Below are 119,732 nucleotides of genomic sequence, written 5' to 3'. Positions count from 1 at the left end.
AATGCTTTTAAATAATGCTTAAATAATGCGTTATAAAAATGCATTTAAATAATGCTTTTAAATAAATGTTTCTTTTGAACTTTCAAGAACGATCATGGTTCTGCAAAAAATATTAAGCAGCGAAAGTGCTCAATGTTTTCAACATTGATAATAATAAGACATTTTCTTGAGCACAGCATATTAGTAGCCTATAACCTATAGCGTAATAATAATGACTTAGTAATAGTTTCTTAGTAGAAACTTTAGCCGAATACTTCAATATTCCACGTCCATGTTTATTTGTCTATTTGGTAAATAAGCGGAATTATGTGTTCAGGCGCTCAAAGTAGCCTAAATCATACACATTAGCCTATTATTTAATATAGCCTACATTATTTTCACGAAACTTTGATTAATATATTCAAATGTAGGCTACATGAACTACTGCTATTAATGTAATGTTCGTGACCTTTAAAGTTTGTTAATAAAAATTTACTATAACCCTTGTAAGTAAACTCCACCCCTCCTCCATCCGCTGCAATGGTTCTACGTGTAGTTTGTGTTCCCGCTTTTGCAGCTGCTGGGGCTGCGGGGGGAGGGAGAGCTTCTCATGGAACAGCCAGCCCGGGGAGTCAGTCACATTCTTGGCCAGGATTCAATGACTGAACCAGACACAAACAAACACTGAGGGAGCGAGAGAGAGAGAGAGGGAGAGAGAGAGAGAGAGAGAGAGAGAGAGAGAGAGGGAGAGAGACTCACACACTCTCATAGTAAAGCGGAGGCAACTGCGCCGACGAGCTTTACACAAGGCACACATTTTGCGCGTGAGTTGCACCGAGTCTGTTTTATAGTCGGATTGAGAATTACATTTCGATCAAAACTTTAGACTTTGGGGAGGATTTTCTCGTCGCTCGGAACTCTGGTTCCTTCTGGTACGACTTAAGATTTGAACATGAAACAGTTGAATGGATTACAAGGCGGTGTTTTACGCTTTCCGAACTGACATGGACTGTTGCGACTCTTTCCGTCCACATTCATTGAATCTGTTGTGATTAGACTGCCCAGGTTTAAACATGGAGGCTCCTTCCAGCTTTCAGCAGCATCCAGGACTTCAGCAAACTCTTAAGCAGTTTCACTTGAGTTCCAAGATCTCTCTCGGCGGTCCGGCAGCCTTCTCGGCTCGGTGGCAGCAGGACATGCTGTTCAAGAAGGACGGCAAGAGCACCGAGGTGATAGTGAACCTCCCGGCGCAGACGCCCCCGGTCATGCCGGGGCCCCTATTCATCCCGTCCGACCGCTCCACAGAGAGGTGCGAGACGGTCCTGGATCGGGAGACCATTTCGTGCTTCGTGGTGGGCGGCGAGAAGCGCCTCTGCCTGCCGCAGATCCTCAACAGCGTCCTGCGAGACTTTTCCCTCCAGCAGATCAACTCGGTGTGCGACGACCTCCACATCTACTGCTCCAGGTGCACGGCGGACCAGCTGGAGATCCTCAAAGTTATGGGCATCCTGCCCTTCTCGGCCCCCTCTTGCGGACTCATCACTCAGACGGACGCCGAGCGCCTTTGCAATGCCCTCATCTACGGCGGCACGTTCCCCCCGCACGCCGACAAAGAGTTGTCGTGCTCCATCGAGCTGGAGCGGACGGAGAAGAGCTTCAAAGTTTATCACGAATGCTTCGGGAAGTGCAAGGGCCTGTTCGTCCCAGAGCTCTACTCGAGCCCCAGCGCGGCGTGCATACAGTGCTTGGACTGCAGGCTCATGTTCCCGACCCATAAGTTCGTGGTGCACAGTCATAAAAGGCAGGAGAACAGAACCTGTCACTGGGGCTTCGACTCGTCCAACTGGAGGGCTTATATTCTTTTGGATCAAGACTATAGTGACAAAGAGGAGAGCACCACACTGCAGCAGCTCCTCAATGAGTTAAAGGGAAAATTTGACCTGGGCAACAAGCACAAGACTTCTTACAAGGTGAGCTCAAAATAGATGTTATTGTAGCCTAAATCCGAATCTGTTCTGTAGTACTCCAGAATTATGGATATTTTACTCCCAAATATTTATGATAAATATGATCAATGGAATGTGATCATTAAAGTATTATGTGCGCTTTACTTCATTGATTCTCATACACTTGTATTGATTTTTCTCTTTGTCTTGGGCGCTATTTGATCATACTATCACACCTGGTTACACCTCACTGTTTATTGTGTCAAAGTAAACAAAAATATGTCAAACATATTTTCCTTCAATTTCCCCACACTGTGGATAACGCAAACCATACTTCACGTTTCATCCCATTTTTATTGTATTCCGTGTCATTTTTAGTTTTGCCCTTTTGTTTTTGAATATCACAACCTGTCCATGTTGACATTTAGTTCTTTGGGATTTTTGATTGATGCTCAAACTTCATCATCCACCCTTTTTAAAGCCTATTTATGCTGCATTTAGCATCATTATTTCCCTACTTTTTGAGATCATAACAGACCGGTTGAGAATCACTGCATGTTTTTAATCCTGTAATGTCAACTTCTAATGCTATCTTTGAGCGTATTGAAATGAAGGTGGACAGCCCGCCAGTGTCCTGCCCCAAACCAACCTCCCCCCACCCCCCATTTGTCGTCTTCTTCTGGATGCACTCAGGGGCATCTGCATATGATAAATGGAGCCTCAATTATGTATTTTGTGGGAGCCAGAGATAGACAGGGAGGCTTGGGGAAGCCAGTAATGGGCTCCGAGGTGAAGGAGGAGGGTAAGAGTGCTGTGTAGGACATTGTTTTGTGTGTGTGTGTGTGTGTGTGTTTTTGGTGGGGTGAGGGGGAGGGCAGGTTGGGGTTGAGGTCACTCTCTAAAAAGCAGTTGGTGTTGGGTCAGCGCTGGCCTTGGGTCTCCCACTGTCTGATCGGGCTCCACTCCAGGGTCAGAGATACGGCGAGCGGACAAAAGCACGGGAGTCTCGGGTTGGCTGCTCTCTCCACGCAGCAGCTGTTGAGTGTGATCGTGCTAATGGGTCTACACACATATATGTATGTGTTACCATGGTGTCACTTCAGCTGGCCTGGGATGCATGGTGTGGCAAATGCAGTTTCATCACTGTGGGAAATGTGAGAGACATGGCACATTTCAGAAATGCAGCATCATGTATATTTAACGATCGCTTCTCTATGGGAAAAGTGTTGACTGATATTTGTCACATGGAGGCTGAAGGGCTAGTTAGCAGTTTGCAGTGCGATGCGTCTGGTTAGGCTAAAGAAAGTCTGGCTTTTCTGTGTAACTATTGTTAGATGATTAGATGGAACCTTCTTGTGTGCATCTCTTATATTTGTTTAAGTTGCACATTAAGCATATTTTATATGGGCTGTCCTAACAGTACAGTAGCTGAATGCATGGAAGGGTGGATTTTGTGCAGTTTCTGTGGTGTTCACTGTCAGAAGTGTCCCAGTTAGCAAGCTGGCGGGGTCCGTGGGGAGCCGTGTACCGGTGGACCTGTACATCACTGGACTAGGTTGCTTGCGGAGAAAAAACAAAAAAGATGAAAAAACAACAGCTTGCCACCTTACACTTAACCTCAGCTGAATTGAGACGTCTGTTTTATTACTTTTTCCCTCTTTAATTTTGTAATTAAACCTTTAGCTTTTAAAATCTTTTCCAGTCTTGCTGAGAATATTTGCTTCATGCTGTCTCTTGCAGAGTTATTGTTTCTAGTTACTAGAATTACTGTTTCCAAATATTACTTTGATGAGAGGCTGGTCGCCATGGTTATAAGGTTTTTGAGTCATTTATGTAATAAAATTGTTCACAGCAGTACAGAGTACACCGAGTTTGCTTAATTTTTTTTATCTGAGGGAAATCAGAGTGGAATATCTCAGAACTGAATTCATTTAAAACAGCATCCAGACTTTGTCTGGTCTGGCTGACATAATGGGGGATATAGCTGGGAGAGGGTGGCGAGTTCTCATTAAGAATCTGTCGCCCCCGTCCACCAGGGCCTTGACGTGCCGTCAAAGGACCGTGACATGTGACCTCTGTCCAAAGCAAGTCAACCAACAATCCCACCCCCTCTCCTTTCAGACAGTCCGGCCAATCGCGTGGCCCTTGGATCTCCAACTGGACAGATGGTTGTTTGATAAAAGACAGAAAAATACATTGCAAATAAATCGGTAGCAAAACATCACATCGAATTACCATTTGCGTTGGTGTTAATCCCCCCCACCCCCCAATTTTCATGGATTTACATAAAACTTCATCAATTTACCCATTGTTATCCTCTTGAAAAAAATTCTTAATTTTTTCAAATGTTTTTATTATAACTTTTTAGTTATTATTATTGTTTTTATTAAAAAAATTACATAATTTAGTTGTGAAATGGATTTTGTGCTTTTTTTTTTTTCTCATCAGTTTGCCAAATGTTATGCTATTTAATTTATTAATCTTAATAAAAAAAAAAGTATTATAGCTTATTTAAATGTATTATATTAATATTTGTATAATTCTCTTTATATTTTAGTATTATATTATTTTAATAGTCGTGAGACTGAATTGGTGTTTTGCTCCATTTTTAAACAGATCGATACAGCACATAATGGTTGTGTTGTGTTGTTTTATTTGGAGTTTCAACTTTCCCTTAAACCACATATTTCAAGTGCATGTGCATTGTCCTGCCAGAAATGAAGTAAGGCTCCAGTGAGAATAGTATTGTGCAATAAATTGGACGCAGAGGGGCCGCAGAGCTTTAAATGTGGGGGGGGATATCAAACTCTCTTTTGTTCTGCTCTCTCACTTTATCAAATTACAGATGACTCCCAACCTGAGACCAAACCAATCAACTGAGTGTCCGACCCAAGGTGGCCACGGCCGTAATAAATGCGCACGCCTGGGGGATAGAGGTCGACATGTGCGTGCGAGTTTGCATTTATAATGCCTGGATCAGCTGTGGGGAAAAGATTAAAATGAGCGCACGTCCTACTCATTTCCATTCCCATCTGTCTGCTGACCTCGCCGTCACGGCCCGCACTGCGTCCCACCAGCCGCGCTGCCCCTTGCTCTGCCTCCAGACTGCCAACAATTTCATCCGCTTGCCCAACCCCCCCTCCACCCAAACACTGCGAGTGCTACTTATTCATCCAGCGCAGTCAGGACACTCACGTAGTCTGTACCACATCACGGCGGCCCGCAAACAACCCCTGCTGCTCGGAATCAGATGCTCAAACAACACTGGGTGCCTGGGGTTTGACTTAGCTGAGTCAAAATCTACTTTCGGACGCCTGTTCTCTGAACGGCTGAATTTTAAAAGGGTCGCTTGATGGCTTAACAGTCCCCAAGAGATGCTGTCTCATCCCCTCCCTGGAGGGATTGAGGTGAGGGGGTGGTCAGGGGCTCTCAGAGGTTGTGCCCTCTATTCTCTGCCGGGTGACCTCTTGTTTAAAGGGCGTCAGCTGGAGCTCTCCACTGGCTGATGCTGGGGTGAAGACCTGCCGCCTCTTTTGTTCCCGACATCTTTGTTACTCAAGCTCATTGTGTCTCTGGCTTCGTTTTGGTGCCCGTTGCACTGAGTCTGTAGGCTTTTGTCTGTGTCTGCTGCCAACATGAAATTCATCCACTGTGGTGTAGTGTTAATTTGGTACCACTATAATATTGATCATTAATCGGGATGTAGTTAGCAGCAAATGTGACGAAATCAGGCATCTGTTTTGTGAGCAAGTCTGTATGATGTCTGATGACGGCATTGGTTGAGGTTTAGAGTTGCGCAGGCTGGCACTGCCACCAGTCTGTGGAAACAGATGGCAGAATGATGGTGGTGTTATTTTATGATCAGTTTCTCAGATCAGGCCCCTTAGTCGATAGCGATCATCAGCTTCATGATTATTAATATGGCAACCCATCTGCTCTGGAGATGGAAAATCCTGGAGTACACAGCTGCCACTGTGCAAGAAACCCAGTGCCTTAATTGAGGCCCTTGCAAGTCCGCTAATCTACAACTGTCCACTCGGATGAAGTTTCATTGCTATGGAAATGGATTAAATGTAGCTTTAATTTAGTGTTCTATCTCTCACTCTTCTTCATTAGATGCATGCCCTTGTACAGCTCTGTATTCCCTCCCTGATCCATCCTCATGAGCTGGAGGATGCGTTTTTACTTAATCTGGTTTGAATTTCAATTAGGCTATTTCTTGGCCACCCAGAACAAATTAGGAATATTGAAAAAGTCTATTCCTGATCTGAATGTGCTCGACTTACAGATACGCACCAGTTTTATTTCAGCCAAAAGAAACGCAGAGGAATCCAAACAACTCATTGCTTATTCTCGCATTGTGTCTTGCCTGCAGTGATTGTTTTAAATTATGTTTTGCTTGAAAACGCCAAACTAAACCGCTGCTGAAAGAATCTAGCGTTCTGGGGCATACTTGAGTGCCTTTACTTCCTAACAGCTGTCGACTTCTGTTAGAGCTGCTCGGAGAAGGGTAAGGACTGTGTGGTAAAGATGTTTCCTCAGGGTCTGTCTGTGGGATGATGCAGCTTCGGTCTGCGTGCGTGTGCCATATGACAAACTGGCATGTTGCTCTCGCCTACAAACCTCCCACTGACCACCCCCAATGCTATCATGAGGAGAAGCTCATGAATCTCAAATGAAGTTGATTTCTAAATGTTCAAATAGCATTGTTAAGTGCACGTTTTCCACTGTTGCCTGGTCATAGCCTTCCCACATCATGGATTGACGTTGGCTACTCTGTCCATCGGTGATGAGGAAGAATCAATGGAGCCAAGCATAATTAAAATGTGTTTAAGATAAATCATTTTATACTATTAATAATGGCAATTCATGTTGGAGCTGTCTAGTAAGTGAACATGACTTGTGCTGTGCTACACGTATGTGGGTGAAGTAAGTTCAAATTCATCCGTTTCCCAAACTTGCCCCCCCCCCCCCCATCGTTTCCTGTCCGATCTCTTCTTTTTCCTTATTTGCTTACCCTCATGTCTTTTCACTGTTTTTTTTATCCTGATGTTTTAAAGTGAATATCACTGTTTTCAGTATAACATGGGGCTACCAGAGCTCCATAATGACCAGAAAAGCACCACAAAAGTAACTTTGAAACTAGCTCATACAGCTCTTGCACTATACTTCATGTCTTCTGAAGTTGTTCAGATCCTTTGTGTGAAGAACAGAAAGAAATGTGAGTTGCAGTTCGCTAAAAATCGTGATATCCACCATTGACCCCCATGGCGTGTTCATGAGAGAAGTAGTGGTCAAATTTGTGAACAAATTGTACTTTTGAGTTCTTTCATGAATTAGACTGACCTGGTTCTCAAATTTAAGTGTGGTCTGATTTTGGTCTGTTCCAAAACTCTGTATGAATTCAGAAGACTGAAGTGCACAAGTAGAATGGACTATATTCATAATGCTTCACATCTTTTAGCGTTTATTTTATTTGCACATCATTGCGATTTTTGTGTTCCATGGAAGCATGAAAGTCCTATGGGTAAGTAAATAATGAATTTTCACTTTAGATGAATGGTTCCTTTAAAAATAAAAAGTGGCAGTTTAAATAAATCATAAGCAAACTGGGTTTTCTAAACCACACAATCGAAAGTTGGTTCTTTTCTAGGCTAAGGAAAAAAGCTTGTTTTTTAACGTGAGCTGTCTGGGCCTTTTAAAAAAGAGGGATTTTGTGTTTTTAAGCAGCCCGTGGCCTTTCGTTCACTCCTCAGAGGCACGCAGACGGCTCTCGCTCCACGCCCAGGCAGCATTATTCAGAAAACTTCTGTGATTGGAGAGTCAGTGTAGTTGCTAAGCAAAGCTGCTCTTCCTGTGCTAAATAAGAACTTGATGCTTCCTGGCTGGTGGGCTGAGGGGAGCGTGCCAGCTCTCTCATGCTCGCTCACTCACTGCTCACTCTGCCTGTCTCTCTCTCTCTCTCTCTCTCACTCACACACACACACACACACACACACACACACACACACACACACACACACTTTCTCTCTTTAACACATACACAAACAAGTCTCTGCAACACTTGTATCCAGGCCTTCTCATGGTGATTGTGTTACTAGGGAATACAAGGCTCTGTCCTAGCCTTGCAAAAAAAGCAGGAGAAATGATGATGTCAGGATGACCTGATCCATAACCTCCATTTCCCTATGCCTCTCGGGTTCGGATAAGTGTGAGCCTGTCTCTCTCTCTCTCTCTCCTGCTCTCTGGGTGGTGCAAGGATGGAGGTTTTCCTGCATTTGCCCTCCCTATGTTTTGAGGCTTTGGGTTATGAGGCACATTCAGATTTTTCCAGAAAGGCTGATTCACTCCTCCTGCCCTCAGACAGCTGGCAAGGCCTCCATTTTCCACTCGCTGCGATGGTCCACCACAACATGGTGTTTCAGAAATGCTTCTGGAACGCTCGGCAAGATGGCGTTCTCAATGAAAAGTTCTGTGGATGGAGAGGTTCCTCTGTTTTCATAGATAATATCAGATTGCTTGTCTGTACTGCTTCTTTCTTAGGCTAAGGCTGTGAAATGTCATGTTTAGTCAGTAAAAAACGTCCATTTAAAAATGTATCTTTTCCACGCTTCAGCAAATTGTCTGCATAATACATGCAGTGGAACTGCAGGTACTTAAAGGGACAGTTCACTTCAAAAATAATAGATTCTCATGTGGTCTTCATTTTTCATGCAGTGGCAATGAATGTGTTCTGAAAGTTTTAATCTTCGGAAACTCATGCAGAGTTGCTATCAATGTGTAATGGCCCTTTTACATCAAGATTGATAACTATAAATATAACTGTATGAGCGCCCACATCAACGGGCAATGATGTTCTTTTTAATACCTTTAGTTATGACGTCTGCCACTTTAAATGCTTGAGCTTTTCAAAGTCGGGTGGATTCTGATTGGCTGTCAATGTTTTTATCATGGCTGGGAAAATTCATTCTGAAAGTTATTGCAATGATGTCGTTTCTCTGTGTCATTCACGTCATAGCTGTGGTGTGAACTTCACTATTCTCCTAGAATTAGATTGATTATTGAAACGGTATAGTTAGCGTCCTTGGTGTGAACGAGCCTTTGCTCCATATGTATGGATCCATATGACTCGTACTATTGGCTAATATTAGTCTTCTGAAGCCATAAAATTAGGTCTGTTTCTCACAAATGTATAAGTTGTTACTCGATAATAATTGTCCACACAATAGGCAGTTAACTGCAGCCACCAGTGAATTGAGCGTGAGAACTGGATCAGTCAAATTCGTGATTCACTGAGTTGCAACAACATGAGGGTGAGGGTAATTTTTAGAACTATCTTTAATGTCATTTCGTATTTTTAACAAAAAAGCCATTTTGCAGAGGACAGTGCACATGCTTACAACATGAAGACATAGCCGCGAATATGTTTTTCTTGTTACTCTACATTTCCCTGTAAGCAGATTAGTAAAAATGATACAGAAGAGAGAAGGAAACTGGGTTTTTTATGTTCTTGCAGTGGCACCAACAAGCAGACCTCTTGTAAGCCATCTCCCCTAGTGGCTTGAGTGTGTGCCAGATTTCTGCTTGGCACTGGAGATCAGGTATTAAATGCTAGCGAAGCACAATGAAATGTGGTGTGCTGTTAAACACGTACTAAATTTCTGCTATTGGAGCCTTTAGCAATGCGACGCCGAGGCCTGGAGCGAGAGCCCATATCAAACGCATTCAGCACGGCTGCCTCCTCACTCTGTACAGCACAGTGAGGTTTTGTGGGGCTATTTATCCAGGACCAAAACTGCTGCCACTTTCTTTTTTTGCAGATGACACCCCCTCACTGGCTACTCTAATTCCAAGCATCTGTTCCATCGCTTCTCTATTCTCTCCATTTCTCTTAGGAAGGAGCTTTATTCAAACAGCCTGATGTGTTGTTACAGACATGTCACCCTCAATTACTCAGTTGTGCTCTGCCTTGGCTTTTTTTTTCTCTCCTTTTAATCTGTCCATTTTCTTTCTCTCTCTCTCTCTCTCTGTCTCTACAGTGAGTGGGGCAGGCACAGGGGAGGGACAGTCAGCTCGGCATATTCTAGATATTAAAAATGCAGAAATTTTGGTACTGATGCCAATACTGTCTGTCTGTCGTTCTTTCTATCTATCTGTCTGTCTGTCTAAACCCATAACTTTATCTATATTGTTCTGTCTGACCGTCGGTCCTACTGTTTAAAGGTTTGGGGTCAGTATGCATTAAATTGATGAAAAGATTTCAAATAAATGCTGTTATTTTGAAGGTTATACATCAAAGAATCCTGAATATTTCCATAAATATTCCAAAGATATTAAGCAGCGCAACTGTTTTCAACACTGATAATAATAAAAAAAGTTGATCATATTAGAATGATCATGTGACACAGAAGACTAGAGTAATGACTTCTGAACATTTGAATGGTTAAACAAATAACAACATTTATGCCATATTCATTTTGTTTATTTACAATATAATTTGTCGTACTGCTTTTTGAGTTCACTCTACTTCCATATCACTAAATCTCTGCAGTGAAGACACTTATTTTCAGTCCTTTTTGAGTTTTCCTCCCTCTCTCTCTCTCTCTGGCTTGTAGGGCAATGTGATAGCGTGCCTGTACCCAGTGTCTGCTTTTATTTATAGTGCGCCAGTGACCACAGACATGGGCAGCCTGAGCCCGGGCAGGCCAGAGCAGAGTAACCTAAAATAGAGAGCTTCTGATCCCATAATGACCCAGCTATTATCAGGCCTATGTCTTAAAATGGGGACCAGCTATATCGTGGTCAAGGAAGACGGAAAGCTAGCTTCCCCCCCTTACAAAAATCCAAGCTGCTTTGCGGCTTATCATTATAAGCAGGGTAATCGCGGCTCCTTCGGGCAGCAACAGCTTAATTGGCCTCGCTTCTATATAGCGGTCTTGGTTTGCTCTGAGTCTGAGGCTGTCTACTGGTCATCGGCTCACCTGATCCATGGAACGATAGGGGGCTTTGATTGTTCAGGAGAAGGCAGCTCTGAGGAGTGCATGCAAACGCTGAGAAGGTTGAGTGTGAATGAAGTGAGGAATGTGAGATTGCGGTGTGACTGGACTGACGCACAGAGCTTTGATGTGCGGTAGACGTGAAGTCAGCTTGTAAAAGTTTCGCTCAGTATGCATATGGGAGGTGATAGATTCATGACCAGTTGCCATGTGAGGTATCCAGAGGCCTTTTCTCTGTACACTTTTTATTTATTTTTAATTAAAGTTGAAATTGATGCTCGTAATTTATATAATATAATATAGTAATCTGGTTCTATCATTTAATAAGCATTTAATACAGTCGAATAAAATGTATGTAAAACAGATAATATAGGTCATTAGCCGTTTTTTTGTTTTTTTTTCTCTGCAGGGCCTGTCTACGAACCCTCATTGGCAAAAACAAGTTTAGCTCTGTCTGGAGTCTTATGTAATTGCATACCGCAGGACATATAAAAACCTAGATGGGTATGATAGGAAAGGAATGTCTGGGTCAAACCATGCAAGTGCGAGTTACAACCGCAGTAAAATGGCCATCGAGGCATTTCTGCAGAACACTCACTCTGACAAATCTGCGGATACGCGTGCTGCTCAATTTGCACGTTTTAGCTGGTCCTAACTGTACTGGCCACTGATAGAATTAGTCTTTCCAAAAGGATTAGTCAGCCTATCATCAAGCCTTCCCCCTAATTTATCTCCTTTTGTTGTGGTGCAGGCGGCATTAAATGGGATCAGGGGCCTTGGCCAGAGACAGTGGGAGGAAGTGGCCCTTTGTGTGCCTGGCAGGTGCACAGGGGTGTGGAATGACACTGGCATTTGCTTGTAGGGGGGTTGGTGGGGGGCGTCTGCGTGTTTGAGGCTGAACCTGTTGGTCTTCTACCAAGCCTCCATGGCGTTCCTCTTTTTCCGCGCTCATTCTTTCTGGCTGTCGCTTTCTCTTTCTTTCCTTAACCAGCCCCTCCACTGGATAAGTGCTCCTGAGATATCCCAGAAACCCCTGCAACTCCACTTGAACCCTTAATCAAAGGACTCCTCTGGGGTTGGCAGTAAATTCTTCAGGCAAATGTTTTTTGCACTCTCTCTGTCTTTCTTCCTCGCACTCTCTCTTTCTTCTGCACTCCCTTTTGGCTGCCTCCTCTCCGTTTTCTCCGCTCACATCTGGTGAGCAGTCCTTGTCTGCTTTTACTGTGCTGAGGTCATTTTCATCCTATGAGGAAAGTGAAACCTTATGAGTGGAACTGCCAGGGACATGCACAGCTAGGAGGGGTTGTTACAGGCCACTTTAGTGGGACTCCATTTTTTTTATGCTGTTTTACCAATGTCTGTTAACAAGGCCGTTCTTGGCTGTTCAGAAATGTAAGTTGTCTTTGTCCAAAATCTCTGTCCAAAAATCACATATATGCGCCACAGAGAACAAAAAAAAACCCTCCTTGAGACATATGGAATGCTAATGAAATGCTTCATGAAAGAAACCCAGCAGTGCAGATTTTTTAAAACCAGATTAGCGCTTAAAGATATTCAAATGCACTGCAAAAACATTTTTCACACAAAAAAAAGATTATTGGTGGATGTTTTACAAGAAAATACTATTTCAGTCTCTTTACATAAAAATGTCATGTTTAATTCAATGTTACTTGCTGTTTCTTTGTATTTAATTGTGAAATTCACTGTGAAATGTGAATTTTTTCAGTGTAGATATTCGGATAAATAATATAAATAATAAATAAATAAACCAATGTCTGTTTACAAGGCTGTTCTTGGCTATTCCGAAATATAAGTTGTCTTCATCCATAATCTTTGTCAGAAAAATCACACGTGCCACAGAAAAAAAAACCCGGCTCTAGAGACATGTGAAATGAAAGAAACCCACCAGTGCGGATTTCGAGGTTGAAAGTAGGTTTTCATCGTGTGTTTTTTTTTTTTTTTTTTACCAGTTTTTCAAGGTCATTTATAACACTGTATTTTCATTGAAATTCCTGACAAGCCTTGGCCGCGTTTTGCTTGCAGAAGGCCTCACTGCAAAAACCTGAGACAGCTGTGGCCGCTGAAGTGTTCTGCATTCAGCAAGGAAACCAAGTGCTGCATATGCAGAAAGTGGGAGACATTTCCTGGAATGCAAACAACCTCCCTGTCTGATTTTTACTGAAAACGGGCCAAAGAGGTGTCTTTTGGAAGGATCACGTCTTTATTTAGATTCAGAGATTCAGACTGGTCTTTATGTATGATTTCCGCTCTTCTTGGCACCACCGGTCCAGTGTCTGTAATCTCTCTTTTCTTTCTTCCTCTCCTCCTTTTATCTCTCTCTCCTTCTCTTCCACCAGAGAATAGGAAGAAAATGTGCTGAAGCTGCATTTGTCCCTGCTGGCTGACACAAAAAGCAAATTTAGGACTCCCCTCCCTCCCTTCTTTCAATTAAAGCTTCTCATGAATATGGAGTTTTCTGTCCGTGGTGGAGAGAGAAGCCAAATGAGAGCTAGCCTGTAAAAATATGAAAGTGACTTAAGCTCAAACAGTTGAAGAATGTAGAAAGAAGATTAGGGATCAGCAGGCTGAGGGCACATGGTGTTGGTAATCATATTTATGCATATTAAAGCCCAAGGGGATTTTCAAGAATGCATGGAAATGCATGGATAATGAGTCTCTTTGGTTGCCTTTAGTCAGATGTTGCTGATTAAACTGGTCAAATGCTTGTGTAAAACACTGTTTGATCAGAAAGAATTTGGCCTTTCTGTTGTCGTGCTAAGAAATATTTATACTTATCCCATTTATTTTGCTCTTTGAACATCTGATTTGTCTTAAAGGTAGACGGGAGGTCACCTCAGGGTGTTTTAGCTAATACACATTGCTTCAAAACAGACCCAACTGATGCCATTTGATGTCGTTGGGACGGTGTGAAAAGGAGTGGTCCGGTCTTCTTTGTTTTACAGCGGCCCTGTCAGCTTAATGAGGAGAGTATTAACCTTTATCACGTCAAAAGCCCACAGTCCAAGCACCCCTAATGGCCCAGGAAGCCCCCGGCCGGGGTTGTAGGGAGGTCAGGTTGAATTACAGGACATAAACAACAACACAAGCAATTTCAGCTGAGGTAAGAGGGTGGGGCTGATGGCAGTTGTTGTTTTTTGAGGGGGTTGGGGGGGTAGCTAATCTCATGAATTGATAACTAGCAGAGGAAACTATTGATTGATTGATTGATTTTTTTCTTTTTTTTTCTTGCACTTGTAAACTCCCATTGACCTGGATATGTACAGTGAAAAAAGAATTAGAAGAAACTAGAGGATGGATGGATGGAAAGCCTATTGGAAATGGATGTGGGCAATGAAAATGGATTTTCAGAAATTCAGTTGAGTGGATATTCAAAAAGACACTCAGATAAATCCAATTAGTCAGATATTCAAATAGATATTGATAGACATAGATAGATATTCAGATAAATAGTCAGAAAGATATTTGAAGATAGCTAGATAGAGAGAGAGTGAATGTCAGTTCACCGGGGTCAACTGGTTTTACTGGAGTTGGAGACAAGTCCAGAGACAAGGGGTCCATGGGCACACAGACTCCCCCGCCATCTGGCAGCCATAAAAGTGTTGGAAGTTGGAGTTTTAGGGGGTTTATGGCCTTGCAGGGTGAGACATGGCAAGACACTCTGGATGCCCCCGAGCTCCTCTGCTTCCTTCACAGCCCTCTATTCGGGTCAGAAGTTCATTGCCTTTCTCCCCTTTAAAATACCTTGGAGCTTTAGATGGTGGGAAGTGGTTTTTATGCGGGCGTCTTTTGCATGCGTCTGGCCTCGGAGAAAATTTTACAAGGCAGGACAGCAGACGTGATTCACACAGATGGCGAGAAGTTGGACCCTGGTGAGTCAACGAATGAGTTTTGTGTCGATATGCGTCATCATGTGCCTCATCAAGTCACTCTGAAACTTCAAACAGCCCCACTGGCACGGAACAGAATAATAAGACAAGTAATTAAAAACTTTCTTGGTCGCAATTCAAAATAACATTCAGATTCATGTATATTATGTCTCTACCATCAATTAAACAGGTGAGGAAACAAAACAAACAATTGTGGAATTTTGTTCACACTATCTTATTTTCTACCGTCCTATAATCTTACTCTCAATGGGCTTTTCAGGTCTGATCAAGTCCAGATTCCTTTAGAAATTATATCCTCCACAGAGGCTGAACCAACTTTAACACCTTCTGCAGCTTGAGTAACAATGCGCTCTCATAAATATCAGTTAACAGAGAGAGACTAAATCAAACTGAGAGGGCGTAAAAACAAATGTGATCTTTCGGAATTCATTCGGAAGCACAATGACCTTCTTCCAACTTCTTGGCCTTGTTTTTGTTTCCTGTCTGAATTTCCATCTAGTGTATCTCAGCGTGGTTGAGTTTCTAGTCTCTTTATGGCCCCCACTCGTTTCAGCATCCTCTTTGGAGGATGAAAAATGCTGACAGTGGAAGAGTAAAAACTGTGTTTGGCAGGCACGCCCTTGAAGGTTTCTGTGTCACTCAAGCCCATTGAATTTTTAATTATTTCCTGGCTGTGGTATTCTGCTCTACTTCACTAGGGCGCCTGGCTCCATGCTGTCTCACATCTCAGATGGTAGACACTGTGTTAGACATTTGCGGTTAAATCTGCTCAAATCCTTGGACGCCTACTGCAAGCAGGTGAGACCTTGGTTCAGAGAGGCTTTTTTAAAAGGATACAGTCGTTTACTTGTCCCAAACCTGTATGACTTTCTTTCTTCTACAGAAGACAAAAGAATATATTTGTTAAAATAAATATGATATTTAATATATATCTTTTTTTGGGTGAACTATCCCTTTACTGTAAGCTACTGTATCTCAAACAGTCCTTGAAAATGTTGCGATACCTTAAGCATGTTAGTGCACATGCGAAACTAAATTGCCTGTATTTACAGCGCCAGCAGTCTGCAGGAGACAGACGGCACTTCCCACTTCACTACGAATCCCGCACGCAGCTTTTGTCTCTCAGACTGATGCATTTAGCATTCAAATCCATCATTATTCCCTGCCCGGCAGACAGCAGTAATGTAATCTCTGTTGATTTACAGGCAGAAGTATACATCCCAACTCCCAACAGCTGGATCTGCTCTGTACCAGCGCTGTCTGATCATGCCTATTGGATTTGCCTCTTATAATTATCATAATAATGACTTCAAATGCATTTGACGCGAGGACCTCTGATTGCACTTGACAAGAGCTTCTCCAGGCTGGTGAGTTGCACATCAAAGAAGCGTTCGGACTCGGAGGGTGGTGCAGTTTGAGCATTTGGCCCGAGATTTATTGAGAGGCTCTTAACATATTTCAGGGCGTCTCTCCCTCACTTTTCCGTGTCATGTCGAGGTCTCCCGGGTTCCAAGAGAGGAAAAGAGTAATAAGAAAGAGAGCGAGAGCGAGAGCGGGAGATTTTGAATAAACGGCTGGAAATAATGATCTCTGTTCTGAGTTAGTGGTTACATCAACAGCAGTGATTCAGGGAGGAAAAATGTGGTTTATGTCTCTTTAAGTCTCTAGGCTGTCTGCAAAATGCATTAGTCCTGTGGAGCAGACACAGGCCAGGGCAGAGGGAGGAGCCCAGAGCTGCGGAGGGGGGAGGGCTGGAGGATTGAACAGCCACAGTCTGGGCCTCTAGCCTCCTGGCTAGACTGCTGAAAGTTATTATTGAGTTCCTGAGCAGAGCCTCCCCTCCCTGCCATACTAGTGTCTGTTCACCCTGTGCTCTCGTTCTCTCAGACTCGCTGGGTGGGTATACGTGTGTGTGTGTTTACTGGCTGCCAGTTCACCATGGCCTTATACAGTAACGCAGCACACAATTTAGCATTTTAAACAGGAGTCTTCCAAACTTAAGAATGAACACTTTGCAATAAAGTTCAATTAGTTGAAGTTCATTTGGGATTATGCACTAATACCGTTATTGTTCATTTATAAATATACGAGTGTTTATGGTTAATTCATGTTTGATTATACAACTTAATGTTAAAAAATTATTAATTTGAATTATAAACTAAACATTAACCTGGATTAATAAAATGCTTTTTAAAAGTATTGTTCATAATGGCTAATGTTAACAAATTGAAACTTAGTGTAAAGTGTTACCAACTTAATTGAATGTGATCTTTATAATAATTATTACAATTACGTATTCATAAAATATTATGAAAAATGATTTACTAGGGCTGTCAATAAAAAAAAGCTAAAATTTAATAATGCTGAATAAAACGTTTATTTTTATTTTCATTTTTTATTTCACCTTTATTTATAACCAGGAGAAAATCTCTTGCTACGATAAGTATTTGCATTTACACATATACAACAAAAAACAATAATAAAACAAACATACAATCATGTTTGTTCATGATTTAAATAATGAAAGCTTCATTTTTGTGTCAAACTTTACAATAAGGTCTCATTACTTAACATTAATGCAATAACTAACATTTAAAGAACAGTGAGCAAAACGTTTGTTACTTATTATTCTTTGTTAATAATTGTTAGTTCATGTTATCATTAAATAATGCTAACAGATACAGCTTTTGATTTTAATAATGTAGTAGTACATATTGTAATTAGTAAATAATCAACATTAATTAAGATTAATAAATGCACTAGAAGTGTTTTTCATTATTATTTGATGTTAACTAATGTTAAAAAATGGAACCATAAAAGCTTATTTTTAATCTATTGTTTACAACACAGACTCAAACCATTGCTACCATTGCTACCATTATTATTTATCGTTATTGTTCGAAATTGGATATTCAATTGTGCATTCTCTTTCCCGTATTTTTACATTTAGATAACACTGTAAGGCCAATTTTTCATACTGTACATTGTAATTTTGTGATAACTAAATTCACTTTCACAATTATCCATTAAAATGACTAATTTTAATGTTTCTTAATTCAATTTATATATCGTTTCTATTGTATAGATTTGTAATACTACCTCATATTAATCTATTATCGGACATAATTTTACTATCAGTGCACACGTATCGTGAACGTTGTAGCATATGGTCTTATAAGGTATAGAATGCGGTGCAAACGTATGAGAGGACACAGACAGACAAATGTCCCTCAGCTGTTAGTGGAAAGGCCACATAGGTCAGTGTGGATTGGTGCTGGGAGATTACATGCTAACCCCAGGCCGTCTTTTGAGGCAGGGCTCAGAACAGGAGCACCGGGCCCTAATCCCGCTGATCAGATCAGACTGAACAAATTAACGCACAGAGCAGTGTCACATCGGGAACATACACACAGCAGACTCAGGAGACATTTATATAACACACTGGCCTTTATCTTCGTTGTCTCTCTTTTGTGTTAGATCTGAGCTGGCACTGACTCACTGGTAAGCTACTCAAACCGTCAGACATTTTGGCACAAGTTCAGAAAAGCCTGATTATCTGTAAAACAGCCACATCTCGGTTAAAAGGAAGCAACTTCACAGGATTTATGCGAGCGGAGCGCTAGCAAAAGTACATGTTTAATGGATGTCAGGTGTGTAGGTCCATTTAACAAGTGTCCAGAAGACTGGCAGACTAATGTTAGCCGCAGAAGCAGGGCTGGGAAAGGGTCTGGTCCGCGAACACCCTGGAGTGGAGATGGCGAATTCAGTATTTTGTTGTGTTCTGTTGGTTGAGTCAGAGCTGAGCTCAAGGTGTTATGCAGTTGCTATGGAGAAAAACATTGGCCCTTTCAGATTCAGAGGAGCGCTGTAAAATGAAAATGGTCCAGGAAAAAGAAGTTTCCAGAAATTTTCAAAGTTACAAAGCACATCAAGGGAGCAGAATAATGTAATGCCTGCTGGCAAAAAATAAATAAAAAATCTATTGAGGTTGGGTTTTAGATCCTGGTCCCCAGTTTAGGATGCTGATGTCCCCACCAGGTACATAATCTCAAAGCTAATATGCAATCCAAAACTGGTGTTTTCAGCAGGGATGCTTCTCATTCTGACCGGTTTGTAAAGTTAAAGTGGTAGCTCACCCAAAAATGAAAATTAATATTATTAGGGTCTCACCCTAATGTCATTCCAAACCTATATGACTTTCTTCTGGAAAGTTTAAGATTTTTTCAGAAATGTTTTCAGTGGTCACCAAAACGGCTTTGTTACCAACAATCTTCAAAATATTGTCTTTTGTGTTCCTCAGAAGAAAGTCATACAGGTTTGGAATGACATGGGGGTGAGTAAATATGAATTTACTTAATTTTTGGGTGAACTATTCCTTTAAACCTTATTTTTTTGTGTACCAGACATTCAAATCAAAAACTGACTATAACCAGACAAGTATCCCAGCTTTTATTTGAAGGATTTTTGTTTCCACCATTAGGTTTCTTGTCCTGAAAGAGTGCCCTTCTTTACTGCTTAATGGAAGAATGAGCCTCTCTGTTTCCCTATTAATCTCTTTATGTAATCATCTGCTTTATTAAGCTGTACTACTTCACGGAAAAATGGAAAAGGGATTTTTCCAAAATGCAGGGTTTCCATGTAGAGATGTGACAGCTCTTCACACGGTGCTGTAATAATAGCTAATTCTAACCTTGTATGTCTTGTACTTTGGAAAAACGCTCAATTACGGAGTTTTGGGCACTCGGCGGGTAGCTCTTTTTCGCCCCTAATTTTGTTTTGTTTTTCCTTCTACCACGCAATTCTCTGTTTTTCCTCTTCTGTTGTTTCTAATGCTTCCTGTCAATCCACGACATCCATTAGCACTCCCACCTCCAGTTTGCCGCACTTGTATTTGTTTTGACAAATGCTGGAGGAACATTGGGCTTTCAAAGTGACTGTAAAAAGCAGAACAAACTAAAATAATCCATTCCCAGCCTTGGCCGTATACACCTTAATTATAGGGCCCACTCCCCTCTCTGCCTCGCTCGCAAATGCACGGGCCCTAAGAGCGTTTCACAGAAACTGCCATGTTTTCCATTTACTGTAGGCCTACTTGCGGTGATTAGCCGTAGTCTCAAATGGACATGCTATGAAAGGTCAAGTGATGGTCTCCCTCCTGGATGGGTGCACATTATTGTGCTAGCTCTTGGAGTTGCATGGAAGATGTCTGCTCCATCTTTACAACACCTCTGTGTTGTCGATCGCCAGCGTTTAGATGGCGTCAGGGGTTGAGAATGCCGAAATGTGGTTGGAAGCAGTAAATTTCAGATGGATTTATAGCCTCTCTTGAGTCAATTGCCACCACGCTGCCCCTCCCCTGTCCCAGGGCAGACACAGTGAAGGTGCCGTGACATCATTGAGACCCTAAGCACTGACCGTAACTTCACCCTGCCAATTCTCAGCGGGAGCTTTTACAACTTCAGCAGCCTCTCCGTACCCTGAAACCTTCTGACCTCCCCTTGGCATTCACTCCCTCATCATCCTCCCAAATAAACCCACCACCGCACCTTATTTGGTGCAGGAGTCACAGTTATTGCCGTCAGTCCTCCATACACAACAAAGTATGAGCTTTCACGTGTTCTTCCAGCAGCAGCAGTATTCTGAAGTGCCTGGGTGTGTGAGGTTAGGTGTTGCTGTCGAAGGGAGTGATTGTATATTCAGTGTCTGACATACCGAAGCAGCTCCCTGACAAAATACATATCATGTGTGTCCTGTCCTATTTAACTGTCATGACTGATTGATCGCTGACTGGAAGCGTTACGTAAGTGAGCGCAAGCATTGGTTGCATTCCATGTATGTGGCGAATATTTCTCCGATGTAACATTTCTCAGACTTTTCTGGTCATTATTTAAAAAAAAAATTGTAGGACTTTTTTGCTTCATTAGACAGAGACTGTAGATCATGACAGGAAATTGGGAGAGACAGGGGAACATGAAACAGTTAACGTGTTGCAGGCTGGACTCAAACTTGTGTTGTCGGCATTAGCTCCAAGGCCTATTTGTTGATTTTATGCTTTATTGGAGTTTGTAGAGAATGACAAAAAATCGGCTTGGAGATATAGGGGAAAAGGGACAGGATGTTTTTTTTAATTTTTTTATCTCTTATCTGCATATATTTGATTAAAAATACAGTAAAAACAATAATATTGTGATAGATTATTGAGATTTAAATTATTTGAATGTTTTAAAATGTAATTTCTTCCTTTGATGGCAAAGCTGAAATTTCAGTATCATTACTCCAGTCTTTAGTGTCACATGATCCTTCAGAAATCATTATAATATGCTGATTTGGTGCTAAAGAAACATTTATTATTATCAAACATTTATTTTTTCAGGATTATTTGATGAATAGTTCAAAAGAACAGCATTTATTTGAAGTTGGATTTTTTTAAACGTACATGTTTTTTACTGTCACTTTTGATCAATTGAATGTCCCCTTGCTGAATAAAAGCATTAATTTCTTAAAAAATCGTACTGATCCCAAACTGTATTGTTTGTTGGCAGCATTAGCACCAGTACGTGCACCAGCTCTGACAGTCTCCTTATCTTAATTTACCCTCACTCTCAACGTTTTTGCTTCAGTTTCTGTGATTTCTTTGCATCAGGCAGGAGGTTTAGCTAGCTATTAGCGGAGATAGGAGGGGCTCTTCAGTGAGACACAGCTGCTAACAGAAGTCCACGCTCTAACTGGAGGAACTAAAGCCCCATCTGCTCAGTCAATCACACAGGCACGAGAGCCAAAGCCAGCCAGCCATTCCACCCTCTGCGCACAGGGACAACTAGAAACTGCAGATAGAAAGGGCGGGAATATCACCCTTTCACTTAGTGTTGGTTTAGGCAGGGCTTGTGGCCTTCTTCAAGCTCTTCTAATATCTGTGATATTATGGCTCTCCTTATTATTCAAGCCCCTTGTGTTGGTGTGGCAAAGAGGTGATTCAGTGAGACTATAGCCTAATTGTCTTTCTGCACTTAACCTCCTGCGCAATAGCATTAGAACTAAAGCACACAGATTAAAATTTAGGCACGACCAGCACTCTGAAAAATCTGTACAAAGCAGTCAGATGATCAATATGATATTTTTGTATTCTATATTGTATTCTGTACTATTTCTTGTTTGCTGTATTTTCCGGACTATAAGTGACTTTTTTTTATCATCTGAAACATGCTGCAAAATATTCCAAAGGGACTTGATATAATGCAATTAACGTCAAGCATGCAAAATATACGAAAAGTGCACACATTTGCATTTGTGCCAAATGAGAGAGTATGATTTTTGCACTTATCTGGTTGTTTGTTTTTCTCTCAACGATGCGATTTTGACATGTTGCAACTTGCAACTTGAGGTCAGGTGCGACTTATTTTCTGGAAAAAATACATAACATTTTTTTAAATCCAAACATTTCTGTTTATTTCCATAATTAAATGTACAAAATCCCTGGTTTTAAATGGTTTGTCAATCCCACAAACAAACTGAAAACGTACTGATTGACAGATTAGCAGCACTGAGTAATAATCTTTAGTGGTGACGAGTGTCTAGAGTTTCTACAGACGTTTATTTACTGACGTTTTTCTTTTTCCCATCATCCCCCCTTAGGCTTCCTGGTTTGCATGTTTCCTGCATTATAGTGTTCTAAATGTGAAGAGAAGCAGAAAGACATTGTGTGAATGTGTGTGTGCCTTGTGGGGTGTTTTGTCTCTACCTCAGTGTAAGCATTACTCTCCACAGCATGCAGTTTAATCCATTTAAGTACATAAATGCAATCCGTTTTATGAATATATCAAGAGAAATTTGGGTAGAATTGTATGTATGAGTTTTGTGAATGCATTTTATTTGCAGTCTGGAGGTGGACTACTTATTGGAGGACTTAAGAGTCCGATGAGACTATACCCTTATGTGCCTGCTGGAATACACCATATTGAAGCAGATGGATTCCTCCATCGCTCTCAGAGCAGGATTACGCGTTACACCCCGCCTCTGCCTCAAAAGTCTGTTCCCTCTTCTGCTCAGACAGCAGCAAGACTCCAGTTTAAAGGCTATTAACACAATCCAATCAAGATTGGTTTTCCCTAAGGCTCTGTATCTAACTTCTGGAAAGGCTTCTGAAAAAGAATGGACTTGAAGGGAAACGTGATGGCATGGTTTTTCCTGTCACTTGAAAGCGGAAGAGCTGGGGACATTTTCAAATGGCACCGATCTGCCAGCTGACACCTGGTGACAACTGAGCTTAATATAAATTGCGAGACCCTCCAAAGCACTCTCACTTGCGTTAGGACAGCTGGCATTGCCACCTTCTTTCTCTCTCACATACTCTTATGTACACTTTTATCCTATACAGTCTTCAAGAAGCCCCCTCTAATTAGGGCACCGGTCTCCAGCACGTCTCAATAAAGCTCCCACCCAAGTGCGCTTCACCAGTTTTGCCCTTGACTTTGGCAGAGCACGGTGAAGCACACACAGATCTGGGGATTACATGCAGGATTTCCGTGGGGGGAAAGAAAAGCTGTAATAGGAAACTTGTTGTGCCTGGTTGCTGTGCACCACCACCGCTACAGTTCTTTCAGGCAGCATGGCACATTATTGTGAGGATGTTATAGTTGCTCGAGCAAGTTCAATAGAGCAGACCTATTTTTGTTTCACGACGAATGCAACTCCACTTGTTTGGCTTCCAGTTCCAAGTAATGGCAACAGAGACTTAGACCATGCACCTTCTCCCCGAACAAGCTGGATGGTGTGACACGACGAATGCAAGTGGAGTAATATTTGCTTCATTAGTCATTCCGAAATCAGAAGCAAACGTGGTCAGATGTTATCCAATCCGTTTTATGACAACATGCACCCATGGCTCTTGGATGGAGCAATGCATTCCAAACTGTTATACTAAATATATTTGCTTGGGACGTTTGCGCATCTTGGACCATTTGCAAAAATGTAATTTTTCAAACCCTTTTAAAATCAGTATCAGCCCAGTAATTTCTCATTTTTTCCACACATTGAAAAAAAAAAAAAAAAACTAGGGGTGCATGATATATTGGTACCATATCAGCTACTGACAGATATATATTTTTTACATTTATCTGTATTGATGTTGGATAATGAAAGGGATAGTTCACCCAAAAATAAAAATTTTGTCATTACTTTATTTCATTGAGTTTTATGCCCACCCAGGATATCTGCCAGCCCACCCCTTTTGCTTCCAAGAACCAAACCTGTTTTTAGTCTTATTTTTAAATGTATTTAGACAAAGTAGTGTATGATTTTAATATCTGCCATTTATTGTTTATCCGCCATAACAAGAATAATGAATTTGATTAATGAATTGATTCCTGGAATACCAACGGTTATGTTGACGCAGATATGCACGTTTCGTCCATGTATGTTTGCCGTAAAGCGCTCCTTTATAACATGCCTTCAAAGAAATCCCACACAATAGGCAGTTGAAAGGGCATAGGATTGAATGGCCACTTTAAGAGTAAGCCGTACTTGGCCTTCAAGTATACATTCCTGCTGCTTTGTGTTTCCTCTGTGGTCCTGCTCCTCGAACCCGCCCACTCACATTCAGGAACCAGACGCTCCGAGTTCCCACAGGGCCATCAGCCAAAGCAAACTACAGAGAGGAAATGTGGCCCTCACTCACTCACTCTTTCAATCACTCACTCATGTGCTCCATCAGTAATGGAGCCTGTGTTAGCGCTTTTTTAATTTGCTCAACAAGAATATACAGTATGTTACATTTGACGTTACATAAATATTTTATCTGTGTTCACGCTGTAGTGTAATTCTTTTTAGAATTTAGAATTCTTCAAAATTTTATAATAAATCCAGATGGCTTCTTTTAAGGTTTATTAGACTGTTGGTTTGAGTCCAGATGTTGTACATGTCCTAATCTGCAGCCACACAAACACAATCTCCATTATGTGTTTGTGTGGTTTTGCCAAGCTGTTTGAGACCGTCTGCCCTGCATGTGTGTCACGAGGCCACGCTTTTGATGTGGTGGTGAGTGAGGGCCATGTCACGGCTGCCCTGCATTTCAGATCAGCGGACGTTGCATCAGCGGCTCCCTTGTGGTGTCTGGGAGGGTGCACAGTCAAAGACTATTATGTCTGGGACGCCCTGGTCTTCCTGGAACTCCAGACCTCAGGGAAGGAACAAACACAGACAGACGCTCTTTGTTGGGTCTGCAGTGGTTGTTCAACGCTTGAGTCATGTTTTGACTTTACCCATCCGCATTTTTTGAAGGGAAAAAAAAACAGTGCTTTCCTTTGCGCAAGGCAGGCAGGTCTCCAGACTTAGGAAGGAGGGAGGAACTGTTAATTATTGTTTGATTATGGTTATTTTCAGCATGTCACCCACCACAATTTACTTGCAAAAGTTTCCAAAATATTCAACATTATAATTGGATTATATGCTCAAAAATGACCAATCTTTTTTTTTTTTTTTTTTTTATATAATTAGAATACCTTTCATCACAGAAAAACTGATATAAATGTGTCTTTAATTGAAAAGGGATAGTTCACCCAAAAATGAACATTCTGTCATTAATTACCCTCATGTCGTTCCACTTTAGATCTTTTTGATGAAGTCTGAGAGCTTTCTGTCGGTCCATAGACAGCTTATGCAACTACCACTTTGCAGAATTTCGGCTTTTATTCACATGTAAACATTCATTAACTCACACATCACTTGTGGTAAACGGAAGTTTAAGCACGTTTGCTTGATGTGCGAGAACCAATGAGGTTCATTCTTGTGTGTTACGCAGCACGTTTGATCTTCGCAAGAACCAATTAGTTTTTTTTCTCATGCATCAAGCAGGTTTGGCTGAGATTGTGTTTATGTTCGCTGATCAGTGATTATAATATGTGAATAAAAGCCTAAATTAAAAGTTTATCATATAAAGCGATCGAGTCTGTTCAGAAAATTTGGACTAAACTGCTCAATTCATATGGATTAGTTTTGCGATCTCTTTATTAACTTTTTAAAGCATCAAAGTGGTAGTTGCTTAGCTGTCAATGGAGGGACAGAAAGCTCTCAGATTTCATCAAAAAGATCTTAATTTGTGTTCCGAAGATGAATGAAAGTCTTATGGATTTGGAACATAAGGGTGAGTAATTAATAACAGAATTTTCTTTTTTGGGTGAACTATCCCTTTAAATACCAGGTCATGTTTCAATTCGAATCAAATCAGACACAACTGAAAAACGATTTGCCGTTCGGTAGAAGTCAGTTGCGACGGCTTTAAACAATTTACTGACAGTAATTTCTTTTTTAAATTGCTAATTAGCAAGTTCGAGTGTTTTGTGAATTTATTTCCCCCTTTTGCTGTTGCTATTTAAAATATTGTAGCAATTTTTGTCCCATTTAAAACCATTTTAATCGGTCAAAGCCAAGCCCTGTCAGGTGGATTTCAAAGGGAGATGTGGTGGTAGGCCAGGCTACTATGCCGTGGTAGATGTTATAAGTGGAGAAAATAATATTCTTTACACTCGTAAAGGGTATATATTTTATACTAATTCTATATTAGAAGATTATACGTCCTCTATCGTTCTATGTCTATTTAAATATTTCAGAAAGTGTAGGCTACTGAATCGGTAAGAGACTGCTCTCAAAGCCGCTACACTCATCCTGAAGAGTCCTTGATCACCAATTGGTCCCCGCTATTCAACTCTGCGCTCTCAGAAAATACGTGTGTGCTTGGTGTATCCCTTGCGTGTGTGTGTTTCTCGGCTCCAAGGTACACGTTACCGACCGTAAAGTCATCGCTGAAGCTGGACGTTGAGGAAAGTGTGTATTAGCATGAGTCAGATCCGCATTGAAAGAACCCTCCAAACAGCCATGGTCACATAACGCGTGCTCCCACGCCTTTTGATAACAGGTTTGTTATTATAGTTCGGCACTTAAGATCGGCACAGTGAGCGTGTGAATACACAGTGATTATAATAGAACTACAAGATTCCTTTTTTTTTTTTTTACTACAAGATTCCTGTCAGCACCCTATGATGAGACAAATCCAGCGCTGCATCTCCCCCTTGTGTCCCATTATAGTCAACGACTCTTTAGTCCCTGACCTCGTTTATCCAGTCATAATTCCAACCCAGGTGGTGTTTTTCAGCCAAAAGCACCCTGCTTCTTACTCATTGTGAACCATTTTTCTATCAGCACCTCTTCATGACTTTATCTTCTGCTACCTTTCACACTGACTCTGGTTGTCAGGATGCTCAGGTTACGGGGGTGTTTTAAATTCCTAAACTTGAGTCAGAAAGACACAGGTTTGGGCAGGTCGTTGGCACGGCAAAGGTAAACCCATCCTGGATCTGACATGCTGAAACCTGAGGGCAAAGGGGAGGTCATACTCTCTTTTTTCAGGAAGCCTTTTTAGTTGTATGAATGCCTGTAGTGTTTGGTTTTTATTTGTACTGATGCTAAATTTACCCTGATTTCTCTCAGATATTTGCTGTGAGCTGTAAGTCGGTTTGACACCTACATGGTCAAAGCTCTACCTCAGCGCTGGAGTCTTGCTTTTTATCATCTCATAGAGTGTGTGTGTTTTTTTTGTTACAGGCGTACAGTCCCATTCCCTCCAAAAAGTCCAAACATGAACGCTCAAGATCCCCATCAATGGATAAAGAGAAGCAAGCTGATTGGCTACAGTCTCTGGCTGCATCTGCTAATAAGGTAGATTTGCATTGGCTTGTTTCCTTTATGAAAAACATTATCCGCATAAAGATAGATATATGTCGTGATTCATATTTTGTGGTTTCAAAGCTGTTATAAAACAATCAGTTTCATATATTTATTTTATTTTAGTTGGTTTGTTTGGTCAATTTTCACACTCTGAGTCTGAGCATAGTTGAACCAACTCATTGCTGCATAGACCTCTGGATTATGAATTAAATGAAAAGTTACTCTTCGAAATTATCAGCATTTATTATTTTGGCTATTTTATCTAGGCATCATAGATAGTGAAGTTAGGGATGCTAATATTAAAATTCTTTACTATTTTGTCTAAACAAATGAAAAACAAATGCGCAGAAAAAACGAAACAATTAAATAAATACTGATGAATCGTCTATATTGGTCAATAGCTGATAATATGATACTTCTTGCGTCCCTAATTAAACGGTCTTATTTTTCTCTGTTTAGGATCTTAAGCAGCTCCAGTTCAAGCAGAGACCTTCAGCCTTCAGGCCCTGGTCTCCCAGAGTTCCCTCTGCTGAGCGAGAGACACCTAGCCACAAGTATGAGAGGTGCGCACATGTAAACATTCTGTGATTATACCATGATAGCATTAATATAGCCATAAGTAGTTAATTCATCATCTCCAATGCATCAATACATTGCTTTGATTGAGACAATTAATTAATGTCTCCTTTTCCTGTGATATTCAGACCACTTGCTAAAGGACAAGACAGCCTGGCAGTTCCAAATGTATCGCTGCCCATTGCCACATTTAAAAATAATGAGCAGCCACCGCACTGTTTCTCTCACCCCACCGAGACCCACTTCACAAGCAAGACAGAGAGCTCCAGGCCAAAAAAGAGGTGGCCATCTGCAGAGAGACAATCACAGCCGGTGACCAAAGCCTCTCTGCCCACTCCAGCAGTCAGACAGCGACCTCTGGAGAACGAGGACTCAGACGCAGAAATCGAGGTTGACCACTGTGGTGAAGGTAGGATGTGGAAAAAGAGGATTATCAGTTAAATACATTTTGTGAAAACAATTGATACATCCATGTTTGGTAGATAGTACACTAATATGATACATGTAAACTGATTAAAGCTCAAAAGAGAGTATTTTTGCAAAATCTGGCAACACCATTTAGATTGAGAATGAAATAAATATTGCACTTTTATTTCACTGCTGTATTATTCTGTCATTCCAGGTACTGTCTCCTGTTCATTGATGTCCCCTCCATTTACAAATGGCATTGGAGCAATGAACCTCAGCGCTCCCAGTACTGCAGAGGTGCATGATGGGAGGGTGAGACTAGGGGCGAGCCCTTGCTCTGAGCTGGAAGTCCTCAAGCAGACGCTCTGCAGTGACCTGAGCTCTAAGGAGGCCAGAGAGAAGTTCCTCCAGGAGATCATCCGCATGAGAGTGAAGCAAGAGGACAAGCTAGCCGCCGCTCTGCAAGCCAAACGCAGCCTTCAGCAGGTACTTACTGTTTTTTCAAACCAAACATTAGACATTTAACGACATTAAATAAAGGACAAAATATTCAATTCAAATGTTTAAATACTAAAACTAAAAATTATATTTTTAGTATAGTTTTGAATATTCTGAATTTAGAACAATCACAGTGTAGTTGTCAACTAAAACTATTGAAAATAGTTCTTGGTAATTTAAATAATGCTACAATGAAATAAAATATAAATATTAGATGAAAAACAAACAAACTTTTTTTTTTTTTAATTAAAATACTATAAAATAGTTCATAAATACTACAATAATACTGCTCTGCACTATTTACAGGTCAATAAGCAAATTTGTATAGCGAAAACGTGTGTGCTATTCTTCAACAATATTGCCTGTCGTTCACAGGAGCTGGAGTTTGTCAGGGTGACTAAGAAGGGCAGGCTGAGGGAAGCCATCGAGGCCAAGCGGAACCTGAGGAAGGAGATTGAGCGCCTCCGTGTGGAGTGTGAGAAGAAGGTGCGAGACGCCAACGAGTCCTGCGGCAGGCTGAAGAGGGAGCTGGACAGAGAGAGACAGCTCCGGGTGTGCGATAAGGGCTGCGAGGCAGGACGTTTGAGGGCCAAGTATTCCTCACAGGTGAGATTCGGAACTTCCTGTTGGTATATTTTAGCACAGAAGATACATTTACACTGTGTGTTTTTACACGGTGGTTGCTTTTGATGTTTAGAGAGCAGGGTGAGTTCAAACGGAAGCATTTTCACACTTTTGGACGCCACTGTGAATAATAAAGTATAATGACAGGTGCACAAAATTTGCTCTGGAAAATGACTTCCAACATCTCTTTTTCTCTCCATCAGATTGAAGATCTGCAGATGAAGCTCCAGCAAGCAGAAGTGGACCGTGAGCAGTTAAGAGAGGACCTGCTGAAGGAGCGGGACGCCCGGCAGAACCTGGAGAGGGTCGTCAAAGAGCTTCAGGAACAGCTGGGCCACAAAGCAGAGACGGAGGGACACGCCATCGCAAACACACAGCCGACTGAGGGAGAGAAGAAAGAAATGAGAGCTGAAGATGTATCTTAAACATTTAGAGTAATGTGTTCGACGTATGGCTGAGGATGAAGACTTTGATTTGAGGACGAGTAGAGGACGCCTCTAAAGCTAACGTATTCATGAAAAAAAGTTCTGGATCACAGGAAAATGGTCATGATTAACAATCATATTACAGTGTGCGTTTACCAAAACCAATGGAAACTGTAACCATAAATCATGAACTCAAGTAACTGGAAAGAAGTTTGGTCGCTCCTCGATGGGAGGACGTTCGGAGACGGTGGCATCGCGTGTAACTGACTCGCCTTCGGTTAGCTTCTTTAAGCTAATCTAAGGAATTTATTTTGTTATAAGCTATTTAAATTTTTTGCAAAGATACTTGAAAAATATTTGGGAAACAAATGTGTTTTCTATTCACATTACATTGACAGTAGCAGGTGAACAACCTGTTAGTGCCGCTGATACTCTGTAAACTAGAAAGTGTTACAAGCCAGAATTATACTTGCTACACAGGTGTTGTCATTGCAAGGTTTTGCTCGCTTTTGTTTCACCTTTTTTTCGCTGTTGTATCGAAATAGTTTGCATGAGCGACAGTGCTATGGTGCAGCAAAGCTTTATTATAAACCTACATTCAGATGAGCTTTTTATCTTTGTATTTTTAATTACCATGTACTTAAAACCCTATAGTATTGGTAATGATCAATATGGGCTGAATCCTACCATCTGTCCTAAACTTCAATATCAAGTATTATACTTTAATTACCAGTTTTCGCTATTTTTAACAGTCCAGACGAGGGCACGACATTGATCACTCCATGCTCCGTTTGATGGTGAAATGAATGTTTTTTGTTCAGAATCAGAATTATACTCACGTGACAAATATCCGTTTTTAGTCACTGGTTTAAGGTAAAAATTAATAAATAATAATGCTGTTAATGAAAATAACATTTCTACTTATATAGAAAACAAGGATATATATTTTTTTACTTTCTACCAAAAAAAGAATTGCACTTTTAAGAAAAGATAGTTGTATTGTCTATTTGAAGCCCTCTGTTTTTTCAGATCTCAGACATCAAGTATTGAATAAAAAAGTTTTCATACATTTGTTACAGATGTGAATACCACTTAAACATAAAAAAACTATGTAAATATGATAGCTTGCTTTACACTTCACTTTAAATGCTTTTGCTCCAAACCAATAGACTGTATGTATGAAATAATGTAACACGAAAGTAAATTTCTCCTATCATATTTTCAACTAGAGGGCATTTACTGTATAAAATCCTTATGTAATAATATTAACAAAAATCTTAGATCATTATATTTCTGAATAATTTCAGTCCCTTTGGAAATCACTTTATATAATTACCAAAGCAAAGTTTCACATTCTGAGAATTCTGGTTGATAAATCAGAAATGTGACTGATGAACTGTAAAGAGTATTTGCTGAATTTATAAAAAAATCTTTTATCTCCATTACCCCTGTCTTGAATAAACCTGCAGTAATACATATTCTAACCTCTCCATCGCTCTATTTATTCTGGGTACATTTTTACTTCCCCTTCTATATAACGAGATCCGTATGCTTGCCTATGTCAGTTTTTAACCTCTTGATGTTTTTAATGCGTCACACTTGAGATATGCATTGTGTGCAGGGTCTTGTCATAGTTTTGGTTTTGATGTGGGTCATTTTTTTTTTACTTGTTTTAATGTTCCCCCACGAATAATAACATCATTAAACAGAATCAACCATTTGTCTCGTGTTTTCTGATATTCTTTGCTACATTCAGTAATTAGGATTATATCAATTTAAAGCAACTATAGAGCCCAGATTTGATAGATTTGAGGCATTTAAAAAAAAATTTTTTTTTTTGTCAGGAAAATTTTTGAAGATTTTACCCTGGTTCATAAGATAAGATCAAAGTATAAATTATTTTTTAAGAGCAGTTAGCCCTAATTCATAAGATAAGATTTAAAAAACATTTTTTTATGTTTTTATAAGAACAGTTAACAGTGGTTACGAGTGATAATATTACCAAATTATACATATAAATTATTTTAATATGAAGTTAACCATAGTAAGAAAAGATAAAATATTTTTAATATGTATTTTTTTATAAGAACAGTTAACCCTGGTGTGTATATGAAGAGTTCAGATGCAAAAGCATCTTAAGTGCCATCTGAAATTTTCTTCTAGAATGATCATTTATATCAAGCTCATATATTTAAGTTCAGTAATTTCACTTAAATGGCAATGAAAATTACCTATTAATTGTCATTTAAGTGAAATTACTGAACTTGAATATATAAGCTTTATAAAAATGATCATTCTAGAAGAAAATTTCAGATGGCACTTAGAGGCTTTTGCATCTGAACTCTTCATATATATATATATATATATATATATATATATATATATATATATAGCCTATATATATAAAGAACAGTTCATACCCTGGTTCATAAGACAGAATTTTTTTTTTTTACTCTTATCAGTTAACACTGGTTACAAATTATAAGATTAAAAACGATATAAACATCATTTTCATATTAACCATATAAACAGTTAACCATAGTATATGAGAAAAGATCAAATATATTTTTAATATGTATTTTTATAAGAACAGTTAACCCTACTTCATAAGTTAGTGCTGTCAAATCGATTGATCGCAAAACATTTTTGTGAACAAAATATTTTATGTAAGATACGATTAATCGATTTGACAGCACAAAAAAATCTATTATTTTTATAATTTGTATTTCTATAATTTTATTTTACAGTTTATATATATGTATATGTCACGGATTCAGCCAGCAGGGGGTGCCATCAGCACCAGGTCCTTCAGCTCCACCCACTCGTTCATAATCATCAGAGTTTTAACCTGCCACACCTGTCACATCACAATTAGGAGTCTTACAAATGCACAGAGTTTAACAGATTCTAGTTTATCTTTAAAAAGTAAATCTTAATGGAACCAGGAGCTCCTGATCTGTTTGCTGAACCGGTACAAACTCTCTGACAGTCACTACTTCCTCCAATCACCACTTCTTTGTCAGTCACATCAGCCAGTCCCATGACCCAACCAGCGCTCTTCTCTAGAGCGGCGGAAGATTGCAGTGGATTCCTGTTGCAATGTTCACTGCAATTCGAGATGCAAGCTCCCCGTTTTCTAACCGACAAAGCCAAGATCACCTATATTATATCACTCCTACCTATGCAAGCGAGTTGAACAAAGTTGCCTGAATTGAGGCCGCCTAAAGATAGGGTCTTTCTCCAGATATGGGAATTCAGATGGCAGTTTATGATGATTATATGGGGTTAAAATCTGATAAAACAATCCATTCATGTAGCCCAATGCATCTCAGCTTGCCAGCTAGAAACATTACTGCTGCAATCCTCACCCTTAATTCCATCAGCTACTACAACAGCACCTCCTAGTGAGCCTATGCAGGTAGACTCATTTCATCTATCCCAAACTTAGTGTCAACGCCAAATCCATAATTTATGCCTCTACTGCGGATCTAATGGTCACCTCATCCCTGACTGTCCAGTTCACCCAGCAGTGAGTGCTGTTCAAATTCCCTTGCTAACATCCACTTAAAATGCACCACAGTATCAGTGACTACCCATCGATGTTCTAATGCAGTTCAAGCTCTCATCAACTCAGGAACTTCATCTTCAGGGAACTTCTCAAACACCCTGTACCTTCTCAAGAAACTTCTCTGTTCACAAACCCTAGGCATCCACTCAATTCTGCATAAGCCGCTGGGTCGAGGAATAATTACTCATTGCACACCCATAATCACGCTTGGTATTGAAATCCTGCATAGAGGAAATCTCGCTTCTGGTGCTGGAAGGCTCAACTGCGGACATCATCCTGGGACGCCCCTGTCTACAGATACATTCATCTGGAGTTTCCTGGTCAAATGGAGAAATTACCAAGTGGAGTGAGTACTACTTCATTAATTGTCTCCAACATCCACTGAAGAAACCTTCATCTCAACATCCAAAGATATCAGTCAACCTCAATTCCACCACAATTGAAAGTCCTGAAGTGCAGTCTAATGTGAGCATTCCAGAGGAATATCAGGCATTCCAGGATGTGTTCAGACAAAACTTCCACCTCATCAGCCATGGGACTGTGCTACCAAGCTGGTACCTGGTGTCACATTGCCCAAAGGTGATCTATCCTCTGTCGATCCTGGAGCAGAAGGCGATGGATGAGTACATCGTGGAGGCACTCAAGCAAGGGTTCATTCAACCGTCTACATCACCTGCTGCTTTAAGCTTCTTCTTCGTGGCAAAGAAGAACGGCGGATTGTGGCCGTGCATCAACTAAAGGGTTCTCAGTGATCAAACCATTGTCGTTATCCTTTTGCCCTGGTCCCAGCAGCCCTGGAACATCTGAGAGGCACTCACATCTTCTCCAAAATGGACCTGCTCAGCTCCTACAATCTCATCCGAATACGGAATGGTGAAGAGTGGAAAACTGCTTTCATCATACCATCAGGGCACTATGAGAACCGGGTTATACCGTGCGGGCTGGCAAACTCACCTTCTGAGTTCTAAGGCTTCATGGATGAGGTGTTCCGGTGTTCATGCACCAGAGATTTGTCATCTACATCGTTGATATCCTTATTTATTCCTGGAACCTGGCTGAACATCGCCACCATGTTGTGCAGGTCCATCAGTGTCTCAGACATTTTCAACTCTACCTGAAGCTGGAGAAGTGCGAGTTTTGTCCCCCATCTGTCCACTTTCTGGGTTACATCATCGACGGATGCGGCATTTAGATGGACCAGGGAAAAGTACAATAGTACAATACAAGACTGGCCACAACCCTCTTCAATCAAAGAACTACAACTATTTATAGGCTTTGGCAATTTCTACCATAAATTTATTGTCAACTTCAGACTCTCCCATAACCTCATTACTTCGTAACCAGCCCAAGTCTCTGTCCTGGAGTCCAGCTGCCACGGAAGCTTTCCAACAACTGAGAGAAGCCTTTTGCACTGCTCCCATCCTTAAACACCCCAATCCAAACCTATCCTATTTATGTAAGTAGACGCATCAACCAGTGGTGTGAAGGCAGTGCTATCTCAGCGGCAGGGGGAATCAGCCCAGGACTACAACATTGGTAATCGTGAGCTCCTCCCTATCAAGCTACCCTTTGACGAATGGAGACATTGGCTGGAGGGAGCAAAACACATCTTTTTGCTAATCACAAATCACTGTAACCTGGAATATCTACAGAATGCACGTTGTTTGAACCCTCAGCAGCAGCAGCAGCCAAAGGAGATGAACCTGCTACGCTGGGAGGTCCTGAGGGACACACTTACGTTCCATCCATCCTGCACATCTCATGGACTCAGCTCAGACTGCCCTGTTGCAAACTGAGTCCCTGATTCATAGGCCCATTCACCATCCAACGGCAAATAAACGATGTGACAATTTTATCCACCATATAAAATTTTACCCACCTTTCATGTCTCTCTGCTCAAACCTCACCATGACTCTCTTCTCCTTTCCTCCACAGGACGGGTTGCTGCTGACATACCTCCTCCTCCAGTAGAAGCGGATAACAATTAGATCTACACCGTCCATTCTATCTTAGACTCCTGGCCAATGAGGTAATCACATTGAATACTTGGTGGACTGAGAGAATACCAACCCAGAGGAAAGATCATGGATCTCACACAGTGACATTCTGGATCCCACTCTCCTTACCAAGTTCCGAGTTCCCGGGGCAGATGTCATCTTCATCGCCACGCCTGGTCATCTGGAGCTGCCTGTGGAGGTGGGGTACTGTCACGGATTCAGCCAGTATTCCCTCAGCACCAGCTCCACCCACTCGTTCACAATCACCAGAGTTTTAACCTGTCACATCACAATTAGGAGTCCTATAAATGCACACAGTTCTACTCGCCTGTTCTCCACTCTCATTAGCCTCTACATGAGAGTGCACCTACCCAACTACCTACCTGTATACTACTCACCTTCTTAGTCCTTTAAATGCCATTGACCCATCTGTCTGTTTCACTTCAGAAAACTCCAGGATTGATTCTGCAAAGATGGATGTTCTTCAGTTAAGTGTGATTGTCAAATAGAACTGCTTATGCCATTCACTTACGTGATTGATGATCATTATCGTTCTATAAATAAAAATCCTGTTCAGTTGATCTACGTGCCTCATCTCCTGTTTTGTGACTATGTGTGTGTGTATATGTGTATGTGTGTGTATATACAGTGCTACGCATAAGTTTAGACACCCATGCTAAAGTTGACTAAAAAGAGGAATAAAAACTCATCTTTTGGAAATTGAACTTAATGCCTTAATTAAAAAAATGAGGAAAAATACAACCTTTAAGGACACCAATTTTCTTTGTGAATGAATAATGTATCGTAAATAAATAAATGTTCTCCCTTAAAATACAGGGTGCATAAGTCTGGACACCCCTATGTTAAATTCCCATAGAGGCAGGCAGATTTTTATTTTTAAAGGCCAGTTACTTCATGGATCCAGGATACTATGCATCCTGATAAAGTTCCCTTGGCCTTTGGAATTATAATAGCCCCACATCATCACATAGCCTTCACCATTCCTAGAGATTGGCATGGTTTTATTTCAGTTAGCCTAATAGCTGGTTTGATTTGCATTGAGAGATGATCTTATGGAAAGTACTCCATGCCAATCTCTAGGTATGGTGAAGGCTATGTGATGATGTGGGGCTATTTTAATTCCAAAGGCCAAGGGAACTTTATCAGGATGCATAGTATCCTGGATCCATGAAGTAACTGGCCTTTAAAAATAAAAATCTGCCTGCCTCTATGGGAATTTAACATGGGGTTGTCCAAACTTATGCACCCTGTATTTTAAGGAAGAACCTTTATTTATTTACGATACATTATTCATTCACAAAGAAAATTGGTGTCCTTAAAGGTTGGATTTTTCCTAATTTTTTAAATTAAGGCATTGAGTTCAATTTCCAAAAGATGATTTTTTATTCCTCTTTTTAGTCAACTTTAGCATGGGTGTCTAAACTTATGCATAGCACTGTATATATATATATATATATATATATATATATATATATATATATATGTATGTATGTGTGTGTGTGTGTGTGTGTGTGTGTGTGTGTGTGTATATACTTGCGTACATATACATATATATATACATATATATATATATAATATGTATATATATATATATATACTTGCGTACATATACATATATATATACATATATATATATAATATGTATATGTGTATGTATATATGTATATGTGTATATATATGTATGTGTATATATATGTATGTATATGTATGTTTTATAAGAACAGTTAATCAGGTGTTAGTTCATAAGACATTAAATATATTTAATAAATTTTTTGAAGAAAAGCTTATAAATGAATTTGATATACATGTAGTAATGGAACCCAGATTCATTTCATGCTTCCATTTTTAATTAACATTATTCCAACTATTGATATTTCATCCCCTATCCTTTTCCTCAAGTTGACAAGCAAGGCATGAAAATCCCCTAGTACGAGCAATGCCTTCTCCTCATCCTGGATTAGAGATTTACTGACTGCTGACACGTGTGACTCTTCTTCCCGTCCCAGTTCCTCCTAAACTAGCCTCCACAGCACATCCATTCACCATGGCAGTCTAATTGCCCTCACACTGGAATTTCTGAAGAAAACACAACATCAATGGACCAGAGGGAGGGTCAATTGCTAAGAGGATCAGTCAAGAAGAGGTGTCAACTGGAATTAAGTCATCTGTCCGCATGCACATTGCTACCCTTGAGAATTGTTGGCTCATCATTTCAGTAACACCTGTCTAACTGGATGCCGCTAGTGGAAGAGAGCTGACCTTATGAATTACAAAACTGATACGGTGGGCGAGGAACATGACCAGAGGTCTAGGTTATGACTACACAAGTGTCCAGCAGTGATGAACACATCTCCAGGAATGGCACCATCATCTCCAACCTTGTTTTCACCGTCTCTAACCCGGCGTCCCGTGAGTCCTGGGAGGAGGTCGCCTTCACCTTTCCGATCACCCTCTCCTTCTATAATGACTTCACCTAAACTATGGCAGAAAGCTGCGATATCACGTCTGGCTGAGGAGTTCTTCTGGATAGGAGGAAGCATTGTTGCATCGCCAAAATGGAGAATGGGCCAGATAGGTAAGAATTAAGACACTGATCCAATATTTTTATTACAAATATGAAATTATCTAATTGCTGGGTGTACTTCAGTAACTTTTCAGCAGTTCTAAAATGTTATAGTTTAAACGTAATTTAGTTTCAGAGTCATTTTGCATGTTATTTACCTTTTAAGTAAGTACTTTGAGTGCACTTAAAACAATAAAACAGTGTCCTAAATTATTGCCATCAGGAGAAATGCACCTCACGGCATATGGACACATACAATCCCCGGAGATTAGACTGACTAGCTGCGTCACATGACCCTCTGTCCTTGATCCGCTCCTCCAAAGCAACTTTTTGAAAGCAAAGCATACCCTGAGTTGACCATTAAAAGTAACCTTTGGTGACTCCTGGTCCATTAGAATGTAATTCTGGCATAAACAGAAAGTAGAAAAAAATTCATTTTAATAATATATGATATGATTCATCTGGTATTGGTATATTATGCCTTGAAATAAAGAGATATCCTTCCAATAATGATACAAACAAATTATTGCATGTTTATAAGATGCTGTCTCTGAGTTCGTCATGATTGTAGTACTGTTTCCATGATGCATGCCAGCGCACAGTAAACAGCCTTACGAACCTGTGCGTGTGTGACGCAGTTGTGTAATCTGATTGAAATGGAACTTGATGCAACTGCTTTAAACTCTGACATTAAAATTATGTTCTTAAAGGTGCACACACTAAAGAAATGAACAGTGCCAAAATATATTTAAAATAATGTACAGACGCAATCATAACAGTGGCCTGTTTACATGCCAATAACATATGTGCAGCCAAATATTAATCATTAAAATCCTCTTTTGCAGTGGAGAGATGCATGTGCAACATGCAGGCCGGATCTCAAATGATTAAACTGAGAGGAAAATCCAAGGCTCTGGTGCGCCTCTTCTACCTAGATGAGCACAAGTCCTGCATCCGCTGGAGGCCCTCCAGAAAACATGAGAGAGCTAAAAGTGAGTCAGATAGGAAACTGTTTGGGCTGCTGGGGTACATGATGTCAGCATGTGCTTGTTATTTTGAACACCTCAACAACAAGTGCAGTTTGCAGTTCATGTAGCCTACAGTACTTTTGAAATAGGAAATATTTAAAGAATCAACTCTTGGCATGCTAGGAATGTAATATACTGCTCACTCAATATTGCATAAATAATATGAATAAATAATAAAAAATAAATAATGTTTTTAAAGTGAAACAGTAGACAGTAAACAGTAGTGACCTCACTACATTTATCACATGATCTCTTCACATTGCATGTTTAATAGTGAGTGTAAAAACAACCAAACAATGAGTCAAGAAAGATGTTAAAAATCACATCTGGAATTACTGGTCCATTGGTCATACTGGAAATGAAAGGTCCAGCACATAGCATTGTGGTATACAGTATAACAGTACGTAAGCTCTTAACTGTTTATCCAGGTATTCTAGAAAATTATATTGAAAAAGCATGCAGGTAGTATGCTATCTGAATGGCTTTGATTTGCTACCAACTAACTTTTTGCTAAAAGTGAGTTTTGTCAACATGTATAGCGTCATGCTAAACAGATGTGTGCTACAACTTGTTTCCGATCAGGTAGCCTACAGGTATTTTTCTCTAAAGATTGTTTTGTCAGAAAGTCTGAACTACTGAAGAAATGATCAAACGCTCAGAGCACTGCACTGTTTTTTCTTTGTTCATGGTTTATTTAGTCACCATAGACTCTATCCATGAGGTCTGTGAGGGGATGAGAACTGAGGTTTTCAGGCGATTTGCCAGCAGTAACTTTGATCCAAACTGCTGCTTCAGTATTTACCACGGAGACCATGTGGAATCTCTTGACTTGGTTTCCACGAATGGAGAAGAGGCACGGACCTGGATCACTGGCCTTAAATACCTCCTGGCAGGCATCAGTGACGAGGACAGTCTGGCAAAAAGGCAACGGACACGAGATCAATATCCTTTTAATTGTGTCCTCTCTGAGGGGGAAGGTGATGGACTGAATCCTCCCATAGCGCCACCCATGTGACCCGTTTCAGTTTGTGTGAATTGTGATGTGTTGAGTGGATATTTCCTTACATCTTGTTGCAAATGGTTGAGACAGACCTTTTCAGAAGCTGACAAAAATGGAGATGGGAATCTGAGCATTGGAGAGGTTCTGCAGCTGCTCCACAAGCTCAATGTGAACCTTCCAAAGCAGAAAGTCAAAGAAATGTTCCAGGTACATTTTATATATATAACTACTACTAAATAAAACAATTCAGTACTAATAACAGCTGATTTAAAAATTGTGTAGCTTCATCCTTAATAAGCTTCACACTACAGTTCAAAAGTTTGGGGTAAGATTTTTTTTTTTCATCACGCTCTTTTGTTCACCATGGCTGTATTTGGGAAATATTATTACAATTTTAAATCACTTTTTTTAAATTTCAATATATTTTAAAATATTATTTATTCCTGTGATGTAAATCTGAATGTTCAGCAACCATTACTCTAGTCTTGAGTGTCACATGATCCTTCAGAAATTATTTTAATTTGGTGCTCAAGTTCTCACATTTCTTATTATTATCAATGTTGCGCTGCTTAATATTTTTGTGGAAACCGTGATAACATTTTTTAGGATTCTTTAATGAATAGAAAGTTCAAAAGAAAAGCATTATTTGAAATAGAAATCTTTTGTAACCTATAAATATATTTTCTGTCACTTTGGATCAATTGAATGCATCCCCGCTGAATTATTATTTTTTTTTTTAAATCTTATTGACCCCTAACAGTATTGTGTAAATGTAAATTCCGTTCCACAGTACACAGAGCTGCCGTTGAGTAGGCAAACAAGCAAGCTAGCTTGAATGAGCATATCAAACACATTCTCCTAGCTGGTATTTTTGACAAGTCTCATTCTACTATGTGCTATTTCTACATAGTTTTTCTCAAATATTATTACTGATGTCCTGTGCCAGGTTATATTGGTTTAAAACACCTCCACAGTGCTACTAGCAAAGATGCCGATGAGTACGCTCTGAGTATGTAACATATGGTTCATCTTGAACAGATGGTGTTGTCTAAAACTGGTTAAGGTCTTAACTCTAGTGCCTCTAATCCTTAATGGAGACATATATATTTCTACTGCAACCAATACCACAACACTACTTTCACTGAAAGTACAAAAAAAGAATTATTAGGTAACAAGGGAATCACTAACTAAAAACCTGAGAAAAAAGTGATTGTTTCACCTTCTAAATGTTCTTTTTTTTAAAACATTATCCAACAAATGCACATTATACTTCATGAAATATGTGTGAGATTATGTTTCTAAGTATCTCATTTGAAAGAAAACTCTGCATTCGCAGGAGGCTGACACTGACGATGACCAGGGATCATTGACGTTTGAGGAATTCTGCACCTTTTACAAGCTGATCTCCACACGCAGAGATCTTTACTTACTAATGATCACCTACAGTAACCACAAAGAGCACATGGACGTGAACGACCTCCACCGCTTCTTGGAAAATGAGCAAAAGGCTGGTGTGATTCATTTTGCGTATCGTCATGTATTTGTTAAATATATTACTCTTTTGATGGCGTTGAACTGTAATTAGGGCCCGAGCACCAATGCTACGAGGACCCTCTTGGAATTGCTCCGTTTTTGATGCATATTCTTTTTTTTCTAGATGGTAAATGTGACTAAAGACTACTGCAAGATGATCATTAACCAGTTTGAGCCATGTTCTGATAGCCAAACACATATGCTGCTGGGTATTGATGGTGAGAGACTCTTCATGTGCTTCATTTTTTTATGGTAATTATAACATTGAACCTTTACTACATTTTTCTTGCTTTCTAAGGTTTCACCAACTACATGCGTAGTCCTGCAGGAGACATCTTCAACCCAGAACACCATCAAGTAAATCAGGACATGACACAGCCACTGACAAACTACTACATCGCATCTTCTCACAACACCTACCTGACTGGAGATCAGCTGCTGTCTCAGTCTCGGGTTGATATGTATGCTTATGTGCTTCAGACGGGCTGTCGCTGTGTGGAAGGTAGAAATACTTTAAGGCTTGTCCTTGTTAACATACTGCGGAATCAAACTGAATGTATTTTAGATCAAGTGTTGATCAAAGCAACACATTTTAATAAGGTATTACTATCATTGAACTCTGCATTCACTATTATGACGTATAGCTGAGTAAAACGGCTTCTCGAACAAGAAAAAATGTAGGCGGGACTTGATTTTGTCCAACGGGGAATTGATTGGATCGTTGAAACGTTGTGATTTGCTGTGGTCTCATGTGACTGAGAGGTTGCTGGGCCAGTAAACACATCATCAGAGAAGAGAAGAGACGATGCTGCAAGAGGGAGGGGAGGTTATTTTGATTAAAGATTATGAGGGCACAAGAGTTAAAAAAAAATAATGATGTGCACGGATACATAATTTTAATAAACACTGCAATATTCCGTTAAAAAAGCAAGAGTTGATCATTTTGATTTCATTGTGACTTTAAACAAAACATGTTATCCTTCAACTAACACAGTCCCTGTCTCTGTCTCTCTAGTTGACTGCTGGGATGGTCCTGATGGGGAACCTATTGTGCATCATGGTTACACACTTACCTCAAAAATCCTCTTTAAAGATGTTGTTGAGACAATCAACAAATATGCATTTGCCAAAACTCAGTAAGTGATTTACATTGCCTGGCCAAAAAAAGAACAAAAGAAAGAAAGTTGCTGTTTGGATTTACCGTTGTGGTCAGAATTATTGGCACACTGGGGAAATCTGATCAAAGATGGCTGTAAAAAATAAATGCTTCATATATTTCATGAAATAAATGCTTTTCTCCAAAACACATTGGCCATAATTATTGGCACCCTTTTATTAGATACTTTTTACAACCTCCTTTTGCCAAGAGAACAGCTCTGAGTTTTCTCCTATAATGCCTGATGAGTTTGGAGAACACCTGACAAGAGATCAGAGACCATTCCTTCATACAGAATCTCTCCAGATCCTTCAGATTCCCAGATCCATGTTGGCGCTTCTTCTCTTCAGTTCAGCCCACTCATTTTCTATAGGGTTCAGGTCAGGGGACTGGGATGTCATGGCAGAAGCTTCATTTTGTGCTCAGTGACACATTTTTGTGTTGACTTAGATGTTTGTTTTGGATCATTGTCCTGAATGAAGATCCAACCACGGGCCATTATAAGATTTCTAGCAGAGGCAGTCAGGTTTTGATTTTTGTTTTATCTGTTGGTATTCGCCAGAATCTATGATACCATGTACCTGAACAAGATGTCCAGGACCCACGACCTTGGGCATGGGGTGCTTTTGATCCCTGTTTGCACCAAACACATCTGGTGGGTTTGCTGGCAAAAATAAGAATTTTTTTGTGTCATTTGAAAATAGAATCCGATCCCTTTTGAAGTTCCAGTCGTGTCTGACAATTGAATGTGCTGGAGTTTGTTTTTGGATGAACAAGGATTTTTCTTGAAACCCTCCCAAACAACATGTGGTGATTTTTTTTTTTCTTAGTCCTTCTGACCCCAAGACTCAGCTACTCTCTGCAATTCGCCATCTGTGATCCTTGGAGAGTCTTTGGCCACTCAAACTTTCCTCCTCACATTATGACAATATAAACACACGTCCTCTTCCAGGCAGATTCGTAACATCTTTAGTTGATTGGAACATCTTAATTATTGCCCTGATGGTGGAAATGGGAATTGCTTTAGCTATTTTCTTACAGCCACTTTCTATTTTGTGAAGCTTAACAATCTTCTGCTGCACATCAGAACTATATTCTTTGGTTTTACTCGTTGTGATGGATGATTAAGGGAATTTGGCCTTTGTGTTTCCTCATATTTATACTCCGGTGAAACAAGAATCCATAGCTAGACAATTTCATGTTCCTAGTCACGCTAGGTGTGCTAAAAAATTTAATATGAATGGGAATATACAGAGATATTTTACTCATTAAAAATTCTAGGGGTGCCAGTAATTGTGGCTAATGTGTTTTGGAGAAAACATTTATTTCATAATGTGATTTTTTCCCCCACTTTCAATTTGTTAACTGCAATGAAAGGTTCGATTTTAGCAATTTTTTAAAATGAAAGATCAAAAGGATAAACGATGCAGATTTATTTTTTACAGCCATCTTTGATCATATTTACCAATAATTCTGACCACAACTGTAAATAGGTAAATGCTGAAAAGGTCAATGATTGGATCATTTTTGCAGTGATTATTATGTTTCTAGCATGCTATAAGTCTGGCAACAGTTCTTCTAACCCTAATTGATGAAGTGTATAGCTTTTCATTTCTTAAAAAAACATGGAAAGACCTATCATGGCCATATTCCAGGATGACAATGTCACGATTCATCATGCTCAAATTGTGAAAGAATGGTTGGGAGGGAGCATGAAGAATCAGTTTCACACATGAATTGGCACCTCTGAGTCCAGACCTTAAATTAGTAGACTTTACAGAGTGATCAACTCTTGCATTGTCAATACAAGGTCTTGACCAAAAATGTATGCACCTCTTAATGGAAATAAAATCACAACATTCCATCAAGAGGTGCATACATTTTTGGTCAAGATTTTGTATTAACAATGCAAGAGTTGATCACTCTGTAAAGTCTACTCCAGCACATTCCAAAGACTTTCAATGAATTTCAATGGTCTGGACCCATATTCATGTGTTAAAATAATTCTTTAAGAAATGAAAAGCTACACACTCCATATATTTAGAAGTTAGAAGGGTTAGAAGAACTGCTGCCAAACGCATAACATTCTAGAAACAAAATATAGAAATAATCACTGCAATAATGATCCAATCATTAACTCTTACGCATTTGCCTATTTAAATCCAAACAGAAGCTTTTTTTCAGCCGGGCAGTGTATAGTAATTAAAAAAATATATTTTTAATTATACAAATTAATTTCATAAAATAATAAAGAAGTAATTAATTAATTAATTAATTAATTAAAAAAGAAACAAAAATTATAAAATGATAATATATATATATATATATATATATATATATATATATATATATATATATATATATATATCATTTTGTATCATATCATAATATATAAAACTAATTCTTCCACTGTCAGATACCCAGTGATCCTTTCTATAGAGAACCACTGCACTGTGCCTCAGCAGAAGAAAATGGCTCAATACCTCATGGAAGTGTTACAGGACAAGCTGGACCTATCAAATATAAATACCAATGAGTCCAGGCGTCTGCCATCTCCAGAGGTTTTGAAAGGGAAAGTACTTGTCAAGGTGAGGTAATATTTTACACTTGTCTTAGAAAACATTGCATACAATTTAAAGTAGAATATTTCTGTGACCAAATCATGGGGAAAAAATGAACACTGAGGTGCTTTCCAGGGAAAGAAGCTGCCAGCAAACATTGATGCTGATGCAGAGGAAGGGGATGTGTCTGATGAAGACAGCGGTGAAGAGGACGAGGAGGAAGAGGAGCAACTTAATGGAGATGTGAGATGCTTTTTCCTTTTGTCTACATTAGAATAATTGGGTTATTCCCCTTCTGGAGTGTCTGTGTTCTGGGTTACAGGCCACTAAAGGAACACCAGAGACGGGCGATGAATCAAAGAAACGCTCACGGAGGTCGTTCATGGGCAGCTTCAGGCGCAAGGTCTGCAAACACTTTCCACTTGTCACATTTCCAGTAAAATTGGGGAAAATATCTCGAAAGCAGCATTATACGATCTAGTGTGATGATGTTCCACAATCTGTGTTTTAGAAGAAAAAACGTGTGAAATTAAAAAAGAAGCCCAATGTGAGCGACTCTGATACTGATCAGGAAATCCCAAGCAGTAACGATAAACAGGCCATCAACTATGGCAAGTGAGTATTTCAGGAGATACAGTTTGTTGTTGAATTCTCTGTGCACTGTGTAAAAAAAAAACACATGCAATTTAATTTACAGGATGGCATTTTGGTGCCTGTATATTCATGACTGTATTTTTAATTATGCAATACATTTTATTTAAACAGCCCCAATGTACATAACTGATTATTAAAATAAGAGAGAAAAAATGACTATTTAAATGATATAAATCAAATGTGATGCATCATGTATGAAAACTTTTTTTTACGGGTTTAACAAAAAGTTTTTTTTATTACAAAAAATATTGAATATCAAAATAATATTTTTATATTTCAATATTTTTTCAATATTTTAATATTTTATTAATTTATTAATATATTATTTATTAATATATTTATTAATATATATATATATATACATACATACATTATTGTACAGTAAAAAATAAATCTCCTATAATATAGTGAGGTAACTTACAGTTAATCAATTGTCATAGTTTTATTGTTGCATTCTTACAAACATTTTTTACAGTATGTATCTAAATCTGTCCAGTCTAATGATAGTCCATGTTTTATGGACATTTTTGCAGACGAAGGAAAACAATGAGACTTTCTCGCGCCCTCTCTGATCTCGTTAAATACACCAAGTCAGTGCGTGTTCATGATATAGAAACTCAAGGTAAGACAGTTGCAACCTCTATGAGCACAAACTGTAAATGTATTCTTGATGTTTATGTCTAAATAAACTGTATTGGTGTTGCAGCATACATGTGCAGCTGGCAAGTCTCCTCCTTAAACGAGAGCATAGCTAACCAGATTCTGCATTTAAAACCTGCCCAGTTAGTTCGCTTCAATCAACGACAGCTCATAAGAGTCTACCCCTCCAACTACCGTGTTGATTCGAGCAACTTCAATCCTCAGACATTTTGGAATGCAGGATGTCATTTAGGTTTGATTTAGCTTTTTTTCTTTTATTTATTATGAATTATTTTCTTTCTAATTATCATCAAAGCCTTTTGTTTTTCATTAATGATGAAACAGCGACGACTTTTATTTGAACAGCAATGGATCACTGCTGGCAAATGGCTCTCTCTTTTTTCCCAGTTGCATTGTGCATTTGTTTGAAATGTTGTTTCATCTTTCCAGTCGCTCTCAACTATCAAACAGAAGGCCGTATGCTACAGCTGAACAGGGCGAAATTTGCAGCAAATGGAAACTGCGGCTATGTGCTGAAGCCAAAATGCATGTGTAAAGGTAAGATGGTGTCTCTAGAGTACAGGTAAAAAAGATACATTTGTTTGATGCATACTATTTAGTACTTTCTTTGAAAGGCAATCTTCACCACACATAATGATTGTCCTCAGGTGCCTTTAATCCTACACTGGAAGACCCTTTGCTAGGACACAGGAAATCTCAGCTAGTGCTCAAGATAATTAGTGGACAGCAGCTACCGAAGCCAAAAGACTCCATGTTAGGGGACAGAGGAGAGGTGAGTTCACTCATACTTAAAATGAAAGTAACATGCAATCTGAGTTTCACTGCTTTGTTGTCCAGATCATAGATCCCTTTGTGGAAGTGGAGATAATTGGATTGCCTATTGATTGCAATAAACAGCAGACAAGAGTAGTGGACGACAATGGTAAGTACAAATCTGGATTGTGCAAACCGAACTTTTTTAAAGCACTGTGCCAAGTTAAAAGTAGTTATTTTCCATGTGATGTCAGTTCTCAAACAAATGACTCTTAAGAACAATTCCTGTCAAAAAGAACCAGTCAGTCAAAAAAATACACGAGTCTTGAACTCAAATGAGATGCAATCTCGTGATTGTATTCGCAACTAACTCTCTGACTGAACCGCAAATCATTTTTCAGCTATCTCCGATTCAAAATGAACCATTAGTCGCAATTAAAGATTAGCAAATTAACAGCTGAGTTTTGTTTTAAATATATGGACTTTTCTCATATTTTAATGTCATACTAACAGGTTTTAACCCCATGTGGGAGGAAACGCTAGTGTTTACGATACACATGCCTCAGATTGCCTTGGTGCGCTTTATGGTTTGGGATCATGATCCAATTGGACGAGACTTCATTGGACAGAGAACCATAGCATTTAAAAGCATGATGCCAGGTAAATCGCATGCCAATAGGTGACTTTATTGCACAGACAATGTATACATTTACATTTTCATCAATAATTCAGTCAATCAGCCTTATATTATTTTCTTGTCCCACAGGATATCGGCATGTCTATTTAGAAGGTGTGGAAGAAGCATCTATCTTTGTGCATGTTGGCATTAATGACATCACAGGAAAGGTAACTTTGAATTAGATTTCTCTTTTACATAAATGTAGCTGTTGTAGGAAGTTATTCTTCCTTTTATTAATTGCCATTTTTCTGATATACTCATAACCAGGTCAAATCAAGCAACGCAGTAAAGCAGCTAATCCAGAAAAACCTTATGCAGACCTCTGAAGACGGCACAAGGAAGTCATTCGGTGCAAACTTCCTGCGTAAAAGTGGAGCTGGGAAGAACCAAACAAAAGTCGTGAGGGGTTTAGCCGACTGCTACACCAAAGAGGACTTTCTAAACCGACGTTACAGTGATGACGTGAGCTCGAAGGGCAGCAGGAGCACCTCACAGTCTGCGTCGTTGCTCAGAGGAGCTCAAAGTGAACCCCTGAGAAGGGCCCATAAGGTCTGTTTTCAGGAGCCAGAAGGATCTCATGAGGCACGGCGCCGCCTGTCCTCAATCACATGCTCTGGTGGAGCAGGAGTGGCTATGGACTATAACAACTTAGCATTTGATTCAGAATTGGACATTCAGACTTCTGTGGTTCAATCACACCTTGAGGATAACAAGGAGTTGACGGTTTCAAAACTAAATGAATTACCTCCAACATCTAAACAGGAGTGCGAGTCTACAGACTTACAGGTACCTAAGAAGAAGGATCCTGCTTCTACAATGAATGAGCAACTCTTGTTGAAGCAGATCTCAGGTGCTACATCTGTTATTGAGGATTCAGTGCAGGAACCTGAGCTGTGTGAACATCAAGAGAGCCATCTAAAAATTCAGTCGGAACCTACACAAAAGTGTGAACTCTTGAATTTCCATCCAATACCTGATGGTGTACTGGATCCTTCTAGTGGAACATTAAACACCAGAAATCCGGTACTCAATAATAAATTCGGAGCCTCTATAGATGGTAGGCTTAACCCCCTGTGGCAACCAATGTCAATCCCCGCAACACCTGCGCTGAGCAGACGCAGGAATGATCAAGGCACACCATCTTCCAAAGATTCACCATTTAAAGGATGCAGATCACAAAGCGTCCCAAGACGCCGTCCGCCCTCTCCGCCAAACACAACTGGTCTCATTAGGAAAGAATTCCTCAACCAATACCCTCTCCCACAGTGTAGTTACTCTGCACCAAAAAACTCTGCTGCTAATAATCACAACCTTGCTGAAAGTGAATCAAGCAGCCTAAGTAGTTTGGACAGCCTTGACCTGAGTTCTCTGCCATCTCGTTTCCCTGACAACCAGCAGCAGACAATGGGCACACTGCAGAGGGAAATGAATGCTCTGTTTGAGCAGAAAATGCGTGAGATTCGCTGCCATTCACCACTGTTTTTCAGAGGTAAGTCGTAACGCACAGAAAAGTGCCAAAGGCTCTTTCCTAAATTATAAATTGTGTTTTAAATGAATGCTCTTTTCATGTTGGTTAAAATGTCTATCAAAAATCACGCTATATTTCTACCTGAGTAGAGATTTGACTGTTTTTATATTTATTTATACATTTTTAGATTCCTCAACATTGTAGAAAAGCCATGCATGTGAAACCTAAAAAGAAACAGAGCCGAAAAGAAAATGCCACATCGCAGCTACTGTGACGGATATGGACAGATGCTACAGGAAGAAAAGCAAACTTGTATTTTGTACAAATATTATTTTGCTTAAATCTTAATCATCTGCATGTCATCTGGGCTCATGTGTTCATATTTTTTTCAAAAAGTAGCCTGGAATGTTACATTCTGTCTTTTGCATCTGGAAGCTGCCATTTTGATTTAGATATAATGAATTTAAAGACTCTGTGTTTAAAACTAAACATATGCTTCTACTGATTGTTTCTTAAATAATGCAATCACACTTTGGTGTAAGTCCAAGTTTATTAATTCATTAATATACATGGTGCCAGAACGAATACCTCTTTTGTGACAGTAAGAGGTGATTTTTGTTTTTTACACAACTGTATGTATGTTCCCCATGTTCGAATTACAAAACAACTGTAATATGTTACTTGTCATTTTTACTTCTATAAAATATTTTACTTTTTTTATAGACATTTTCAGATGTCTCCAATCTTTGTCATTCATTAGCAAAATAGATTTCACATTAACATTTTAGACTCATAATGATGGTCTAAATTATGGTTGCAAGTTGGAATGCATGATAATTATCTAAAATAAAACAGCTACATGAGATTTTGCTGCAATATTCAAATGAAAAGAAGGCACCTCACTGCACCATCTTCACTGAACAAACAAGTAGCTTGATTTAAATCTAAAACGTTTTAAAAAATGAAAATTATGTATTAACATGTACATAATTATGTATCTGTTAAAAAGCATAAAATATATTTTCTAGCATGAGAAATAGTAAAAATACCTAACACCAGAGAATGTACAGACCTACAGTATGAACAGTTAAGTAATTCTGCTATGTAAGACGTACATATTACATCACTGTTGTTTAACCTTTTATGCCTTGTTCTTGTCTGAGGGTTCTTGGTCTCCCTTTGTGTTGGTCATTCTCAAACGCTGGCTCAGCTCCTGAGTCAAAACTGTGCAGCAGGATTTCTGTATGGTTGAGAACAGATTTATTTTCACCGAACATTTTATAATGATCAAAAACGCTTATGAAAATGTGCTACTGTTCAGTTGAAATCTGTGCTGAAGCTTAAAGCCAATGAAAATGCTGTGTGTGTGTGATTGGCATTACTTGCCTTCTGCTCCCCTGCAGTGCTACGAGACTTTGAGGTGAGTTCAAACAAGGAGAGCAGCACTCCAATCCCAAGGCCTATAGCCAGAACCAGGAAGATGCCCTTCATGCCATGAGCCCTCAGAGACGAGGCTTTGGCACTATCCGGTATACAGCTGCTGGCCCACCACTTAGTGCGCATGTACGCCAGCTCCCCAGCCTCGCTCAGCTGCAGGATGGCCACGCTCAGGTTCTTCAGCATAGGAGATCCTGTTCCAAGAAAGAGACTGAGGAATTAAAACCATTCACTGCAGATTGAACTGCAGCAAGAAACATCAAGATGTCTTTTGCCTCCCTTTAAATAATCCACCTGAAAAGAATCTCTTGGGTAAACTTAGTATGTTAAAGTGCCTCCATTATCCTTTTTCAAATATTACTATTTCATGTAATGTCAAATAGCTGTTTGTGAATGTAAAAGGTCTGCAAAGTTTTAGGACCTGTTTACACAAAACCATTTTCAACTAAAAATAGAAAACTCTTTATGCGTTTTGGCTATTCATTTTTAGGACGACGACATTTTTGGGGACAGAAAACGCAAACCTTTGAAAACTGTTGTCATGCACATGCGTAGTACGTGTAGGTGCGTAGTTTTTAATCGTTTTTGCGGATCTGTGTGGAGATTCGCGGAGATCATTTTGACAATGTTGTCATCTGTATGCGATGTAAAAACAAAGGAATCTAATCTGATCTACATCTGACCAATCAGAGCAGAGTAGTCTCTCAGAAAGTTTGGGTTTAGAGAGACCAAATCCTTGATTGAACCGTTTCAGACACTGTAAGAAAAAAAGTGATGCTGATGTATATTATTAGAAAATGAATGTGTTTTTTGACTTTGGATGCATGTAAACCTGTTGTAGGAGACCTCCAAAACTAAGTCAGGAACCTTTAAAATAACATACTAGGGGCACTTTAAGTTTTTAAACTACGTCCATTAAAAAGAAGTGCACAAATATGTTTGTCTCACCAAGAGGAGTTACAATGCTGTAACCTCTCATCCCGATGACCTCATGTGCACGGACCAGTTCACAATGTCGTGCCACAGCCAAGTCCAGCGACACCGATTCTCCAATGAAAGCATAATTTCCTTCCTTTGCTCTCTGGACACCCTCATCCATAGAGGTCACGAAACTCTTCCTCCGCTCCATGTGCTCATAGATGCGACGGTAAGATGGGTTATTGGAGTTCTGCGCAAAAAGAATGTTAACATCTGGCAGGAAGGAGTTTTACAAATCAGAAAAATGTGCAGATATGATTCATGTGATCAGACCTTAAAGAAGGCGAGGGTGGAGGAGCCGGCAAGCGTTCCATATTCTATTACTTCCTGATTAGCCAAGTCCTCAAACCCTTTAATCATGAGCGGAGCAGAGTCAGACCCCTGAGAGGAATTAAGACTGGAAAAATAACAGGCCAGGAGCACGACGGCAAACAACCACCAGGTACAACTGATAACCCTTCCTGACACAGCTTTAGGGTGAGGGCCTGCACCTGCAGAAAGCAAAACAAATGAGAGGAAAAAACGTTATCTCTCCATTATCACAGACTGAAAAGTAATTCAGAAGGAAAAACAGCTGCAGGCAGCAATAAAAGGCCAAGTACACCTTGTAATGCTGAGTATTCTTGCATGTTATATGCATATTCCTGTTTTTAAAGACAGTTGGTTGAAAGGATAGAAGCAAGGATATTATTGTTCATTTCTTTTGATTTTCGTAAATCTTTGCATACTCTATAAGGGCACGGTGGCGATGACATTTTACAAGTTTTGCTTCTTCGACAGCAATTTTGTTAAAGGTGCACTATTGAAATAAAAGTTTAAATGAAATTAGTTTAAGTTGAAGCACTAAAATTACCAACTGAAAATGAATAAAAACTAAAACTGAACTAAAATAAATTGATTCATTAAATCTAAATAGTAATTAAATTTTTTTTAAAAAGTAGATATGTGTAAAATAGTAATATGTGTAAATAAATAAATAATAACAAAAGAACATACAATTACTAAAGTAAACTATAGCCTAATTAAAAAAAAAAAAAAAAAAAAAAAAAATGAATACAAAAAAATGAATATAAAATTATAATAAAATATTAATACAAATTATAATAGTATATAAATAATAGTAAAATAACACTGATGGACATGACGTAAACAAGAAATTTCCCACCACACCTGACCACTCAATAAATATAAATAATCCGTTATTATTGAAAAATATTCCATAAGGTTCTGCAGAAAAACATGAAAATTCCAATAAGTTATAATTGAGAGGTTTGGTCTGAATGTGATCTGAACAAATTTTGGTGAAAATTCCACAAATTTTGTCATAGGTTTCACGAGTTCACATGTTAATGAAATCTGATGTAATATTATAATGCGTATTTGGCTTGCTGTCCGGGGGGAGGGCTCCGAGCTCGGAATTCGGCCCGACCCCAGAGTACTCCCCCCTATGAATGTATAGATCATAGGTATCTATGAGCAGACCCAGCCTAGTGTGAGGTGATGGGGTGGTGGCGGGATGCTGAGAAATTTGCCATGAGACAGGAGGTAAGGGAAGGCTTTATTTATACTGGCTTCTTCTTGTGCTGATTGGATGATTACCTGAACATGCTCCTCCCGAACTTTGTTACATAAAACATCATGTAGTGAAAAAAAAGGGGATGTGAAGCATATTGAAAATAAAATATAGTATTTTGTATTCTGCATTCGAAGGATCAGGACTATGGGCTTTTCAGTGCATGACCATTAAAATTACATTAATTTTGATGATTACCTTGCAGGGTTAGGGCTCCTACGGCATACCATAAACTGTGGAGAAGTGTGAAGCGATTCGGCTCTGTCTCAGGCTCACTCCATTCACATGGACTCAACCTTGATATAAAGAGACAGAAAACAGTTCAGGAAAAAAATCCTATTCAGAAACCATCCTTGTTCTGAAAAACAGGGCAGCAGTTTTACTGATTGTACCGTTAAACGCTTTGTGTGTGTAGTAAATGAGTAAGTGCTCTTGTTCTATGCGTCTCTGGTGTTCTGCTCATTTCTCTGACCTTCCCACAATGCAGATGCAGACTGCAGTCACAAAGTATGCAATCAGGATGCCGAACCAGGTCTCCCCAGAGAAGGGGGAGAGGAAGTCAAAAAAGCCGGCCTCCTCAGAAACGATATCTTTGCGGAGGAGGATACTGATTCCGGTCTGCATGTAAGGTTTTGTCATTCCCACAGCCTTCTCACGGGCAGCAGTGAGAGTGAGGGGAGCCACGGCGAGATCAGCTTCCTGAGAACAAAATACATGGAAGGTTTCACACTACTTGGGAAGGATTAATGTCATGGATGATTTAATTGCCATGCTGATTTTAGATTTATATGTAGTAGTACAATATGTACTATTGTGTATTTTTCTGTAAAATGCATAACATACCCCTCTAACAACCTCCCCAATCATTCCGTTCCAGTTTCCACTTTCGTCCTGCCGGCCATACGATCCATCCTTCACCAGGTGAACTTTGTATTTGAAACCCAGTTTCTTAGCCAGCTCAGTGAGCAGATCCATACAGTAGCCTTCTAACTGCGAGCCCTTGCTCATTGTGTAGGGGTCTTGCTGAAAATAAAACATTTAAGTTGTTAGTATAATATTATTATTGTTTAGGCTATGTAAATAATATTAAAATACAAACATCACATTTCATAGTTAATTTTTACCTTTATGGTGGTAACTATCAGTTCTTGCCTTGCTGAAATGAAAAAATAAAAAAATATTAACAATATAATTAATTTATTATGAATTCAAATATACTGCCGTTTTTGAAAGGCATATGTTATCAAAACACAGTAAAAAACAGTAATACTGTGAAATATTATTTAAAAAATTTTTATATATATATTTTAAAATGTAATTCCTGTGATGGCAAAGCTGTATTTTCAGCATCATTACTCCAGTCTTCAGTGTCACATGATCCTTCAGAAATCATTCTAATATGCTGATTTGGTAAGACATTTCTTATTATTATCAATGTTGAAAACAGTTGTGCTGCTTAAGATTTTTGTAGAAACCGTGATACATGGTGAATAGAAAGTTCGAAAGAACAGCATTTGTTTCAAACAGAAATCTGTAATGCGTCTTTGCTGAATAAAAGTATTAATTTCTCTCAAAACAAACCTTACCGACCCCAAAATTTTGAACGGTAGCTCCTAAAATCTCATCACAGGACTCTGTCCATCACATAAATAAGCATGTCAGCTAAAACAAAAAGTTAAATGAAATTTGAAGGGATTGAAGTCCATAAACAAAACAGCGTCCTACTGAGTCAACACATTTGAAAAGCTTAGATCTGTTCAAGAGTGTGTTTGTTCAAAAATGACCTCAAGTTGACATAGAGAGACATGGCCAAGATTTCAGTGGCTCCTCTATTGATCTGCCAAATCAGTTCTCTGGCTGGGAGTCTTGATTTCCTGCTGCATTTGTGTCACAAATAGCTCCCTCTTAAATTAGCCAGAGTCATCAGAGAACCTTTTGTTCGGCAGCCATCTTTAGCAAAAAAAAAAACACACATCCTCGCTCAGTCTGCGAATCTCAGGGAGATAATGATGAGTGAATGGCACGGCTGCGTTTGATGCCCTCTTAGGCAGCTTCCGGGTTTCCGGAACCCGCAGCGTTTGGCTGTGTTTTTCTCCTTTCTCAAAAGTGCGAGACAACAATCTCATTGCAGGGCTGAACTGTGACTAATTGGAGTTGATGTTTTTGTCACTCGATCACGAAGTCCTGGTCAGGGCAGTCAAAGAGTATCTGAAGTTAAAGTTAAGCAAAGCCCTCAGGGCTCCATCAACACCATAGAGTGATGTTGACACTCATCAGCTCCTCTTATTGAATTTATGACAGACACAGAGGGTCCTCGACGTGCTGTCATAGCTTGGCATGTCTTAAACACTGTTCTGCTTGTTCAAGGCTTTGAATTGATTTATAACCGTTTTTGAGAAGGTTTCAGCTGGCTGGCTTCCTCTCTGTCAGAATGGGGTTTGAAGTGTGCCAAGCAGGATGTGGTCACTATCTTTGATGATGTGCCCAGCTGATTCTTCAGCCATTTATCATATGACAGGCCTGTGAAATTCAATAACTTCATGCGGCGAGGACATGGCAAGTTGGCACGGATTTCATAATAGCTGCTGTTTCTGAAATTACGCGAGATGCCGTACAAGTAACTAATGCCACTATAGTGTGTTCCTTTGAGAAAGAGAGGCGATTTTAAGATGGAATACAAGAAATAATTGTGCTGTGTGATGCCATTACATCATAACAATTTCACACGAGACAAAAAACATCACTGCTATTTAACTTTTACATTACATATCCATATATTAGAAATCAAACTTGTACCTGCTATGCAGAACTCTGACCCCAGCAAAAAGCATAAAGAGACAATTCCCAACATGTTGCTGATTCTGACCTGCAAGCCAAACAGACAATCTGACTTATTTAAAACATAAACAAAATAAATACAAATATTTCTGTATTAAATATGCTAAAGCATATGCAATTTTAAAATAAAAAAACATATGCTGACCTGTAACACATACATTGTAAATAACATTTATAACCATTTATCCCTTAATATTTGTTTAACCACATTTTATATTAGTTCTTGTTGCTTAATATTTTGTTGAGGTTAATGACAATAATACATGAGCAAAAACACTATTTTTTACAAGGACCACCAATGTATTCTCAGAGTTTCCAGCACACAAAAGCAGTGACTTTAAAAGGTTCAAATCAAACAGCGTCCCCCTAATCTTATACTTACCATGATGTCTGCAGTGAAATTCCACTGTGCTGGGACTGCTCTGACACTGATGCTGATCAAGACAGTGGTGTGGTTTACAATAATGAATAGAGGGTTCCCACTAAAGGCTTGGGAAAAGCCAATGAGTTTCAGGGGGTGGAGAAACTCATTCAGACACTTATAATGAAAAGTGGGTTGATAGAATATTCTAGCGCATGATGAATTATAGATCTGATATTCTCTATATATTAGATAGGCCTAGGCGATATTGAAAATTCATGCAATTTCAAATTTTGACATTTGTGTCAAATTTCAATGTCTTAGGTCAGTCTGACCTAATATTGAAAATAAAAAAATATTATAATAAATAGCACGCTCTTCAACACCAGTGTATCCTTGTAAGTATGCTTGGGATTACCAAGCATACCTTCAAAGAAAAACTAAAGAAAAACTGAAAGGATGAAATAATCTCAAATTGTTTAAACCTTCAGATTATTTCATTAAGAATAAACAAACAAAATAATACTAATATTAATAAAGTGGACAAAATCACTCATAAAATAAAAATACATTAAAAGAAAGGTAGTCTTTATGTTCAGAGGAAAACTGAAAGGATGAAGTAATCTCAAATTGTTTAAAACGTGAGATTATTTCATTAAAAAAATCAACAAACAAAATAATAATAATAATAGCCGGATACAAACGACATGGGCTATACGCTAAAATAAAAATATTGTATTTATATAGTCTATTAAGTCGGTATTTATTTAAAACGTATTAATAATGTAGGCTGTTATTATTATTGTTGTATTTTAGCTACTATGTCGACTGCTATCAAGGAATTATGTTCTTTTTCACAGTAAACCATACATTACACGGGCGTTTAATGTAGCTTGTGAACATGGAGTCTATGCGCGCAAACATTTCAGGGAAGTCTCTCGAGTTGTTTTTCTCACCGCTCGCAGCCTCTATTGGCTTTAGCGAGACTCCGTGGCCTCGCGATGACCATTTCCACCAATGACAGAGCAGTGCGCATGATGCGCGCGCCAAGTGCAAAGCCCAACGCCGAGAATTCGCCTTTTTTTCTAAAGGGGCGTATTTTTCTTGCCAATTTAATTACAAACCAACGTTCAATGCACACGAACACTCTGCAATAATGTCAGGCGCCTATTTGAAACACTCGGACTCCATGTCAAGGTGATAGTGTTGTGTAAACAGCCGGGATGTGTGTTTAGAAACGTTTTTGTGGGAAGTCTCATCAATGGAGGGTTGAGGAAGCCCGTCTTGCTACAGAAGAGGACGCTGTCGCCCCTGGATATGACCGGCATTCACTGTCGTTTCGAGCGATCGATAAAAGAGTAAGTTTGCTGATTTATTCTGCACTGCTTTCTGTAAACAGTAATGTCGCGGGGGCAGGTAGTAGCGCTGTGGTTGCTTTCTTTGACTCTCCAAATATGGCTCCAGCACTGGAAGGCGCTCATTTAGTACTAGCTCTGCCTTGGCTGACTGTACACGGCGCCTTATTACATACAATTGCTTTATTCTCTGCATATACACACGGCATTGCATGCAACGGAGCTATAGCGTCATATGCAATTATTTGTCGTTTGGTTGACAAAGTGAAAATAAGGCATAGTGCACCGTCAGGAGTTTGTTATCAGGAAAAACAATCGAGGTTGAGACTGTCCATCAGCCCTGCTAAAATGGCTGACTCGTCTGTCTCGCTTCAGGATTGGTATTTAGCGCTCTGCAACCGAACTACGTCAACTGGGTCGAGGAAAAATTGAAGATCTGCCCGGTGATTGGCTCGAATTATTCACGTGATATGAGCACGGCAACCTATTGGTTCACCTGAAATACATTTATTACCAACGTTACAAATGGAGCGACATGTACACTGTAGAAGATGTGTATCTGTTCATTTGAGAAACCCCTTATTTAGTAGTTATTAGATGTTTATTGATCTCAATGAACCGTTTATTTGTACTTTTTATATTACAGCAAACACATCATGAAGGAGTGGAGTCGCTGCTACATTTGATTGTGTTGTTTTTATTCAAATGTGCTGATTGACAGTCCTGTTGTTTGCTAAAAACAGTTAAAACCACCTCAAGATGGTTTGTTGGTCTAAGATGGTTTTTATGGTAAGGCAAGAGTAAGACAACAGGTGAATAGGGAAAAATGATTTAACTAATAGATATCACCTTATCCTCCCCATTGATTAATCACAAATGTTTTGTGTTGCCACTGAAATGATATGTTTTAATATGTACAAATTTGCATACATTTGTAGAACAGAAATCAAAATTTGATGATTAGATTTTTTCTCATTTGGACATGTTAAAAGGGTTTTTACAGAGGGGACTTTGGATACTTCTTTATAGTTTTACCTCTTCTTAGTCCATCAATCAAAAAATCTATGTTTTTAGGAATAAAGTGTTATATAATCCAGACCAATTATATATGAAGAAGCCCCTCTATAACAACCTTAAGAACATTCATTGGAATTTCATTGGAAATTTTGGTGCTACTGAATTGGAGATTTGTGGCTCGGTGCATAAGACAAAAGTCATTTTGAGAAAACGGCGTTTAAAGATGTGCAATTGTAATTGAAATCAACAGGCGTAAATAATAATAAAAGAAACACATAAATGTGTATTTTGGGATGTTTTCTCTCTACTAGTCTGAAAGAAGACCTGTTATGAAGCGAAATAGCCCAAAGTCTCAAAATTGACCAGTACATGAAAAAACAATGGATTTGCCTGTAGTGTCTTGCCTTGAGAAGTTTTTTCAACAATATCTGGTCAATATTGGTAATGCATATTTCTGTTCTTACAGGTACCTATGTCCATTCATATTTTAACATTTATATAGAGGATAACTTCAATGAGAAAGTTAAAGAAACAAGTTGGCCAATCCAGGGCTGGAGGCTTTGGCAGAGGAGAGGATCAGGGTCAAGTTGGTCCATCCAGCCATGGCGACATGGACGCTCTACTCTGTCCACCTTCTCCATGCAGACTGAACTTCTCTATGACCAGAGACACTCTTACGTACGCGCAGGCCCAGAAAATGGTGGAGATTGAGCTGGAGGGAAGGCTTCACCGGATCAACATTTACGACCAGCTATCCGTCGTAACCGAGGACGAAATGCTGGCTCAGGATCTGACGGAGTGCAACAGTAACAAAGAGAACAGCGAGCAAAGACTGGGAAACAAACAAACTGTGTGTAAAAGCAAGCGGAAAGATGGCAAACACGCAGCCAAAAAGAGATCTGGCTCTCAGAATGGCTTGCAAAGTCAGGTCGCCCATTCACAAATCCCCCTGCCAAAGCCTACATTTCGTACGGTGGACACTTTCATGGCCTCAGAAGCCCCTCCTCTTCCTGTGGCTTATTATCGCTACAAAGAGAAGTCAGGGGAGGAGTTGGACAACGAGGCCGAGTATGACATGGACGAGGAGGACATGGCTTGGCTAGAGATGGTGAATCAGAAGCGAGTGTCCGATGGCCACGCTTCCGTCCCCCCTGATACTTTTGAGTTACTGATTGACCGACTTGAGCGAGAGTCCATTTTGGAGTCCCGCAGCCAGGCGCTGTCCCAGAGCACCATAGACGAGGATGCCTACTGTTGCGTTTGCCTTGACGACGAGTGTCTCAACAGCAACGTCATCCTGTTCTGCGACATCTGCAATCTCGCAGTGCACCAGGAATGTTACGGGGTTCCTTACATTCCCGAGGGCCAGTGGCTGTGCAGGCGCTGTCTGCAATCCCCGTCGCGACCCGTCGATTGTGTCCTCTGCCCTAATCGGGGAGGCGCATTCAAACAAACCAGCGACGGAAGTTGGGCCCACGTCATCTGTGCCATATGGATCCCTGAATTGTGCTTTGCCAACACTGTGTTCCTAGAGCCCGTGGAGGGAGTGAAAAACATTCCTCCTGCACGATGGAAGCTCACCTGTTACCTGTGCAAACAGAAAGGCAGGGGGGCGTCTATTCAGTGCCACAAAGCAAACTGCTACAGGGCGTTTCACGTCACTTGTGCCCAGAGAGCTGGTCTCTATATGAAAATCGACCCTGTGCGGGAAACCGGTGTGCACGGCACCACTTTTACTGTGAAGAAAACTGCTTATTGCGAGAACCACTCGCCCCCTGGTACGGGCACTGAGGGGGACGAAGACAATGGGTTGGTCGGGGGCAGGGGTAACAGAGGTCAGAGGTCATACACATTAGGCCCTCCGCTGCAGCAGAACCAGAATGGACGGAAAAAAGGTTCGGCCGCACAACAGAAGAAAACGCAGAAGAATTCAGCCGGGACCTCGCGGAAGACAGGAGTGCCCCTCCTGCTGGTGCCGCAGATACCCTCCTTTAGGTAAATGTTTACGTCTGCTCTTTTGTCGGTTATGTCTGGTCTTTTGATCTTACCTCGTTGTAAGCATGCAGAAGTATTTCACCTCATCTTCAGTGAATGTTAGGTTTACCATTTAGGATACTGTTGTAGAAGTTTGGGGTCAGTAAGACTTTATAAAAATATATATACTTCTATTCATTGATCAAAAGTGACTGTGAAGATTTTGACATTGTAACATGATTTCTATTTCAAATAAATGCTGTTCTTTTAAAAGTTCTATTCATCAAAGAATACTTTAAAATGCATTATGCAAAACAACTGTTTTCAACATTGATTATTATTATGATTAGAAATGTTACTACCAAATCAGTATTTTGGAATGATTTCTGAAGGATCATGTGACTGAGACTGAAAATTCAGCTTTGCCATCACAGGAATAAAATTACATTTTAAATATATAGTAAAATAGAAAGCCATTATTTAAAATTGTAATAATTTTTCACAGCATTACTGTTTTTTACTGCATTCTTGATTAAAGTAACACTATGTAACTTTTCAACCTTCATAATATATTTCCAAAACGCTTGTGATGGTACATCGACTTAAAATAGGTTGAATGACGCGTCTGCCATAGCCTGATGGGGTTTGTATAGTTTTTAATCGTACTTTTAAACTTCGGGGTTCCGGTAGTAACACCCGCGCACAAAAAGAACTACAAAATTCGACTGCTTTACGGCATAGGCTACCTCACTTCCCACAACACGTCCTCGCATGCTGTTGGACTTGTTGTAAGTATATTGCTTATACTGTATATCACTCGGACAAGCTTTTTACTCGTTGGTGTGAGGCGAGCTAAAAAGCACCTGGCGTTCTTGTTGATGGATTAGTAGACATCTTCGGAGGCTAGCTGTGCTTGTTCGATGTCCGACGATTTGTAACGCGTTGTGTTTATTCCCCAATCGAACTCGTGTAACTGTCTGTCACACGTTTTACCGTCCACAGCATTACTTGATAGACAAAAATAGGACAAGAATGAGCATCAAACAGAAACAATCCGCTTACGGTGTTCGAGGCGCACATACAATACAGACTGCCGAAAGTTAAACAGGGCGCGCGCAGCTCTTAAAGGGGACACACCTTATTGCCACTCGTTACAGCTTCTATATCCGACTGAACAGGGACCGGTATACAGGGGCATCAGGCTCAGGATCAGTAGTCCACAGCGACTCTAGGGGTCGCTGTTTGACCAAAACGGAAATCCTACATAATGGGGCTTTAAATAAATGTAGCTTCTTTCAAAAATAAAAAAATCATTTGATCAGTAAGCAAGCAAATTTCATTTATATAGCACTTTCCCAAACAAATCAGTGCAGTTTAGTAGTAGTGTTATGGCAATAATAACAAACAAATATATACTTGAAATAATTACTGTTAGGATATATTGAGATGCTTCTGAGGGTGAATTTTCTCTTCAACCTCCTCATCCTGGTAAAAATAAAAATCCTCAAAACTGACGTGTTTTCCTCACGAGCGCCTTTAGATCTGACTCCATTCCAGTATTAAACACTTAAGTGTTTACAATCCTAATGGATAAAATCTAAATAGTTTATTAAATAGCCTGTTTCTCTCAGAAATGTGTCACTTTACAGAAGAAAAATGAGAATTGTGAATGTTTCATGTTGAATTTAACAGTTGGCCTTGTTTCATATTTTTTTGAATAGGCTCAATAAGATTTGCACAGGGGTCTCTGTTGAAAGGAAAAATCAGTTCATGCAGAGACTCCACAATTATTGGCTGCTGAAGCGTCACTTTCGTAATGGAGTGCCACTCATCCGCCGGCTCCATTCTCATCTACAGACTCAGAAATCTGAGCAGGTTAGTGTGCTGTAACACATTACGCTGTTGTTGACAGTAAAAAGTGTGATAACTTATACTACAACTCTTAATAACCAAGCTCACACAGAATCTACGACAGCAGAAAACTGCAGATTTCTACAAATTTTGGCACGCTTATCATTCACACTTTTCCCTGCCATATGTTTGTTCATTAGTTTATTAAACATTATGGCTAATTTGATCAGCTATGAGTAACACATTTAACCATGTTTGAATTCTGCACATTTGCTCCCAAAATCAGAGCAGAAAAATGACAAAATTATCACTTGTGGTGTTGTGTTAAATGACCAGAGATTGCTTATATGTGCATTGTATTTACAGATGTTTTTTTAATGACTTTTCAGAGAGAGCCAGACGCAAAGTTGCAGGCTGTCAGGGAAGAGCTGAAGTATTGGCAGAAGCTTCGACAGGACCTGGAAAAAGCTCGACTTCTTATCGAGCTCATACGAAAGAGGGAGAGACTTAAAAGAGAACAGGTGACAGATCCCCTCATCTCTAATGTTCTTTTGTTACTTTCTCTAGACCCTGTTCTCTGAAAAGCATCACTTATTGAGAACAGGCAAGCGGTAATTACTAATTCACAGAATCAGTTTAATTTGGCTCTCTTCTCTCACCAGATGAAACTTCAGCAGGCTACACTGGAGCTGCAGCTCACCCCTGCGCTGGTGTTTCTGCGCTCTACACTGGAACAGCTGCAGGAGAAAGACATAGATCATATTTTCACCACACCTGTCAATTTGAAGGAGGTAAAATCCCCTTTTTGCAAAAATAACTTGGTAACACTTTACAATAAGGTCTCATTTGTTAATATTAATTAATCCATTAACTAACAAACTAACAGTCTGTAAATATATTGTTAAGCAATTAATTTACCATCTTGAAATTTTTATAAATATTGATTAGAAAAATAAGTTATTATCATAAGTGCTAACTGGACTATGCTAACCATTCAAACCTTGGCGTAGTTCAGACTCGTTCATCAGGGTGGACCAGCTTACTAATTTTTAATGCCATTGATGTATACATGTGGCCAGTCATATTTTAATATGCTCATTTTTATGTCAATACCATGATGGTTTCTAAATGACCCATTTTTGCAGCTTAGTTTCCATAGTCTGTGTGGTTGCCGCTGAGAATATTAGTGTCTACTTAATAGATTGATCTTTTATTTTTAAAAGAGCAAGAAATGATTTTTTTTCCATATGTCGTCTTTATTGTTTTCCCAGGTTCCAGATTATCTGGAGTTTGTTTGTGAGCCGATGGACTTCTCTACAATGCATGACAAACTCGAGGCCCATAAATACTCTTCTGTGGCTGACTTGGAGAATGATTTCAATCTCATGATATCCAACTGTCTGAGGTACAACTCCAATGACACAATGTTCCATAAAGCTGCCATGCAACTCCGAGAGGTGGGCGGAGCTGTCCTGAGACACGCCCAACATCAGGCTCTCAGCATAGGCCTTGATCCCACCACAGGCATGCACCTGCCAGACAAGCCCAGCGCACACAATGCCACAGTCTCCTGGTGGGATGAAAGTGAGCAGCTTTCCAATGTTAACAGTCTCCAAAACAATGTACAGTCTTAAAGAGAGAGTTCACCCAAAAATGAAATTTCTGTCGTTAAATACTCACCCTCATGTTGTTCCAAACCCGTAAGATCTTCAAAATACAAATGTAGATATTTTTGATGAAATCCGAGAGCTTTCTGACCCTCCCATTGACTTCAACGTTATTACTACTTTCAAGGCCCAGAAAGGTAAAGACATGGTTAAAATAGTCCATGTGACTATAGTGATTCAACCTTAATGTAATAAAGCGACGATAATACTTTTTGTGCGCAAAAGAACTAAAAATAAAGACTATTCAACAGTTTCTTCTCTTCTGTGTCAGTCTCCGACACTGTTCACGTAAAAATGTCACGCAGTGTCAGAACGCTGGCTCAGTATTGGCCGGCTCCTGCGTCAGCTCCACACGCATGTATCGTGGTCCTCGTGAACAGCGTCAGAGACTGACACAGAAGAGAAGAAATTGTTGAATAAAGTCTTTATTTTTAGTTTTTTGCACACAAAAAGTTTATATTTATAATAAATATTTTAACGATGTCTTTACTACCTTTCTGGGACTTGAAAGTAGTAATAACATTGTAGTCTATGGGGGGTCTGAAAGAGCTCGGATTTCATCAAAAATATCTTCATTTGTGTTCCGAAGATGAACGAAGGTCTTACAGGTTTGGAACAACATGAGGGTGAGTAATTAATGACAGAAATTATATTTTTTGGGTGAACTAACCCTTTAAATTACGAGATTAATCTTTCTGATGTAATGTAAATGTAAATGTAAATGCTCTCATTATCAACTCCCCCCTCATGTCATTTTAAAGTTTCAAACTGGACAAAAAAACATGATAAAAGTAGCTCATGATTCTTCTGTTGCAATGCCTGATTTTAATCCAAAAAATCCCATCGAATGATTTACAGTTGACTTGCTTTTGGACCCTGAAAATCGTGTGCACATGTGTCCTGAGGACCAGCTGAAAACCCTGCTGGACAAACTGGATCTGGTGGCGTCTATGCGGACCAGCGGGGGTCGTACAAAACGCATGCGCCTGCTGCGCAGAGAAATCAACAGCCTCCGTCACAAGATCAGCCACCAGGACCGCAACCCACGACTGCTGAATGGGAAAATTAAAGAGAAGAAGAGCAAAGACGGAAAGAGTGAGGAGAAGATGGATTACATAACCTCCAATACAGGTAACTTCAACTTCAGTTAGTTGCTAAAAACATTTTAAGTAAAAAAATTTCTTTATTCATATATTTTGTTTTATTTCAGCTTTATTTCAATTAACAACAACAAAAAAAAAAATGTTAGTTAATAAAAATAATGGTTACTATTTGTTATTTTAAACTGTCCAAACATTTTTTTTTTTTACTGTGGCAAAATAGACCTTGGCAGAAGACTTAACACCCAGTCCATTAAGTGATGAATAATTAATTCGTTTTTAATTCAATCTTCTTTTATAAGTTATCTACAAGTTTAAGTTAACCATTAATTTCTTTCCATGGTTGAAGACCCAAAAAAATCAACATCGCAGAAAGTGCAAAAACCCACTTGTCCTGCCTCTTCACCTTTACCTGGAGATTCCCCACCAAACCCGCCCATGTTCTGCCTTGAGACGGGACGGACCACCATTCCAGCGCAGTCAAATAAAACTGGCAGCAGAAAACAGAGGGCGAAACCAAAAGAAAGAGGCCTGAGAGAAAATCACGATCAGACTTTAGAAGAAGATGAGAACTTCCACACAAAAGAGGAGGACACCAGCCCTCAGGAGGATGCTGTGAACAGGGTTTCCTCCGCTGAGAGCCCATCTGAATCACCCAAGATGGGCGTGGGTCGTCGGACATCAATCCTCTTCAAGAAAGCAAAAAACGGAGCCAGACCGACAAAGGACAAGCCTGTTTTATTGCAAAATGGAGTCAGCAAAGGCGAAAATGAAGCATCGCCACAGCAGACCGCACCAGCCAAATTATTGCCAGCACCACCAGCCCCAAAATCACCCTCTCCGTCCCCTCACCAGCTGAGATCCAGAGGACTGAGTACATGCTCAGACAACGAAGGCGAAAAGGCCCACTCTCGGCCAGAAGAGAATGGTACTGGAATATAAAAACGATTACTCAAGTTTATTGACCAGTGATTTAAGTAATGTCCATCGCAATGTGTTTAATATGCTTAAGCGCTCTAATGCTCTTTATTTAGGCTTCGCAAATGGACTCAAGAGACACAGCAGCCACTCATCCGATTCAGAAAGCTGCACTCCCACCTTCCCAACACACAGGTAATGGATGCTGTCAGCACTCTGAAATGAGTGCTTTAAATGCTAGGTTCCCTGTTTACACTTGGCTTGTGACATCAGTGGGCCTGTTTACACCTGGTCACCTCATGTGTTTTTACTGATCGGATAGCTATCTGATTTGTTAAAACCGTTCCATTTACACTTGGGTCACATAAATGTGTCTCCGCAAAACGAATATAAATCCGATCTTCAATTCCCGCGGTATATGCAAATTTAACGGAGTTCACGTCAACGAAAGCAACAGATATGAGCTGCATTTTATTTATCATCAGCTAATTTCAAGATCAAAGACTGCAACAGGAGAGAGAGCGGCATCAGCACTGGTAAGATCATTTAGTCTCACTACTTTTAATGAAGATGATTGTGTGTGTTGAGCGTCTGCGACTTACTTTCAGTTTTATTTGCAGCACTGCGCGTCGGCTTTCTGAAGAGATATTAGGCTACTCATCTGTGGCAATGTGTTGCAGTAGCGCTGTCATATCATATCAACCTGCTCTCACACACTTATTTTTTTAACATTTTGGGAGGAGTAAAATTAACATATGTGGCTTCAACAACCAGATGCATTTAGACTTGTCCAGTTTCGTTTGGAATGCGTCTCAAACCACCTCCTGAAGTGGTTTGAGTGATCGGATTTAAATCCAGCTTGAAAGCGTTTCGGAGGGCATTTACATCTGGTCTTTTCCCGATCGGATAGCCAATCCGATCAGAGAAAACGCATGAAGTGACCAGGTGTAAACAGGCCCGGTGTGTCACTGCATGATGAGAAAGTGCTAAAAAAAAGTTCACCCCAGAGCAAAATATACTTGTGCGATTTAATCTCATTACAAACATTTCAATTTCAATAATATTGTTTCCCCGGAAGTGTTTTTTGTGGTTTTTGCTAATCTTAAATTGCACACTATTTATTTTATGAGTTTAATTTGTAGTTTATAAATGCAATAAAAATGTATGTATTTGAGTTTGTGCATGTTGTCTCACTGATTAAAACATTTATTTGCCTCAAAAGAATTGACATTTTTGTTGTTTTATTTATATTTTGCATTCAATATCCCAAAAATTACCATAAGTATATGGATGGAAACCTGGTTACATGACCTGTTTTTACACCTGTATTTAGCACTGACCACTTGAGATTGCATCACCTGACACAGATGTTAATACCAGGTGTTCAAGGTTACTATTACACAGAAGTAATTTAAAACCATTTGTCTGCTAATGTTTTCTGCAGTTCCTCACCTCCAAAACGCAGTCGTGGTAAACCAGCTCTCAGTAAAGTTCCTGTTGGTGAGGAGGAGAATGAAGTTACTAATACAAGTGGGTCCAACAAAGACCTTAAAGGAACTATTCTGTTCTTTTTTTATTTGTTTTGTTCTATCGCTATTTTGTGTTTACTTTTGTAGGCAGAGACACTTCTCAAAATTATGACGAGATGGAACCTCTAACCTTGGTTTGGGCAAAATGTCGTGGGTACCCCTCATACCCTGCAATGGTAAGGATCACATGCGGTTGCGCTTATGCTTGTGCTTGTGTGTCTTCATGAGACACTTGAATCTATAAGTTAGCCTAGCCTAAACTAATAATGGTTTTCAACAGGTTGTCGATCCTAACATGCCCCGGGAAGGAATTCTTCACAACGGCATTCCCATCCCAGTGCCTCCTACAGATGTTTTGGATCTGGGTACACGCAGACAAGAGGAGACAGAGGAGAAGCTCTTTCTTGTGCTGTTTTTCGATACAAAAAGAACCTGGTAAGGTGAAACACATTTCATGGAATATATTTCAAACGTGCAAGGCAAGCTTGTTTTAAGCCTGTCCATGTCTTTGTTTTGCTATTAAGGCAGTGGCTACCATTGGACAAACTCCATCACATGGGCATTGACGACACTGTAGACAGACTGCGTCTGATGGAGGGCAAGAAACCAAATGTGCGGAAGTCAGTGCACATGGCGTACGACAGGGCGATGACACACCTGAGCCACGTGCAGGAAAACTCAACTTTTAACCCCTCAAATTTTATATAAAAGACTTCTGTCAAATGTATGTCTAAACTGACTGTAAGATACCAGTAAAGGTACGTTCATAACATTCAGATATTTATTGGTTTTTATACCAGTGGAAGGCAGATTTATAAGATCATTTTCTCTTCTGTCCGGTTTTCCTACCCTTCAAAACTCAAGGCACATCATAAATCAAAACCTGGTTTTATTCACTTTTAATGTTCTCAATCAACCAAGATTTCTAAGAATGTTTTAATTGCACTTATTTTTGTATGTTGAAAATGTTTTGCCACTCGTTCCATTTTCGGCAGTTTTATTGAATGTGAGGTGATGGTATCACTTATGTTGCCAATGCACCAGGGTATTCGGGCAGTACGACTCAGGAACTTTGTGCTAGAATGCATTTTGTAATAGTTTACTTGGATACATTTCTGGACTGAGGAAATGCATGTGCACAAAAAAAAAAAAGTCCTATTGCCCTTAGATTTGCTGGTTAATCATTCTAGCGTGATCATATATGCTTTTCGTCTTTATCAGATATGTTGTCTTTCTAAAACTTCTGGTGTTTGACTGCCATAGCTGTTTTACAAACTGTGAGATGCCACTTAATGCTATTCATTTCTTTGGCACTGACACCCAGATCCTATTTTGTGTCCTTTTTAAGTTAATATGTGCCAGTTTATTTTAAAGAAAGGATGTGTCTGTCAACAAGCTTGTAATTGTGGGTGGAGATCACTGTGTAAATATAAATGCATGTATGTAGAAAATATGCACAGATGTGTTTTTAAAATCTGAAATGTAAATTAATGACAAACTTTGTACGTCATTTTAATTTATTCTGAGTTGTTATGGAAAAGTTATTTAATAGTAATTGAGAAGGTTTAATTTAACAGCTCTACAGGGCTTTATATTGTTCAGGAAGCATTACTGCTTTAATGCAATTGTTCTTTAGTGGTCTAAAGTGAGAGAACATTATAGTATAAAATATTAAGTAGTCTCTTAGATCTTGTACGCAGAGTAAAAGAGAAATGTGTTTTTTTTTAAAGCCTGTGAAAAGCTAATAGTACCAAACAAAAAATGTCTGAAACAGTATTTTCTCAAACGAGAAATAAAAAGACTGTTGAGCTGATGTGTTTCTGTATCTTTCATCTGTTTACAAGTTGAACTCGAGCAATATGTCTTGATCTATTACCCGTTCTAAATTTAGCAATCATGTCAGTGAATAAGATTTCAAAATACAAGATGTACTTGAGCAACCTCAGATTTATTACAGCACCAATATATTATTCCTCTTGAATACAAATGTTTTTTTCCAGAAAAGCAAACTTGAGAAAATTGCAAGTATATTGTCATACACTGAGTATTTTTCCTATTATGTCCAGTGGTTTTAACCTACATTTTATGGTGATCTTGATCTTATGATTTGATGACGTCATAGTGCACATGCCAGAAAAGTAAATGTCACAATTCATGACTGGCAAATCCAACCGGAAACAAAAACTCATATACAACATTAAACTACACATGCTGTGCAGTAACCTAACTGAAAACAGAAATGAAAGAACATTAATCCCATAGAAAAGACAGAATTTTATGATCTTCTGATGAGTTTCAGCTCATGTTATATTCTTTAATTAAAATGGAGAAAGGTTTGGTCTGTTCGGTTTCAAATGCAAAACCATATAAGACAAAGTCAAAGTGAAACTCTAAAAGAATACATCACAAGAACAATGAACAACCAGAAAAGGTGCATTGTGACAATGCACAGCTCGAGCAGCCACGCTAAATTAGAGGTAAATTATTCTGATCCAGACACCGGAACACCACATTTGATCATTTCAGTATATCGCATTAACAGTTTCTAATCTATATGCAATTACATGACCAAATGTAAAGTAAAACAATCCAATTACAGCTTCAATAATCAGCCATTGCCACCAGTTCTGAAGAAAATAAATCCACAGTTTATTGGACCTTTTGCTGAGTAAAGTTGTTTCTGGTGTTTATAATTTTCACAAAATATGTTTTTTTTTTATATATTTCTTCTTTTTTTTTTTTACTTAAATGTATAAAATCAGATCCAGTCCAGGATGTCAAATGGACAAACAAACAGCAGCTTTACATTACTTATTTCCCCACGGTGGATTATTTATGATCATTTGGTTGAATCATCTCCATTGTATTACTAAACCGAGTTAAGAATGCAGAGATGCACGTCCGGTGTGATCAGTGTCCATCTGAAACCAAAATCAATGCAAATGGTCAGTTGATGGAGGGAATCTTGTAAAAGACCAAGAAATCATAATCCGATTCAGTTTGACTCTTACCTCCTTTAGAGCTCTTACTGGGGTTGGGGGTTGTGGAGTATTTCGAAGGGTATCGGATAAACAGACGGTCTTCCTCCTTCTTGATCCAGCGCAGCAGTTTGGTGATGGCGTTGATGGCACAGGTTTTCGTGACAAGGGGGCTGAAGCACGTGTACAACTCAAATTTACTCGTGACCTGAAATGAGAAATTGAATTCACTTGCTTTGGGCAACTCGTAATTAACCTGAGAATATTTTCAAGGACGCAGCCAAATAATCAATCACAACGCGACTCCATTTGGAGCAAGGTCAGGATCCTAATTTGCATAATCTGCATTTTGACTGCCACTCGGAGGCCTTAAAGGTAACTCGATCTTCAAGGTCTTGCCGGAGAGCGTGTGAAAGCACCAGGCGAGGTGGAAAGCACAACATCAACATGTTTTGCTCTCAGAGTACTGAGAACAGATGCGTGTGACAGCAGTTACTGTTGTTCACATACCCAGGCCAGCAGAGTCTCGCGTTCGGCCACGTGGTAGATGAGCTTGAGGGGGCGTGAGGTGCTGTGGATCCGGCTGTGCATGTCTCTGTACAGGTCCAGGAGTCTCATCTGCTCCTCCTCACTGCCGTAAGGCGCCTCCATCTCTGGGCTGCGCAGAGAAAAACAATGGTGTCTTTGTGCTTTAGATCTCATTTCTGTACGTCATTCATAAACATTTTCGGATATTATATTAGTGGTCCTACATTGTAAAGAACATCTCATGACAAACAGAGTGCTCTCAATAAAAGCCAATGGATTTGGCATCAAACAATAGGATAAATGCTTTCGATTTCTGTCCTTAGTGAAATGAATTTGGGAAATATGTGAGAGGTTTACAGTGAAAATATTAAGCTCAGAGATACTGTTAAAAAGTTATTTGTGGAGATGCTGAGGACAAATCTGATGTCAGCAGCATTAGGGAAAGGCTTTTTCTCGTTTGCAAAGTGTTTGACTAAATCCATTTGAAAAAGTTGCCAAGTAGTTATTATATATATTTTTAATATAATATAGCACTTCAGATTTTTAGTTGCATTTACTTTAATTTTTTCAGTTAAATTTTTTTTGTCATTTTATGTTTTTTTCATTTCAGTTTTAGTTTAAGTAATTTTAGTACTTCAACTTAGTTTATTTCAGGTAGTTACCAAGGCAGCATTTTTGAAATAAAAGCTATTATATCTTGCATGAAGAAAATTAAGACATTTTATGTAACATTACAATAATGCACTTTCAGTGTTATTTTTTTAATACATATTTTTTATATTTTTTATTCTGACAAAATAGAATAGAATTTTAATATATGCATTTATCAGCCACAACATAAAAATTATAATGAGACTTTTTGCATGAGGTTAATGAGAATTAGAGGAACAAATGTGGCAGACAAAAAAGCATGTGCAAAATATGAAAAGACAATACAGAAAAGCAGAGCGCATGTGGCGTCCAAGACAACACTTGTAGTCCATTATAACATCTATAAAGACAGCCTTCATGCTTTCAATGTGGAAATAAGCAAAGCTAGACAGACTTTCTTCGCTACTGTAGAGAGTCTAACAACCCCCCCCAAGCCAGACTCCCAGTGAAATGCTCTCAGACAGCAAATGCAATGAGTTTGCTTCCTTCTTCTCTGAGAAAATCAATAATATCAGAAAGGCGATCAGCATATCCTCGTGTGGCACTGACGTAAGACAGATCAGACCACATCCTCAGAAAGTTACTATGTCTGATTTCGAAGAAATTAATGGTTACATTTTGGAAGAAACAGTACAGCACCTTAAAACATCAACCTGCGCTCTTGACACAATCCCCACCTCCTTTTTCAAAAGTGTGTTAAACTGTTTAGAAGCAGATCTCCTAGAAGTGGTAAACCTCACTTATCTCTGGGACTTTTCCAAAGTCCCTTAAAACTGCAGCTGTCAAGCCCCTCCTGAAAAAAGAGCAATCTGGATAGCAACATATTGAGCAATTACAGACCAATCTCAAATCTTCCTTTCATAGGCAAGGTCATTGAAAAAGTTGTCTTCAATCAGCTGAACAACTTCCTAACCTCAAATGGATACAAATGGACAATTTTCAATCTGGTTTCCGACCACAGCACAGAGACAGGGCTCATAAAGATAATAAACGATATTCGGTTAAATAGTTATATAGGCAAAACATCAATTCTGGTACTACTCGGCCTCAGTGCTGCATTTGACACTGTCGATCATAACATACTTCTTGATAGGCTGGAAAACCGGGTCAGGCTTTCTGGGATAGTCCTAAAATGGTTCAGGTCATACTTAGGAGGGAGAGGTTATTATGTGAGTATAGGAGACCATAAGTCTGAATGGACATCCATGACAAGCAGAGTCCCTCAAGGCTCAATTCTTGCACCACTCCTGTTCAACCTCTAAATGCTCCCAATGAGCCAAATAATGAAGAAGAACCAAATTGATGAAACACAGATCTATTTAGCCCTATTGCCTAACGATTACAGCCCCACTGACTCTATGTGCCAATGCATTGATGAAGTCAACAGTTGGATGTCGCAAAACTTTCTTCATAAACAACGACAAAACCGAAGTCATTGCGTTTGGAAACAAAGATGAAGTTCTCAAGGTGAACGCATACCTTGACGCTAGGGGTCAAACAACAAAAAATCAAGGCAGGAATTCTGGAGTCAGACCTTAGTTTCAGTAGTCATGTCAAAGCAATAACTAAATCAGCATACTATCATCTCAAAAATATTTCAAGAATTAGATGCTTTGTTTCCAGACAAGACTTAGAGAAACTTGTTCATGCTTTCATCACCAGCAGGGTGGATTATTGTAATGGACTCCTCACTGGCCTTCCCAAAAAGACCATAAGACAGTTGCAGCTCATACAGAACGCTGCCGCCAGGATTCTGAGCAGAACCAGAAAATATGAACATATCACACCAGTCCTCAGGTCTTTACACTGACTCCCAGTCCCAGTTACATTTAGGATTAATTTTAAAGTATTATTACTGGTATATAAATCACTCAATGGCCTAGAACCTCAATACATAGCAGATATGCTCACTAAATATAAACCTAACAGATCACTCAGATCATTAGGATCACATCAGCTAGAAATACCAAGAGTTCACTCTAAGCATGGCGAGTCCGCTTTTAGCTACTATGCCAGGCGCAGCTGGAACCACCTTCCAGAAGAGATCAGATGTGCTCCTACTGTACTCGCATTCAAATCCAGACTCAAAACACTGTTTAGCTGTGCACTGATCATTACACTGTACTTTATTTTGCATCCTCCTTTTTATTCTAAACTGAACTCAAATGGCACTGAGAATTGGGTAAGAGAGATGAAACCATGATGATGGCCTGGGTCTGTGGTGGAGTAGTGAGTTTGACGTGATTAAACTCGAGGTTCTGTGGGGTGCGGACTGGATCGATTCCATTCCTAGAGCTTCCGAACAAATGGGTTTTTGAGGTGCGGACTGATGAGGCAGTGAACCTGAGGTTACCCCGTGAGTCAGTCCTAGAGCCCCTCCTGTCCGATTTTAGGGGAAAATCGGGTCTATTGGAGACGTCCAATAGATTTTTTGGCCGCGTCGAAAGAACACCACAGACACAGTACAATCCACATGGGAAAACTGTATCCAATGTATGTCCGACTGATTGCACTGTATTCCTCCTTTTGATTCTAAACTGAACTCAAATGGCACTGAGAATTGCCATTGGGTAAGAGACAAACATAAATTACTTAATTGGGGAACTTCAGAGATGAAACCATGCTGATGACCTGGGTCTGTAGGGTGGAGTAGTGAGTTTGACGTGATTAAACTCGAAGTTCTGTGGGGTGCGGACTGGATTGATTCCATTCCTAGAGCTTCCGAACAAATGGGTTTTTGGGGTGCGGACTGATGACAGTAAACCCGAGGTCAGTCCTAGAGATTCTCCTGTCCGATTTTAGGGGAAAATCGGGTCCATCGGAGACGTTCAATAGATTTCTTAGGCGCCAAAATAACACCACAGACACAGTTTAATCACCATGGGAAAATCTCAGAGTAAAACTGGGAGTTGTGAAAAATGTGATACACCGGTGTTTTGCCAGATGAGAAGTTTATCTATGTATCATCTTTTTACTCTTTTAATTCATTTTATAACTGTATCATATATCTCTTTTAATTTCTTTTATAACTGTTTTAATTTTCCTTGCTTTTATTTTGTGTACCTTTCTGTAAAGCACTTTGAATTGCCATAGTGTATGAAATGTGCTATATAAATAAACTTGCCTTGCCGAAACTCTCAGGAAAATGCAGATCTTAAAGGGATAGTTCACCCAAAAAATGTAATGTAACCCCATTGTTTGTAACCCAAACCCCATTGACTTCCATAGTATGGAAAAATAATGCAATGGAAGTCAATGGGGTGCATCAACTGTTTGGGTTATCGACATTCTTCAAAATATCCTCTTTTGTGTTCAGCAGATGAAAGAAATTCATACAGGTTTCGAAACAACTTGAGGGTGAGTAAATGATGACAGAATTTTCTTTTTTGGGTGAACTATCCCTTTAAGAAAATAAAGCCTTATTTTAGTACCATTTAAGTAAATATATAATTTCTTCTATGAAATGTGAGATGGACATGTTCTCAAAAGATTTCATGAGACTCTCAATCCTCAACGCAAACGACTCACCTGGTGAACTGCGTCAGCTGCCGATGGTTGTCTGGCACGTCGAAGGGCTTGTACATGAAATGCCTGAGGTCAGACACTCCCACCTGACTAACGCTGTACGAGTGAGCTTTCGATATGGCGTTCAGCGCATTTTGCGCTTGCATAGCCTCCTCGATCTTCCTCTTACACTCGGCTACCGAATAAAACGCCTCTTTATCGGTGGAGAGAAGAACCAGACAAACAGTACATTCAGGAGGGTCCAGATAGGAGATGTATGCATAAAAGTAACAGTCAGGGTTAAAACTGGGCAGGCAGATGGGCGTCCAGATCTCCCCGGCCTGGAAGGCGGACGACGCCCCGATGAGGTTCAGCAGAAGGTGGAGGTCGGCAGGTTCCAGTCGGGCGTCGTCGATGACCATCTTTTCTTGCACTATGGTGAGCAGCTGGTTCTTGGCTATGAGGATGGAGAAGACCAGGTTGGGCGTGATGGCCTTCTGGAGAATCTGACTGAGGGAGTCCCTGAGAGATGAGGCCAAGGGGAGACAGTGCACAGCGCAGAGTAAGAGGCTGGGGTCTGAGTCCACAAGGTTAAGGAGGCCGTCGAGAATCTTCTCCGAGCCGGCCAGCAGACGACGCAGGTCGTAGTTTTTCTTGTGCTCGAAGATGCGGGTGATGCTGGCCTGCGTGAGCATGCTGACGATTTGGTTGTAGACGTAGAGAAGCTCATTCCGGAGCTGCTGCTCTGACTGACGGCTGCTGGAGACGGACACCAGCACCAGAGGACCCCGCTGCATGAACACAACCGTGTGCTCGTCTATCAGGAGAGAAGAAACCAGATGAAGTTATTTAAGCCGTTATTTAAGTAGATGATTCATTGTTCTTTGGTCTAACAGACACCAGCTACGTTTTCACAAATGTGAACAATATACACTACCCATCAAAAGTGTGGGGTCAGTAAGATGTATTAACAGTTTTCACAAAAATATTAAGGAGCAAAACTCTTTTTAACATTGATAATGAAGAAGAATTGAGAAGAAATGTTTCTTGAGCACTAAATCAGCATGTTAGAACGATTTCTGAAGGGTCGTCTGACACTGAAGACTGGGGTAATGCCAAAAGGAATAAATCACATTTTAAAATGTGTTAAAATAGAAAACGGTTATTTTAAATTGTAATAATATTGTAAAATATTACTGTTTTTACTGTATTTTTTTATCAGATAAATGCAGCCTTGGTAAGCGTAAGGGAGTTCTTTCAAAAGCGTAATTTTTTTTTTAAAAAACCTTCCACGTTCCTGCCGCGGAACGTATTAATAGGCTCTGTAAGACGGGATTTGTCAAATAATATTAAAAACGTATTTCCTCTTCTATCCTAAAATATACCACAGACAGCTTTTTCCCTTTTAAACTACAGCTAAATAACTTGATAACTGTTGGTAAAACTGAGTCATATACATTTTTGTTCCTGAAAAATAAAAAAAGATTAATTGTTCATAAAAATTAATTCAACGGATTTTCAATAAAAGATAGACTGGTCTTGTCTAACAAACTTAGCACATTTTTACTCACTAAAAAAACAGTTCACGTTACAAACCTAACAATATTCAACTACATGAAAAATAAAATTTGTGAAATTAAATTGAACACTTAAAGATCCATGAATTCCTAGTCGGTGTCATGAGATAGATGGAGGAGCTTGCTCGTTATAGAGAGCACCTGATTGGACAAAGATTTGCATACGCCCCTGAGTGCAAGATGAGTCATCATTATTTCCGGTCTGTTTTTCCAGAAGAGAACGACTACGAGTAAATGAGCTGATAAAGCATGCCCTTTTCCATCAGTTCGACATCACAAAGAACTTACCGGAGTAGACTGAACGGATGATGTTGTCTCCACTTTGCACGAAGGACACCAGCGCCATCATCACTCCCATAGTGGAGGACAGAGCCTCCTCACTTCCATATCGGGAATAAATGGGCTTCCCAGCCTCGCTCAACACAAACACATGCTTCCTGTGCTGTCTCCAACTTTCCGCCGTCACATCCTCGTTCCTGTGCGAAGGGGGTCCCAGAGGTGTGCCGGTCTCGCATAGAGGGGACGAGGCTCCTTTCATTCCCATTCCCTGCTCTTCCATCTTCCCCCGGGCTAACACGGTTACAACAAACTCACTCGAGTCATTGTCAACTAATGCAGAGTCCTCGGATGCTTTCCCAGAATCAGTCTCCGAACCACCGGCACACAGAGACCTGTCATCATCGATGTGGAGCTTCTGCATATCTGTTGAAGGCTCTTGCGGTTGGTTGCTCTCCTCTGATGTAGGGTCTGCTGAGTCCATGAGCCCCTCTGGGTCTGAAGGCATCCTGTGATCTTCATTCACACAGTGGTTCTCTGATGGGACATCACTATCCGAATAAGCAAAATCTGGAGAGTAGAGTAGAATCAAGTCTGCATCAGCATGTTACCCACTGTAACACAAGTATAAACTGGTAATAAAACGGCACCACCCAAAACATTACCTATTTGATCAAGACATTGTGGAAGAATGGATGGATCAAATATCTTCACTTCCTCCATATTCCCACTCTGTTGACTGCTCGGATCCATGACAACATGCAAAACAGCTGAATTTAAATTGAGAAAGTGACTTAATGACACCCATCAAATGGCAAATATATCAGTAAGGCATTTAACTAATAAAGGTTCGTACTTCGTGTACACCAGTGAAGTCTAACACGTTTAATCTGATTAACGTTACTGCTGTTATCCCATCTCTGCACGGCTCGTGGAGTTTAACACCGTCACGCACGTCTTCTGCCGCAGATAGTTTAATAACAATGAATGACTTCGATAAATAACATTAACTGGTTGAAATCATAGAACTATTAACCAGATTAACGTACCAGACAGAAAGCTAATCTACGTTATTTATGGAAAAAGCTAATGATCTTCCCGATGAATGAGTCCTCGAGTGAACTATTTCACTACTCGTCATAATCACATTCATGTCTGGTGGAATAAATTATTAACGATCATTAAAAACCAAGATCATCTTTCGTTTTTCGCTCAGCGCAACTGACTCAGCCGCCGGTGCTCCAGGAAGCTTGACGTTAAAAACACTGCAAAACAAATATCCACAACCACTTCCGGTTGGCATATTTCAAAATAGAGGACCATAATGAAATACAATGCAAGCATATTTAAAAGTGCGAGACGACCAGTCAAAAATAATCCAGTCATTTACTATGTATAATTATATTTACATTTACACACACACATATATATATATGAGATTTTTCTTTTTTACTTTACTCAAAAATATATAAACTTTTCTTTTACCAATTATTGTAGCAGTTTGGTGATATGTGTTATAGTAGTATAAGGTATTAGTCAAGATATTCAATACAGAAAGGTTTCACTAAATGCTTTTGACAATGCACAAACATCAACATATGATTTTGAATTGTTTATTGATTCTCTTTATATATCCTGCAGCTTGCTGTGCTGCATTGGTCTATATAGCAAAAATTAGGGGGGAGGGGGGGAGGTCACAACATTTTTAACATTCATATACTAATTAGTATAATTTATTGTGCTCAAATAATGAAAACACCTGATAATAATAAACAGTTGAGATGATATTTTTAATATTAATTTTACAATGTTTTTTTTAAACATGCACCTAACTAGGTCCATGGAGTTTAATGAAATGAAGGAAAATGGGTTAGCAAAAAAAAAAAAAAAAAAACCCTGGGAAAGATCAGTATACAGTGGTATTTATAAAGAGGGGTGAGGATGAACCATTGCATGGTGTTGAAATAAAGAAATGCAGCTGTTCAATGGTTTGTGCTGCAAGTTATGCTGTCCAATATATCAACTGCAGTCTGGAGAAGATTCTCTGTGCATTGCGTTTTTCTTCAAGCTATCGAGGTATTCTTGTTGTGAAGCAGCCAGAACTGAAGCCAGAACGTCATCATCTTCCCAATCTGTTAAACCTAAAAAAAATTAACCACCTTATTAACAAAGACATGAATTCTAAGTTAACAAACATTTCTACTAAAGCCTACAATGCCGTACCAAAGGCAGCAGGTGACATATCCTGCATTAGTGTCCTGTACCCCAGGGTTGGGTAGAGAGACACCAGGGAAGAGTTGGCAGAAGACTGATGACTTGGACCTTGAGAAGAAATCAAGGAAGAACCGGTTAGTAAGCGAGAAGTGTTCATTAGCGCAAGTAAAGAAAACATTCATATACAGACCTGGGGCACATGGTGATGGGGGTTTGGGAAGAACCAGTGAAGCTCCTGCTGGGGAGGGGGGTTTGACGGGGGGTTCAGGGTGAGCCGGGCCTGGATGCTCTGGAGAGGGGGCGGAGCTGCGCTGGCGAGGGGACCTGCATCCCCACTCCTCAAAGCCACTGGATGTGGCGGCTGTGGCAGAGCTGCAGGTGGCACTAGCTTTACGAGGCTGAATGGAAAAGCACAGAGGGAAGTGTGTCAAAGTTGTTTGTTTTAAGTTGCTTTGATTTGGTCGTGGGATGGTTTCATACCTGTCTCGCTTGCTTCTCTTGGTCCTGAAGCCACTGCAAGTAGGACTCACGGGCCACCTGTTCCTCGATGGCCTCATTGGTGGCCTCCCAATCTGATGCTCTCTTCTTGTCCTCCAGCATCTGCTGCTCAATCCAAGACTCCTCAGACGTCTTAATAGCGTTTTTCATGAGACTCTGGTCAGCGTACTACATAGAGACAGTATAACAGACATTAGCAGAGAAAAATCCTCATATAAATAAATACTTGTATTTACGTGTCTTATTTACAACACCTACCCCCGGTTTAAAGGAGGGGAGGCCCAGCCCCACCCCAACACTGGCCTTGTGGGGATTGACCACAGAGTTATAATGGATGTTCTTGTGGTAACTGACACGTATCGGCTCATCGTTGTTCTCTTGGATGCCGTGGAACGTATTAATAGGCTCTGTAAGACGGGATTTGTCAAATAATATTAAAAACGTATTTCCTCTTCTATCCTAAAATATACCACAGACAGCCTATTAGATGGCAGGAATTCAACAGACATTAACTAACCTGCACCATTCTGGTAAACCTCCACCGGCCGGTTGTACATTTCAGCCATGGCCTGCATCTCAATGTGGTTCCCATGGCAGTTGTTCTTCCTTTTTCTGTTAATGTATGTGGTGAAATCCTCTGTGACATAACTCGAAAAGTAATCCGCATTTTTCGTCTGCAATTGAAGCATAAACAATGAATCAAAACGGCACATCAGTCCATAATTAAAAGAAGAGGTAAACTCACATTTCAAAGCCAATTATTTTTTAATTGCAAATCATTTATTCTTGAATATTTAACTGACTCACCAAGTAATCCATACACTGCTTCCGTACCACATCATGCATATCTTGGTCCCCATATACTTGATCAGCTTAAAAAAAAAAAAACAATGACACATACATATAGTTATTATTATTATTAACTAAAACTATTGAAATCGTTTTATATGATTGAAATAAAGCTAAATTAAATAAAACATAGATATTACATGAAAAACTTACACTTAAAAAACTCAAATTAAAATTTAAAATGCTGCCTTAGGAAATAACCGAAATGAAATAAGTTTAAGCTATATATAAATATTTTAATATATATATATAGTTTTTGTACAAATATATTTATAGTTTATATAATTGGCTTTGAAATATATATATTACCAACTGCTCTGAAAAGACATGCTCCATCTTCCTTCATTTTTTTTATTTCAAAGCCTTTCTTTTCTCTTAAGGCTTTCTCGAACCATTCTTCTTGCTGTAGGTCAAAAAAGAAAGAATTAAAGAAAAAGTGTATTATAATACAATGAATACATATGACATTTTTCCAATTTCCAAAACAGACAGTGTCCCAAAAATGTGTTTGGACAATTTAAGATTAATAGAAAATGGAAATTTCATTCTCATTACAAGCTCATATGACTTTCTAAAAAATCATTTGTTTTCCACAGAAGAATAAATGAAGACATCAGTCACCATTCACTTTCAGTTTTTGTGGGGGTTAATGTGGGGTTAATGTAGGGTTATGTTGATTTTGTGTCACAATTTCAACTTTTAAATCTCATTATTTTGGATTTTTGTCATAATTGTGACAAAAAGTTTACTTCTGTCAAAAACTAAGACTGTATGTCATAATTATGATTTTTATAATTAGATCACCTCAGTAGATATAGCATTTATATAGTAGATATAGGCTTCAATAGAGTAAAGATATAAACAATGAATCAAAACTGTAATAATTAAAGAGATAGGTTAGCTCATCCAAAAATGAAAATTCTGTCATTAATTAAACTCACCCTCATGTCATTCCAAACCCATAAGACTTTCGTTCATCTTCAGAACACAAACGAAGATTTTTTTTTTTATAAAATCTGAGAGATTTCTGTCCCTCCACTGACAGCTATGCAACTGACACTTTGTTTGACGTGACGTCTCAAAAAGTTCATAAAAAGATCGCACCACCAATCCATATGAATTGAGTGGTTTATTCAAATATAAAACCATTCATCAACCCAACACATCAGTTGCGATAAATGGAAGCACAAGCATATTTGCTTGATGTGCGAGAACCAATGAGGTTCATTCTCGTGTTACGCAGCACGTTTGAGCTTCTGCAAGAACCAATGAGATTTGTTCTCATGCGTCAAGCATGTTTCGGTTGAGCTTCTGTTTATGTTTGCTGATCAATGTTTATATGTGAATAAAAGCCTAAATTAAATCTGTTCATCATAAAAAGCGATTGAGTCTCTTCAGAAAATTTTGACTAAATCGCTCAATTCATATGGATTTGTTTTACGATCTCTTTGTGAACTTTTTGAAGCGTCAAAGTGGTAGTTGCGTAGCTGTCAATGGAGCTCAGATTTCATCAAAAACATTTTCATTTGTGTTCCGATGATAAACGAAAGTCTTACGGGTTTGGAACAACATGAGGGTGAGTAAATGATGCCAATTTTCACTTTTGGGTGAACTATCCATTTAAAAGACTCAAAACAACCAAAAGTCAAACAGGTTTGGAAGGTGCATAAACTATGGCATTGGGTAAACTATCCCTTAAAGGCACAGTTTCAAACATTTAAATTTTATTGGGCTAAATTATTATATAGTTAGCTCTCAGCATGCTTGATGGGTCATTCAAACTGGCACAGAAAGCAGTCTAGTAAGAAAACTGTCAATATCCAGAACCTGCTCGACCGTGGCGGGGTCCACAAGCTGAAGTCTGGCCGCATTCTCATACTCATCCTCACTGTTGTTGCCTCCAGCTCCCTCTTCGGGTTCCGATACTGGACTACCGCCCCCTCCTCCTCCTACTCTACCTCCTCCACCTGTCAAACCGCTGGAGCAGACCGCCTGCCTTCTTCGCTTGCTGAGTCCGGGTCCCGAGCAGCAGCTTCCAACACCACCTGTGCCGCAGGGTAACTCGACACGACCTGCGACCACAGCCGAGTTCGAGCTCCCTTCGCACTGCACGACCGGAGCTCCAGCGGCACCGGGCTGTGGGGAGGCCTGCTGGGGGCGAGCGCTCGCCTCGATCCGCCGCTCCTCTCTGGACGTGTGCGGTGTGGCCTGGTATGTCCACGGCGGCGGAGAGGCCCTGGGTCGGGACCCCGATCGTCCTGCGAGTGGATGAGGGTGCGACTCAGAGCCGCCTCGTCTGTCCGCTTCGTCCGTATGATCACCGCCACCGGCTGTAGAGGCCGGTTTCTTCTTTGGGAGGATTGTCATCGCTGGCCAGCTTGCGGTGATTTGTGTTGTTATGTGTTACAACACGGAGACTAAACGGCCTTTCAAACTTGTATATAAACAGTTTGTTCGATGCATGTATAGTCACCCCCGTCCTGACATAATACGAGGTGTCGGTGAAATAATACGGTCGTCACAAATCCTTCAGTTTCGAGGTTTTTCTTTCGTAACAACGACCGACCGAGAGTTTAACACAAACATCAACAAACCACAATGCGATTTCACGTCACTTCCGACGCCTGCTCTGCCTCTTGTTGACAAAATGGGCTCATATTGCTTTGCACTGCCCCCTACCGCATCAACCCTTCGGTAGACTTGCGGTGATTTTTGACCCATTTTCAGTGAAGAAAATGTTATTGAATACCAAACATTAGACCCATTTTTTTGGTGACAGAATATATATACCGGTACTCAACATATTTTTTTACATTTTATATTTAACTATTTAAAAATGTTTTATCGGTGGACATATAGGTTAGGCCTAAATTTGACCCATTTTTAAAGTGGCAATAGTGTGCCTCATGTTTGACATTCTCCAACATTGCTGAACTATGGACTACTTTCAGGTTTTTTTGACCACATTATTACTTTGCCACATTATTTAAACTGCCATAATCTGTAGCATGCTACTATGGAAAAAGAACTAGAAAAACCATACCAAATTCCATAAAAATGATGCACAATTTCTATTAAATGTATAGAAAGTAGCCTATGCTGTCTCTCTTTTTGTATGACCAATAATTGCTTAGAAACAAACCACCATTCTAAAGTGATGCTTTCAAATAGCCTAATAGTTTGGGTGAGTTGTTATTATGTTCAGTAATTGACTCAGATGAATTATTGAAAGTGACTGCACACCCTGAGGTGATAATGTGGCCATGACCCAAAGAGGTTACACCTCTGGGTGTGCATACATTTTCAATTATTCAACAGTTTATCGACAATTATTCTTACTTCAGTATACAGTATATGAGACATTTACATGATTTTAGATGATGGAACAACAGATGAAAAGCCCCGGGGTAAATGGACCATTGGATGTGTTTTTGCCTTACAACAACTATGAGAACAAAAGACACTCACAATCATACTGATTTCTATACAGTAACATATGATGACTTCAATATACATTTTTCAGGATTTATTAAATATTTTTTTTCCCAACATGCATTCAATCAATACATTTTTATTCCAGTGTTTTTTGTCTTAAATGAAAACAAGACACCCACAAAATTCATCAAGGCTAAGTAAGCCAACTTGGAACCTGAGTTTACAGTAACTGCATGGTCATCATCATTTAATAATGCTTCTTGAAATAATACTGCAAAAACCACTAATCAAACAATGTACTTAATGCACGGTCTTTTTCCCCATTTGCTATAATGCAAAATATATAAGTGACTACTCTGAATGCTAGTTGCATGTGACAAAAAAGGATCTGAATGTCAGTCTCTAAAGTCGACTTGTTACTATTTTCATTTTAATCAATCATTAAATACTGATCATTAGCATACATTTAGTTTAAAAATCAGTATTTCTTGGGGAGCTCAAGGAAACATGATAAAACTAAACATCTCTAATCAAAACTTTGTTGCCATTACAGATTGTCATTGTTTTCTCTTGGTAATCTATCATTTTTTAATAAATATGATTTAGAATACAGGATTGCCTATTATAAGGATTGCACACAAGACACTTAAAACATTTATTCGGAAACATCTGAAACATAAGTTATGGCACATTTTCGAAAGCAAAGAGTTCAAAGAGAGTGAAACCTCCATGTACCTGCGTTCTACTGGCTGGACTGTTGAAGCATACTTGATCCCAACATTGTCTCTGTAGCTCTGTCATCATTTATGATATGTACTTAAGGAGATAAGGATGGAGATGACACTGAAACTGAATGTGACTTATTAATGTACTCAAGTTTTATGTCCGATTCCGTTTGGATACATCAGATGCAAACACTTAGTCTTTCAAGAAATGCTGGTAAAAGAAATGTTCTATCATTTTTCTCCAGTGACTTTGTTCTTCTTCATCATGAATTCACAAATCTATAATTTCAACTCAGTTGGTGATGCCGTGGTGACAAGGGAAATATTCAAGGGGACAAATATGTTCCAGTCTCAAAGCTGATGTGAGAGTTCCACATAAAAAAGAATCCATTGATCCTCTTATTTCTGTACATATTGTACAATTAATTCATTATTTCAGTGTTATTCTCAGCCAGACTCTTCTCTTGTTGCAGATATTACAAATCTGCACATCCTCTGGCGATCCTTTTGTTTGCCTTGACTATCTCCTCAGACTACTTCATTAGGATGTACACAGGCCTTGGTCACCTGAAGATAGATAGCATATATGTTATATAATGCAATTTGTCTGTAAAAACAACAAATAAATTATGTCCAGACTAATTATTATTAAAAAAAATTGTTAAAGATTTTTTAAGCATATTGCATAGTTTTGCTTGGAGTCAATTGTTTTAGTTATAATAATGCAATGAAACATGCCAAACTGTGACGTAATTTTTGGCCAGGTTGTCACACAAAGAAATTATGAACACATACAAAAACAAGAGAGAACCAAGGAAATTTTAATAACTGATTATGTTGTAGTCAATATATGTTTTTTTTCGTGTGAGCTTTTGGATTTTATAGGCCTTTTTTTCCATAGTAAAATAAAACCTGTTGCCTTGTTTACCTTTTTTGCCAAGTTTAGTGTTTTGCTCTTCCCTCATATATATATATATATATATATATATATATATATATAAAACAACTATCCCTTCCATACATCACTTTTGGCCCCTACTGTATATACTCACATAAATATATACAGTTGTAATCGAAAGTATTCAACCCCCATTGCAAATCAGGTTTATTGGCAAAATTTACAGACTTTCAGCTGTTTGCAATGAACAAATAAAAAAAAGTGATAGTTGGAATAGCTCAACACAACAAATGTTTCAAGTGGTTTCCCCAAATTCAACTGAAAATGCATTTTTTAATGACTTCTGCAGTCTCCAAATTATTCAACCCCTTCATGGTAAGCATCTTTAGTACTTAGTAGAACATCATTTTGCTGTTATGACCTGCTGCAAACGAGAGGTATAACCAGACACCAGCTTCTGACAACGTTTCTGAGGAATCTTAGCCCATTCCTGATGAGCAATGGCCTCCAGTTCAGTAATATTCTTGGGTTTGCGTGCTGCAACCGCCTTCTCCAAATCCCACCACAGATTTTCTATGGGGTTCAAATCAGGTGACTGTGATGGCCACTGTAGAATCTTCCAGGACAACCAAGCCTTGGTGGAATTTAAGGTATGCTTGGGATCATTGTCCGGTTGAAAGGTCCAATGACACCCAAGCTTCAGCTTCCTCACTGACGGCATGAAGTTTTCTCCTAGGATTTCCTGATACTTTAATTAATCCATCTTGCTTTCCACACTCTGCAGGTTTCCAGTGCCAGAGGATGCAGAGCAGCCCCAGAGCATCAACAAGCACCACCATGCTTAACTGTAGGCTGAGTGTTCTTTTCAGCATATACTTCATTCTTCTTCCTCCAGACATACTGCTGATCCATAGGGCCGGAAAGTTTTGTTTCAACGCTCCACAGAACAGAATCCCTGTGGCTTATTTATATGATTTTTGAGCAAATTGGAGCCAACATTTTTTGTGCTTTTGGATCAGTAGTGATGTACATGTTCTGGCATGTGTTCAGTACGCACCTTACTGTGCAAGCTGAAACCTTTGAAAAGTTTTTCTGCAGGTCTTTTGCAGTTACTTGAGGGTTTTTCTGAACCTGCCTTCTCAGAAATCTGGTTGCAGCGTTGATAGCTTCCTTTTTCTGCCTCGTCCATGTAGTGTAACCACTGTTCCTTTAACTTTGAACTTGCAAACTATGCTTCCAACGGTGTTCTAGAAACATTTAGTGCCTTCGCTATTTTTTTGGATCCTGTTCCTTGTTTGTGAAGGGTGGGGATTTTTTCTCTTAACTTTTTGGACCATTCTTTTGACTTAGCCATATTTCTAACATGCAATCAAACATGACACTCAAAAAACCTAGCCATTTCAGATATTTCATGTGTTCTAGCTCAAGCACACCTGGTGCAACTAATGAAGCCCTTGATTAGTTGCATCAGGTGTGCTTGAGACAACGTCTGTTTTGCAGATTTGTGCTGTTGTGAGGGATTCTATTCAGGGGGTTGAATATTAATAAAATAATAAAATAAAATTTAATAAAATTTAGATTTTTGATATATATATATATATATATATATATACACACACACAGAAGGTTGATGGTAAGATATACAGGTACAACATATTTCTTTTTACCTTCTGGTCTTTATTGGGATCTATCTGGTTCAACTTTGGTTTCTCCGTTCTGTTTGTCGTTGGATTTCTGCGAGAGATGAGTGGAAACAGTGGCTGCCTGGGCCACGGCTTTGAAGCTACGCTTGCGCTTCTGAACGTTCTGCTCTGGGTGGAAGATGATGACATAGACTTTGGGGATGTACAGCATGCCCAGGGACACCGTGGCACTCAAGCTCATGGACACAGTCAGCGTGGTGGTCTGAATGAACATCTGGTTCAGGGCGGAAAAAAGATTAAGAGTAATATTTTAGCCTGGCCTCAGCTGCGACCTATCACAAGTGGTAGATCAGCTGTCAGGGCTTTAGCACTCCACATTACACTTATATACATACTCTCTGTTGATGGTCACAATTAATTCCCTGGAAATCAGTGTAATCAGTGTAATGACCCAAAGAGCTGACATCAGCCACGTGCAAACAATTCAGTCAGTTTATAGTATCCCGTCTTAGTGCGACATATAATTTGCATACATTAATTATGTTTTCAAATAAGGTTGATGTGAGGTCAGCTATGTGACTCCCTATTTTATGTGTCTCATGAGCCAAATGAATAAACCCTGATCTGATGCATGTTTATTGGCATGTGAGTCGTTCATATATGACAATTGGCGAAGATGCACCACACAGTTCTGTTCATTTATAATATAAATATCATAATAGCCCCTAAAGAGATCTTAAATTTCATGAAATTATGTGGACAGCACCCATATAATGACTGCCACTCTAAAAAGTCTAAAGCGCTGTCACACAAGAAACTATTAAAACTGTTTTTTATTAACATTATAAAACTAAACAAAATACACTTTAAAATTTAACCTCAGTATAATAAAATGTGAGATAACAGCACTCAAAAACATATATCTAAAAATATATATACATACACACTGCAGCCCGCTCTATAGTCTAGTCTTTTATTTTTCCATGCGTTTTCAAGAAATGAAAAGACTTGAAGACCACCTGAGGGTCAAAAGCTTTGCGGTTGACCGGCCACTAAAAGACTTCTCTATTAGTCAGAGTATACTTTCTATTTTTAAATCCCTGTGCTTTGTAAGCAAAACCATCCCCCACAGGATGAATAGACGTGAAAAATTGAATAAACTAAATGCATTAAGTGTGGCCAGCATCTTAACAGCTTTTAGTCCAATACAAAACATCATCCAATTAAATAGCAATTATATTAACCAGATATAGCTACAGTTTTCTAGGTTTCTAATATCTGATTATGGTTGAAGCATTCACAAGTAAATGATGCAGCATCATTAACTGAACCAGAGCCATCTTATCCAGAGAAATGTATGTCTAGACACTTTCAGAGTGAAGATCATATTTCTGTATAACATGTTAATGTCAGGCACCAGCGGATCTTCTACACTAATATCATGGAAGCAAGACTTAGGATTTTATATAGATGATGATATCAAATATGCCACCAGACCCAAACACAGACTGTTAATAGTGAAACAATCGTGAAATGATTGCAATGTAAGTGACATATGTATCTCAAAAGAATTAAATGAAAAGAAATGTAAAAGAATTTTGTGAGAAAATTAATACTAATTTTAAATTTAATGTTCTTATTTACATAGTCGGGGAAAAATACTGTATGAACAAATGTTATTAATGCATTGTTGCAACAAAAACAAAATGTACATCTATTTTTTTGGCAACACTTAATCCATTAATACTAATCTTCTATTCTATATATATTATCAAAAAAAAAAAAAAAAAAGTACAGGTACTGCGTTAGATTAAGCTGGGAAGGGTCATAGCACTTGCATATTGTTGGCCTATTGTTAGTTTTAACTGTTTCTATTGTTCTCATCTGTAAGTCGCTTTGGATAAAAGCGTCTGCTAAATGAATAAATGTAAATGTAATTTTTTTTTTTCTATATTGCCTGTTCTATTTAAATCAGATACATCTGTCCAAAATATCTTATTGACAGTTTACCTTTTCTGTGGATTGTGATGTGCCGAAAAAAATGGGAACAAAGGCCAACCAGATGATACAGGTGGTGTACATGGTAAAGCCGATGGGTTTGGCCTCATTGAAGGTCTCAGGAACCCCTCTGCTCTTAATGGCATAGACTGTACATGTGACCATCAGCCCCATACTGTAGCTCAGACAGCCAATCAGAGACAGATCTGACATATCACATTTCAGGATTCCACGGGCATACTCCGGGTTGGGGGGACGTAGCTCATCAAAGTCGATATTCGTGTGAGGGGGAATCACTCCAAACCAAATGAAAACACCCAGGAGCTGTGAGCAGAAAAGAGCAATGAATCAACGTTCACACAAAATCAACTTCTGTAAAGGTCCATGATATCATTAATACCAGTAAATCAGTTCAATAAGAATCCAAGAGACCATGTTTCTAAATGTTTTCTCAAATAATAAACAACCATTAATGGCTGACACCAAAAGAGAAGAGCTTTCAGTGAAATTGCAGCCCCTCCGTGCTACACTCAAAAGCTTGCTTCTTTAATAATTTAATGGACGAAAAGTCCTTAGACCAAAATATCTTTTGGAGACATAAAGCACAGTGACAACACTGTAAACACATAACAAAGCAGTTACTCTGATCAAGAGTTCATTTAGATACAAATGATACAAATAATTGAAATTAACATTGACTAAAGGTTTGATATATATATTTCATTCCCATATATGTTGAATTACTGTATGTTTTGTGTGTTAAAAAAAAAAAAAGGTGGAATTGGCAGAATATTGTTCAGATTTTGTTTGTTGGAAATGTTTTGTTTTTTTTATTTTATTCTACAAAAAAAATATTTTTTGAACACACGAAACATACAGTTTTTCAACATATATGGGAATGTGATAATACTACAAAGTTATGTGAAAAAAACGTTCTAGATGAGTAAAAAATGTGTGCATTTTTAACATGTATGTTGCTCAAGTATCTGGTAGATCGTTTTGGATAAATGAATGTCAATTGTATTACAGACATACACGCACCTGTACTGAGATCAAAATAAATGTGATGATCAACTGGGATGTGGGGCTGATAAATTTTGGTGGCGTGACTGATTTTTTTCCCTGCTCAAAGATCCTGTAGATTCGATTCGTTTTTGTGAGCATGGCAGAATAACTGATGCACATGCCCAGCCCCAATAACAGCCTGCGGAACGCGCACACCACGGAGCCTGGCTCAGCGATCATGAGGAAGGTGATGAGGTAGATGAGGAAGATGCCCGTCAGGAGAACATAGCTGAGCTCTCGGCCCGAAGCACGGACTATTGGGGTGTCGTTGAAGCGGATGAAGGTGATGATGACTCCTGATGTAGCAAGAATGCCCAGCACTGCCAGAAATACTGGGATAATGGCCCACGGAGAGCTCCACTCTAGCTTGATGATGGGAGTGGGTCTGCAGCTCGTGCGGTTAGGGGTGGGCCTCATGTCATAGGGACACATGTCACAGTTAAACTCGTCCAATAGGTACTGATAGCCGTCGCATAGTTCACAGTGCCAGCAGCACGGCACGCCCTTCACCATCCTCTTCCTCTCCCCAGACTCACAGGGGAAGCTGCAAACCGAGTCTGGAACCGCTTTATCCCCTCCAGACCACTGCATTTCCTCAGCCTTACAGAAAAAGAGGGGAATATTTCAAGAACACGCATTCAGAAATGTCCCAAACTACAAAGGGGCTTAATATGCTTACACTGAGTCGTAAGTGGTTGGTCCACTGGCCGATGAGTTTATATCCCGGGCTGGTGGTGTTGGAAAGCTGGTATTGAAAGATATCGTATCGTCCTGGGGCGTCACCGTTTTCATTAAACATCACACTTGTACCGGCACTGCCTTCAGAGTAAACACACAGGGTTTTGATATTCAACATCACTAGTTATTATTTCAAATGCAATCATTTGAAACAACAGAGTTATTTAAAAGAAATGGCCCGCTGGAATGGCATAAAATTGCCTTAATGCGTGACAATGCACGCTTCTGCAAACCATTGTTCTTTTCACCTTTTGATTTCAAGTAAAATTGTCAAGCATAACTTTGAAGGTGACTTTTCCATATCAAAGCTTTCTTAAAAAAATAGTGTTGTAACTGAAAAAAAGGGTAACACTTTACAATAAGGTCCCATTACTTAACATTAATTAATGCTATAACTAACATGAACTAATAGCAATACATTTGTTACAGTATTTATTAATCTTTTTTAATGTTAGTTGTTATTAAAACATTGTAGTTCATGTTAGCTTAAATCCATTAAATAATATTAACAGATTCAACTTTTGATTTTAATAATGTATTAGTAAATGTTGAAATTAACATTAACTAAGATTAATAAATGCTTTAGAAATATTTTAAGTAATGTTAAGTAATGCATTTAACTAATTAATGAACCTTTCTGTAAAGTGCTGCCAACAAAATGTAATTATATGAGGAAAAATGTGGTACAACAAGGCAAACTCAATTTCATGTTCCAGAGTTTACGAATCGCAAATCACGGTCCGCACACAGTGTTTTGTTCCCCTTAGGCACTCAAGGCCGAAAAGATTTCCATAAAAGAGCGTGAGGACGTCCACTGTGCGTAAACTGAATAGCTGTGCTTTTCATAGAAATGTCTTAAGAGCGAGTGACGAAAAGAAAAGGGATTTTCACAGAAAGATAGCGCTGAAAAAGGAAATGCGCCTTGTGTTTGGAAAGAGGCTGCCCCAGGGAGAATCATAGACAAGGAGAGAGAGACGAGGTACGTGCGCTGCTGCATTGTGCATTAGTGGATCTCTTCAGGCTGGGATTGAGTGCTGACCTCTCTCGCCGCACTCTGACTAACCCATGGGACTCACAACCCTCCTCCTTGGAAACAGCAGCTTCTGTTCTGGCCTTTCCCCTCTTGCAGAAACTACTCCTCACCTATTATCACCTGTCAGTCTCACAGTAATGGCAATATCCTCGATTCGAGAAGTGCACGTTTATTACGTGCAACCTTCCTGGCAGATTCAAACAAAGCATTCCTCGGAAATAATGACTTACATTCAAGTTCATTAGTCTTGTAGCCATTACGGAAATTCTGACTGTCTCAAGGTCTCGTTCACAATGTTTGGAATGGCTTACATGCTTCAGCTGTGTCCTTGAGAAGGCTTACCATTAAAATTGACAGCACGGATGTAGCTCAGCAGCATTCTTCCATCCACCGGGTCCATTTTGTCACAAACGCCCATTGATCCCGGACAAAGGTCTATGTGCATGCTATGGAGAGCGTGGGCCATGGCATACACAGCGTCGATCACAAACTGCACTTTCCCTTCCTGCTCGTATGCCGAATCCTGGCTGATTCGTTCTTCTCCTGAAAGACCGAAAGCAACATGACAGGAATTGAAAAGCTTTGCTGGAGGAATAATCCATTTAGATGTGCTTTGCACATCTTAAAAGCATAAGAATGTATGATAATTCAAGTACTACAGCATTTATGGGAGTAATTTGTTGGAAATTATTTCCTCGCCTGTGCATTTCCTCAGCCCACTTTCGCCTCTGATTCCAGGCCGTGTCAGTTTGCATTTGAAGTCATCCTCCCAGAACTCAGCGAACCAGATGTTCCTCCTGTTGTTTTCCAGAGATCTTGTGGCGAAGTACTGGTCAAACCCTGAGAAACAGGTTAAAGGGATAGGTCACCCCAGAAGGAAAAATATGTCATCATTGCGAAACCATATTGTCATTTTCTTTAAAAAAAATTGTGTTCAATAGAAAAAAATATAGCCTACAGATTTGGAATGACATGGATAATTACAAACTTGTCATTTTTGGTTGAATTATCCTTTTGACATCCTATTGTCACCTGATAGAATTTTTCTTGCCTCTGTCACATTCGGGTTGCTCAGTTGGGGTTTAAAAGACAAATTTTAAATTATTGATTTAACTGCACTGAAACTTTCGGATATAAACAAAACTTTAACCGAATTGAGCTGGATAATGACACTAACTTAATAATATTGACACTGTTATTGACCTGAACTGAATCAACACTGAACTTTCTGGAGCTGAGTAATAACATTATAGCCTTCTGTAGAGTTGCTTATAGCTGAATAAAACTTCATAATTGATTAACTGCAACTTTTACACAGTTATTGAACAGAATTAAATCAGTATTGAACTAAATTGAGCTGAATAATGACACTTTTATCTTCTGTAGAGCTGCTTTACAGCTTAAATCGAATTTTACAACATTAGCACTGTTATTTTCCAGTTGTATTAATGTGAAGCTACTTTGAAACCATCTGTATTGTATAGAGCGCTACATAAATATACTGTATGTGACTCGATTTGACTTAAGTACTTAATACATGGCCATAGGTGCAGAATCTTTTTGAATAACTGAGTCTGAATTTGAAAAAAAAAATGTTGGGGTGGATTCTTTTCTTAATTATGAAACCTTCGTTGATCTTACACTGCTACAAGTTCATACCATCAATGGACGCTCGCTTGGGGAGGATGGTAACTGCACCCTCAGCCACGTCCTCCTGGTCCAGGATGGGTGAGATTTTTGCTCCCCAGCTATCAGATCCCACAAACAAAAAGTGACCTGTAAGATTGGCTCTCTTCGCTGCTTCCAGGACACGCCTACAATAAAGGAATTAAAAAATCTCAGAAAGGCAGAAAGAAATATCTTTAAGGTTCATTAAAGACAAGGAAAATCAGATCCATTATAGTTATGATTTGTTGCTGATTTCCAAACGATATATATGTGTGTGTGTGTGTGTGTGTGTGTGTGTCATTATCAGGTTCATTTAGGATTTAATTACAAAATGCAAATTAAACTAGATTAAAATGCACTCGGTAATATATTAATTTGCCGTATTTCCTTCTAAGAATCCTGATGTTCCAGTTGTAGGGTGATTGATCTGTTCTCAAACCATTTTCAAACCTTTTCCAAGGCTATATCTCCTGCTTCCGAGTCATTCAGAATTACTACTAAAAGACAACTCACTTGATGTCATCTTCATTAGCGAAGATAATAACCCCTCTGGCATTGGATGTCTCCATTAGCCTTTTGATGATCTTGTCAAACTCTCCTGGTCTTGGCTCCCGAGGAATTTTAATGGCCTGTGCGATGCAAAGACCCCCTGAATAAAACAAATTAAAATGACGAATAGTTTTGAGGGACTCTGATACGTTCATAAGAGAATGATGGTTGCAGGGTCTTTAGATTGAATATAACATCCCGGTCAATCTGTAGCATGTCTGTCATTAAGTCTAGGTGACTAATAACTTGTTTACTCACAGGAAACCTTTATCCTCTGATCATTATCCTCTTTCCTCATCAAATACAACACCAGATGTGTTAAATCGTTGGATAGACTGTGATAAATTCCTCGTCAGTTATGGAAAATCAGGGTATGGTAAATCAGGTTAAATTAGCTTCCAACCAAAGCACATAATATATATATTAGATATTATTATCAATATAACATAAACAATATATTATATTGATTTATTATGTAGATTTAAATACAATCTTTTAAAAGCACTGAAGTCACTTTTCATTACTTTTCTGTACCTGCTTCCCTGGATATCTGGATGAAAGCATCTACACCACTCTCTCCATAGTTCCCCTCTGATGCCAGAGTAGAAACGTAGTTCCATCCCATGGCTTTGACAATGTCCACCATCGCCTGGGCCTGAAAGGAATCGGGCGGCACGACTCGGGAGAAAAATTCGTAGCGATTGTTGTCACTAAGCTCAGGTGCTGTTGAAGCATAACTGATCTGAGGAATCTGCAAAATGGAAGATACAGAACACGACAGTGAGCAACAGCAGGACTCACTTTGCGTCCTTTACATGAATTTCATGAAATTCTCTGATCTGCTAAATTGATTTTACTGGACTGATAAAATTCATTTTTGATGATGTTATACAACAGGAGGATGAGTGTTCCCCCTCGGTTGAAATCGTGGACAGGTCTGGGAGGTTCCAAAAGGTAGTTTTCTCAGCGATGCCATAGAAGAACCATTTTTGAACCTTTTAGGCAACAGTCCTTAAAAGAACCATTTTTTATGAGTGTGAATAAATGTAAAGAATCTTTTGTGCAGTGGAAAGGTTCCATGGATGTTAAAGGTTCTTCATGGAACAAACATGCCAATAAAGAACCTTTATTTTAAACAGTGTGGTGGGGATTTATGAGTGACTGTTTCTGTATGTTACATCATCACAACAGTATGTGGCGATGAGTTACTGTGTTATGAGTGAATCAATAAAACATTTTCCCCATCGATTCATTTAAATGTGGCTCCATCTGAATATGCAGACTTCCCTACTATAAAGTAGGTAAAACAGTATGAGTAATACCGGTTTGTCAGAATTCACAGTATTTCACAAATTCACAAAAGTACCCGATTGACTGACTACTCATGGTGAAATTCATTGCACACAAGGTCACATGACAATGAAAACATGACAAATGTGGTATTTCCAGATTACATTCATACTATACAGAACATACTTTTTTTTTAACGGTCGCAAAGCAAGCAATTATTCAAAATAATTGCCTTCTCAGAGAGTACGTGATTTTGGATGAAGCCATTTGTGAGTCACTGAATCATTCACTCAGATTCGTACAGGGATGAAATGAGTCATTAGTGCATCACAGTTCTATTCTATGCCGTTTTGTAGTATAAGTAGTGTGAGTAGTGTGTTCATACTGAAAATTTCAAAAAAGAAAACTGCACTTCAAATACCTGGATGATGAACTTAATTAACCAAAAAAAGGGGTGGTGGAACGCTTGATGCACTCAACTGTTGCAGCTTTCCTTATGTAGCCAAAGGAGAGGGTGCTGGATAACAAAATAACCGTATAATATTCATACACTACACGGTCGAGTACATAGTGCATAGTATAAGTGCATAACAAATATCGAAATATTCACTCCACCAATTTGTTCAGAAAACACTGATTCAGGAATGTCACTCAGAGACGCTGAACTATTAAAAAGCTGTGGTTTTGGTTTAAACTATTTTCGTTGGCGGAGTGAAAATAGACAAAGTTACTGGGAATACTGGGTCTAAGGTTGCTCTTTTGTTTATTGGACTGTTGTATAAAATAAATATCACACTCATACATGATATATAATCTAGTAATATTTCTTAGGCATGTCCTAAAACATAGGAAACACATGTCTCCTGCAGCAAAACAACCCTAGCTTTAGTGGTAGTGTTTGCTGCAGCACATAAAAATCCTGGGAAAATACAGATGGCACGAGCTACCACTGTAAAAGCATTTGTTTGTATTAAAAAAAAAAAAAAAGATGAGAAGATTAATTTACTGTTGTGCTAGTTTCTTAATGATGCAGTTGATGTCATTGGGCTAGGCTTTGCGCCGACTAATGTCTGCCGAGCGCGTATGGCTTAATGAAAGGTTCTTTAAAGAAGCGGGCTAGCGGACAGTGAGGAAAAGGTGGATACAAACCGGAGAAGGAGAGAAGAGGGAGAGGACCATTTGACAGATTATCTGGAAGGATTAGAGGGGTTTTAGTCAAATTATGTTAAGCACAGAGGGAGAGAGACAGATCAAGAGACAAGGTTGCCATTTCTCAGCCATAAGCCATACAATATATTTAATTCTACTAGCTTACTTGCTATGACAGATTTAACCTCTCCTCCCCCATCATATATATATATATATATATATATATATTACAGCCTTTGCACTACCCATGACCGTTCAGGCACTTGTTACGTCTGGCATGAGAAACAACAACATTCAAAGTTTGCAATGCATTCCTCATCCGATGTCATTTCAAAGCATCAATGCAAATATATAAAGGAAAACGTGGCTAAAGGAGGACATTGCTGAAAGATTTTGTCTCAGATACTAATTTGTTGCTATGCATCATAAGCATTTCAGCCTTCAAGCCTGTCCACACATGAATCATGTCAACATTAACAGCAGTCACATGCAAACATTACCTAGAAGTGTTTCATTCGTTTTAGACATATGCTCCCTAAGCATCTACACCTAAAATGTGAACGTGCTTTTTTTTTTTTTTTTATCATGATCTGACCCTTAAAAATGACTTTCACTGGTGTGGTGTACAAATATAACCCAAAATATTCAGGTTGATTCATCCAGATTAAATAATATTTCTGATTAAAAAGTGAATGTAATCATAAAATTGAATGAAATCATAAATTGTTCACTGTCAGAAATAGGGGTACAGTAGGAGTCCGTTTCTGTCCCCCAAGGTACAATCTACACTAACGTACCCCATAGGGCTTATTATTGGACCTCAAGGTACATATATGTACCTTTTTGAGGGTCAAAAAGCATTAAAAGGTACATATATGTACCGTTTCTTTTAAAGGTTAAGGTACAATATTGTACCCTTGAGGGTACAGGCCCAGTGACAAGCCATTGTACCCCTAAAGGTACAATTATGTACTTTATTTTCTGAGAGTGTTCTTTTAAAAGTAACATTTTTACTAGATAGGACTAAAAGTCTTGTATAGCACTTAATCCAATTCTACAAAAATATGCTTTATAGGCTGAATGTCATCCACCTATTGTAAGAATCTGATATAGAATGGTTCATGAATCTTTATGTAAAGACATCTTGTGTTGTCTTTAAAACAATCTTTTCTGGACTAGTGAAACCCTTGATTTAGAGAATGTGAGGGTCAAGCAGATCTAGAGACTGAAATGAGATCTGTCCCTGTCGATCTATGTGTTAAAGGCCCACACTCATTCAGCTAAAGCCACAGAACAGAAGCTGCCTGTAGCTGATAACACGGCAACTGCATTTCTCCGGGCTCACGCTTGATTTTCCATCAGGAGTCTGAGCTGGAGAGAGGGCTTTAATGGAGAGCGGATCCTCCGTAATGCTGTAGTTAACATCTGTCTTCCTCAGTTACCACTTATCAGAACTCAGGGAGGAACATGGACAAGTTTGTAAAGATAAACATTGACTAGAAGACTAAAGCATTGTGGTACGTCCATACACACCCCTTTCAATGAATCGATTCAAACTCTTTATTATTCAAAAATATTCATGAAAGTCCCTAATTTAATTATTAAATTATATTTGAGTAAAATATTAATGTTTATTATTATATACTGTTGTATTGTTTTATATCAATTAAAATTGTTATTTTTTTCCCTTGACATGCCTTGTTAATTTTGTATTTAATTCTGAATTAAAGAATTTAAGATTTAAATTGTGATTTACTTGCATTAAACATGAATCTAATTAGCTGTATTATAATTTCAGTGATGACATTTTTTTTAAGACTATTAAAAAATAGGGTACAAATTTCCACAAATATATATTGCCATATTTCCCCTGTTGATTAATCACAGTTTTGTATTACAAGTTTTTTTAAATGCTATGCTTATATGTTATGCTATCTAATTAAATATGCAATAATTGGCATATATTTCCAGTACAGAAATCTGAACACTGGATAAAGCCAGGGTCAAAATTCTTATATGTAATTTTTTACATTGTTTATATATTTGAGTTAAAGGTTTTTACAGAGGGGATTTTGGAAATCTCTTTATATCAGTTCATAAATTAGAAAATACTGTAACCATGTTTTTGTCTTGCCTTAATAACAAATTTCAGAGCAAATATATAAATATTGAGATATACAAAAGTCTGGGTGACACTTACTCCAGTAAATATTTCTCAGGTTTCATTGCTTCATTTGTGTGCCAACTATCCCCCAGTCTCCGCTTTGTCCAAGGGCATCAAAAGGCAAAAAAAATTGAGATGTGATTGTTTCAGTCATATCAGCCAGCCTTGTTCCAGACCGTATCACTAAAAGTAATGAACAACCACATCAAAATACGATTAGGATGCACAAATTCCAGGTATAATGTCCTGAGAAAAACCTAATGGGGCTTTGATGAGTCACTTTTATTTTGTGAATTGTTTATCTTCCCTGAACCCATGGTGACTGAAAATGATTGCAAATAACTTCTGGGCGAGGTTATCAGCTCACGTACTAAAGCACACCCAGCTTTGAGCGCTGACCACAAAGAACACAAATGATTAAAACCGATAAATAAATAAAAAAGATCTAACGTGGCAGAGGGTGGAATGAAATTGAATGTAGATCAGGTGTAGGATTTGCAAGCTGAATGACGATCTAGAAATGAAAAAGGATTTGAAATTAAATGACATGCACGCAGCAAATTTCAATGTGGTGGTTCTCAATGATTTAAGGACAGGTCAATGACGTGCGTAATTCAAAAACACTTCTCACTTCGAGGAAAATCTGATACTCTACAACAAAATAAAGAAAGAATCTATATCATTTAAGAAGCTCTTGCTGAGAGGCCAGTGAGCTGAAACACAATCCAAACCTTTTAACAGAATTAGTTATACTTCCTTTAGCCCTGGCGCTATCTGCAGCACTGCAGAATCCAGGCTTGCAGCAACACCATGCAAGAGGAAGGAAATCCAGTCACTGCCACACATATACAACATTAAAAAGAGCCATACATCTTATGGCACTACAGGCAAAAACATTGTTTTTTCACACACTGGTTGTGGTCACTTTTTGACTATTTTGCTTCCATAACATGTCTTCTTTCAGACTAGTGGAAAGAAAACATCCGTAATGTAAATGTATATGTTCCCACTTTGTCTGTTTGCATCTTTATATTTCAATTACAATACATATCTTTAAAGGCCATTGAGTTTTTCCTCATGCTCTGAATCAGACATCTCCACTTCAGTAGCACTCACACCAAACTTTCCAGTTGTAAAATATCTATATTCCGAAAGCTTTTAGAGAAGGGTTTGTACATATACAATTTACCTGATTTACTTACATAATATTTTATTCCTAAATATATGGTGAAATATTTTTCTGGCTGTTTTCTGACAGTATTTTCTGATTTATGGACTGATATAAAAAGAATCCTACTTGAAAAATCTGTTAACTCCAATATGTCAACAAAATGAATGCATATTTATTTGCATGTTTAAACAACCTAAAATTTCAGAAAACTTGTAAATGTCTTAATGTACTGTGATTAATAAACTGGGGAAAGTATGGCGATATCTATTTGTTTAAACTCTATTCACCTGTAATGTCTTGCCTTAAATGAAACATTTGCTGAGCCTGAGACTGAGGGAATCAACATTAAAATGTAGTTAATTAAAATGAAGTTAAAAAGGATCCCTCACCGCAAACAGTCGAAGAACGTTGGCCACCATTATGGACACTGAGCTGGCCGAAGCCCCGATGACCCCTACCACTCGCTCTGGTTTTGGAATGATGGGAGGCTCTCCATTGGAACAGCGAACATCTGAGTTGTCTTTCTGGATGAGGGCCTGGACAAAGGTGAGGGACTGTTCCAGCGCATATGTATCCCTGGAGCACGTGTCCAGTATCCTGGCACCCAGGGTGATGTTAGGCAGCAGGTCTGGATCGCTGTTGATCTGGTCCAGCGCATACAACATGGCCTCCATACGATGGATTCCCTTCTCCTTCTTAATTTCCCCACATGGAACACCAGCGGGGCCCCTGGAATGCACCGGAAAAAGCCCTCCCAGAGTGATGTCACCCTCGATCTTTATGGAGTGAGTTCCTGAGGAGGAGGCCGAGGATTCTGGAGTAAATCCCATCATCACTATCCACATGACGTGAATCAGGGAGGCCACGTGTTGTCTGGGTGCCCTGCTGATCCTGCAGTGATGGCATAGTGATGATGCGTGTTGCTGTGATGTCATTGCTGCCATGCAAGGGGCTGGTTCTTCTGCTACAGCACAATGCTTTCTTCTCTACCTGTGTCTCCTGTGGAGAAATGAGACAAAAGATGTACACGAAAATTATGCACAAAGTATGCCTTTCAACAGCATTGCTTTGTAGATAGATTGTGTGATAATGCATTAAAGGTGCAGGTAAATGTTTGACCTCTTGACCCACACTCACTGATATTATCAAGAGACAACAAAATTATAGCTGGTTGAAAGCTTTTCTATTAAATATAATTAATTTACTATAATAATAATGCAATGTATATATACACACACACACAGCATTGTGTTTGGTAGCATCTTTTAAGTTTGTTTCCTACTTGTTAAAGTATTTATAGTTTTTCTTTTAACACTGTGCCAACCAAACCCACTTTTCTATTAAATGTAATAGAATGAATTAAGTATTATAATAATGCTATATATATATACACACACACACACACACACACACACACACACACACACACACACACACACACACACACACACACAGACACACAGCATTGTGTTTGGTTGCATCTTTTAAGTTTGTGTCCTACTAATTTGAGTTTGTTTTTAACAGTGTGCCAACCAAAATATTGTCCAAAAAAAAATTTCACTTAAAATAGTTAGTTAAAATCTTTTTCTTTTTTTTTCATATTTAATAACTTTTTTTTTCCCATTCTATTCCTTTCACCAGGAATATTCAACAAAGAATGAAAAGTCTACCAACCAACTTGGTTCTTTATACCATAATGATATTGTAAGGTAGGCCTATTTAAAAAAATAAAAATACCATGGCATTGCCATTACAGTAGTGACCAAAAACATGTTATTACCATAGTAGATTTATGTAAGGGCATATTCTTTTACATCCCTTACATTTTTTATTTTTTACATTTAGCCTTCACATAAAAAAATATTGACAAAAATTCAAGGAAGTACAACACGTAGTTTTACATCCAGTGTATAGCCTACGTTTTTTATTAATAATTTTACTTTACAAAAAAAATAATTTATTCTTTACAGTTGGCTATTTCAACCAAAAGTCTGTCTTCTAGAAAATGAACTTAGCATACTTTTTCGTCTTCGCACTCAACAGACCGCTGAGAATAGAGGGCATGTATAGGCAAGCATATTAATATTTGATGCAAATTAACTGATACATATTCAGCAACAGGTGAGCGGAAAAATTTCTATATTTGGACTGAAATCCGAAGTTCCCGCGGGGAGACTCACGCGTCGCACACGCACACCCGTTTGATTAAGTGTTCATGGGAACAGCAGCACTGCTTCTTAACCATGTTTCACGAGACCTGAGCAGACATCTTAACAACATTTTACAACGTTTTAAGCGAATTTACAGTCAATGTTTTGGCATAACGATTAGTGATTCTCACCGACTGATGCAGCTGCCAGTGAGCGCCCATCTGGAGCTGAAGTTGGATGGTTTTGAAGCACGACAGTAGATGTCCCCAACATCCGAGTCTTCAGCTCTCATCTTAAAATGTCCACAGTCTTCTCACACAACGACAATCTAAAGATTCGTTTGATTGAGGTGAGATTTTAATGTAGAAAGTATTGAGAGCTTTAAGAAACTATAAAACGCTGGAAAAGGTGGAAAAGCACGAACATTCCACAACTGTGATTCTACAAATCACTGTCAAATCCTTTAAAAGCCCCCTCACTCGGTCTGTCTCTTTCGCTCACTCTCTCGCTTTCTGTCTCCCTCTCTCTCACACTTTTGTTACTCCTCTCTCTCTCTCTCTCTCTCTCTCTCTCTCTCTCTCTCTCTCTCTCTCTCTCTCTCTCTCTCTCTAATGGGCACAGATTGGGATTACCACATCATGCATGCATTTGAAAAGTCTCTGAGAGGGATGGACCGGTATATATTTTTAATGTGAACACTGCTGGATATAGTTCTCTACGTATAGACCGTCTGCTTTTATGAAACAATCTGGTGCGAGACCCGTCTCGTCATAATGATTTATATGATTTATTTTTGTAGATTTTAGAATTATTCTTTGTCTTTTTATAAAGACAGATAATCTAGCTGACCTCACTGTCACGTGTTTTTTTTAAATGATAGGCCTTGTGTATAGCCTTACTCTGGTCCATAATACTATCGTTGGACTTTATTCTGACACACATGGCATATGGGCTAATGGCTTTTCACATCTCCAACATATTGACTCTGCACTCTTTACCACTCTACAGATAAAGCGTTGTCGGGAAAATTCGGTTCGCGTATCTACCCCGAAGTGATACAATTCTGTATCAAAATGTTAAGGCTAGACAAGTAGTTTTTTAAGGCTTGGTTTGTAGGGAATTACTACGGTGACCCATTGCTGCCACATAGGCCTATGCATATTATTTTTTCCCTCAATTATGTCGTAATAACGAGATGTTATGTCGTTAAAACGACATATTTTCTCGTAATAACGAGATCTTATGTCGTTAAAACGATATTTTTCTCGTAATAACGAGATGTTATGTCGTTAAAACGACATAATTTCTGGGCCTTATAAGGACATGTGTAGTCATGTACAAAATATGCCTTTATCCACATAAAATTGATAGCCTATCACGCCTTTATCACACTTCTACATTCAAAAAGCTTAAGCAAATAGTAGCAGCCCCCAATCAGGCAAAATTAATCAATGAGGCCCTTTTTTTTATTATATTTTATATAGGCCTATAAAGGTTTTTTTTTTTTTTTTATATAATATATAATATAAGATTTATTTTTGTTAATAGGCTATATCTTCATTACCTAGAGATATAATTAAACAAAAAGTAGTCAAAACACATCTTACAGAACATAGCCTAAGTTGTTTATTTTTAACAACATTGTGTTCTTATTTTGTTTAATTAACGAAATGTCAATATTCGTCTTTATAACAGAAGATACAATACAAAAATCTTCAAGATACAGCCTACAATCTTCACATGTATAACGGAATATCACCTTATAAACAGTACGTTGTGTGGTGGAATAAGCAATGCTATATAGAAATATATGGTTAGTATCTTAATTTAAACTTTATTTTATTGTTTTATTAGTTCATTAACTAATTATGCTAACTCAACTAATTTAATGTAAAGAGCTGGATACTAATTACTAATTAAATAATGTCAAATATTAAATGTAGGCTATTGATTAGTTGTTTTCTTGACTAGTAGTCATTCAAGCAGTTAGAACTAATCGCATGTTTATGTTTAATCCTGGGTGCATATAGCCTAGTGCACTCTACATTAACATTCATTGCTTTTCAGCTTGTTGCGACCCGAGTTCAAGTCCCGTTTTGTCAAACTTTCTTGATACTATACTGTCCTATCATAATAAAAGGCAAAAAAAAAAATTCTTTAAACTGATGCAAGTTAAGCTCCATCCACACACAAAAATAAAATCAGCATTTTTTAAGCCATTACATCAACACCTCTCATAATGGGAGTGGGGGAACGGATTCCGACAGCTGTTTTTTTTGCCGTCGGATTCTGTTTCTGACACACTGAGGTTCTAATATTTACCAAATTGATGCTGTTTAAGCTCCATCCACACACAGAATAGAATAAGCATATTTTAAGCCGATACATCAACATCACTCATCATTGGGGTGGGGGAACAGATTTCGACAGCTGGACTATTTGCCGTCGGATTCTGTTCCCCCTATGTTTCTTACACAATGTGGTTCTAATATTTATAACATTGCAGCTAATTACAAAACCCAATTGTCCAGTGGTCAGTACACTCTGCACAGTCATTCATTGTTTTGCAGCTTATTACGACCCTTGTTCAAGTCCGGTTCGTCAAACTTTCTTGATACTATACTGTCCTATCATAATAAAAGGCAAAAAAATATATTCTTTAAACTGATGCAAGTTAAGCTCCATCCACACACAAAAATAAAAGCAGCATTTTTTTAAGCCATTACATCAACACCTCTCATAATGGGAGTGGGGGAACGGATTCCGACAGCTGTTTTTTTTGCCGTCGGATTCCGTTCCCCCCATATTTCTGACACACTGAGGTTCTAATATTTATCAAATTGATGCTGTTTAAGCTCCATCCACACACAGAATAGAATAAGCATATTTTAAGCCGATACATCAACATCTCTCATCATTGGGGTGGGGGAACGGATTTCGACAGCTGGACTATTTGCCGTCGGATTCTGTTCCCCCTATGTTTCTTACACAATGCGGTTCTAATATTTATAACATTGCAACTAAGTACTAAACCCAATAGCCTAGTGATCAGTACACTCTGCAAAGTCGTTCATTGTTTTGCAGCTTATTACGACCCGAGTTCAAGTCCCATTCGTCAAACTTTCTTGATACTATACTGTCCTATCATAATAAAAGGCAAAAAAAGATATTCTTTAAACTGATGCAAGTTAAGCTCCATCCACACACAAAAATAAAATCTGCATTTTTTAAGCCATTACATCAACACCTCTCATAATGGGAGTGGGGGAACGGATTCCGACAGCTGGTTTTTTTGCCGTCGGATTCTGTTCCCCCCATATTTCTGACACGTCGGATTCTGTTCCCCCTGTGTTTATTACACAATAAGGTTCTAAGATTTATCAAATTGCAAAACCTTACTACACTCAATAGCCTAGTGGTCAGTACCCTGACAGTTTTAGTTTTTTTTTTGCTTTGGGCGACCCTTGTTAAAGTCCCGGTTCGTCAAACTTTCTTGATACTATACTGTCCTATCATAATAAAAGGCAAAAAAAAAATATTCTTTAAACTGATGCAAGTTAAGCTCCATCCACACACAAAATAAAAACAGCATTTTTTAAGCCATTACATCAACACCTCTCATAATGGGAGTGGGGGAACGGATTCCGACAGCTGTTTGTTTTGCCGTCGGATTCTGTTCCCCCTGTTTCTTACACAATGCGGTTCTAATATTTATCACATTGCAGCTAATTACAAAACCCAATCGTCTAGTGGTCAGTACACTCTGCACAGTCATTCATTGTTTTGCAGCTTATTACGACCTGAGTTCACGTCCCGGTTCGTCAAACTTTCTTGATACTATACTGTCCTATCATAATAAAAGGCAAAACAATATATTCTTTAAACTGATGCAAGTTAAGCTCCATCCACACACAAAAATAAAATCAGCATTTTTTAAACCATTACATCAACACCTCTCATAATGGGAGTGGGGGAACGGATTCCGACAGCTGGTTTTTTTGCCGTCGGATTCTGTTCCCCCTGTGTTTATTACACAATAAGGTTCTAAGATTTATCAAATTGCAGAAATGTACTACCCTCAATAGCCTAGTGGTCAGTGCCCTGACAGTTTTTTTTTTTTTTTTTTGCTTCGGGCGACCCTTGTTCAAGTCCCGGTTCGTCAAACTTTCTTGATACTATAGTGTCCTATCATAATAAAAGGCAAAACAATATATTCTTTAAACTGATGCAAGTTAAGCTCCATCCACACACAAAATAAAAACAGCATTTTTTAAGCCATTACATCAACACCTCTCATAATGGGAGTGGGGGAACGGATTCCGACAGCTGTTTTTTTTGCCGTCGGATTCTGTTCCCCCCATATTTCTGACACACTGAGGTTCTAATATGTATCAAATTGATGCTGTTTAAGCTTCATCCACACACTGAATAGAATAAGCATATTTTAAGCCGATACATCAACATCTCTCATCATTGGGGTGGGGGAACGGATTTCGACAGCTGAACTATTTGCCGTCGGATTCTGTTCCCCCTATGTTTCTTACAAAATGTGGTTCTAATATTTATAACACTGCAGCTAATTACAAAACCCAATCGTCTAGTGGTCAGTACACTCTACACAGTCATTCGTTGTTTTGCAGCTTATCACGACCCGAGTTCACGTCCCGGTTCGTCAAACTTTCTTGATACTATACTGTCCTATCATAATAAAAGGCAAAAAAAGATATTCTTTAAACTGATGCAAGTTAAGCTCCATCCACACACAAAATAAAAACAGCATTTTTTAAGCCATTACATCAACACCTCTCATAATGGGAGTGGGGGAACGGATTCCGACAGCTGTTTTTTTTGCCGTCAGATTCTGTTCCCCCTATGTTTCTTACACAATGCGGTTCTAATATTTATCACATTGCAGCTAATTACAAAACCCAATCGTCTAGTGGTCAGTACACTCTGCACAGTTATTCATTGTTTTGCAGCTTATTACGACCCGAGTTCACGTCCCGGTTCGTCAAACTTTCTTGATACTATACTGTCCTATCATAATAAAAGGCAAAACAATATATTCTTTAAACTGATGCAAGTTAAGCTCCATCCACACACAAAAATAAAATCAGCATTTTTTAAACCATTACATCAACACCTCTCATAATGGGAGTGGGGGAACGGATTCCGACAGCTGTTTTTTTTTGCCGTCGTATTCTGTTCCCCCCATATTTCTGACACGTCGGATTCTGTTCCCCCTTTGTTTATTACACAATAAGGTTCTAAGATTTATCAAATTGCAAAAACTTACTACCCTCAATAGCCTAGTGGTCAGTGCCCTGACAGTTTTTTTTTTTTTTTTTGCTTTGGGCGACCCTTGTTCAAGTCCCGGTTCTTCAAACTTTCTTGATACTATACTGTCCTATCATAATAAAAGGCAAAAAAAGACATTCTTTAAACTGATGCAAGTTAAGCTCCATCCACACACAAAAATAAAAACAGCATTTTTTAAGCCATTACATCAAAACCTCTCATAATGGGTCTGGGGGAACGGATTCCGACAGCTGGTTTTTTTGCCGTCGGATTCTGTTCCCCCCATATTTCTGACACACTGAGGTTCTAATATTTATCAAATTTATGCTGTTTAAGCTCCATCCACACACAGAATAGAATAAGCATATTTTAAGCCGATACATCAACATCTCTCATCATTGGGGTGGGGGAACGGATTTCGACAGCTGGACTATTTGCCGTTGGATTCTGTTCCCCCCATATTTCTGACCCATCGGATTCTGTTCCCCCTGTGTTTATTACACAATAAGGTTCTAAGATTTATCAAATTGCAAAAACTTACTACCCTCAATAGCCTAGTGGTCAGTGCCCTGACAGTTTTTTGTTTTTTTTTGCTTTGGGCGACCCTTGTTCAAGTCCCGGTTCTTCAAACTTTCTTGATACTATACTGTCCTATCATAATAAAAGGCAAAACAATATATTCTTTAAACTGATGCAAGTTAAGCTCCATCCACACACAAAAATAAAATCAGCATTTTTTTAAGCCATTACATCAACACCTCTCATAATGGGAGTGGGGGAACGGATTCTGACAACTGTTTTTCTTTTTGCCGTCGGATTCTGTTCCCCCCATATTTCTGACACACTGAGGTTCTTATATTTATCAAATTGATGCTGTTTAAGCTCCATACACTCACAAAAATAGAATCAGCATTTTTTAAGCCATTACATCAACACCTCTCATAATGGGAGTGGGGGAACGGATTTCGACAGCTGAACTATTTGCCGTCGGATTCCGTTCCCCCTATGTTTCTTACACAATAAGGTTCTAATATTTATCAAATTGAAGGAAGTTACTAGTCTCAATAGCCTAGTTGTCAGTACCCTGACAATATTTTTTTTAGCTTTGGGCAACCCGAGTTCAAGTCCAGGGTCGTCGAATTTTCTTGATACTATACTTTCCTATCATAATAAAAGGCAAAAAATATATTCTTTAAACTGTTGCAAGTTAAGCTCCATCCACACAAAAAATAGAATCAGCATTTTTTAAGCCATTACATCAACACCTCTCATAATGGGACTGGGGGAACGGATTCCGACAGCTGTTTTTTTGCCATCGGATTCCGTTCCCCCTATGTTTCTTACACAATAAGGTTCTAATATTTATTAAATTGTAGCATTTTGCTAGCCTCAATAGCCTAGTGGTCAGTCCCCTGACAATATTTTTTTTTAGCTTTGGGGCGACCCGAGTTCAAGTCCCGGGTCATCGAACTTTCTTGATACTATACTTTCCTATCATAATAAAAGGCAAAAAATATATTCTTTAAACTGTTGCAAGTTAAGCTCCATCCACACACAAAATAGAATCAGCATTTTTTAAGCCATTACATCAACACCTCTCATAATGGGAGTGGGGGAACGGATTCTGACAACTGTTTTTCTTTTTACCGTCGGATTCTGTTCCCCCCATATTTCTGACAAACTGAGGTTCTTATATTTATCAAATTGATGATGTTTAAGCTCCATACACTCACAAAAATAGAATCAGCATTTTTTAAGCCATTACATCAACACCTCTCATAATGGGAGTGGGGGAACGGATTCCGACAGCTGTTTTTTTGCCGTCGGATTCTGTTCCCCCTATGTTTCTTACACAATAAGGTTCTAATATTTATTAAATTGTAGCTTTTAGCTAGCCTCAATAGCCTAGTGGTCAGTCCCCTGACAATATTTTTTTTTAGCTTTGGGGCGACCCGAGTTCAAGTCCCGGGTCATCGAACTTTCTTGATACTATACTTTCCTATCATAATAAAAGGCAAAAAATATATTCTTTAAACTGTTGCAAGTTAAGCTCCATCCACACACAAAATAGAATCAGCATTTTTTAAGCCATTACATCAACACCTCTCATAATGGGAGTGGGGGAACGGATTCCGACAGCTGTTTTTTTGCCGTCGGATTCCGTTCCCCCTGTTTCTTACACAATAAGGTTCTAATATTTATTAAATTGTATCATTTTGCTAGCCTCAATAGCCTAGTGGTCAGTTCCCTGACAATGTTTCTTTTTAGCTTTGGGGCGACCCGAGTTCAAGTCCCGGGTCATCGAACTTTCTTGATACTATACTTTCCTATCATAATAAAAGGCAAAAAATATATTCTTTAAACTGTTGCAAGTTAAGCTCCATCCACACACAAAATAGAATCAGCATTTTTTAAGCCATTACATCAACACCTCTCATAATGGGAGTGGGGGAACGGATTCCGACAGCTGTTTTTTTGCCGTCGGATTCCGTTCCCCCTATGTTTCTTACACAATAAGGTTCTAATATTTATTAAATTGTAGCATTTTGCTAGCCTCGATAGCCTAGTGGTCAGTCCCCTGACAATGGTTCTTTTTAGCTTTGGGGCGACCCGAGTTCAAGTCCCGGGTCATCGAACTTTCTTGATACTATACTTTCCTATCATAATAAAAGGCAAAAAATATATTCTTTAAACTGTTGCAAGTTAAGCTCCATCCACACACAAAATAGAATCAGCATTTTTTAAGCCATTACATCAACACCTCTCATTATGGGAGTGGGGGAACGGATTCTGACAACTGTTTTTCTTTTTGCCGTCGGATTCCGTTCCCCCCATATTTCTGACACACTGAGGTTCTTATATTTATCAAATTGATGCTGTTTAAGCTCCATACACTCACAAAAATAGAATCAGCATTTTTTAAGCCATTACATCAACACCTCTCATAATGGGAGTGGGGGAACGGATTCTGACAACTGTTTTTCTTTTTGCCGTCGGATTCTGTTCCCCCCATATTTCTGACACACAGAGGTTCTTATATTTATCAAATTGATGCTGTTTAAGCTCCATACACTCACAAAAATAGAATCAGCATTTTTTAAGCCATTACATCAACACCTCTCATAATGGGAGTGGGGGAACGGATTCCGACAGCTGTTTTTTTGCCGTCGGATTCCGTTCCCCCTATGTTTCTTACACAATAAGGTTCTAATATTTATCAAATTGAAGGAAGTTACTAGTCTCGATAGCCTAGTGGTCAGTCCCCTGACAATGTTTCTTTTTAGCTTTGGGGCGACCCGAGTTCAAGTCCCGGGTCATCGAACTTTCTTGATACTATACTTTCCTATCATAATAAAAGGCAAAAAATATATTCTTTAAACTGTTGCAAGTTAAGCTCCATCCACACACAAAATAGAATCAGCATTTTTTAAGCCATTACATCAACACCTCTCATAATGGGAGTGGGGGAACGGATTCTGATAACTGTTTTTCTTTTTGCCGTCGGATTCTGTTCCCCCCATATTTCTGACACACTGAGGTTCTTATATTTATCAAATTGATGCTGTTTAATCTCCATACACTCACAAAAATAGAATCAGCATTTTTTAAGCCATTACATCAACACCTCTCATAATGGGAGTGGGGGAACGGATTCCGACAGCTGTTTTTTTGCCGTCGGATTCAGTTCCCCCTATGTTTCTTACACAATAAGGTTCTAATATTTATGAAATTGTAGAATTTTGCTAGCCTCAATAGCCTAGTTGTCAGTACCCTGACAATATTTTTTTTAGCTTTGGGCAACCCGAGTTCAAGTCCAGGGTCGTCGAACTTTCTTTATACTATACTTTCCTATCATAATAAAAGGCAAAAAATATATTCTTTAAACTGTTGCAAGTTAAGCTCCATCCACACACAAAATAGAATCAGCATTTTTTAAGCCATTACATCAACACCTCTCATAATGGGAGTGGGGGAACGGATTCCGACAGCTGTTTTTTTGCCGTCGGATTCCGTTCCCCCTATGTTTCTTACACAATACGGTTCTAATATTTATTAAATTGTAGCATTTTGCGAGCCTCAATAGCCTAGTGGTCAGTCCCCTGACAATGTTTCTTTTTAGCTTTGGGGCGACCCGAGTTCAAGTCCCGGGTCATCGAACTTTCTTGATACTATACTTTCCTATCATAATAAAAGGCAAAAAATATATTCTTTAAACTGTTGCAAGTTAAGCTCCATCCACACACAAAATAGAATCAGCATTTTTTAAGCCATTACATCAACACCTCTCATAATGGGAGTGGGGGAACGGATTCCGACAGCTGTTTTTTTGCCGTCGGATTCCGTTCCCCCTATGTTTCTTACACAATAAGGTTCTAATATTTATCAAATTGAAGGCAGTTACTAGTCTCGATAGCCTAGTGGTCAGTCCCCTGACAATGTTTCTTTTTAGCTTTGGGGCGACCCGAGTTCAAGTCCCGGGTCATCGAACTTTCTTGATACTATACTTTCCTATCATAATAAAAGGCAAAAAATATATTCTTTAAACTGTTGCAAGTTAAGCTCCATCCACACACAAAATAGAATCAGCATTTTTTAAGCCATTACATCAACACCTCTCATAATGGGAGTGGGGGAACGGATTCTGACAACTGTTTTTCTTTTTGCCGTCGGATTCTGTTCCCCCCATATTTCTGACAAACTGAGGTTCTTATGTTTATCAAATTGATGCTGTTTAAGCTCCATACACTCACAAAAATAGAATCAGCATTTTTTAAGCCATTACATCAACACCTCTCATAATGGGAGTGGGGGAACGGATTCCGACAGCTGTTTTTTTTCCGTCGGATTCCGTTCCCCCTATGTTTCTTACACAATAAGGTTCTAATATTTATTAAATTGTAGAATTTTCCTAGCCTCAATAGCCTAGTGGTCAGTCCCCTGGCAATATTTTTTTTTAGCTTTGGGGCGACCGGAGTTCAAGTCCCGGGTCATCGAACTTTCTTGATACTATACTTTCCTATCATAATAAAAGGCAAAAAATATATTCTTTAAACTGTTGCAAGTTAAGCTCCATCCACACACAAAATAGAATCAGCATTTTTTAAGCCATTACATCAACACCTCTCATAATGGGAGTGGGGGAACGGATTCCGACAGCTGTTTTTTTGCCGTCGGATTCCGTTCCCCCTATGTTTCTTACACAATAAGGTTCTAATATTTATCAAATTGAAGGAAGTTACTAGTCTCAATAGCCTAGTTGTCAGTACCCTGACAATATTTTTTTTAGCTTTGGGCAACCCGAGTTCAAGTCCAGGGTCGTCGAACTTTCTTGATACTATACTTTCCTATCATAATAAAAGGCAAAAAATATATTCTTTAAACTGTTGCAAGTTAAGCTCCATCCACACACAAAATAGAATCAGCATTTTTTAAGCCATTACATCAACACCTCTCATAATGGGAGTGGGGGAACGGATTCCGACAGCTGTTTTTTTGCCGTCGGATTCCGTTCCCCCTATGTTTCTTACACAATAAGGTTCTAATATTTATTAAATTGTAGAATTTTCCTAGCCTCAATAGCCTAGTGGTCAGTCCCCTGACAATGTTTCTTTTTAGCTTTGGGGCGACCCGAGTTCAAGTCCCGGGTCATCGAACTTTCTTGATACTATACTTTCCTATCATAATAAAAGGCAAAAAATATATTCTTTAAACTGTTGCATCCACACACAAAATAGAATCAGCATTTTTTAAGCCATTACATCAACACCTCTCATAATGGGAGTGGGGGAACGGATTCCGACAGCTGTTTTTTTGCCGTCGGATTCCGTTCCCCCTATGTTTCTTACACAATAAGGTTCTAATATTTATTAAATTGTAGCATTTTGCTAGGCTCAATAGCCTAGTGGTCAGTACCCTGACAATGTTTCTTTTTAGCTTTGGGGCGACCCGAGTTCAAGTCCCGGGTCATCGAACTTTCTTGATACTATGCTTTCCTATCATAATAAAAGGCAAAAAATATATTCTTTAAACTGTTGCAAGTTAAGCTCCATCCACACACAAAATAGAATCAGCATTTTTTAAGCCATTACATCAACACCTCTCATAATGGGAGTGGGGGAACGGATTCCGGCAGCTGTTTTTTTGCCGTCGGATTCCGTTCCCCCTATGTTTCTTACACAATAAGGTTCTAATATTTATCAAATTGAAGGAAGTTACTAGTCTCAATAGCCTAGTGGTCAGTACCCTGACAATATTTTTTTTAGCTTTGGGCAACCCGAGTTCAAGTCCAGGGTCGTCGAACTTTCTTGATACTATACTTTCCTATCATAAAAAAAGGCAAAAAATATATTCTTTAAACTGTTGCAAGTTAAGCTCCATCCACACACAAAATAGAATCAGCATTTTTTAAGCCATTACATCAACACCTCTCATAATGGGAGTGGGGGAACGGATTCCGACAGCTGTTTTTTTGCCGTCGGATTCCGTTCCCCCTATGTTTCTTACACAATAAGGTTCTAATATTTATTAAATTGTAGCATTTTTCTAGGCTCAATAGCCTAGTGGTCAGTTCCCTGACAATGTTTCTTTTTAGCTTTGGGGCGACCCGAGTTCAAGTCCCGGGTCATCGAACTTTCTTGATACTATACTTTCCTATCATAATAAAAGGCAAAAAATATATTCTTTAAACTGTTGCAAGTTAAGCTCCATCCACACACAAAATAGAATCAGCATTTTTTAAGCCATTACATCAACACCTCTCATAATGGGAGTGGGGGAACGGATTCTGACAACTGTTTTTCTTTTTGCAGTCGGATTCTGTACCCCCCATATTTCTGACAAACTGAGGTTCTTATGTTTATCAAATTGATGCTGTTTAAGCTCCATACACTCACAAAAATAGAATCAGCATTTTTTAAGCCATTACATCAACACCTCTCATAATGGGAGTGGGGGAACGGATTCCGACAGCTGTTTTTTTGCCGTCGGATTCCGTTCCCCCTATGTTTCTTACACAATAAGGTTCTAATATTTATTAAATTGTAGAATTTTCCTAGCCTCAATAGCGTAGTGGTCAGTCTCCTGGCAATATTTTTTTTTAGCTTTGGGGCGACCCGAGTTCAAGTCCCGGGTCATCGAACTTTCTTGATACTATACTTTCCTATCATAATAAAAGGCAAAAAATATATTCTTTAAACTGTTGCAAGTTAAGCTCCATCCACACACAAAATAGAATCAGCATTTTTTAAGCCATTACATCAACACCTCTCATAATGGGAGTGGGGGAACGGATTCCGACAGCTGTTTTTTTGCCGTCGGATTCCGTTCCCCCTATGTTTCTTACACAATAAGGTTCTAATATTTATCAAATTGAAGGAAGTTACTAGTCTCAATAGCCTAGTTGTCAGTACCCTGACAATATTTTTTTTAGCTTTGGGCAACCCGAGTTCAAGTCCAGGGTCGTCGAACTTTCTTGATACTATACTTTCCTATCATAAAAAAAGGCAAAAAATATATTCTTTAAACTGTTGCAAGTTAAGCTCCATCCACACACAAAATAGAATCAGCATTTTTTAAGCCATTACATCAACACCTCTCATAATGGGAGTGGGGGAACGGATTCCGACAGCTGTTTTTTTGCCGTCGGATTCCGTTCCCCCTATGTTTCTTACACAATAAGGTTCTAATATTTATTAAATTGTAGCATTTTACTAGGCTCAATAGCCTAGTGGTCAGTTCCCTGACAATGTTTCTTTTTAGCTTTGGGGCGACCCGAGTTCAAGTCCCGGGTCATCGAACTTTCTTGATACTATACTTTCCTATCATAATAAAAGGCAAAAAATATATTCTTTAAACTGTTGCAAGTTAAGCTCCATCCACACACAAAATAGAATCAGCATTTGTTAAGCCATTACATCAACACCTCTCATAATGGGAGTGGGGGAACGGATTCCGACAGCTGTTTTTTTGCCGTCGGATTCCGTTCCCCCTATGTTTCTTACACAATAAGGTTCTAATATTTATTAAATTGTAGAATTTTCCTGGCCTCAATAGCCTAGTGGTCAGTCCCCTGGCAATATTTTTTTTTAGCTTTGGGGCGACCCGAGTTCAAGTCCCGGGTCATCGAACTTTCTTGATACTATACTTTCCTATCATAATAAAAGGCAAAAAATATATTCTTTAAACTGTTGCAAGTTAAGCTCCATCCACACAGAAAATAGAATCAGCATTTTTTAAGCCATTACATCAACACCTCTCATAATGGGAGTGGGGGAACGGATTCCGACAGCTGTTTTTTTGCCGTCGGATTCCATTCCCCCTATGTTTCTTACACAATAAGGTTCTAATATTTATTAAATTGTATCATTTTGCTAGCCTCAATAGCCTAGTGGTCAGTCCCCTGACAATGTTTCTTTTTAGCTTTGGGGCGACCCGAGTTCAAGTCCCGGGTCATCGAACTTTCTTGATACTATACTTTCCTATCATAATAAAAGGCAAAAAATATATTCTTTAAACTGTTGCAAGTTAAGCTCCATCCACACAGAAAATAGAATCAGCATTTTTTAAGCCATTACATCAACACCTCTCATAATGGGAGTGGGGGAACGGATTCCGACAGCTGTTTTTTTGCCGTCGGATTCCATTCCCCCTATGTTTCTTACACAATAAGGTTCTAATATTTATTAAATTGTATCATTTTGCTAGCCTCAATAGCCTAGTGGTCAGTCCCCTGACAATGTTTCTTTTTAGCTTTGGGGCGACCCGAGTTCAAGTCCCGGGTCATCGAACTTTCTTGATACTATACTTTCCTATCATAATAAAAGGCAAAAAATATATTCTTTAAACTGTTGCAAGTTAAGCTCCATCCACACACAAAATAGAATCAGCATTTTTTAAGCCATTACATCAACACCTCTCATAATGGGAGTGGGGGAACGGATTCCGACAGCTGTTTTTTTGCCGTCGGATTCCGTTCCCCCTATGTTTCTTACACAATAAGGTTCTAATATTTATTAAATTGTAGAATTTTCCTAGCCTCAATAGCCTAGTGGTCAGTCCCCTGGCAATATTTTTTTTTAGCTTTGCGGCGACCCGAGTTCAAGTCCCGGGTCATCGAACTTTCTTGATACTATACTTTCCTATCATAATAAAAGGCAAAAAATATATTCTTTAAACTGTTGCAAGTTAAGCTCCATCCACACACAAAATAGAATCAGCATTTTTTAAGCCATTACATCAACACCTCTCATAATGGGAGTGGGGGAACGGATTCCGACAGCTGTTTTTTTGCCGTCGGATTCCGTTCCCCCTATGTTTCTTACACAATAAGGTTCTAATATTTATCAAATTGAAGGAAGTTACTAGTCTCAATAGCCTAGTTGTCAGTACCCTGACAATATTTTTTTTAGCTTTGGGCAACCCGAGTTCAAGTCCAGGGTCGTCGAACTTTCTTGATACTATACTTTCCTATCATAATAAAAGGCAAAAAATATATTCTTTAAACTGTTGCATCCACACACAAAATAGAATCAGCATTTTTTAAGCCATTACATCAACACCTCTCATAATGGGAGTGGGGGAACGGATTTCGACAGCTGAACTATTTGCCGTCGGATTCCGTTCCCCCTATGTTTCTTACACAATAAGGTTATAATATTTATCAAATTGCAGCATTTTCCTAGCCTCAATAGCCTAGTGGTCAGTTCCCTGACAATGTTTCTTTTTAGCTTTGGGGCGACCCGAGTTCAAGTCCAGGGTCATCGAACTTTCTTGATACTATACTTTCCTATCATAATAAAAGGCAAAAAATATATTCTTTAAACTGTTGCAAGTTAAGCTCCATCCACACACAAAATAGAATCAGCATTTTTTAAGCCATTACATCAACACCTCTCATAATGGGAGTGGGGGAACGGATTCCGACAGCTGTTTTTTTGCCGTCGGATTCTGTTCCCCCTATGTTTCTTACACAATAAGGTTCTAATATTTATCAAATTGAAGGAAGTTACTAGTCTCAATAGCCTAGTGGTCAGTACCCTGACAATTTTTTTTTTAGCTTTGGGCAACCCGAATTCAAGTCCCGGGTCGTCGAACTTTCTTGATACTATACTTTCCTATCATAATAAAAGGCAAAAAATATATTCTTTAAACTGTTGCAAGTTAAGCTCCATCCACACACAAAATAGAATCAGCATTTTTTAAGCCATTACATCAACACCTCTCATAATGGGAGTGGGCGAACGGATTCTGACAACTGTTTTTCTTTTTACCGTCGGATTCTGTTCCCCCCATATTTCTGACAAACTGAGGTTCTTATATTTATCAAATTGATGCTGTTTAAGCTCCATCCACACACAAAATAGAATCAGCATTTTTTAAGCCATTACATCAACACATCTCATAATGGGAGTGGGGGAACGGATTCCGACAGCTGTTTTTTTGCCGTCGGATTCCGTTCCCCCTATGTTTCTTACACAATAAGGTTCTAATATTTATTAAATTGTATCATTTAGCTAGCCTCAATATCCTAGTGGTCAGTTCCCTGACAATGTTTCTTTTTAGCTTTGGGGCGACCGGAGTTCAAGTCCCGGGTCATCGAACTTTCTTGATACTATACTTTCCTATCATAATAAAAGGCAAAAAATATATTCTTTAAACTGTTGCAAGTTAAGCTCCATCCACACACAAAATAGAATCAGCATTTTTTAAGCCATTACATCAACACCTCTCATAATGGGAGTGGGGGAACGGATTCCGACAGCTGTTTTTTTGCCGTCGGATTCCGTTCCCCCTATGTTTCTTACACAATAAGGTTCTAATATTTATTACATTGTAACATTTTGCTAGCCTCAATAGCCTAGTGGTCAGTTCCCTGACAATGTTTCTTTTTAGCTTTGGGGCGACCTGAGTTCAAGTCCCGGGTCATCGAACTTTCTTGATACTATACTTTCCTATCATAATAAAAGGCAAAAAATATATTCTTTAAACTGTTGCAAGTTAAGCTCCATCCACACACAAAATAGAATCAGCATTTTTTAAGCCATTACATCAACACCTCTCATAATGGGAGTGGGGGAACGGATTCTGACAACTGTTTTTCTTTTTGCCGTCGGATTCTGTTCCCCCCATATTTCTGACAAACTGAGGTTCTTATGTTTATCAAATTGATGCTGTTTAAGCTCCATACACTCACAAAAATAGAATCAGCATTTTTTAAGCCATTACATCAACACCTCTCATAATGGGAGTGGGGGAACGGATTCCGACAGCTGTTTTTTTGCCGTCGGATTCCGTTCCCCCTATGTTTCTTACACAATAAGGTTCTAATATTTATTAAATTGTAGAATTTTCCTAGCCTCAATAGCCTAG

General features: G+C 39.0%; 7 protein-coding genes across 13 annotated transcripts; 3 read left to right on the top strand and 4 right to left on the bottom strand.

The window, feature by feature from the left end:
- Positions 1–704: 704 nt before the first annotated feature.
- On the top strand, positions 705–31,797 carry skib (v-ski avian sarcoma viral oncogene homolog b). Of its 2 annotated transcripts, none has more exons than XM_084395459.1 (7): positions 705–1,949; positions 27,424–27,537; positions 28,006–28,109; positions 28,251–28,531; positions 28,745–29,016; positions 29,404–29,634; positions 29,856–31,797. In XM_084395459.1, the coding sequence occupies exons 1-7, from the start codon at positions 1,053–1,055 to the stop codon at positions 30,075–30,077; spliced, it is 2,121 nt and encodes a 706-aa protein (XP_084251585.1). In that variant the 5' UTR covers positions 705–1,052; the 3' UTR covers positions 30,078–31,797. The 2 variants fall into 2 exon arrangements, with proteins under 2 accessions (XP_084251585.1, XP_084251586.1); XM_084395460.1 differs by having other exon boundaries at positions 747–1,949; positions 28,006–28,100.
- A 6,206-nt stretch (positions 31,798–38,003) lies between these two features.
- On the top strand, positions 38,004–50,389 carry plch2b (phospholipase C, eta 2b; the record flags this gene model as incomplete). Its single annotated transcript, XM_084395218.1, has 21 exons — positions 38,004–38,238; positions 39,072–39,218; positions 39,953–40,212; positions 40,345–40,461; positions 41,591–41,761; positions 41,912–42,005; positions 42,086–42,289; positions 42,803–42,923; positions 45,360–45,531; positions 45,640–45,747; positions 45,827–45,907; positions 46,016–46,119; positions 46,692–46,780; positions 46,865–47,050; positions 47,248–47,355; positions 47,466–47,590; positions 47,656–47,740; positions 48,085–48,231; positions 48,338–48,417; positions 48,518–49,739; positions 49,906–50,389. 21 exons carry the CDS (start codon positions 38,004–38,006, stop codon positions 49,920–49,922), a joined length of 3,873 nt encoding a protein of 1,290 aa, XP_084251344.1. The 3' UTR covers positions 49,923–50,389.
- On the bottom strand, positions 50,258–57,094 carry grik6 (glutamate receptor, ionotropic, kainate 6). Its single transcript, XM_084395216.1, has 10 exons — positions 56,927–57,094; positions 56,503–56,572; positions 54,831–54,862; positions 54,550–54,729; positions 54,179–54,405; positions 53,905–54,002; positions 52,407–52,624; positions 52,104–52,323; positions 51,105–51,349; positions 50,258–50,958 (listed from the first exon to the last, which is right to left on the bottom strand). Exons 1-10 carry the CDS (start codon positions 56,927–56,929, stop codon positions 50,860–50,862), a joined length of 1,392 nt encoding a protein of 463 aa, XP_084251342.1. The 5' UTR covers positions 56,930–57,094; the 3' UTR covers positions 50,258–50,859.
- A 900-nt stretch (positions 57,095–57,994) lies between these two features.
- On the top strand, positions 57,995–70,129 carry brpf3a (bromodomain and PHD finger containing, 3a). 2 transcript variants are annotated; one of them, XM_084394677.1, is made up of 13 exons: positions 57,995–58,263; positions 59,744–61,272; positions 62,973–63,126; positions 63,492–63,623; positions 63,765–63,893; positions 64,374–64,686; positions 65,628–65,900; positions 66,219–66,797; positions 66,904–66,982; positions 68,232–68,317; positions 68,404–68,492; positions 68,597–68,751; positions 68,841–70,129. In XM_084394677.1, the coding sequence occupies exons 2-13, from the start codon at positions 59,792–59,794 to the stop codon at positions 69,022–69,024; spliced, it is 3,654 nt and encodes a 1,217-aa protein (XP_084250803.1). In that variant the 5' UTR covers positions 57,995–58,263; positions 59,744–59,791; the 3' UTR covers positions 69,025–70,129. The 2 variants fall into 2 exon arrangements, with proteins under 2 accessions (XP_084250803.1, XP_084250804.1); XM_084394678.1 differs by lacking the exons at positions 68,404–68,492; positions 68,597–68,751; positions 68,841–70,129 and adding an exon at positions 67,273–67,323 and having other exon boundaries at positions 58,125–58,263; positions 68,232–68,318.
- A 116-nt stretch (positions 70,130–70,245) lies between these two features.
- Positions 70,246–79,099, bottom strand: mon1bb (MON1 secretory trafficking family member Bb). 5 transcript variants are annotated; one of them, XM_084394681.1, is made up of 8 exons: positions 78,880–79,099; positions 78,687–78,787; positions 78,496–78,600; positions 77,843–78,400; positions 76,002–76,794; positions 71,805–71,952; positions 71,328–71,502; positions 70,246–71,237 (listed from the first exon to the last, which is right to left on the bottom strand). In XM_084394681.1, the coding sequence occupies exons 3-8, from the start codon at positions 78,581–78,583 to the stop codon at positions 71,227–71,229; spliced, it is 1,773 nt and encodes a 590-aa protein (XP_084250807.1). In that variant the 5' UTR covers positions 78,584–78,600; positions 78,687–78,787; positions 78,880–79,099; the 3' UTR covers positions 70,246–71,226. The 5 variants fall into 5 exon arrangements, with proteins under 5 accessions (XP_084250807.1, XP_084250806.1, XP_084250808.1 ...); XM_084394680.1 differs by having other exon boundaries at positions 78,687–78,790; positions 78,880–79,088; XM_084394682.1 differs by having other exon boundaries at positions 78,496–78,569; positions 78,687–78,790; positions 78,880–79,062.
- Positions 79,100–79,601: 502 nt separating this feature from the next.
- otud5b (OTU deubiquitinase 5b) lies at positions 79,602–84,076 on the bottom strand. Its single transcript, XM_084394686.1, has 9 exons — positions 83,219–84,076; positions 81,701–81,794; positions 81,350–81,414; positions 81,060–81,216; positions 80,801–80,949; positions 80,525–80,710; positions 80,235–80,442; positions 80,054–80,152; positions 79,602–79,971 (listed from the first exon to the last, which is right to left on the bottom strand). Exons 1-9 carry the CDS (start codon positions 83,756–83,758, stop codon positions 79,850–79,852), a joined length of 1,620 nt encoding a protein of 539 aa, XP_084250812.1. The 5' UTR covers positions 83,759–84,076; the 3' UTR covers positions 79,602–79,849.
- Positions 84,077–84,904: 828 nt separating this feature from the next.
- On the bottom strand, positions 84,905–103,580 carry grm6b (glutamate receptor, metabotropic 6b). The gene is made up of 12 exons (XM_084394434.1): positions 103,259–103,580; positions 101,307–101,916; positions 95,678–95,894; positions 95,108–95,243; positions 94,586–94,740; positions 93,626–93,766; positions 93,269–93,469; positions 91,835–91,974; positions 91,132–91,755; positions 90,103–90,414; positions 88,117–88,366; positions 84,905–86,118 (listed from the first exon to the last, which is right to left on the bottom strand). Exons 2-11 carry the CDS (start codon positions 101,859–101,861, stop codon positions 88,127–88,129), a joined length of 2,721 nt encoding a protein of 906 aa, XP_084250560.1. The 5' UTR covers positions 101,862–101,916; positions 103,259–103,580; the 3' UTR covers positions 84,905–86,118; positions 88,117–88,126.
- Between the last annotated feature and the right edge of the window lie 16,152 nt (positions 103,581–119,732).

This window comes from Rutilus rutilus (genome assembly GCF_951802725.1).
Source record: "Rutilus rutilus genome assembly, chromosome: 22".
NCBI classification, from domain to species: Eukaryota; Metazoa; Chordata; class Actinopteri; order Cypriniformes; family Leuciscidae; genus Rutilus; species Rutilus rutilus.
This window is presented reverse-complemented; position numbering and strand designations above follow the sequence as displayed.

What these genes read in the sequence shown, in the direction of transcription:
- skib (XM_084395459.1), top strand. Translation starts at nt 1,053, where the DNA reads ATGGAGGCTCCTTCCAGCTTTCAGCAGCATCCAGGACTTCAGCAAACT. An exon ending in CCTAGCCACAAGTATGAGAG is followed by an intron (nt 28,110 to 28,250) that starts GTGCGCACATGT and finishes TGTGATATTCAG; the next exon opens with ACCACTTGCTAAAGGACAAG. An exon ending in GGTTGACCACTGTGGTGAAG is followed by an intron (nt 28,532 to 28,744) that starts GTAGGATGTGGA and finishes CTGTCATTCCAG; the next exon opens with GTACTGTCTCCTGTTCATTG.
- grik6 (XM_084395216.1), bottom strand. An exon ending in GTCAGAGTTCTGCATAGCAG is followed by an intron (nt 54,863 to 56,502) that starts GTACAAGTTTGA and finishes TTTTCATTTCAG; the next exon opens with CAAGGCAAGAACTGATAGTT. An exon ending in AGGAGCCCTAACCCTGCAAG is followed by an intron (nt 52,625 to 53,904) that starts GTAATCATCAAA and finishes TGCTTTCTGCAG; the next exon opens with GTGCAGGCCCTCACCCTAAA.
- brpf3a (XM_084394677.1), top strand. Translation starts at nt 59,792, where the DNA reads ATGAGAAAGTTAAAGAAACAAGTTGGCCAATCCAGGGCTGGAGGCTTT. An exon ending in AGTCTCCTGGTGGGATGAAA is followed by an intron (nt 64,687 to 65,627) that starts GTGAGCAGCTTT and finishes AATGATTTACAG; the next exon opens with TTGACTTGCTTTTGGACCCT. An exon ending in TTACATAACCTCCAATACAG is followed by an intron (nt 65,901 to 66,218) that starts GTAACTTCAACT and finishes CCATGGTTGAAG; the next exon opens with ACCCAAAAAAATCAACATCG.
- mon1bb (XM_084394681.1), bottom strand. Translation starts at nt 78,583, where the DNA reads ATGGATCCGAGCAGTCAACAGAGTGGGAATATGGAGGAAGTGAAGATA. An exon ending in CAGCTGACGCAGTTCACCAG is followed by an intron (nt 71,953 to 76,001) that starts GTGAGTCGTTTG and finishes TTCTCTGCGCAG; the next exon opens with CCCAGAGATGGAGGCGCCTT. An exon ending in GCGAGACTCTGCTGGCCTGG is followed by an intron (nt 71,503 to 71,804) that starts GTATGTGAACAA and finishes TTCTCATTTCAG; the next exon opens with GTCACGAGTAAATTTGAGTT.
- otud5b (XM_084394686.1), bottom strand. Translation starts at nt 83,758, where the DNA reads ATGACAATCCTCCCAAAGAAGAAACCGGCCTCTACAGCCGGTGGCGGT. An exon ending in AAGAGAAGCAAGCGAGACAG is followed by an intron (nt 80,443 to 80,524) that starts GTATGAAACCAT and finishes TTTTCCATTCAG; the next exon opens with CCTCGTAAAGCTAGTGCCAC. An exon ending in TATGTCACCTGCTGCCTTTG is followed by an intron (nt 79,972 to 80,053) that starts GTACGGCATTGT and finishes AATTTTTTTTAG; the next exon opens with GTTTAACAGATTGGGAAGAT.
- grm6b (XM_084394434.1), bottom strand. Translation starts at nt 101,861, where the DNA reads ATGGCAGCAATGACATCACAGCAACACGCATCATCACTATGCCATCAC. An exon ending in CCGTGCTGTCAATTTTAATG is followed by an intron (nt 91,975 to 93,268) that starts GTAAGCCTTCTC and finishes TTTACTCTGAAG; the next exon opens with GCAGTGCCGGTACAAGTGTG. An exon ending in CATCACAATCCACAGAAAAG is followed by an intron (nt 88,367 to 90,102) that starts GTAAACTGTCAA and finishes GCCCTGAACCAG; the next exon opens with ATGTTCATTCAGACCACCAC.